Below are 144,179 nucleotides of genomic sequence, written 5' to 3'. Positions count from 1 at the left end.
TTGGCCACGTGGTTGTCAAATGAGAGATTGCTATCAACTTGGGTCCCCAGGTCCCTAATTACTTCTTCTGTACTTAATGGATTACCACCTATGTGGTAATTTCTGGGCACTTTGTTTTTGCCAAAGGGGATGACTATACACTTTTGGCATTTAGCTTGAGGCCATGGCTCTGGCACCAGTTGTCTGTTTCTATGAGGCCCTTTTGGAGGATGCTTGTGTCGGCTGGAGAGTCGATTATGGCGCCCAGTTTGCAGTCATCTGCGAACTTGGTCAGCCACAGTCCTTCCGTGTTGGCCTGTACCTCCGAGAAATATATACCAAACAAGAGAGGTCCCAGGACTGAGCCTTGTGGGACACCACTTGTAACTGGTTTGGAGTCTGACATGGCTCCAGCAATTCTAACCATGCGGGTTCTGTCCTTGAGCCAGTTTGCAACCCATCTAGTGACATAGGGGTTTATATTTAAGCTGGTGAGCTTATCTATAATGCCCGAGTGGGGTATTGTATCGAAGGCTTTTGCGAGGTCCAGATAGGCTGTGTGGACCACCTTCCCTTCGTCAATGGCCTTGGTGACTGTTTCAAAGAAGTCAACCAGGTTTAAGAGGCAGGATCTGCCCTTAACAAAGCCAAACTGGGTAGGATCCAGTGTCTGTAGGTCCCCAATATCTTTATTTATGAGGTCCATGATGATCCTTTCCATAGCTTTGCAGACCAAGCTAGTCAGGCTTATGGGGCGATAGTTTCCAGGGTCCGTTGAGGCACCACCTTTGTGGAGAGGGACCACTGTTGCTGTACGCCACTCTTTGGGTACATATCCTGTAGTAAGGCTGAGATTGAACAGTAGTTTTATGTTTGGGTTTAGCTCTTCTTGGAGTTCATGTAGGGCAGCCTGGGACACTGTCTGGCCCCATTGATGCTGTGTTTTTTGCTTTGGAGAGGGGGGCTCCGACCTGAGCATCTGAGATGTCAGGGGGGCAGCACGCTGGTGGGATAGATATTTGCCCTTTTGGTGGGGAGGGGGGGGGAGAAGTTTGCGCTGAACCTGTCAGCTAGGATGTTGGCAATGTCTGTGGGATCAGTGTATTTTTTGTCATTTTGGACTAATTCTGAGCATATCTGGGAAATCCCACCCAGGTTCCTAACATAACTAAAGAAAGCCTTGTGATTATCCTTAGTGTCCTGTGCAATTTTTCTCTTGAAGCTGGCCTTTGACAATTTTATGAGTGCCCTTAGTTTTTTGCTAATACTGATCAGAGATGCCTTCCCTTTTTGGGATTTTGCTCTATCATGTAGTAGCTTCCTCCTTCTATTGTATAGTTTGTTTATGGCTGGGGTCCACCAGACAGGTCGTCTGCCTTTGGAGGATTGGGTCTTGGTTTTATTTAGGATTGCATGATCCATGCAGTCCTGAAGGTGTTCATAGAATGCATTTATAAAGGATTCTGCGGTCTGGGCCGTATTTTCCACAGGCCCGGGGGCTTTGAAGGATTCCACCTCGGTTTTGAGGAGTGTGAAATTTGCTTTAGAGAAGTTTTTCACTGTGGTTTTCTGGGCAGGGGGTGGGGTCGGGATGTGAATATCCAGTGAGATCAGTTTATGGTCTGATCTTACCAGTGAGGGATACACTTCTGGTCTGGAGCATAGAGTCCCCATGTTGGTGATGATCAGGTCCATTATGTTTTCCCCTCTTGTGGGAGTGGTAACAAGTTGTTCCATAGCATTTGAGTTTATGAATTCTAGGAACCTTTGGGCAAGGGTGTTGGAGCTAGAGTAATGCTCCCAATCTATGTTTGGGTAGTTGAAGTCACCCAATATAATGGTGTTTGGAGAGACCTTCATATTTTCCAGTGTTCTCAGGAAGGCCGAGTGGGGTTCCTGGGTTTGGGAGGGTGGTCTGTAGCAGGCTATAAACTGGAAGGCAGTTTTACCCACTGTTAGTTGCACATGGATAGTCTCTGATGCTTCGTGCTTTGCCACCAACCTGGAGGTGTGGGTATCTTTGATGAATATCGATACTCCCCTCCTTTTGTGGTTCGGTCCAAGTTTTGGGGCCGAAAAGCATGGTATGAGGTATAACCTGGTAGTGCTGGAGTGCTCTCGGGAGCCCTGAACCAGGTTTCTGTTACTGCACAGATATCGATGTTCTCCATGCTAAGGAGAGTTTCGAGTGCGTGCATCTTGAGGTTTAGACTTCTAGCATTGAGTAGCATTACTCTTAGTTTCTTATCCCTTGTGATACCTATGGAGGTGGGTTTGTCTTTTGAGCCTTGCCTAAAAAAGGCACTATGGGGATAGCAAGAGCCTTTGCCAATATCCGAAAGCCCAGGGGTGACAGGTGCAAGCCGTCCCTAGCAAAGCATCGTGGCTTGTCGTGCATATCATCCCAAGCTGATAGGCATTGGATCCCCTTTGAATGACACCAATACTTAAGCCAATTGTTGAAATTGATCATCTTGTCTTCATACTGTGGCATCATTCTTGGTGAGGGTAAGATGCTACTCAAGGTCAGGGTCATACCAGCCTGGGCTACATGCTCAGAGAGCTCCTCTATGTCTCTTTTCATGTAGTCCAGGGAGGTACATCTCAGGTCATTCACACCAGCATGGACAATGACTGAGTTATATTTGTACTTGCCTTGGAGTGACCTGAGTGCTTGTGTTATGTGGCGGATCCTAGCACCAGACAGGCTGCTCACCGTGACCTTCTCCTTGTTCAGCCTGGTGAGCGGGACGTCAGTGTGCCTGACGATAGAGTCACCTATTACAAGTGTATCAGGTGTGTTGTTTAGCCTTAAGGGCTGTGACTGTTCGGCACACTGGCTTTGTGAGATATGTGTTGCACGTGTTTTTTTTGGGGTAGCGGTTGCTTGGGTGTCTGCTTTGGAGGTCTCTGCTGCTTAGGCAGATCTTTATTTAGAGCCTCCGAGTATGTTTTTGTGTGATTATGTGTTTGGTTTGCTGTCAAGGTAGGTCTATGTGAGACTGGAATTGTAGTGAGTGTGGTTTCCTTCTCCTCCTGACTGGTTTTGCCAGTACTGAGTTGAGAGAGCTTAGCCTCCAGTTTGGCTATATGGTTGCATCTCTCACATGTGTTGGAATTTGTTGGGAGGAGGAGAGGGTTGTCTGTGTACATGAGGCAGTTGTAACATTGCCTCAAGATTCCCATATTCACCAGCTGGACCAGAGAGGAGATTGACAACTGACCTTTGGACATGCTAGAATAATATTGGGAATTCCTTTATAATTGAAAACAAGGGCCAATGGGGAGTGAGGTTGTAGTGCTTTTAATTTTTAGTGCTGACTTATAATTGCTTTAGTGAGCAAGTGCCAGGTAACAAGTGCAATGTGTTACAGGTAACTTAAATGCAAAAACGACAAACAGTAACTTTCTTTCAAGCGAAGCAAGGAAATAAGTACAGTAAGCAATGCAGATATCACTAGGGATCCACAGAAGCTGAGAAGCCGCGTTTTAGGTGGAATTAGCGTTCCAGGGAAATAACAAGCATACAAACAAAGCTAGATTCAGCAGGCCTGGATCTAGTCTTTGCTACAGCAAACAAGGTGTACCAATTTCAGTAAGATACAGTTCAAATATTCAGGCACTATAAACCTTTAACCAGAAATTCCCAGCTCAGAAGGGCAGAGTCCAGCCTCTCCTCCCACAAGAGTGCAGACCACTAACCTTCTTAATGTAAAATAACTGGCCTGAAGCCCAAGTGCTTAAACCAGAGCTAATACACTTTAAGAATAACAGACACTGAGCTCTCAATCAGCAGTTCCCAACTTAGAAGGATGAAAGCTACCTGTCCTGCCACCACAGTGCATGCCACAAACCTTCCTAATGTAGAACAACTGGTCTGAAGCCCAAGTGCTTAATCCAAAAGACTTAGAATGATAGCTACACTTTAACCAAGTTACTACCAAGCAGTAATAAATACAACTGAATACTTTAAATAATGCCTGGATTAGTGCTCAAGTTATACAAACAAAGCTAGATTCAGCAGGCCTGGATCTAGTCTATGCTACAGCAAACAAGGTGTACCAATTTCAGTAAGAAGCAGTTCAGATATACATGCACTATAAGCCTTTAACCAGAAATTCCCAGCTCAGAAGGGCAGAGTCCAGCCTCTCCTCCCACAAGAGTACAGACCACGAACCCTCTTAATGTAAAATAACTGGCCTGAAAGCCCAAGTGCTTAAACCAGAATTAATACACTTTTAGAATAACAGACACTGAGCCCTCAATCAGCAGTTCCCAACTTAGAAGGATGTAAGCTACCTGTTCTGCCACTACAGTGCAGACCACAAACCCTCTCAATGTAAAACTGGTCTGAAGCCCAAATGTTTAAACTAAAAGGCTTAGAATGAGTTACACCAAGCAGTAATAAATACAATTGAGAACGTTTAAGATGACGCAAAAGCAAAATAAAGTAGGAAGAAACACAAGTACAGTAAAAGCAGAAGAAATTTTTTTTTTTTTTTTTTTTTTTTTTTTTAGAAAAGTAGCAAAAGCAGTAGTAAATACAATTCTCATGCAGTGCAAGCTGGCACACTTGAATATGTAGCAATATTCATCCACACACAGTTTGAAAAAATGTAATTAAATTAAAAAGGACTAAAAGCAAGTGCAGAAAGGGTTTATTAGGTAGAATGCGGTAAAGAGATGTCCTAGGGGAGTGTCTTAGATCAAATCTACAGTGGGGCGGGCACTGCAAAAGCCACCAAATTTAAACTACAACCAAGAATAGGGAGGGGGTTGGGGGACAGTTTCAACACAGATGTAAGGAATGTGCAAATTATAAAAAATATATATACTGTTTTCTATAGATTTGCAGAGCAGTAAGACACAGATATCAAGCAGACAATTTAGCTCTATAATACAGAATAACACAGAAAATATACTTAGCTCTATAAACTTGAATATAGTTCTGTAAGGCTGTCTCTCAAACTAAGGTTCCAGTTTGAATACAGGTTGTTAATTAAAAGGAGACACAGCACTAGCTAAATTATATCAGCTGAAAGACAAGGCAGGAAATGAGGGGGTGGGGGACAGTTTCAACACAGATGTAAGGAATGTGCAAATTATAAAAAATATATATATACTGTTTTCTATAGATTTGCAGAGCAGTAAGACACAGATATCAAGCAGACAATTTAGCTCTATAATACAGAATAACACAGAAAATTGCTCTGCAAATCTATAGAAAACAGTATATATATTTTTTTATAATTTGCACATTCCTTACATCTGTGTTGAAACTGTCCCCCACCCCCCTTATAATTATGCGTTTTCCCCATGGCACACAGATTTGATGCTGAACGTAAGCAATCTTGTTTATCACGGGGCTATTCTTTTATATTAATTCATTCCTTTAGAACTCTGAGAAGCCATTTTTATAAGCCCTTTTTCTAATAACAGTTTGCAACCTGTAAATTGCAAAGCCACCACCAAATGACAAAAAGGAATATGATTTCCATTATTCCATATCAACATTTCTCACTGTCATCACAGGGACATTGTCTTGCAGTCGTTGTGAATTCGTCCACACCAAAGGCAACACACAACACCCGACCCTGATCTTCCTTTTTTTCCTGACATCACCACCATCAGTGCTGCTAAATTCTGATGATAATATGTCACTGGCTTCCTCTGATGTCATCTTCTCTCTTCGCAACATTTCCTTACATGGTTTCCCATCTTCGTATATCCATACCCACATACCAATCACAGCGTAGAAGAACCTATCTAACAATATATAAAACAATCCGAACTCACATAAACAATGAGCCAATCAAAAATAATCATAGAAAAGATCAATTAACCAAAGTAAAAACCCACAAGCAACAACATGTTCTCAGTCTGTGGTACTTTGTACTGCTTAGCATAAATGTATTGCAGTATCACAGATAGACAAAAAGTAACATTCTTAAACTAACACTCCACTGATGTACTGACTGAGTTTGATTGGTGACTCAGGAGCCTGCTGGCTCCTCTGTATGAATGCTCCTCCCAAACCATAACATAGGTCAGACACCCAAACAGACTACGAAATTACAAAAATACCAAAAATGTTAGATAAATAGAATATCTGGGATCTGGAGGCAGGGTGCCTTTATGTATTTTGATGTCTCAGTAGAATTAATATACTCCTGGAGACCCACAGCATCATTTAGAGACTGAGGAGCTGCCAAAGGAATTACCTGATCTGGAAGTGACAAACCACAATAGGTTTAAAGAACCAGGGGTAATGAAAAGAACTAACAAATCCAGGGGTTTCTATAAACATTGTCAGAGGTCCTCAAAGGATTAAATGGACCAGGTGTCCAGAATTAGGGATGAAAAATGGTAAGAAAGGCAGCAAGTATACAGGTTTACTTGAATAAGAATGTCCTTAGTAAGGTTAACAGATTCAGGGGACCTATGGGGGCCTAGGTAGTTTGTGAATCTGGTGTTTCTAATAAGTGTAAGATGACAGAAGGCTCACAACCAGATCAATGAATTTAAAGAACTCCCCAGTAGTTTACCAGAATTAGTGATGTAGCAAAATTTAAAAAAAAAGTTATAAGGACTCAGTTAGTGTAGCAGAGATGAAAGCCCTCAGCAAAATGAATTTATCACAGGCCACAGTAAGATTGCAGCTATCTGCACCCCATCAGAATTAACAAACTCGGGGGACAATGACAAGATGTAAAAAACTGAGAAGGGCCCTAGAAGAATTAACAGAGCTATGGAGAGTCACAGGAAGACTAACAGACTTTTAATAACTTCCCAGTAAAAATAGAATCAGGAGGCCCCAAATGGATTACTGGAGTCAGTCAGTCTTTGGCAGGAAGAAAGAAGTCAGAGAGAAGACACCTCATCATAATTAACAGATTCAAAGGGCCCCCAATAGCATCAATGGAGACATTTGACTACCAGTAGTCAGACAACCCCAAACATACTTATAGAATCAAAGGTATTACTTGTAGATTTATCAAAACTATAAAGTCATCTCTTTCTACTTGGCTGTTATAGCACACACATGAGTCTATACACGCACACACAGAATGCATTTACGATAGCTCTAACCTTGTGAATACTTCAGTTTATGACATACGTTGTTAGCCCTCTGATTTACTAACTCCAGAGCATGCTGTACAGCAAAACTATCTGCAAAGATGCCTTTATCAGGTTATCATTTCCCCACCTCTATTTTGATAAATGGCTACCGGTAACCACAAGGGTCACTTGTCTCTTTATTTAACTAATTTCTAAATCATTTGCATTGCATTACATCCATATAAGAGGCACTGTTCTGAGTATACATATGATGAATTTATAACTTAAAAAAGTATGCTTAAAAGCCAAAATGAAGAGAGCGGAGCCTGGACCTCCAAAGAAGAGAGCAGAAGCATAAATAATAGAAAAGTGAATTTATTTTCAACAGTTTCAAATTAAACAACATATTTTTCTTTTGCTACCATACTGTAGCCTTCAGTGAGACAGGCAGTTTGAAATGTAATGCCTGCTAAATTTCAAGAAAATATTATTTAAATTGTGTAACAGTGTATTTTACATGACAAAGGTATAATTTAAAGGGTATTTTGAAAGCTCACCAGTCACTTCTTAGACCAAGCGCGGCACACAGCTCTGTATAGCATCCATTTTAAGTCTTATATAAACGACATTGTGCTGCTGACGTTCTTTAAGCTGGTGTACTTCAAGAAATAAGTCATGGAATCCCACACTGGCACAATGTTTGGTCCAAGGTGGTCACAATTGGCTGCCAGAGGACACATTTTGGGAAGTTCTCATTTTTACTGATAATTTGCTTGTTATATTATCTCTGGGATACAATTTTTAATGTTTCTTTGTATTTTAGAACTGTATCCATTTATATGCTCTTATGTGTATGTAATACACATGTATAGGCAATATGCATGATCAATAGTTCACCTATGGGGTCTATATTACAATGTCAAACTCACAGGAGTCCGAATGTTGTAATATCGAACCCATATGTTCGAAATATGAAAATAGCGAAGCCACGGAATACCGATTATTTTCCCAGGGAAAAAAATAGGTGGGCCGTTTTCACGGCTTTGCTATTTCCTCCACTGTGGTGCGATTTCAGAGTTGGAATATTTAAGTAGGTGGGGTGGGGGGCACAGCCCCCATGTTGGGGGGGGGTGGGGGGCAAAGCCCCCATATTAGTTTAAGTTTAAAGTGTACATTTTTTTGTACCGGAAGAGCGATTTTTTTCCATCGGAAAAAAAAATCACTGTTCTGTTTTCGTACTTTTTGGGTTTCGAACTTAATGGTTCGATATTATATCATTCAAACTCCTGTGAGTTTGACAATGTGATATAGACCCCACCTATGGCATATATTTCAGATATAGAGAATAAATGCATGGAGCAGGTTTCATTGTGAAGGATCTATGCTATCTAAATTCAGACTTGGACTACCATTTCTCAGTGTTTTCACTGTTGAAATAGAACTTTTGACTGTTTTTGATCCATGAGGCACTTTTCACCAGAAGCCTGGATTCTAGTCTTAGCTTGTATAATTTTGCACATTGCAGAAATTAAGTCAACGTGAAGCTGGAATTTAGAAAAATGAAGAACTGCATTCTCCTTTTTTAGGATTATGGACTCAGGTGATGATGGAGACATATTGTAGCTGAATATCTATTTTTGCCTTCTGAATTTGGGTTCTGAACTCTAACTTGAATGTTACATTTGATTAAACATTACTTAGACACACAGGAAATGATAATGTAATAGCTATTTGATCTAAATAAACCTTTTAATGGCAATAAGGTTGGGAGGGTGGCCTAATTGTTAAGGTGTTTGCCTTATAAACACAAGGTACAGGGTTTGAATCTCACAGGAGATAATTTGATAGGCTTAAAATGGCTTGCAAGGGTAGATAGCCTAGTACTAACCTATAAACTATGAACTAATAAGACCAGCACTGAATATGCTTTATGTATATTATTTAATATGCTACACACATTGTGTAATTTTATGATGAATGTATTTTTGATATTCCATAAAATTGTTTAGCAATAATAATACTAAATTGTGTATTTTATATTTTGATTTTTTAATGTATCTACTGTATTTCCCAATGACACTTCAGGCTAGGATTAAGCACACCTTAATAGTTTCATAGTTTAGTACTAAGCTAACTGCTCTTGCGAGCCATTTTAAGCCTAGCCAATTATCCCTTGTGTTTGTAAGGCAAACACCTTAGCCATTAAGCCATCCTCCCAACCCCATGGTTGGTTGATTGATAGATCTTGTGTTATATATTAGATTCTGAAAGTGATTTTGTGTTTTAAAAATTATATGCTACCATTAAAGTCATACTACCCTATAACAAATAGAAACTGAAATTATATAACTAAACATTATAATGCATATGTTCTGGTGGAATGAGTAATTACCATCATTTTAGAATAAGTGCACATGCAACAAAATTAAAATAGGGTACTTCCTGAGGAAGGACTGATACCAAAGAAGCCCTTTAGGTATCTACCTATTAGATGTGCACTGGTTAAGTACTGAGGCCAAGGTTTCCAAAAGTCTTCATACACCATTCTAGCAATGCTATATTTTGCTGTAAGTTTTTAAGTCACATTCTTTCTGTGCCATCTTGTTCCAGTCTGTAATGCAGGGCATGACTTGTTATGGGTGAAAAATAAAACTGCAGACTTGTTCTGCTGCTTAACTTTACAGCACACCCATAACAAGCCCTTGCTCTGTATTATGATGTAATTATATTCATTTAATGTCTGTTTTCTTTTTTATATTTATTTCCCTGTTAGTCAGGACTGTTCATATAGTGTGGAAAAATGAAAGCTTGACTATCCTCCTTACTTTTTCCTCAGGTACCCAATATTGTAAATAATGTCTTTTCCCAGTTAGGGATCACCACAGTGGAACTCTGGTCTGCTAATGACTGGCAGTGGATTTTTACAGTGCCAAGTTGCCAGTCCAATGCCCAACCTTCAAAGAAGGCACACCCATTCATGCACACACCTACCTGCATGTCTTTAAACGTCACTCGACCACAGGGAGGACATGCAGACTCCACAGAGAAGGCGCTCCAGCCGAGAATCGAACAGGAGAACCTCTTGCTGTGAGGCAACAATGCTAACCACTGCACCACCGTGGCCTAGGTACCCAATATTGTATACCTGTATATTGTAAATAGTTCTAGCAACTACTGTAAATAATGTATTTTTATTTTCTTCCAACCTGACCCTTATTCAAATTCTATGACAGACTGTATTTTTCATTTTATGCATTAATTTATACTCACAGGGCTGAGTCTGAAGATGACCCATGTTGATAATTTCAATACCCATTAAAAACAAATAACAAGTAAAAAGTGGGACAGTTGTAAACCGCAGACTGTTCTACATTAGACTGTAAAATATTAAGAAAGTCCAGTGAGGGGAAAAGTTTAACAACAGACATACTGCATCACATCAGTAAACTTTACCAAACTTGGTCATATAAAATGGCCTGTGGAACAGTGTTGTTAAACTGCAGTCTGGTGGGAACACGTATTTACTCAGTTTACTGCTAAGACCATCCTTGTGGAATGTTTCCAGCATTTAGTGTGATATACTAAAAGATCTTACATTCACTATTCCAAGGGTACCCTAGATTTGACAAGGGCATTTGCAAAAGTTTCATATTCTTTATGCACCAGATGAGGGGTAAGCTTTCTCAAAGCAGTGTACCTGTGAAGTTCTTCATAATGATCACTGCTGCAGTAGACTAAGCTATATGAGTTATATCCTGCATTGGATATAACAGCCAGACAGCTTCCAAATCTTCAGTGCACATTCCACATGCCCAGACCATTAAGTCATCTCAAGCTGAGCTGAGCTTTCCTGGTGCAAAAGAGAGCACTACTCCGTGAACCTACAGGGCTCGATGGTCACTTTATGCTGCTCCATTGTTGGGAAGATAAGTTTCCTTTGGGGAAAAACCTTCCACATATTATTTTTAGTGTTTACATTTACTTTCTTGTTGAAGAAAAGTACGTTTTAAGCTAGAATATAAGTTTTTATTGACTGTCATGTGAATTTCCTGTACTTTTAAATGGGAGAGCACTTTTGCATTTGACAGTTTAAAAACTGATTTACTCATTCTAAAACTATTTTTCTTTCTATAGAAACATGTTTAAATTACTTTATTGGGTTGGAAAAGTGTATTAGAGTACTTTATATTGTATTTTTGTTGGGAAAAGTGACTTTATACTACTTTTAAAATTTTACCAGCGTGTGCTGCTCAGTTCCCCTGAGGAACAAAAAAGCACCATTTTCGGCTTGAACATGGAGCAAACTACTGGTCCCACAATCTGTCCTTCTTCCAGCCACAAAAAGCAAAAGTTATCTAAACAGCCTTTGTCACCAATGCAGGCTGACAGTTTGCCTCAATCACAGGTGTGTGACTATGCTGTGGCAAAAGCTGGTTCCTCAAACCACTCATCTTTTTCCCTGAGCCCTTCTGCTATTGCCATACAGCCACTATGGGCTGGGGGTTAACCAAGCCACTATGGACTGGGGATTAATCACATCTTCTGTGGCGGTTTGGGTCCCCTCAGTGGGAAAGGGAGAAACTCACCTTTTTGGTGTTTTGAGAAGGGGCAGGGAAGCTGACCCTGCTTAGCTAGAATGTTGTGTCCATCTCTGCAGAAGCTGTTGCTGCCATTAATAACCATTTTTGTCCTAACTTTTCTGTCAAAAGGTAACAGAAGACTAAGCATGTATATTCTCCTGCTCCAGTTTCGCTGGACAGGCGTAGTTTATTAAGTCTGGCTCAGGGTCTTGTATAGGCTATTGGCTCTTCTTATCAGGTGGATTCCTGAAGAGATTCAAGAAGTTGAATCTGGAAAGGAATGTGATAGGACATATATATGTTTTCTCCTCAGAATTCTGATTCAGACTCAGAGTAGAGCTTGTTATCTGAATCTCCTTGTCAAGGATTCTCTTTCTCTGAGACAGTTTTCAGAATGTGCCAGTGTTTTCAGTGGGAAAACAGTGAGGTTTCTCAGCTCCACAGAAAATACTATGAAATATACAACTCCAACTCCCAGAACCTTCTCCAATCCCCCAGTTCTGCTAGCACTGGAGGATGTGTTTGTCACAGCCTGTGGTTTCCCTAATGCCAACCTGCTTCACTTAAGAAACTAGATAAGATGTACAAAGTTCCTCAGTCTTTCAAATTTCTTTACACTCATCCTAAACCTGAACCAGCAGCTATACGTTTAGTTAATCCAACTGCTGTCAAGCATTTTGTTAATTCTAATCCTTCTCCTTCTGACAAGGATGGGAAAACAACTGATAACTTTGAAATAAATTGTATGCTTCTGCAAGTTTAATTTTTAGAAATTTGAATTGTCAATTTCATATGTTAAAGTTTATTCTGACTAATTGTGAGCATATGAGGAAAGTTTTTTTGTGCAGTTCCATCCTGTGAGGTTTAGTGTTGTTTAGCTTCTTCTATTTCTCAGGTCACTACTCATTGTTTAAAGTGTATATATTACTGTGTAGGTTAAGCAGTTTTGCCTGACTATGTTCTCAAAACTTCCCAAAAGATGTAAACAATGAGATTTTAAATTTAGCTTTGGATAGAGATTTAGTTGTTGGATCCTCTGCTGCAAAGGTTATCAAAAAAAGTGATGAGACAGGTAAGCTGATATATGGAATCTATCAGATTTTTCAGCCCTCCTTGTCTAAATTTTCCAAGAGATTTCTGCTTCCTTGCCCAATTTTGACAAGAAATAAAAAACAGTATCAGAAAAATGCTGGTAAGCAAATATATAAAAAAAACAAAACAACAGCAGGGAGATTCCAAACATAAAGCAGGAACCCCCGGAATAAAGGACTGCCAAATAATTCAAAATGACTATGTAATGGACCCCCACCTCCACATGGCAGTTCCTTATCCCTTCCAGAAAGTTTGAATCTCCATTTCTGTCTTTGACAACAGATTGTTTCTGACAAATGGGTTATGAGACTGATTGATCAGGGTTACAGATGGCAGTTGGAAGAAATCCCTCCTTCTAGGCAATTATTCCACATCCTCCAGACCAAACCATTCTGTTCCCTCTTGTCCTACAGCACATGCTTTCTTGGAGGGATGCAATAAAAACAGCTTCCCCTTTCCAGTAGGGATGAAGTTTTTGTTCAAGAATGTTTCTGGTTCCAAATAAAGAAAATGCTTGCAGACCAGTTTTGGACCATCTTTATCAAATCATTTTGTGATAGTGCCCAAGTTTAAAATGCTTTCACTTCACAACTTGTTACCCTTTTCTCCTCATTTGAGTTTTTGGTAACGTTAGATTTAAAAGATATTTATCATCACATGTTTATGTATCTGGATCACATTATCAGTTCCTTGCCTTACCATTTGGACTATCCGCTGACCCAAGAATGTTCACAAAGTATCCAGCTCCAGTTATAGCCCATTGTAGCCATTATTTTCCATAATTAGATGACTTGCTTAACTTTGCAGTGTCTTTTTCAAAATGCTAGGAATCTCTTACTTAGGCAAGAGATTGCCTATACTAGCTGGGATTCCAAGAGAACATTTATAAGTCAATTTTGACTTCATCACACAGGATTGCATTCCTGGAGTGTTAGCAAGACACCTCAGTACAAAAGAAAAAATAGACCTATATTTAGATATAGTCTAGGTGTTTTCCACTCAGACTTTGGTCACTGTGAGGGAATACCTCAAGATTCAGGGTCTCATGGCATCTATGATTCACATGATACCTGTGAAAAGGCTGCAAGTGAGAAAGACACAATGGTATCTGAAGTCTCTTTGGTCCCAGCACCAACACCTATTATCTTTTCAGGTGCCAGTCCTAGGATTTGTGATAAGAGAAATCACTTGGTGGAGACATCAGAGATCCCTGAATCCAGGTCTCCCCTCCTACTCCAAAGCAGTCACCACGGATGCCTCAGACTTTGATTAGAGAGCACTATCAAGGATATAAATGGGCAAGTTACCTGGAACAACAAAGAAAGCAGGAACCCTCCACAGAAAAATAAAAGTGATGCTTGACCTTATCAAAGCACTCAACTCACTCAATTGCCTTTTGTCCCCAGGACCACATCAACGTGTTACAAACAATATCACAGTGATGTGTTACATAGACATGCAAGAGCAATCCAGTTCTTGCCCCTATGCAGACTATCCATGTTAGCATGGGGTATAGCTTTACAGTACAATCTCAGTATGCTGGCTTCCTACACTATGTCAGAGTAAAATTGTGTGGCACACAAGCTGAGCAGGGCAAAGGCAGACCTCATGAATGGAAACTAGATTGGGGAGTTTCCAATGTTTGTCCATCTGTGAGAGTTCCTCAAGTAGACCTTTTTCCCTCCTCGCTAAGAAATCAGATGGCAAAATTGTGCTTCAGAACTCCATGCTGGTCTGGCAGACAGATCCCTTTTCTTTTCTTTTCCCTGGACAGGAATGTTCCCATATGCTTTTTTACCCCTTCTACTGATATCCAGGATACCATTACGATTCAGAAGGAATCCCTCAAGATAATTACAGTGACTCCCGTCTGGTCCATACAACAGTGGCTCTCCCTTCTTTTGGAATTGGCCAGAGGCAATTACCACAATCTTTGCATTACGTACCACATAACAATTGGCATACAGATTTCAGATATAAAAAGTATACCACTGTTTATGCAACCACTCATATCATATGCATTAATGAAAACAACCCACCAGGTTTTGACTTTCCCTCTTTTAAGGGAAAATATATGTACAAAAACATTTTCAAACACAGTTGTGCATTGAGAGCTGCTTATTTGATGATATTGGTAGTCATAGGTTATATCTGGAAGACATACTCTGAAAATGTTAAGGACTGCTTAATTTACCAGCATTTGTGAATTTCACAGTATCAAAATCAAATTCATCTTAGGTGGACATATTTACATCAGACACATTAAAATGTGGATAATTATTTTATCACTTTCCCTACCATTGGTTGAGTGTAAAGCTGGCAGAAAACACTTCCATAAGTTACAACTCACTGATTGTTTTTTTCCATAGACAGCCACTGCTTGTGTAGTTTCTGTTAGTGTTCCAAGAATGATTTCATTTAGGGGGTTTATATGTGTGTGTGTGTGTGTGTGCGTGTGTGTGTGTCTGCCAAAAGCTTTCCCTGCAATGATACTAATGACCATCAAAGGAGTACCTACATCCTGTGCCAGTACCTCCTTAACTAGAGTCGGGGTTTTAAATATACTACACTAGTTTGAATCTGAAGGATAAAACCATGTTTTTAATGATGGATTAGATTGCTAATAAAGGGAGCCAACCTGATGCCAGTAGTGAAATAAAAATGTTATAATTTTGATTTAAGACTAAAGTATAACGGTAACACTAAGAAATGTTGATTCCTTCCCTCCCTTTAAAAGTAGTGTTGGACCCTCTCCTTCCTTTAAAACTACTGTTATCATAACTTTATACTAGGACAAGGGGGTCCATTTTGAGTTCCATTCTCTTTAACATGGACAGGAGCTGCCCCCTCTTGCCTGATAAAGCTCAATAGGCAAGTCATCCTGCCCCAGCAGTTTGGATTTTGGATGTGACCACAATAACCTCTGTGATTCTTCTTCTCCTGCCACTGCAAACAATCTCTGCACTATTCCTGGATCTATAGTCAGGAAGGGAAGCTGATCCAATAACTTTTTTATTTTTGGAAGCCCACCAGGAAGACCATCTGACATAGAGTACAGAGATTTATAATAATCTCATAACTCCCAATGTAGCACCTGGGTTTCTAAGTCTGATGCCTCTTGCCTTTTGACCTCAAAGACCTGTAATATCCTTTCTCCATTCTTAACTGAAAAGCTGTTTTTTTAGATTCTGGGTACATTTTCATGTCCCTCTGTCTAATAGATTGGATCTTAAGAACTAATTCTCAATTTCTTTTTTTCCAGGTTTAGTTTCAGGCAGTACAGAGTCATATCTCTGAGCTTGCTTACTCTGTTGAGCTATTCATCCCATGACTGCTAATCAACTAGTCTAAACCTTCTAATTCAAGAGGCATCATTTTGGGGCTTCATTTAAAATGGTTTCCAGAATCATCACACCTGCTCTAAGCCTTGAGGGACTACTCCCACCCATTACTCTATTCAATCATGAAACCACTCAGTGACGTAGCACGATTTGCAGAAAGAGCTATTAAATCTCTAGTGTTTTAATGATGCCCTGTCACTGAGCTGCAAAATCAATATTACTGGTACATGGTCATGTTCGCCATAATTAAAACCTAATCAACCCTTTGAGCATCTTCTATATACTTGAGAGAAACATGTAAACCTTATACTTATTACAGGAACATAACTGATTACATCCCTCATTCTAACAATATCACAAAAGGATTTAAAGAACTTTCCCATTAAGGGGGATTCTAAATGCTTATGAGCCCCAAGTCTCTTAAGCAAGGCACTAGTCCTTCCTGAAATTCTGTTATTTCTAAAAGATTATGTTTCAGTGTAATCCAAGGGGGAATATGGTAGGTTATAGATTGCTGCTAGTTATTGCCATCCCAATGCAACGGTCCCTTAACTGATGCAAAGCAACAATCTTCATCAGGCTATGTAGCTGAAAAATTAAACCCCAAACTGTGAAAGACCAAAATGGCTACCAGCTTCCTCCCCTGCCCATCATAGCAAGAACAAGCTGCTAGACTGAAGCCCAACCTAGTAAAAATTTGGTCTTTTACCTCTATCAGATGTATTTCCTGAAGAGTAAGGAAATGTAGCCCAAAAAACATGTCTTAATAGGTGTAAGCAAACCATTAATATTCTATTAAGGTTACCTTATGTCAATTTTTCAGTCTGTTTCAGTAAGAACTGCAGTCTCCTTTGGTATACTTGCACATGACAGTACTTTTCTGAGCCAAATTTCTGTTTAATGTAATGTCATTTTGCTATTGTAGTACTGTATTTTATCTTTATTTTGTAATACTGGCATATTTAAGTTCACTGAAATGTATTTTTATGTACTCAGTTTCCGTCATTCAGATTGCTTGAGTTTTTAATCATTACTTTTATTTTTATTCTTATTGAGTGTGATTTTTAATTGACATATTTTTGTGTTTTGATTTTAATTACTACCATGTTGTTTGGAAGTGTACATCTTGGATTCTTCTGTATTTGATTAGTTGACTTTTTTGTAGTGAATGACTGGCTTTTTATTTTGTATTTGTCATTTTGCATTTTGTTTTGCTATTGGATTGTTTTTGGGGTATTGTGTGGTTGTATTAATTTTGGTAGATTGTTTTATAGATGTTTGTGTTGTATTTTCCATTACAATACACAGTAGATCTGGTTTGGCTTTGTTTAGTTTTGTCAGGATGATATTTTTTGCATAATGTAATCAACCTATAGAGTTCTTAAAAATATTTCCACTTTGCACTAGATATGTTTTTGTGTTTGAGTCCAAGATGATAATGTATGTTTTGTGTGTGTATGTATATATATATATATATATATATATATATATATATATATATATATATATATATATATATTTTTTTATATATATATATATATATATATATATATATATATATATATATATATAGATAGAGCGAGAGAGAAAGGAAGAGATAGATAGATCAATAGATAGATAGATAGATAGATAGATAGATAGAGAAAGAGATATAGATAGATGTGCCTACATTTATATTTATATATAAACATATGTTATGAACAAAGACACATGGTCTATCATTTTACCTAATCAAAAGTGGTCTACTCAAGTTATCTAATCACAGCTGATCTAATGATATCCTCCAGTTTATTTTATCAGTTGTAACTCTAATAATAAGAAAAGGTTATGATTTTTGATCGATAATATTAGTTTACTTATAGATTTATAAGTAATGTTGCAGTTTGCCTTATTAAAGTGGGTTGGATTGTGCAAACTAGTGGCGTACTTCTATTGTTTTTTCACTTTCTTCCACTGTAGTGCAACTGTGGAGTCATTATATATAATTTAGGGGTGGGATGAGGTGCAGTGGCGTTTGTCTCCCTGCAAAAACATTTTCATTCTGTTTTATTTTTGTTGTTGTTTGAGTTATGCTCGGTTAGATGAAGTATATTTAGATCAGTTTTCTTTATATATTCTAATTTTAGATGAAATGATGTAGATTGATACACACACGCACACGCGCACGCACACAACTATAGATGTTGCACTGATGTAATCATTTGATTCTGCTTTGCTCATGTCAGTTTGCAGCAATAGATTGTAAATTATTTTGTCATATGCTGCAAAGGGTTCAAGTAAGTGCAGTCTGATATATTTTATCAGTGTAAGTGAATGGATGTGCTCCTTTCACTTACACAAATTGTTTGTGTGTAATGTGTGCTTTTACAGAGATGGCTGGCAACCAGTAGGGGAGTGGCATTTCTGCTTTATTTCTCTGTTTTGCGATCTTACTGTGCAGGGTGATATGTTTTAGCATTATAAATGAATGCATGTATTCCTTTCAATTAATTATCTGTGTGTGATGTGTGTTGCCATATCTGTAGTCTGCTGGATAAGGAAAGTTGTGGTCTCATCTTCAAAAATGATGGAACCATTCCCTTTCTTTAAACAATGTATGAACAAGCTGTACAATACTGTATTTACAGTGAGAATCTTGCCAGGCTTGTCAGCTGTGCAAGAAACTTTTCTTAATGTATGATTACACTTCCCTCTCTTACCTAATTTGCTTATCAAAAAAAGTCCTTTAAGTGCTTTTTTGTGTTTTGACTTTGATGTCCTTTTGTGCTTTTTTTTTTTTTTTATTTTGTGCAGAAAATGCTTAACTCATTACACCTGAGTGTTGCCTCCAGGTGCATCTGCAGTTAACGCCTACTGACACCTCTATGCATCAAATATTGCTTGTTCATATTTGCATCAATAAATCCAAACCCATGCTATGTACAAGGTTTTAAAAGATTTCATCTTAATGCTCACAGAATGGCAAGCTCAACTGCATTAATATTTTACCTCTGTCTAATGCAAGTGAATAGATATTAACTGTTGTTTTTTATGATATTAATTTATATAGATATAATTTTCACATTTTCTAAATTTCTCAGCAGTCAAGTAACACAGATAGAACTCCTTAGCTTCATATGAAAGTTCTCAGCTAGATTAATAAAATGCTGCTGACAGTAACTGTGCAACTTGAATGGGTGCTGAGATATTGTAAGTTGTTTACAAAATTTTACAAATGTAATAGTTACTATGTTTACAGTGACTTATACATTTTAGTTCAAGATCTAGAACCTAAAGAATACTACCACTTTAAAAATGGTTTGCGCTGAAGAGTTTGCCATTTATACTTTTTTCATAACCCCTATAGTTCCAGGGATATGAACATTTGTTTGAAATGTAAGGACATAATCTGATTTTCTGACAAAAGGTGTAGACTACACCCATTGGAAATTACAGTGCACACTTCCAGAGCTCCATTGGAGATTATGAGTTAATTAATGACTCAGTGCAACAGCCGTACCTGCTTTTAACATTCTCTTTAAATGGTGGTGGTAGTGGGGGAGCGTGAGGAGATCACTATGGTTGGGAATCAACCAGTGCAACATATAAGCTGATACTCACTGTCAACCCTTAAGTGGGGTGAATGTCCCTATTGAAAGCTAGTACAAATGGAGGGAGTTCCCTACTCTGTGGAAAATGAGTTTTAGAAGTTGTACATAGTTATGATATAATTGTTGCTTGTGGTTTTGTAAGATGTTAGTTTCTATTTTTGTTTTCCAAAAACTTTATTTTATATATCTTATTTTAACCAACAACATGTTCGTATATACATGGTATTAATATAGAATTATAACAAACATATATAAAACTATATACACATTTACATCTGTGCCATTCAACAAACATATCATACACTTGGAAACATAAATAGTTCATACATTACACCAATATGATATTTAGCCAATACATTTTATACCTAATTGTCAAACTGCCCACATTCTATTTTTTTTTTAATTGAGGCAGTTGGAGGCTGTTTTTTTTTTAGTGATGTTTATTATATTTCATCTGTTAGATCTGTAGTCATGCCCAACCTGCATGAGCAAGGGTTTGGTACAATCTGACATACCATTTGTTGGATACCCCTTCAATTACTTATAAGAACACAATACAGAACTAAGTTCTAATGAGATATTTAGTATGAGTCATCATTTGATAATAGCCTGCAATGTTTAATAGGTTTAATAACACAGACAAACCTAAATATTTGTGTATATAAATAAAGGTCTAACACACCTATAATTTTTCTTCAAGAAACCCATTTATATTAGCAGGGAAGTAAAAAAATATTAAAATGTGCATTAAATTGTGCATTTCATGTTACCTTTCAGGGAAATGCAGAGGTACTATAACACCGATAAGCAGATCTACACCTCTTGAGTTGTGGGCTCAGATTATGGAAACAGAGCAGATACACAGCAGTAAAGGAGATTTTAGCTGGACTAGTGTTTACTTTGGTAAGTCTATATATCTCTCCCAGTGCTGTTTTTCAAGAAATATTGAAACCAATGAAGGAATGGATTGCTTTTTCTGGAAAGAGTTGTAGTATGAGGGAACTCGAATATGACTTTTGACCACAGTTCACTCAGTCAACCATAGCATATATGTTCAGTGGGTAAATTAGACTACAGGTATTTGGATACATGGGGCATAACAGAGGCTTATGGCTGGTTGGAGTTACCTTCTTACAGATGCTTTTCACACAGATTTAATTCATACTGTATGATAAATAAACTAATAATCACAAAGGAACATGTTTAGCTCATTACAGGAATGGATCATACTCCTATATCTTTCTCAAATCACACTGGTATGCTACAGGCTGAATCTTTATTTTTTGTAGGGAGCAATTCATTACGAGTATTACAGGACTGTTATCACAAGTGCTAAGCCCTTAACGATAATATAGCAACAGATGCATTCCAACAATGGGATCAGTTTAATACCTCCCTTGCTGTTTTACTTAGCGGTTATGTTACTCACTTGATGAATAATATATCTCAGCCCTTTTCTGAGATTCAGAGAAACTTGTTGTTGAAACAGAATACATTTGTAAGAGGGGGAGTTGGAAGTTAGCAGGCTTTTGGTTAGTTGCAAGAAAGGCTCTGACAATTATTAGATTACAAACCAGATCAGGCCTAAGCTACGTTAAAGTTTTCTTTTTCTCTGCTGCAGCTGACCATCAGTGGGCCCCAGCACCTTTCCTTATTTGCCCAGTCCACCAACCCCTACTGATGTCTCCCAGATTTAATCCAATAAGGACTGGGGCTAGCAATGAGATCAAGGCATGTCATACTTACTGCTACTAGGAGTCTTTTTACCTAATTTTCTTCCCCAGCTCATGAGTGCTCCAGTAACATCCCTTGGGTGAGATGTGTAAAAGGTGGAATATACTGAACTGCCCCTCACTTCCACAAAGGACCAGCGACAGCAAACCCTCCCCCCAAAGCACTTCACAGCTGTTTCCCCGACTTCCAACAGGGAACTCTAACTATGTCATGTGCCCTGTGCACATGCCTATCCCTCCTTCCCTCTAAGGAAGGGTACACCCTTCCACCCCTGCCACTGTCTTGGACACCCAAACTGGTAATCCAACTTGGGATGCCTGTGGCATAGTCAGGTATTTTTCCTTCTGTGCCAAGACTGCACTTTAAGAGCCTTAAAATTGAAAACATTTGACACATCTCAGATTGCACAAAAGTATTTAAGGCAGCAAACTGATGCTTAAACAATAAATAGATTAATTGTTTGTGGAATGAATCACGCCGTCATAACTCCAGCTCAAATTCTACAAGGGTTTGTAAAATATTATGGATGTTTTCCATGGATGAAGCAAGAGACTTACACTTTCTTGACTTGGTGAAAACTTACTTTCTCAAATACCATTAGCCCATTTGTCTTTAGAAGAAGTAGAAGGGCTGCTTTGACTGATTTATGCACTTGAGTCAGAAAAGCATTGCTCAGACTGTTTAAAAATAAACCCCTTGGCAATGATGGTCTTTCTCTGCAGCTACATCTGATGGGAGGAATAGAAAATTTTGTCAAAATAGTTAAACATCTTCTTGCACACAGAGACCCGCTCCCACCATAATATGGAGGGAGGCAAACATTTCTGTAATACTAAAACTGAGGCTAGATCCAGTCAGGCTGACTATATAAAGGCTGATTTGAGCACTGAATTGTGACTATACATTGTCTATGTCCATCTTTTCTCACGTTTCTCACTGAATTGCTACTTTTTTGCCTGCTTTAATACACTTGTAACAGTCCAGATTTGTTCCCAGATGCACAACTTTTAATTATCTATTAAAGATGACCTTACTATAGAATATGCACAGAAAACTAGCTCCCCCTTTTTGGAAACAGAAAATGCATTTGATAGAGTGGAATGGGAGCTCCTATTTGCAGTAATGTACTGCATGGGGTTCCTGTATTATCATGTTGGATTACTTATTATACTAAACTCTGTTTCAGCATCAAGAATAAAAACGAGTGCTAAGCTCTCTGCTCAGTTTGAGTTGACCAGTGAAATTCATCAGGGTTGCCCTTTACCACCTGTCTTGTTTACAATATGCCTAGGGCCTCTGGCCTTAAAGTTGTGATCTGCTCTAATATTAGGATACAACATGTTCCACAAGAAATACAGATTATCCTGATATGCAGAGAAAATTCTATATTTAACTAATCCAGAAATTACTTACTAACTGTTGAACAGTTTCTTCAACAGTTTGATAGTTTTTTTCTGGTTATAAAATGAATATGAGTAAGATGAAAACAGTGAAAATTCATTATTTTTCCTCCTCTCCCCTTACTTACAAACCAGCTACCCTTTATGTAACAGGAGTTACAGATGATATAACTGGTAATTCAACTCACACACTCACCAGCTGATTCATAAGACTTAACTAGTACATATATAATACAGAAGATCAAAGACTTACTTAGGAAATGGAAATTACTATGCTTGGATATAACCAAACAGGTACAGCCAGTGGGCTGTTTTATTTTTCTATTAGTTCTTTATGTGGAACAAGCTTTCCTAATTATATAAATTCTAGTTTGTGGTCTATTATCAGAAATCTAATACTGAATTTCATTTGTGGGGAGCGGGCTTTCCTCTCAATCTTTCAGTGCAAGAAATCTGGACAAAGCCAAAAACAATGGGGCGGGGGGGGGACAAAGGCCCCAAAACAGGGACAGATTTTACATGTTGATCATATAAACACTGATAGTTGCTAGAACAGAAGGTTTTGCGTTATGTATTTTTATAAAGTTATGAAGTCTGAAACTAAAATGTCTGTCATTATTTAGTATTATTTAGTGACTTCTGTCCTCAACAATTTGCCAGAAAATCACAAGTTTTATGAGGAACTGACCAAAAATATGAGGCAAAAATCTGGACATTCTGTGAAAATCTAGACAAATGGGAGGTATTGGGGTGAGCCATAGGAATCAGGCTAAAATTCTCTCTTTAGCCCCCAAAAAAGTCATCTTGGGGGAGTCTGGATCAAGAACTATATTCTAAAACAACCAGAGTGAAAACTTCTATGAAATTAATATTAGATGGCTACACTCCACAATGGAAGGAGATAATGCTGCATAAGATAGGAGTGCTTGAACGTGTGTATCAATAGGAGAGGAGATCTTATGTTAAACAATAAATTTTCATCAGAAATATTAAGCTCATTTGAATGAGCTCTGTGTGAAACTAAAACAGTGCTACTGAAATATGAATTGTGATCTACGATATCTTCATTTAATCTCAGATATCTGACTCATCATCTTCAAAAACAGTTAAAGAAATGCCCCAGTTGTAAATATTGGGGAAGAGATGGTTAAACATGATGAGGTACTATCTTTGACAGAAGTCAAATGCTTTTGGAGCACAAGAATTGACCAAGATACTTTACCTTATGTTAAGAAAAGATCTCAAAAGGAAGTTATGTAGTGCTCCTCCACATAACCTTTCCTTATTGATAATGTTTACACTGATGAATAAACAGAAGCCGCGGTGGTACAGCGGTAGCGTTGTTGCCTCACAGCAAGAGGTTTTCCTGTTCGATTCTTGGCTGGAGTGCCTTCTGTGTGGAGTCTGCATATCCTCCCCGCATTCGAGTGGCCTCCGAAAGACATGCATGAATGGGAGTGCCTTCGCTGAAGGTTGGGCATCAGGCTGGCAACTCGGCACCATAAAAATCTACTGCCAATCATTAGCGGACCGGCATTCCACTGTGGTGACCCCTAACTGGAAAAAGCAGAAAATACAAACAACAACACTGATGAATAAAAACGTTCTGAGAAGATGAGCAGATTGCACACAATTCGTTTGAGAACAACTGCATCAGCTATTGCAAATTATAGTGTACTTTGGGAGCAGGAACCGAAAGTCACCATGTCAGACCAGGAATGGGGAAAGTTGAATATATCCCCTAGATATGCCAGTAAATTCTGAAAGCATGGATTTTTTTTATATTGTAGCCCAACTTTCAATAATTTATAGTAATTCAGCCCTATTATGTTGGAGGTGCAAATGGGGAGAGACTGGAGACTGGTATCATTTATTTTGGGATTACTTGAAACTAGCTGTGTTCAGGCAAATCTTACAATTTACAAATGATCAGTTGATAAATTACCCCTTTTCCCTTCGCCAATAAATATTTTTTATTCTATGTAATTGTAACTAAATTCACTCTGCAAGACATATCAGCAATTAACTATATAATGTTGTCTGTAGCAAAGTGTATGACAAAGAAATTGAAGCAAAAAACCCTCCACAAATTAAGGATTCATGTACTCTTTTGTTGGTCCTTACAAAACTGGGAATATCACCTACGTATGGCTCAATTAGTGAATTTATTAGGGGAAAATAGGAATTAACAGAAACCTGGTCCATGACACTATGGCTTGACCACTGGAAAATGGAGACATACCACTCATTTAGGAGAGTTTTTTTATTACATATTTGCATAATACATATGCCACGATAAAGGATTTTGTATGGCTGGAAATTGACTGAAATCTTAATATATATATATATATATATAATATATATATATATATATATATATATATATATATATATATATATATATACAGTCTCAGAGTTATCTTTTATTTTGTTATTTACTTATTGTCACCATAGTGTAGCCTGGACCAAATAGATCTTACGTACGGCTAAAACAGGTGTTGAGGCACTAGATAAAAAGGTCTATAATGTAGCACCTACTATCAAGTATTTTTATTGTCAGCTTAAAAGTCAATATGAGGTAGCTTGGAAAACATTGTATCTGAGACCAGTATGAAAACTAGATGGGGTTTATCGTCTCAGTTTTAAGAAAATTTTCGTGGGTAAGGTAACCCTCTCTAGACCAAATGACTACCTGTGTAAAGTGGTGCAAAATACTGTTATCTTGGAAAAAGGAGCTGTTACCCATTTTTTGGGCAACTTTTTGAGGTATACATGGTATGGAAATAATACAAAGGATGTGATGGGAACTAAATTTAAGGTATTGGGAGTAATTAGCTGAGGGGACTGTGATGATGAGTTTGGAGACAGAAAGGGAGAAATATGGTTTAAATCAAAGACTTGTTTCAATATAAAAAGTTAAGACAGAAGTGGGAGTTCCTTGAATTTTCTAAAACATAAAGAGAGGTGAAGCCTTATGTTATAGAATCCATATACTGGAAGCAAGAGGGCCAGATCCATTATATAAGCACATTATAAATATATATATATATATATATATATATATATATATATATATATATATATATATATATATATATATATATATATATATATATATATATATATGGATTCACTTTAGAAGCTCGAAATACTGAAATATCGAATTTCAGTATTTCGAGCCAATAAAGTGGAAACCTGAAAAGAATGAAAACTCAGAAGCGCAAAATTCAAAATCTTGCATACCGGAGATTTTGAATTAGTGCTTCTGGTGTTTCACTGTGGTTATGGATTCAGGTAAGTGTTTATGTGTTAAGGGTTTTGGGTAGGGGCTGTGGTGTGTGTTGGTGTGTTTTGTTACTGTGATGTGTGTGTGCAAGGAGAATGTAGTTTGTGTGGTGGTGTTTTGTGTGTTTTTGTATGTAGTGCAACCTCGGAGTTAGAATATTTAAGTAGGGGGGTGTGGGAGGTGGAGAGTGGCTTGCCCCCCTGCTTTTATGTAGGACAGAGCTTGTGTTTGTGTGTGGGGAGGAAGGTGTGTGTTTGTGTACACCAGAAGCGGTAATTCAAAATCTCTGGTATGCGAGATTTTGAATTTCGCGCTACTGAGTTTCCGTTCTTTTCAGGTTTCCACTTTATAGCCTTGAAATACTGAATTTTGATATCTCAGTATTTCGAGGATATAAAGTGAATATATATATATATATATATATATATATATATATAAGTAGTATCAATCCATTTTCAGGTGGTAGACAAGTTGAAGAGGTCATCAGAAAAAGAACTATAACATCATTACAGATGAAACTTGGTACCTCATAATGTTTATGACCATTTTATGAAAATGATTTATTTTTATTTATTTGTCCTTTGTTGGCTATGTTAGTCCCAGTACATTAGTAGCTTCTTTTCAAGGGATACCCAAGGTGGTACTGGAAAAATTTACTAGGGAAAAGTTGTCCTGAGCACCAAGGAACTTCCCTTACTCTTTTTGATAAGTGCTTTTGGATTGTTTCCATACACTTGAGCTACCAGCAACTAAAGCAGATGGTAACTTGGTTTAATGTCTTTTAGATTAAGGACTTTAGAGTTTTGGTTGGCAATGTCAGTCAACTACATTGAATTTTTCCTCTGGTAGACCCTGAATGCTGGAGTAGTAAGGCTAACTCCTTGGCTGATTAGTCACGTATTTTTGTAGAATGCAATGTTGTGAGAAAATTTAAAGCAGAGGTACCGAAGTTAGTAGACCAGATTTGTGAAGTCAAAGTAAAACTTGATAACACCTTACTATTACTCTCAGCAACTGAAGAGATGAACCTATTATATCTGGTAGCCATTTGCTTACTTTTAATAAACTTGGTGTATAAGAAAAGAATAACAGAAAAAATGGAAACTAACACCAACTATAAGGGATTTGATTATAATAATGAATAATCCGTGTAGGTTGGAGAAGTTAACAGCAGAACTACGAATGAAGAAAAAGTTAGTGTTGCAATGGGCCTCTTGGGATACATGGAGATCTAGTTATCATTGCGATGGTGAAGTAAAATGAAATATCATTAGTTAAAAGATAGCATTTGTTTATTTGGAATATACATGGCAGGCAAATATGAATAGGTAATTATTGTTGCTAATTTATTGTCAGTTATTTATAAAGGTTGGTGCTGCAAACTAAAGGGTGAAAAGAAATGGTTCTACTCCCATTTTTTACACTCTCCCCTTTTAGTAAGCTGTACAACTGTTAGCTTTTATAATTTTTAATATTTTGATGATTATGTCATTGTTCTAGTTAAGTGCAAAAAGTATGGTTTATTATCTATGGAAAACATTATTATTATTATGTTAACTACAGTTACCAGATGGTGCTGATTGTTGTCTTGTTTATTTGCTTAAATAAAGATTGTTGCTGGGGGAAAAAGATTATTTATAGTCTGGGAAGTGAAGAATTCCCTGGCAAACAGTGATCAGTAACCAAAAAAACAAGTCTAAAATTACAAATCAGTTTAAATAAAACCAAATGCTAAAGAAACACTCATAAGGAACAATTGTTACAGAATAAAACCACCAAAGTAATTAAAAATAATAATTTTATTAAACACTTTCATCCTATTCATGACTCAGACATCAGAATAAAATCTACAACACTTAGTAAATCCCTTATAAAGTAATCAAGTAGCACATAATACTCCTACAACCTAACAGGAAACACAAATCCTTAAAGAAACAAAATAAATCAATAAACAAATAAAAGCAGCAAATGTGAAATAGTGACAATTAAAAAATTAATAAATATAAAAATACAAAAATATATAAAATCAAATAGTTGTTAGTAGTTTAATGCTGAGACAAAAGTATTACAAGAGTACTAACAGCAGCAGAAACAGAGAATGAAGTGGAACTACATGAAAGAAGGTCATGAGAACATTGCACAGACTGTGAGGAAGTACATGAAATGATGGTGGAAGATTGCTACAGTTACATGTTTCATTTATAACAATAAAGGACATGGTAAGAAAAAGCAAGCTAGGAGTGCTGGGCAGGAATGGAGAAAAAAAACAAAAACAAAAAGCAAAGAGAGGGTCCATGCTGTAAAAAAGCCAAAGAAATACATAGGGCTAAGGAATGCCAGGAAAGAATAACAGAGCAGGAGAGGCTATAACAATATGAGAAAGGAGGCTAAGACAGAATTAGAGAAGTCCAAGACGCATATTTCTCAATTCTCCAGATTTTCGCAGAATGTCCAGACTTTTGCCTCATATTTTTGGTCTGCTTCTCATAAAATTATGTTTTTTTGGTAAATTATTGGCAAATCATTGAAGAATGAAGTCAGAATATAATGCCAGACATTTGAGTTTCAGACTTTATACACTTCAGAAAATTGATGTCAATGCAAAACATGTTATTCTATCAACTTTCTAAGTTTGTAAAGAACAATATTTAAAAAGTGTCCCTATTTTGGGGCCTTTGTCCCCCCCCCATTATTTATGGCTTTGTCCAGATTTCTTGCTCTAAGAGGTTGAAAGGTATGCCAAGGAGGAATTAAAGATTGTAAGAAGTCCTTATTCAGGTACTTGAAGGGAGAAGAGGAAGACTGATAAAGAGAAAAATGAAGTTAAAGATTATGGTAGGGGTACAAGAAATCTACATAGCAGGAATAACATCTGCAAAATTCCTTTGTCAGGGTATAGAAACAGAAGGAAGTGAAAGATCTTGTACTAGAGAAGGATGACTGGTATAATGAGGCAACTGAACAGATACAGTACTAGAGGAAAGGTAAAACAAAGGTCGCCATGACTGAAGAAGGGAAAGGTACAGGGGCTATATCAGCACTCAGCTGTTCTGCTTTTGGGACCTCACATTTCTTATTTTGTTGTTCATCTCAAATATACTTTTCTGAATTATTTGTATTATACTGTATTGGAGATTTTCTCCTCAGGTCTCCACTGAAGATGGACTGCTGGCTCAGTTGGACTAACCCAGTTAACAAATGTCAAATAAATAAATAAATAAACATGTAGTGTGTAGATTTAATTGCTTTTCTTTGCATGTCATGATGTATATACTCCTCACAGAAAGTAGGTCTGATTAGACTTCTCATGGAGGCTAGAAGCTTTTTCTCAAACAATGTACTGCATTCTGACAAAACTCCAGATGTAAAATAGAATCACAGTGGGAAAATATATTTGATAAGGTAAAAAATATTTGGAAAAGTTGTTGTTGTTGTTTGTCAAAGTAAAAAACATATATTTGCATTCAGTAGTTTATGTGCAGAAGTATAAATCATAGGAGAAATACTCTAACAGCAACTGTAAGGAACTGTCTCATTACAAGATGACTCGTCAGAAAACATGATGCAACTTTGGACGAGAAATTCGATTTCTTCCTTACTTGCAAACTGAATGGCTGAGGAGCCTGAAAAGGTGCAATATAATGAATTTCATTCCTACATGTCACTGAAGAATCACCATTGAAGGCATTTAATACGTGTTCTGTTCTATAAGAGGTATTGTGTCAGCATTACAGATATTCCAAAGAGAAAGTTTATAAGGTAAATGAAGGCTTGAATAATACAGTAAATGCAATTGATTATATCTTTGTAATGAGTCAGTCACTAGATCAACATGAAAAGAGACTAATACATGTACTAAATTGATTAAGGCAGCATAAGTTAAATACGAACAAATCAAAAATATGAGTAACACATCTGAAATGTATGGGCCACTGGGGGGCAAAGACCAATACAGAAAAATGCAGCACAGCTGTGCAAGTACCAATAACAACACATGAACAGAAATGATAAGGTTTCGAACAAAGATACAGTTACTATTAAGGTTTGTGCCTTGTATATCTGAGGTAAGTATGCCTTTACAAAAGCTTACAGAGCAAGATGGAGTCTAGAGATGGAGCAATGTGCAGGTAAATAGTTTAAAAAATGCTCAGCACACTAGTTACAGATGCTTCAGCATTAAAATATGATGATGTGAATATGAATAAGCCTGTTATGATGCAAATAGATGCCAGTCAGAATGGAGCAGGAGATGTGATTCTACTGGACAATAGAACCCAGACAATAGATCAGTTGCTTTTTAGTCAAGAGCGATTATGGAAGCACAAAAAAATTATGTATATGTAGAAAAATAACTGTTAACAACAGTGTGTGGATGTTTGAAATTCCATGTATATATCTATACTACAGAAGTTCAGGTGGAAACAGACCACAAACTTTTGCAAAGCAAATTCAGAAGTTCTTTGGGCAACGCGCATCAAAAATCACTGAGGATGTTGCCTAATCCAGAGAAGTATGATCTGAAACTGACATACTGATGAGGCAAAGAAATACAAGTCAGATATAGTGAGTAGAACATATTTATTAGAAGAGCATGAGTTCCTAGAAGAAGAACCACATCTTCCTTTAGTAATACTGCAGCTACCAATGGAAAGAGAAGAGAAAATAAAAGCACTCCAAAGACGAACTGATACAAAAATGAGAGATTGGTCTGAGCAAAAACCATCAGAAAGGAAAGGCATTCAGTCTTAATTTCCTTCAAGGAAGAAAGAAGTTGTTTATGCATTTTTATTTTCAATCCTAATAAATCTAATATTTTCCAATCAGCTGAGAAGACATACCCTGGGATTCAACAACGCCTACACTGTGTACACCATTCCGAGTGAACAGGCAACACAGACATAGCTCACACCTTCTTCCTCCTAATTTTAGTTTTCCTACTGATATTCTTGCAGCTTTAAATATTGACAGAGATTCATAGAGGTTACCACAATGTGTAGGCTACATGTACACAGTGCAATCTTTCTGAGTGACTACAAAGCACAAAAAATACAAAAAGAATGTTCTTAAATACATATTGTGTACACTTAGTGTAGGTTTTATTGAATCTGGCTAATGATCTAGAAATCACATTTGGGAATAGTAAAGTGCAAAGAATGAGCAATAGGGAATAGTAAAGTGCAAAGCAACAGATACAATGCACTGGCAATGAATCTTGACACAAATAAAAATCAGTGCAGAGCTGTGCCATATGCAATGCATAACATAATAACAACAATCCAGAGAGATAGATCTTGGCATATACAGCACTAGATCGTCTGCAGAGCGGAGTGGGCACTGATTTGTTTTAGTTCAAAAAAGTTGTGTATTTTATATGTGAAGATTATTATTTCAACTTTCCTGAAATGATTAAAGTGCTAGACTCAATGAGTTGAAGTAGGATCAGTTCACTACATCTATATTCTTGAGACAGGGGATACCAGATGTTATTAAATCTGACAATGGGCCACAATACAAAAGTCGGTTTATAATTTTTGTGCATTTGTGGGAATTCACATAAGTAATGTTCAGTTCATGTTGTCTGTAACTCAATGGGAAAGTGATGAAAAATTTGCAAACAATGAAGAAACTCATGAGAAAAGGCAGCAACAAAAGCTATGTGAATTGTCATCTTGCAATGCTGGAAAATAAGAATGCTCTATTATAGGGAATCAGCTATTCACCTGCAAAGTTGTTAAAGGGAATTAGGTTGAAAAGTAAATTACCCGCTTCAACTGCATTACTTATGCCTGAAAAAGCAACACAATATAAAGGAAGAAAGTCATCAGAAGTGGAAATATTACTCATGATAAAACTGCAGGAGGCGACCAGGTTTGCAGGCTGGAGACAGTAAGAATATGAAACCCACTTTAAAGGCTGCACTGTGAGGCTGAAACAGATGGACAAGCAGCTGATTCATGGTTCTAAATTATTCATGGAAAAGATGGAACAGGATGAAATACAGGCATATAAATAAGGCAAATCCTTTGAAATTCCAGGAGGATAAGCAACCATAATTGTCATATCTAATACTGTTACTAGAAATAGCTATTATAAGAAATGTGATAGTTGAATTGCATAAAGAGTATCTTCAAGGTGTGTGCATTTGTTATTGCAAGACTCATTTGTGCAAGTCCCAGAATAGCAAGACTGAATGAGTAAAAGTGTGGACTTGCATATACTAAATCTGAGATTACTGTGTCGCAGAATATTCCCCTTTTTTCACAGGTCCAGTTATCTTGGACTTAGTAGTGGTAGGGAAGTCCTTCACATAAGGGATACAGACAGAAAACAGCTTTAAAAGAGAACATCAGCATTTGACATTTATTGATCTCCTGCAATTTTATACTTTGTTCATAATTATGGCTCTTGCAATTACAAGTCACAGAAAAGAAAACCAGAAGTTCAGGAATAACAGTCCTGTTAAGTGTTCTAGATTTGGAAGACTGTTGAGGAAATCAGACAGATATATGGATAGTTCAAGAGCTAATCATAGTACTAAGGGTAGATTAAGTTATTTATTTATTTTATTTAAGTTTGATGACCAGGGAAGTCCACTGGGCCAAGAAGAGCCCATTTTCAGTGGTGGTCCTGGGAGAAAAGCTCCACAATAATTGCAAGTTACATTTCACATGTTACAAAAAGACATAGTTCATACAGCTAATTAAACATTTACAGATAAGCTCCATGACATTTGCAATTGGCTTGTCACAATGTTACAAAAATGAAAAGACATAATTCAATACAGAAATTTTAACATTTACATAAAGTGAATATTTTTGTTATAAACTCAATTGTAGGTTTACCATTTCAAAATATATAGCTACTAGTCATTAGTAGGTTAGGAAAATATTATGCATGGAGAGGGTAATATTATAATTGAGATTGGAGAGTATAGTACAATAGATATTAGAGAGAATTAGTTTTTGGTAGGGGAGGAATTGTTTTGGGTGGGATGAAGTAATAGTAGAGGTAGCTGGATGAGTCAGTGCAAGGTTGAATGGGGGGAGGGGTTTAAGTTGGAGCGTGGCAAGGGCATTCCCATTTGGAAGAAAGATGAAAGAGTAGCTGAGATTTGAAATTTGTATGGTTAGGTAGGTTGCATAGGTGTGTGGGGAGAGATTTCCACTGTTTAGCTAAGGAGTGGGACAGCAGTAGATGGCCAAGAGGTCGTGCAGGTTTGTGGACCTGAAGGAGATTTTGGTTTTTGGATCTGAGTGAGTGGTTGGAAATGTAAGGTTTTAAAGTAGCGAGAGCTGGGCAGTTGGCAGGTTTAAAGATGAGCTTGTGGGCAATGGTGAGTTGTAGGTAACTGAGATAGTTGGGTAGTTCAAGCCAGTTGAGGGTGAGTGGCAGTGGTGGGATGAGTTTTTTTGAATTGGTTGCAAATTTGGAGATCTTGTGGTAGCAGGATTCAAGTTTGGACCGAAGACCAAGATGGAGATTGGTGAAAAGAGGGGCACCACACATAAGGAAGGGGGGTAGGAAGGTGGATGCAAGAGTTTGATGGGTAGAGGGGCTTAGGAAGTGGTTGTGCCTGTAGAGGAGACCTAACTTTTGGTGAGTTTTCTTGATTGCGGAGCAGATGTGGGTATCATAATAATGATGTCAAGAAGCTTGGTGTTGGGAACGATTTCAAGGAGGGTGTTGTTTTGGCTCTGTATGGTGAATATGGATTTGTCAATGGAGTTTTTGGTAGGGGAAAAAACATTAGTTTGGTTTTATTTGCATTTAGTGCCAGATGGTTAGACTGCATCCAGGTTTCTGTTTTGGAGAGGGCTAGTTGGTTTTTTGCTAGGAGCTTGGAGGGGGAGAAGGCTGAACAGATGATTGTTGAGTCATCTGCATATTGGATAATAGATGAGTCTGGGATGGATTGGTGAAAGTTGTTAATGAAAAGGTTGAAGAGAAGAGGGCTAAGAACAGAACCTTGTTGGACACCTGTGGGTGTGGGAAGGAAGGGGAGGTTGAAGTTTTCCACTGGACAGCTTGTTGGCAGTTGGGGAAGTAGCTGGAAAACCAGGCAATGGTGGTTGGAGAGAGATGTAGGGTAGATAGTTGGGATATAAGTAAGGTGTGTGAGATAGTGTCAAAGGCCTTTGACAGATCTAGGAATAGTGTGGATACGAACGTGCCTGAGTCACGTTAGAGGTTTATGGTTTCAAGAAAGAAAAGAAGGGCAGTCATGGTGCTGTGGCCAGGGCGGAAGCCATGTTGGGTAGGGGAGAGGAGATTGTTTAGTGTTAGGTGTGCCATGAGTTGTGCTTGTATTGTTTTCTCTAGTATTTTAGAAAAGAGGAAAGGATGGCAATAGGCCTGAAGTTGGTGGCATCAGTATTTTTGCCACCTTTGTGGAGGGGAATGATGTAAGCATGGCACCAGATAGAAAGGATGTATGATTCTTGTATGGATCTATTTATAAGAATAGAGATGGAATAGGCAATGCTGTCTGCAGATTGTTTGAGGAAGGTGGGTGGAAAGTTGTTGGGTGCACTGCGACAGGGTTTGAATTTGAGAAGTCTTTTTTATAGTGCTTGTTGCAGAAAACAGTGACATGCTGACATTAGTGTGGTGTTAAGGTTAATTTAATCAATGCATTCTACCTCCCTGAATGTATAGGCAATAGATACTTTATAACTAGAGAAGAAGGGAAATGTATATGAAATGTGTAGCTTTCAACACTAATGTCTAGCTAAAGAGAATTTTGCATGTTATATGGTATACATTCTTTCTAAAAAGTCATTCTGTTTAAATTCTTCATGAAGGCTAGAAGCTCACTCCCAGTTTCTGTGAGATATACTGTGCATTCTAACAAACATCTAGATGTTATAAAATCTTAAACTAGAATGTGGCAGCTCCTGTATTGCTTCACTGCTTATGCTCTTTACATGTAGAATGATCTCCATGAGTTAGTGTTCCTTAACAAAGCCATTGCTTCATTCAGAATGATTTGGAACAGATTGAAAAGATGAAGAAAATAATGTTGAAGTAAAAGCATGCAGCTACATGTGCTACAGATGAAAAAAGTCATAGTATTATATTAGACATGCAATCTGTTGTGCTGTATGTGTTCATTTGTACAACACTGTTCACTCTATGGCCAGACAGTGTGATAGCATTATGAATCAGCCTGTTGCCAGGAGACTGTCCTCTTCACAGGAGAAACACCCCTGATGGTTGACTTGGATGCATGGTGATTGAAACATTTATAATCTTGTAAGTTTGTGTTTGACCACTTTATAGAATGCAGGATCAGGATTTTTTTCATAGAAAAAGTCTTAATTGTATGACAACAAAGCATAATGGAAAAGCATCTTTACACTGTGTGTGTCTTGATAGTTGTACTTAAACAAGGAAAAAGTCTGGATGTATACATAGGCGGAGACTGGCATTAACTTCCACAAAAGAGTAGTGTTTTTTTCCCCCAAGAGAGACACTTTTCTTTATATACAGTTTCAAATCAGAAAGTGGTTAAACCCAATCTGTCTTAACCTTTGATAACTGGACATAGGTACTGAGATCCTAAATATATCTCTTTTGCCAACGTAACGAATCATAGATAGCTAAATTAGGTTGTATCATTCACATGAAAGCATTTTATTAAATAATCACATTATCAAATTGTCATATAATGGAAAATATAATGTCAAAAAGTACACAAACAGATTAACAATGAAAAAGTTAATATATGCTTATTTTAAAGAACATTCTAATTATATATGTTTTATGGGGGTTTACCTCCCAACCACCACAATCCCCAAAACTAAATATATTAATTTTGCAGTCACAATATTTCAAAGTAAAGTAAATCACTATTTTTGTGCAAAACCAAATATTCACTTTTTTGTAAGGTAGTGCAAGCTCAGAGTAGATTTTGGTATCAGGTTGTGGGGCGGAGCCCCCATATGGGGGTACACAGGAGCATGTATCATCCTTTCTAAAACATATATAGTTATTTTCTTAGCAATCTGTGTTACATTTTCCAACATTACAGCAACTGTTTTTCATAAAACACTTTATTTTTGATTTTTTAATAGTTCAGTAATGTGATATTTCAATAATATGCTTTTAACAAAATGACATGCTACAATATGGTGCTTCATGATTAATTTTCTTTGTCACTTGGATAAGAGAGCTCGACATTCTTTTTTTTTTAACTCTGGCATTCTCAGCTCAAATGGGTTGGGCTACCCTTGCATGGAGTACTAAAGCAGCCAATCTCAGTCTCTGGCCTGCATTGATTTCTTGCTCACAAAAGAAAAAAAATGTGAACCCAGCAAGCAGATTGGCTTTAAGGTAGGATGAATAACATAATTAAGTAGTACAAAGACTGGGACAAATCAGTGCCCTACTGTGACAATGAATAACTCACACATGTGTAATTTGATTAAATAAAGGGCATCTGTCACTTCAGTTACTGTTATCAATAATTTTGTTGTGATCTTCTTGAATTCAGTCTTCCCCCATTCTCTAACTTTATGGAATTCCTACCTAGACTAGCAGCCTATGTCATAACTCTTTTGCCATCTGACCTGTCATTCCTATTGCTTATTCTCCTTTCTCCGCTTTCCTTCTGCTGTTCCTATTCACCTGTAATGTTGCTTTTTTCTTGCCCTTCTCTATGAATATGGCTTCTCCACTTCCACATGTGTCCTTATTCCTTTTGTCATAGTTAATGCTTTCTTATTCCTCCTTTTTCCTGCCATTGTGTAGCTGCTGTTCATCTTTAGACGACTCTAACTTCTTGAATCAGTCCTTTTTGTAGTTCTTCTTTAGTGTATTCAGTCTTTCATCTTCATCTGTTGTGTAAAATACTTCTAGAAAATATTTCAGAATGGTTAAGAAAAGGTGTATTACACTGCTTAGACCAGTTACTGCATGTCCAACTTACTGGCTTCAGAAGATGACATGCGTCTCTTTACATGCCAGCAATTTCCATTTCTTTAGGCTATAAGCCACTATAAACTACATAGTTCATTTTTCTTAATAAATATTATTGCTATATTATATGCATAATTACTGAGGTAATAATATTAGTGTATATGTTTTTTGAAAATTCTATAATAAACTATAAATTACAATATCATAAAATAATACTTTCAAATAAAATATTTCAACACAATTCAAGTAATATTGTACACATGATAAAATGTCTCCTTACTGCTAGGTTGGCAATCTTTAGATAAATGTAGAGTCACTGTAGTAGATAAACGTAGGGATTATTCTTCCATATTAATCTTCAGAGGAAAAGGCTTCTGTCCTTTGCTTACCTGGATCTCAGTGAACTCTAATTCTGACTCCTCCATTAACTTTTCTAGGATTCTCTGGTAGACTTTGAAATGTTCCCATTACAATTCTCAGCATCAAACTTTTGAATAACTTCCAGATTATTCTCACTCTGAAAAGGAGGCATGTTATTTCCAATACAAAGGTTTTGCTCTGTACTTTGCTCTCGATGTTGTGGGGATGGCACCTTAGTTAAATGCTTTGTGTGTGTGTAGATTTGTAGATTCTGGCATTGAACTAATTCTGCTCCTACCACCCAACACTTACAACCTGTGAGAGATGCACTTACATAGCCAAACTAGAAGCAAAGCTCTCTCCAGCCAAGATTGTGCTAGACAGTCAAGAGGAGAAGGTTAACACCTGCTCCACACCTCAAGCAACACAAAGCCCTTCAAAACCCATACCATCAACACCCACACATAGCAACACTAGATCCACATATATGGAAGCCCTTAATATTAACCAGCCCAAGCAACAAGGACCTCCAAAGCTGAAATGCAAACAAACACCAGTCACAACCAAAGTGACACATAGCTCACAACATCAGTGTGCTACTCAACAACAGCCCCTAAGGCAAGACAATGTACCCAACACTTTAGTCATAGGTGATTCTATAGTCAGGCACACTGATGTCCCACTCACCAGGCTGAACAAGGAGAAAATTACAGTCATCTGCCTGCCGGGTGCCAGGATACGCCACATAACGCACGCACTCAAGTCACTCCACAAAAAGTACAAATATGACTCTGTCATTGTCCATGTTGGAGTGAATGATTTGAGACATACCTCTCTGGACTACATGAAAAGAGACATGGAAGAGCTCTTGGATCATGTGGCACAGGCAGGTATGACCCTAGCTCTGAGTAGCATCCTGCCTTTGCCCAGAATGATACCACAGTATAAGGACAAAATGATTGACTTCAACAATTGGCTAAGCTTCTGGTGTCATTCAAAGGGGATCCAGTATCTGTCTGCCTGGGACAACATGATCGACAAACCTCAATGCTTTGCCAGAGATGATCTGCACCTGTCACCCCTGGGATTCAGGTTACTGGCTAAAGCTCTTGCCACCCCTATAGTGCCCTTTTTAGGCAAGGTTCAAAGGACCAAACCACCACCGTAACAGATACAAGCATGCAAAATATGAAGGTAATGCTACTCAATGCTAGATGTCTAAATCTCAAAATGCACTATCTCGAGGCACTCCTAAAAATGGAGAACATAGATATCTGTGCAGTAACTGAGACCTGGTTCAAGGCTGCAGAGAGCACCCCTGCAATACCAGGCTACAATTCTTACCACACTTTTCGGCCACCAAACCAAGACCGAAACACTAAAGGTGGAGGAGTGTCCATATTCACCAAGGATATTCACACCTCCAGGCTAGTTGCCCAACACAATGCATCTGAAATTCTCCAGGTGCAACTAACACTAGGTAAGACTGCAATCCAAATTGTAGCTTACTACAGATCCCCCACCATGCCCCAAGATTCTCACTACACCTTTCTAAACATACTGGAAAATATTAAGATCCAACCAAACACCCTAATACTGGCTGATTTTAACTACCCTGCCATTAACTGGGAAAACTACTCGGGTACCAACACCTTTTCCCAACGGTTCTTGGAGTTCATAAATTCCAATGCCCTGGATCAACTAATCCATTGTCCCACCAGGGGCTCCAATATCCTAGACCTGGTCATTACCAACATGAGAGATAGATGCTCCACACCAGTGGTCACCTCCTCATTGGTCAGATCTGACCATAAGCAAATCACCCTTGGCATCCACAACCCCCCCCCCCAGTATGGAAACCTCTGTAAAAAACTTCTCCAAAGCCAACGTCATAAGTCATAAGTGATAAACTTCATGACACCCATGCAGATGGCAGCTGAAAGTTCGACTGCTGAATCCTACACTAAGGCACTGTACAAGCACATCCACTCGTGCATGAATTGTGCCATCCCAATAGAACCAAGACGCTCTCCTACAAAAAAAGGAAGCCAATCTGGTGGTCTCCTGCCATAAACAAACTATACAACAGAAGGAAGAAACTGTTGTAGAAAAGAGGAAAATCCCAGGATGCAAAAAACTCCCTTACCAGCCTCAGTAAGAAGCTGAGATCCCTCATAAAATCCTCCAAAGCTAGTTACGAAATAAAATTGCCATAGATTCCAAAGACAACCACAAGGCATTCTATAGTTATGTCAAGAATCTAAATGGCAATGCTCAGATCTGCTCTGAGCTACAACAGAATGGCATTAAATATACTGATCCCAAGGATATTGCCAATATACTGGCAGATTGATTTAGTGCAAACTTCACCCCCCTCTCACCCCCTAAAGGGCCCATCTCAATACCAAAAGATTGCCAAATTCCGGTAATCACGTCCACACAGGTAGAAACCGCACTCTCCAAAGCTAAGAATACAGCATCCATGGGACCAGATGGCATCCAGGACTGTGTACTACATGAACTACAAAATGAACTGGCACCTCACCTAAGTGTCATGTTTATTCATAGCCTCACCTCAGGCTTCATGCCCATTGAGTGGCGCACAGCTACAATTATCCCACTCCACAAGGGGGATCCACCTTGGATCCTGGGAACTACCGTTCCCATCAGTCTGACAAGCCTGATCTGCAAGGGCATAGAATGCATTATCATGGAACTTGTAAACAAAGACATTGGCAACCTTTAAACACTGGACCCCATCCAGTTTGGGTTCGTGAAGGGCCGATCTTGTCTCCTGAACCTGATTGACTTCTTCGAATCAGTCTCCAGAGCTGTGGACGAGGGTAAGGTGGCCCAAACAGCCTATCTGGACCTTGCCAAGGCCTTTGACACCATCCCCCACTCTGGAATCATAGATAAACTTACTAAGCTGGGCATAAATCCCTATGCCACTCGATGGGTTGCCAAGTGGCTTACTGACAGAACCCTGACTGTAAAAGTAGCCGACTCCAAATCCAGCTCTAAACAAATACAAGTGGAGTACCTCAGGGTTCAGTCCTGGGACCGCTCTTGTTTGGCATCTACTTCTCTGAAGTACAGGCCAACACTACGGGACTCTGGCTAACAAAGTTCACAGATGACTGCAAACTGGGAGCCATTATTGAATCTCCAAATTATGTGGATAGTCTACAAAAGGGCCTTACAGAAACAGATGCTTGGTGCCAGAGCCATGGGCTCAAGCTTAATGCCAAGAAATGTATAGTTATCCCCTTTGGGAAAAAACAGCACCCATGAATTACCACATAGGTGACAGTACACTAAACACTGAAAGTGTGATGAGAGACTTAGGGACACAGGTGGACAGTGGTCTCACCTTCGATAACCACATCACCACAACAGTCAGGAAATCCTTCTATGTGGCACACCTCATCACTAAGGGCTTTTCATCCAGAAAAAGGAGGTCATTGTCCCACTGTATGCATCCCTCATTAGACCTATTATAGAGTACAACGCCCTGTTTGGTATGTACCTCACAAGACATCTGCAACAGCTAGAAAGGCCGCACAAATACCTCACTAAAAGAATCACAGGCCTAAAGCAGATGCCCTATGCTGACCATCTAAAAAAACTCCAGCTATACTCTGTGGCATATCGTCTACTCAGAGGCAATCTCTGCTTAACATACAGGGCCATGTCAAACCCTGAGCTGTTGGACATGCTCCACTTAAAGAAATCCCAATCCCTCAGAGCCACACGTTCCAGGGATCTAAACCTTGTCATCGCAATGAACAAAACATGCTGGAGGAATAGGTTCCTGACCCAGAGACTCCCCATATTCTGGAATAGACTGCCCATACATGTCAAGCAGAGCACTTCCTTGGCCTTCTTCAAAAGGAACCTTGACAATTGGATGGGTGATAGGAAATTCACCCCAGGGATCACGTCAGTCGCCCTGCTAGACAGGAGTCCAGGGAAGTAAATATTGTGGGAAGAAATATCCAGGGAATTGTTATGGCTAGGCTTGCTAGGGCCGATAGCCTACTACCAACCTATGAACCTGTATCTTGTTTCTTGACTGACTCACTACATTGACCTCTGATTAGCTTGTAACACTGTCTTTAAGAATCTGCAGTCTCACTTTAATTTTTCTTCTGCAAATTATATATTTTGTCAGCTCTTCATAATATTGCTTTGGAATTTGCTGATTTCTTCAAAGTCACAATATCTATTTGATTCTGGGCTCTAGAATATGAATATTAGCTGCAGACAACCTGCTTGTAAGCGTTCTATGCAGTTTAGGCTCCTAGGTAGCGAGACATTTCGCTGTGGTACATTTGGTTGTGGACACATGGCTGAAGTGATATTCAGCTGCAGAGAAATATGGTTGTACATTCCTTGTAATCAAATAGAAGCACACACTGACATGCCAACAACTTTAATAACCAAGTACAGGAAGGGTGGAAGAATTAATGAGTGTTGTGTTCACTGTACAGTACATGCTTGTATAACTACAACATGTAGAAGTGTGCTACAGCATGGAGGAAATCTTGCATGCTACTATAGTCACATTTATGCTCCAGCATCCATTTTAGGTAATGTTTCCTAGGCACTGTGAAGGGGGTAGTGGTCCACACACACCAATTATAAAGGCACTGCCCATTGTGCACTACATTTTACTGCCACTGACATGTCTGCTGGCCAGCCTGCTGCTGATGCCAAACCTACTGCCTGTTGTTTCATCTTGCCTTAGAGGCCATGGACATTATTTTCCCTCTGTGCATTTGGTTATTCAAGTTGTGGGGATGTCACCACATTCTTGTGTTTTCCCACAGGGAATTTGCAAACAGCCATATTTCTCTGCAGCTATCACTTCAGACATGTGTCCCCAATCAAATGTACCACAGGGAAATGTCTTGCTGTTTATGTACCTGAACCCGCTCTATGCATGAGTAGCTTTGCTGGTGAAAGACCTTTTCTTTGAAAATTCTAAAACTGATGTCAGTGTTAATGTAGTTATTTGGCAGGTTTTTTACTGTATATACATCTCCTACATTTGACCATTGATCAATGGCTGCTTGTTACATTCTTGAATTCCCCCCTTTGAGCAAAGTTTCCGAATTATTGACTAGTGAACTAAGAAGCTCTATCTGAAATTAGAGTCTCTGGAATTCCAGTATCCAGAATACATACTTTCAAACACTGCAGTTATTACAGCACTTGTGCCTTTCAGATGAACTGCTTTTAGGAACTTGGAATATTAGTCAACACAAATCAAATACTGGCCGTTCCTAAACTGAAACAGATGTCATACAACCTTGTTGTGTGGCAATTCTGATAAATCATGTGCCAGTAACTTCTTTCTGTGCCTCTCTTCAACTCATATTAAGGAACCTGCTGCAGATTTGACAATGTTGCACCACTTTGACTCTGTTCTGACATTGTTGGCCAATAGAGAAGATCATGAGCTCTCTGTTTACACTTAACAGTTTTCACCAGCATACTTTTTTATCATCACATTATCAGAGTGACAAAACCTTGAGTCAAACAGATTTTGCTTGAAAATGGAAGATACATTCTGGTCTCTAGAAGCACTCTGACAACTGATCTATTTAACCTTTCATTGTAGTTTTCCTGAGTAATTGCACATCTACTTTCTACAGAAGATTTTTACGTTCTAACAACTGTTCTGTTCATGTGACATTGGTAGTTGTAGAATAACTGACAACACTTTTAGAGCTTTTTGGAAAAGATCCCCTATGGGCACCACTAAGGCTCTGCTTACAAGATCAGCAATATGCAGTTATTTGCCACATCTATATTGTGCTGTTGTCAAGCTTTTGCAGATTCAGCAACGTCCTTTGCAGTGTAGGTGGTGCTTCATGAAGTGACTTCCTGAGTATGGTTGGCAATGGGTTATGATTTGTTTTGACTAATACGGGTTTATTACAGAAATTGTTATGGCAATCTGCACTTTCATTGAAAACAGCAAATGTCTTGTTCTCAAACTAAGCTCATCTAGTTTTTGCATCTGCTAGTTCTCTCAAACCTTATGTCACTAATCTATCTTCATTAGTACTGCAAACCATACTTAATTGCTTCCACTTGCAACACATTTGCTTTTGATACATCAAAATATTTTAGACTGATGCATTTGACATACATTTCTTTAGTAAATCAAAGCAATTTTCCCTTTCCAGTGGCCTGTGCCATAGCATATCATGTTCTAAAAGCTTCCATAATGGTATAGTAGCCTCTGACATGTTGGGTATGAACTTGGACAAATACTACTGTATTCCCAGACCTTATGGAAGACTGCTTGTCCTCTGACTTTGGTCTATGCATAGTGGCTTGCACTTTCTCAGCATCAGATTTCAGACCTCTTGATATAAAAATATGATCCATATATCAAAAAAGAGCCACTCAATTCTGACACTTGTTCATCTTTAGTTTCAAACTGCAGTGTCTCAGTTTATTAACATCTTTAACAACTTCAGATAATTCCCATTTTTAGTCTAAAATTATATCAGTAGGTCATTAATTATATTATCTATACAGTTTAGACCTTGTACAATCCTGGCCACATCTCTCTAAAGAAAGTCAGGTGCAGATAACATTCCAAAGTGTAGTCTAAGAAATATGTACCTTTTCAATACCTTATTGGATGTACACAACTTTGACCTAGCTTAATCCAGGTGGATTTGTCAGAAATCTTAGTTACTATATAGTACAGAAAATATTTTGTACTGAGCACTGTTGATAGCATTGTCTTCAGCTGCCAGCAATAGATAGTGCTCTCTCTGAATCACTTTGTTCAAATCTTGAGAAAGTATGTAAATTTTAAGCGTATCTTATTTCATATCTTCAACCATACTGTTTACCTATGCTAAAGGCTTTGTCTGTTAAACAAGAACACCAAGATTCTCTTTTTTCTTCATTTCTTATTCTAACCTAGCTGTTAGTGGAATGGGAACTTTTCTGGGATGGCAAACTACTGATGTGGCATCAGTCAGAATTTTAATACTGCAGTCCTCTGGAAAATAACCCTATCCAGTAAATAAATATGCTTACTTTGCAAAGCATCAGCAAATTGCATCTGACTCTCCAAAGTTTTCTTCTTATGTGCTTACTTATTAATAAAACTAAAATAACTGTATTGCCTTTAGCACTGACATGAATTCTTTGGAAATTACCAGAAATAAAGCCATGATTTCACTGGAAATATTCAAGCTGATGTCTGCATGAATATATGAACATTTTTGCACTTGTGTACACTAAACATATTTAATGATGTTAAATTTCTTACATGTGAAACAACTCAATATTCTTGATTAATTTAGCACATTTTTCAAAGACACAAATTGAAAAAGCACTTTATATTGATTATTTTATATAATATGCCAACAGTGCCTGTTGTACAGAATGTTCTTTGTGCCCTGACTGTGCCATGTCAGTAAAGCATAGGTTGATTTATCCTTCTTTTTTTGCAACTTCAGTGCTTTAAATGTAGACCCTGACAAAATATTACATTCAGCCCTATATCAAGCTTAACAGTGACTGATTTGCCTTAATAAGTGCTTCAGTACAGCTACTGTTCTGTTTCCCTATGTAGTGAGTTATTCTTTGACTCCACATATTCTGCCATTTTTCAGTGCCAATAATTTTGACTTTTTCTCTTTCTTAGTTTAGTAAAATTCATATTTTGCACCACAAATTTATTTTGTTTCTTACATACTTTGGCAAAATGTTTCTTGCTACCATATAGCCTTCATTTTTTTAACAGACACTCCTCCCTTCTTGTACTTGTAAGTATAGCTAGCACCAAAGGCTTTAATTTTACCTGCATGGTTCTTTCTAAACACTATCTTGGATATGTTATGGTTTTGTTTGTTGGCATTTTTTGTTATAAACTTGTGTATTGTTTTATGCCTCATTTTAACATTGTTTCTAGCCACACATTTAGTCTTACACACTTCTGTTTTCTCTGTAAATATCATTAGCAGCAGCTTCATTATTTTGCTCAGTCTGTTCACGTATAGTGATTCATAAAAAAATCAGTTCTGATCTTCTAAGCAATTTGTCCCTTATCTGATCATTTGTAACACTCCAGTCAATTCTTTCTTTAAAAAGTGAATTAAATAACTCACCTTTATTTATTTATTTGCATTTGTTTACCACGATAGTCCACTGGATCAGAAGTGCCCATTTTCAGTGGAGGCCCGGAAAGAAAAGCTCCACATTTAAGACAGTACACATGTCATACAGAATTTATATTAATGAAGATATTTAGTACATATTATTAGCAGCTTACAAAAATTAGTGAAAGTGTACATACAGTAAACATACTCACATCTAAGACAGTATACAAGCAATACAGAGTAAATAAATGAATGAATGAAAATATTCCATACATATAGTTTTCATAGGTTCATAGGTTCATAGGTTCATACTAGGCTATCTGCCCTAGGGCATTTATAAGCCTAGCCAGAATGTGTTTGGCTTTCGCCACCCATTTTAAATTTATTTTGCTATGCCCTTTTTCGAGGTTAGTATACTGTGCCTCTGTCTAACAGTGACACAGAAGTGATACCCAGGGTAAACCTACGATCTCCCATTCACTCATCAAGATTCCTCTTGAAGAGAGTCAATGAGGGACTCTGCCTAACCTGGACTGGGATTTCATTCCAGAGTGAAGGGAGCCTCTGGGTTATGAATCTGTCCCTCCAGCATGTCCTATTTATTTCAGTGCTGAGGTTCAAGTCTCTCGAGCGCGTAGCTCGATGGGATTTGGATTTTCTGAGGTGCAGCATGTCCATTAATTCTGGGTTGGACATGGCTTTATACGTCAGGCACATATCGCCTCTGAACAGGCGGTATGCCACTGAGTAGAGCTGGAGTTTCTTTAACCGGGCAGCATATGGCATCTGTTTGAGCCCTTTGATCCTCTTGGTGAGGTACTTTTGGGGTCTTTCCAGTTGCTGCAGGTGTCTGGTAAGGTACATCCCAAAGGGGCATTGTACTCAATTATGGGCCTGATAAGGGATGAGTAAAGAGGCACGATGACCTCCCCTGATCTAGATGTGAATCCCTTCATGATTAGGTGGGCTATATAAAATGTTTTTCTAACCACTTTGGCCACGTGGTTGTCAAATGAGAGATTGCTATCAACTTGGGTCCCCAGGTCCCTAATTACTTCTTCTGTACTTAATGGATTACCACCTATGTGGTAATTTGTGGGCACTTTGTTTTTGCCAAAGGGGATGACTATACACTTTTTGGCATTTAGCTTGAGGCCATGGCTCTGGCACCAGTTGTCTGTTTCTATGAGGCCCTTTTGGAGGATGCTTGTGTCAGCTGGAGAGTCGATTATAGCACCCAGTTTGTAGTCATCTGCGAACTTGGTCAGCCACAGTCCTTCCGTGTTGGCCTGTACCTCCGAGAAATATATACCGAACAAGAGAGGTCCCAGGACTGAGCCTTGTGGGACACCACTTGTAACTGGTTTGGAGTCTGACATGGCTCCAGCAATTCTAACCATGTGGGTTCTGTCCTTGAGCCAGTTTGCAATCCATCTAGTGACATAGGGGTTTATATTTACGTTGGTGAGCTTATCTATAATGCCCGAGTGGGGTATTGTATCGAAGGCTTTTGCGAGGTCCAGGTAGGCTGTGTGGACCACCTTCCCCTCGTCAATGGCCTTGGTGACTGTTTCAAAGAAATCAACCAGGTTTAAGAGGCAGGATCTGCTCTTAACAAATCCGAACTGGGTAGGATCCAGTGTCTGTAGGTCCCCAATATCTTTATTTATGAGGTCCATGATGATCCTTTCCATAGCTTTGCAGACCAAGCTAGTCAGGCTTATGGGGCGATAGTTTCCAGGATCTGTTGAGGCACCACCTTTATGGAGAGGGACCACTGTTGCTGTACGCTACTCTTTGGGCACATATCCTGTAGTAAGGCTGAGATTGAACAGTAGTTTTATGTTTGGGTTTAGCTCTTCTTGGAGTTCATGTAGGATGCAGCCCGGGACACCGTCTGGTCCCATTGATGCTGTGTTTTTTGCTTTGGAGAGGGCGGCTCTTACCTGAGCATCTGAGATGTCAGGGGGGCAGCACTCTGCTAGGATAGATATTTGCCCTTTTGGTGGGGAGGGGGGGAGAAGTTTGTGCTGAACCTGTCAGCTAGGATGTTGGCAATGTCTGTGGGTTCAGTGTATTTTTTGTCATTTTGGACTAATTCTGAGCATATCTGGGAATTACCACCCAGGTTCCTAACATAACTAAAGAAAGCCTTGTGATTATCCTTAGTGTCCTGTGCAATTTTCTCTCGAAGCTGGCCTTAGACAATTTTATGAGTGCCCATAGTTTTTGCTAATACTGATCAGTGATGCCTTCCCTTTTTGGGATTTTGCTCTATCATTTAGTAGCTTCCTCCTTCTATTGTATAGTTTGTTTATGGCTGGGGTCCACCAGACAGGACGTCTGCCTTTGGAGGATTGGGTCTTGGTTTTATTTGGGATCGCATGATCCATGCATTCCTGAAGGTGTTCATAGAATGCGTTTATAAAGGATTCTGTGGTCTGGGCCGTATTTTCCACAGGCCAGGGGGCTTTGAAGGATTCCACCTCAGTTTTGAGGAGTGTGAAATTTGCTTTAGAGAAGTTTTTCACTGTGGGTTTTCTGGGCAGGGGGTGGGGTCGGGATGTGAATATCCAGTGAGATTAGTTTATGGTCTGATCTTACCAGTGAGGGATACACTTCTGGAATGGAGCATAGAGTACACATGTTGATGATGATCAGGTCCAGTATGTTTTCCCCTCTTGTGGGAGTGGTAACAAGTTGTTCCATAGCATTTGAGTTTATAAATTCTAGGAACCTTTGGGCTAGGGTGTTGGAGCTAGAGTAATGCTCCCAGTCTATGTTTGGGTAGTTGAAGTCGCCCAATATAATGGTGTTTGGAGAGACCTTCATATTTTCCAGTGTTCTCAGAAAGGCCGAGTGGGGTTCCTGGGTTTGGGAGGGTGGTCTGTAGCAGGCTATAAACTGGAAGGCAGTTTTACCCACTGTTAGTTGCACATGGATAGTCTCTGATGCTTTGTGCTTTGCCACCAACCTAGAGGTGTGGGTATCTTTGATGAATTGTAACAAAATCAACTGGAAACCAGCAAGAAAAAAATCCAGGCGAGGATCCAAACACAGCTCACGTATTTTATTGTACAAAAAGTCAGCAGTTGTTAAGCGCTTTCATCCAAGTAGATATGGACTTCATCAGAACAACATTACTAAACCCTCACAATCATTATATACATAAGTTTCCCGCCAAAAACCCCAATTATTCCATCAGGAATTCAATTAAAAATATATTGGTTAAAAACACTGAATAGAAATACTGTGTCATACACATCTTGTATTTAATAAAACAAACCATAAAGTTACCTTCAAGTTAAAAACTTCATGTATATTCTGGCTACCTCCATGTCAAATTTGATTTATTATCCATATAAAAATACCATAATGAAATGTGGATGATAATATAGACTTATGCTAAAAATCTGTACAAATATAGAATACAATATCTTGCATGTGCATTTATACTAATAAATAAACTAATGTGGTATCTTGTACCACACATTCTTGTAACCAGTTAATGAATATCAAAAATGAAAAATTAGTAATAATAATTAATGATACAAGTAATAAAATAGTAATAGTATATTGCACCACCTTCAAATTGTGTCCTATATCAATATGTATTTGCTCATATAATTATGAAGCTGTTGAGTTATAAAATCTCTTATGAATCCTTAATTATAAATCCTAGGTTGTACCATAGTTGACTAATCTCTTAACAAAGGTTTTGTGGGTATCACTTCATTGAGTCCTGGTGGCACTCCAGCATTTAGTCTGATCTGCCACCTCACCTCTTTATCACTCACTAATGCCTTTATATTACCCCCTCGTGGGTTTGGTCTCACTATTTCCAATATGGCAAACTTAAACCCTGTGCAACTAGTATTGTTCATAAGATGTCTTGATAGAGCATTATTTGTATCTAGTTTTTTAATACAGTATAAATGATCATATATTCTGTTTTTCAAATGTCTATCGGTTTTCCCTACATAATAATTCATGCATGTGTTACACAGGGCTAGATATATAACATGTTGACTCAAACAGTTGCCATTACTGAACCTAAATTTACTTTTAACATTATTACAAAGAGTAATAGTTACCTCCTCAAGGATAAAGCTGCAATAATTGCAGTTGCCACATTTTCTGGTACCCGTCTTCTTATAATTAGTAGAATTATTGGAATTATACTGTAACTCTATAATTCTCTTAATGTTGTTTCCTGTTTTGTACACATAACAAGGATGAGTTGGTATCTTATCTTTTATACTATTGTCACTTGTTAAAATATTCCAATTTGAGTTTATTATACCTTTTATTTCATTACTATATGCTCCATATTTCATAATACATGCTTTTTGATGTCTCTTATCTGTATTTCCCACTTTATTGCTGTTTCCATTTATCGTTTGCTTTCCTTTATTACTTTCAAGTCCTATGCCAAGTAAAGGGGGATATTTCTGGCCCCATTCTTTTGCCACATATGTTGTAATATCTGTTATCATATCAATAGGATATCCTTTTTCTTTAAAGGCTTGGCTAATAAAATTTAGTTCAGATACCAATCCTTCCTTTGTTGTAGTCATTCTCGCTGCTCTTATACACTGCCCTTTTAATATTCCCCTTTTGGTACTATATGAATGGGCACTGTCATAGTGTAGATAACCATTGCTGTATGTATCTTTCTTGTAGATTTTGGACTGAAATGATGTGCCATCATTGAATATGTAGGTATCTAAATAGTTGATCCCCTCTTTATCAGCTTTATATGTGAATCTAAGATATTCTGTGGTCTGGTTTATGAACCTCATGAACTTTGACAGTTCATCCCTACTCCCAGTCCATAGGATGAATATGTCGTCCAAATATCGGACGTAGATTTTAATACATTTCATCCAGCTGGAATTGATTAGGAACTCCTCTTCCCAGTCTAATAGTACCAGGTTGGCGTATATGGGAGCACAGGCTGCTCCCATAGCCACTCCTGATACTTGCCTAAAATATTCGCCTTCATAGTAGATGTAATTGAAGTCCAAAACTAGGTCCATGAAGGCTGCAATTAAAGATATCTCATCAATAGGGAGTCCACTATGTTTGTGAAGGCTATTCAAAAATCTTTCTGAGCCATCATTTTTAGGGATGCATGAAAACAAGTCTTGGATGTCTATAGTGACAAACATCAGTTCAGGATGCCATAATTGGTGTGTAAACAGTCCCAAAAATTCCCAGGAATCTTTGATTATGTGTTTAATAACACTATATATGTGTTTGAGTTTATAGTCTATATATTTTCCAAAACGGAATACCTTGCTGTCACTTCCCGATATTATGGGTCTAAATGGGGGGTTCAATAAGTTTTTATGAATCTTGGGAATCCCTTTAATTGTTGCCAATATGGGGAAATCCACCTTAAGATATTTATATAGTTCCTCATCTATTCTGTTGTCAAGTAAAAATTCTTCTAGATACGAATCAATTCTTCTGTATGAAATATTCACTTGATTTAGTGATGATTCCTCATAATGGGCTGTATTATTAAGTATTTCAAATATCTTAGTAATGTACTTAGCCTTATCATATAATACTATCCCTCCCCCCTTTATCTGCTGTCATTATTCTGATATTATTGTCACTAAGTTTTTCTACTGCTAAGGCAGCCTGCTTGCTGGCTGCTCTATGTTTATTTTTGTATTTATTTTTATTATATAGAGTATATATTTCTTTGTTAATGACATTCTCAAAAGAAATTAAAGTTTTAGCTAAAGGGGGGGTAAAGGTGCTCTTCTTTTTTAATTCTCCTCTAGATTTATACTCTATGTCATTTTGAAAGAATATTCCAAGATTTAGTTTCCTAAGGAACAGTTTGGTCTCAACTAATGTATCTGTTAAGTCCAATGACTTGTCTGGAATATATTTCATTCCTTTGGTCAAGACATATAGTGATTCAGGTTCAATACTATGGACCGTATAATTGTATATTTTAACATCCCCACTGGCTTGTTGTATATTGAGGGTGATTGAATCATCTGTCTGCTCTTCTATAGGTCTCTTGACTGCATTGCCCTCACTATAAACTGCATCATTCCCTAATACTAGTACTTCCTGTAACTGTTCCACCGAGATTTGCCCTTCCCCTGATGTTTCAACGTTGGCCAATTTTCTAGGTCCCCACTCTCCCACAAAAAATCTTCCTCATATATGTTTGTTTTAGGAAAATATTGTCTATCTCTAACTGTAGTTTTTTTATTGTTGTTAAATCTATCATTTCCAAGATTCCATCTATAAGCTTTCCCTTGTTTGTACTGAAGTATGTCTCTCTGTAACTTCTTGTTTTTACGTTCAAAAACTTTTTTACAGTTTTTGTCAGCATATTCATATTGTTTATTATAAAGTGCTTCCCACTGTGGAAACAACAAATCTTTTGTTATATTATTACTCATTTCTTCAGCCTCACACAGGAATCTACTCAATTTCATGTCATTATTAGTTATTATAAATTTCATAAATCTCTTTCCAAAATCATCGAACATACTACTACAGGCTTTAATATTCTCATCATTCATTTCAATGCTAATAGGGTCTTTAAAAAACCGTAAAAGCATGGGTATTACATTACTTTCAATACATTTACGAAGATACATGTTTTCTAGTTGCAAAGTTTTAATCTTATTAAGTTTATCACCAAAAGAATATATCATATGTTTAAGCGGTGCAGGTTTATCATCTCCTTCCCTGCAAAATGTTGCCGCATCATTTTTTACATTAAATTCAAAAGGCATATGTAATATTCTGTCGCTATTGAAGTTATCATTGTTTCCCCTAGGGGAAGATTGATAGACAGTACCTTTTTGCTTATAACTGATGTTAGTTTTGACTTTCTCAGTTGTAGCGTATGTCCGTACTGGCGGTAAACGTTTGGGCTTTGCCCCTGATATCAGGTATATGTCCTCATCTTTATTTCCAGTTGTTGCAGAAAAATTGAAAACACTCTCTGGTTTTCTCGATGGTTGAATTTCACCTTTCCTCGGCGTGCAGTTTGACGAAAGTGGTAGGGATAACCTCCTCTGCCCATTCGGGATATCTTCGTCGCTGCCATTGCCCATAGAGGAACGAGATGACGTATTGACGTTGTGACCATTAGTTACGTTCTTAGCATTTAAAGAGGTAGTAGGCGGTGTTAGTAAATCGATCAAACGTGAAAGTTCACCTTTTACAATAGCAAGTTCAGAGTGGATTTTATCCACCTCTTCTCTGGTAATGGAATTGCCAAACCCTGAGAGCTCATGTAAGGAATCCATAAGAGGCGACTTATTGTTGAAAAGTTCCTGGATTTCAGCAAACTGTAACAAAATCAACTGGAAACCAGCAAGAAAAAAATCCAGGTGAGGATCCAAACACAGCTCACATATTTTATTGTACAAAAAGTCAGCAGTTGTTAAGCGCTTTCATCCAAGTAGATATGGACTTCATGCTCTATCAAGACATCTTATGAATAATACTAGTTGCACAGGGTTTAAGTTTGCCATATTGGAAATAGTGAGACCAAACCCACGAGGGGGTAATATAAAGGCATTAGTGAGTGATAAAGAGGTGAGGTGGCAGATCAGACTAAATGCTGGAGTGCCACCAGGACTCAATGAAGTGATACCCACAAAACCTTTGTTAAGAGATTAGTCAACTATGGTACAACCTAGGATTTATAATTAAGGATTCATAAGAGATTTTATAACTCAACAGCTTCATAATTATATGAGCAAATACATATTGATATAGGACACAATTTGAAGGTGGTGCAATATACTATTACTATTTTATTACTTGTATCATTAATTATTATTACTAATTTTTCATTTTTGATATTCATTAACTGGTTACAAGAATGTGTGGTACAAGATACCACATTAGTTTATTTATTAGTATAAATGCACATGCAAGATATTGTATTCTATATTTGTACAGATTTTTAGCATAAGTCTATATTATCATCCACATTTCATTATGGTATTTTTATATGGATAATAAATCAAATTTGCCATGGAGATAGCCAGAATATACATGAAGTTTTTAACTTGAAGGTAACTTTATGGTTTGTTTTATTAAATACAAGATGTGTATGACACAGTATTTCTATTCAGTGTTTTTAACCAATATATTTTTAATTGAATTCCTGATGGAATAATTGGGGTTTTTGGCGGGAAACTTATGTATATAATGATTGTGAGGGTTTAGTAATGTTGTTCTGATGAAGTCCATATCTACTTGGATGAAAGCGCTTAACAACTGCTGACTTTTTGTACAATAAAATACGTGAGCTGTGTTTGGATCCTCGCCTGGATTTTTTTCTTGCTGGTTTCCAGTTGATTTTGTTACAGTTTGCTGAAATCCAGGAACTTTTCAACAATAAGTCGTATCTTTGATGAATATCGATACTCCCCCTCCTTTTGTGGTTCGGTCCAAGTTTTGGGGCCGAAAAGCATGGTATGAGGTATAACCTGGTAGTGCTGGGGTGCTCTCGGGAGCCCTGAACCAGGTTTCTGTTACTGCACAGATATTGATGTTCTCCATGCTAAGGAGAGTTTCGAGTGCATGCATCTTGAGGTTTAGACTTCTGTCATTTAGTAGCATTACTCTTAGTTTCTTGTCCCTTGTGATACCTATGGAGGTGGGTTTGTCTTTTGAGCCTTACCTAAAAAAGGCACTATGGGGGTAGCAAGAGCCTTTGCCAATATCCGAAAGCCCAGGGGTGACAGGTGCAAGCTGTCCCTAGCGAAGCATCATGGCTTGTCGAGCATATCATCCCAAGCTGACAGGCATTGGATCCCCTTTGAATTACACCAGTACTTAAGCCAATTGTTGAAATTGATCATCTTGTCTTCATATTGTGGCATCATTCTTGGTGAGGGTAAGATGCTACTCAAGGTCAGGGTCATACCGGCCTGAGCTACATGCTCAGAGAGCTCCTTTATGTCTCTTTTCATGTAGTCCAGGGAGGTACGTCCCAGGTCATTCACACCAGCATGGACAATGACTGAGTCATATTTGTACTTGCCTTGGAGTGACCTGAGTGCTTGTGTTATGTGGCGGATCCTAGCGCCCGACAGGCTGCTCACCGTGACCCTCTCCTTGTTCAGCCTGGTGAGCGGGACGTCAGTGTGCCTGACGACAGAGTCACCTACTACAAGTGTATCAGGTGTGTTGTTTAGTCTTAAGGGCTGTGACTGTTCGGCACACTGGCTTTGTGAGATATGTGTTGCATGTGTTTTGTTTTGGGATAGCGGTTGCTTGGGTGTCTGCTTTGGAGGTCTCTGCTGCTTAGGCAGATCTTTATTTAGAGCCTCCGAGTATGTTTTTGTGTGATTATATGTTTGGTTTGCTGTCGTGGTTTCAGGTCTATCTTAAATCATCAAATGCTGAAAAAAAGCAAACTATGATTTATCAATCCCATGTAAGCAAAATCTTACAATCTCGAACACTTAGAACAGCAATTTTCTTCCAAGGGAAAAAGTCGCTGTTCCACAAAAAAAAAAAAAAAAAAAAATTAAAACATTACATAAAGTGGGGGGGGGGCTTTGCCCCCACCCCCCCTACTTAAATATACCAACTTCGAGATCGCACTACAGTGACGAAAATGGAAAAGTAACAGAAGCGGCCAAGCAAATACTTTCCCTGGGAAAGAATTTGCTTATATGCTGTTTCGCTAGTTTGCCTTTTCGTGCTTTCAAGTTCGATCAAGATGCATTCAAAAGAATGCGTCTTCGATCATTTAATAGGAACTCTAGTTTTCAGCTTACCTATATGTATGAAGAACACTTCATGCAGTAGGTGCAAACAGATACAGGTACTAATTAGAGTCTAGGTAATTAAACTTCATAACATGTTTAGGTGGTGATATAACAGAGAGATGTGCTAAATGTGTACTGTTACAGAAATCAGTTAAAGTCTGTTGGCTTTATAGCAAATTTAAGTAGAGGTATGATAGTGAGGTAGGCTACATGAGTACCTGAATGTCTATGCCTGGATAAATAGTAGGACTAATTCACTGGTGTAGTAGTCTGCAAGGGTTAGTAAGAGAAGGGAATTAAACAGGAAAGAGAAGCAAAGTAGGCAAATAGACAGAAGTATATGATAGGATGATACCAGAGGAGCAGAGAGGGGGATGGGAGTAGTTGTGCTAGTTGAAGTTAGGTTATATGAGATGTGGTGTTAGCACATGTGCACAGCCATGATGAGGAGAGGTGTTGTTTCAGGGATCTCTTGAAGAGAGTTACTGAGCAGGTAGATCTGGGGGGGGGGTTCCACATTTTTGTAATGGTAAAGGAGTAAAGGATCTGTCCGGCGAAAAGTTTAGGTTTTCTACATTTAGGAGCAGTTGGTTGTTGGATCAGAGAGGTCTGTTTGGATGGTATAGAGTTAAGTACAGAAGACACAGCAGGGCACTTTGAAGATTTATAAATGAGTTTGTGAGCTGTGGTTAGTTGGATAAAGGTGAGATAGTTGGGAAGTTCAAACCAAGTTAGTTTGTGTAATGATAAGCAGTGGTAGGATGAGTAGGAAGCATTAGTTACAAACTTAGCAATTTTGTTGTAACATGAGTTGAGTTTGGATTATAGAGAGGACTGAATGTTGGTGAGGAGAGGGGCACCATACAAGAGAGAGAAGAAGAGGCAAGGGACAGTCGTGCTGATGCATTGAGTAGATGTTTGTGTCTGTACAGGGAGCCAAGTTTATGATGTGTTTTTTTATATTGGACTGGATGTGCAGGTTGAATGTGAGTTTTTTTGTCTATGATGACACCTAGGAGTTTTGTGCTAGGTACAATGTCGATGGTGTTGCCATTTAGGGATTAAATGAAGTCCTCTTTTTGTAGGGGTGTGGACTTTTTGGGGATAAAGATTACCAGTTTAGTTTTATTGGGGTTCAGGGAAAGATGGTTATCAGACATCCATATTTCGGTTGAGGTGAGGGTGCTTTGGATTAGTTGGTGTAGTTCTGAGTAGTTGTTTGCAGTACAGATGATAGTGATGTCATCTGCATACTTGATGACTGAGCCTTGTGTGAGTGTGGTGTGGAAGTTATTGATAAATATGCTAAACAGAGGAGGGCCTAAAATGGAGCCTTGAGGAACACCGGTGGAGGTGTTTAGGAAAGGGGAGTAAGAATTTTGCCATTTAGTTGATTGTTGCCTGTTAGTGAGGTAGTTGGAGAACCAGTTTAGAGTGTGAGGTAAGGTACCTATGTTAGAGAATTTAGTTAGAAGGAGAGAGTGAGATATTGTATCGAAAGCTTGTCACGGGCTTTAATTCAGTCACATAAGATCTATAATTTCCAGAATTCATTGCTTCCTTGTAAAATAGTGCTGTCTGATAAATGCCAGGGTTTTCTTTGGCATACAGTATGCTTTAGCTTTCTCTCCTATAATGGCTAAAGTGTCCTTCTCCTTTAAACGTTCTTATGGCTTCCAATACATGACATGTAGGAAAATTATATATAGTGCTTTTTCAGACTTCCCTGCAGGTCCACACATAGTGAAATGCAGCTCAAATTTTTGAACTGAAAGTTTCCAATTCACTGACAAGTTATCGTGCAGCTTGAGAGATGGAGGTTATGGTGAATTCATCGTGCAAACAAATGCAGAGGTTTTTATTAATGTGAAAAAATATAGAAATTGGTGGTTTAATGAGTCTGTGAAAAAATGACAAGAAATGCACAATTATTTGAAATACTGAAAGCAGGTTTTGACAGCTATAAATATTATGACATTTTTTGTCTGATACTGCATGTGGTTGTGATTCAGTAGACCACAACACAGAAAAAAGTGCTGTACATTTTGAAAGTTCCACTTTTCAAACCACCAGTCTGGTATTCCAGCGAGTAACTTTCAGTTCTGATAACATATAAATACTTTTGAAAAGTAAATTTGAATGGCCAAATAAAAGGCAGTAGACTGGCATTGTGTTCACTGCTGAGAATCTTTACTCCCACTCCCACCTACTAACTGGGCACATGACATGCATCTCTTTAAAAATGAATTCTCTTCTTAAAGCTATAAGACAATATGCTATAGTATTTTCTTTTTTTTTTTTGCCTTTCCTGTTTGCATTTGCCTATAGCCATTTTTCTGTCGTAGGATCATATGAGGTTACTAGGCTAATGGCCCTGGGGCCCTTATAAGCCTAGTCAAGAGTTTATCCCTAAAAAGAAACCTCAGTCAGCACCTGTCACCTCCTGTCAATGAGGAACACAGGTGGAATGTCTGGGACGAATTTGTGGTTTCCCATCCACTCATCAAGGTTGCACTTGAAGAGGGTCAGCGAGGCACTCTGTTTGATATGTATGGGAAGTCTATTCCAGAGAAAGGGCAGCCTCTGGTAGACATATTGCGAGCGGGTAATGCACAAGGAGTTAGACTTATGGATACTGAGCATCTCTAGTAGGGCAGTTTCCAAGTTTGCCTTGTAGGCGAGACACAGATCACCTCTGAGCAATCTGTACAATACCAAGTAGAGTGATAGTGATTTGAGCAAGTTTACATAGCACAGGTGTTGGAGACCATGGATTCTCTTTGAGAGGCATTTCTGTAGCCTTTCCAGTTGGTGCAGATATTTGGAGGGGTACATATCAAATTGGGGGGTTTATATACAATTATTGGTCTAATGAGGGAGGTGTATACCACCTTTTTTCTAGATGCAATCCCTTTATTTATGAGATAAACCAAGTAAAAGGCTTTTCTGACCACTGCCGCTACATGATGGTCGCATGTGAGATTGTTATCAACCTGAGTACCCAGGTCTCTCACCACAGGTTGTGTGCTTAGGGGGTTGCCATTGATGTGGTAATCAGTAGGGGCCATGTTTTTGCCGAATTGTATGATGATACTTTTTTTTGCATTTAGTTTGAGGATGTGACTTTGACACCAGTTATTAATTGCTGTGAGACCCTCTTGCAGTATGTTAACATGATTTGGGGAGTCACTGACACCACCCAACTTACAGTCTTCCACAAACTTGGTCAGCCACAGGCCTTTTGTCTTTGCCTGGACCTCCGAGAAGTAGATGCCAAACAGTAGGGGTCCCAGGACAGATCCCTGGGGAACTCCACTAATGACAGTTCTGCTATCAGAGATGGAGGCACCTATTTTGACCTTGAGGGTCCTGTTGGTGAGCCAGTTGGCCACCCACCTAATAAGACAGGGATTTACACCAAGTTGTGCTAGCTTTCAGTGCTGTCTGAGTGGGGGATTGTGTCAAAGGCCTTGGCTAAGTCAAGGTAAGCTGTATGTACTGACTTTCCTTCATCCAGGGCCTTGGTGACAGTCTCAAAGAAGTCACAACATATTCCTTTAATTCTGTATTTATTGTAACCCTGGATTCTTAAGAAAGTTTGGTTTGCATGATTATGGATTCCTTTAAATAGTATAATGTATGTTTCAATATGCCTATATAAAGCAAATATTCACTGAGTATAAATAACTCATCTAGCCACGAATAAGCCTATAGAGTCCTTGTTTCCACAGTATGTTATTCCATATCATTATTTTTAACTTCACAATGTGAATTTTCTTAAACTGCTTAATGTTCTAGCCACTGTTTTACAGACTTTTTGTATATAGTCTGAGTATAACTTCCTATGCTGTACATCTTTCCATACTGTACGTCTACTCACCTTCAGTAACTTAAATAATGAATTAGTAAGATGTGTAGAGGTGCTGTAGAAGGATATGTTAGCTGTTTCAAAACTGGTCCAGTATACTGCTTTTTCACAAAGAAAAGAAACATAAATGTTCATGGAGGAGAAGTATTTGATCTGCATAGTCCAAGAAGTGTTGCAGCTAATCCCTTGTAATTACCTTTCAGCCTTTTTCCAGTTATACCAGACATCTCCCTTATAGCGCTACATCCTAATGCCTGGAGAAAGTATTTGTGTTTTCTGCCGTGCTGCTCCCTGAGAAATATTTTTGATGTCAGTCAAAGGCACTCATCCTCTCTCCTCAGTTCTGTACAACCAACTTACTTTTGGTGTTGTGGACTTATTAGATTACAAGACAGGTAACCAACAATGTTCCTTCATAGTGGTATGGCTTGTTTGTGAGATCTCATGTGCAACTTGATGTCGGTTTAAGGAATGTTTGGTTGGGAGAAGACAGCGATGACTGAGAGTGCATTATACAGAGCAGTGCAAAACTTTTAGGGTAGATGTGAGCTCAGTAAAACTATCGGCAGCCAATAAGAAACGAGAATATTTTTAAATGTATTGCTCATCATGTGATGAAGAGATTAGGCACTTTATGTTAGATTTGTTTCCAAGTAAAATCTAAGAGAGGATTACAGCAAAGAGGAAACCATCAAAAAGAAGCTAATAACAGTAATGATATTAATCTGTACAATAAATTTCATAGCAGAAGAAACATTTTACAGCAAGGGAATGACAATCATATACACATGCATTACCAGTGTGGCTGCAGGTAAGTCAGGGCTACAGAAGGCTAGTGTAAACATTTTGGAGGCCATAACAAATTTCAGCCTGGGAACACAAGCAGGCAGTGTGTGGCCACAATTTACTGATGCCTCCAACCCCAGCCCATCTACAATAACCCTCTCTAAGATATCCTCGTAATCTAACACCACCACCCTCTTCCACGTCTCACAAACAGTATCTTCCATTGCTGTCCTACCTCCAGGGACCACTTTCTTTCCCAGTCATAGTACATGCATTCCTCTTTACTTTATTTGGCTTCTCCTAGGTATGTTGTTCTGTTAAACAGTAACCACTGAGAGTAACTTGTATCTGGAGTGTTGTTACAATATCCAGCTACCAAGGTAACTGTTCCATAAAGGTCTATTCACACCTTCATCACTCTCATCCATACCTGATATTATTAATGTCTATCTGAACAAGTCCATGCTCAATTACATGCTTTGCTCTCCAGTAATGAGTGCCCAGCCCATTCCAGTCCATAGTCATTCCCGTAATCATACAGGCACAAAGCAAGCCAAAGTTTGTAAAGTGGAACACAAACTTCAATTGCCAATATACATGTATATTCAGTGCAGGGACGTCGGGAGGCGTACGCACTGTACTGATTTCAGTACAAGTTCTTTAGAAGAGGGGGTAGCTTTTTTAATTACTGAAAAATTCTGATTGGCCCCCTTTATTCCCAATTATTTCCCGGCCTTTTTAAAAAAAAATTTCCACGGCAATTTCCACTGATGTCATCACGTACGCGATGACGTCAGCATCATGAACAGCCTGTCAGAATTCGGCTTGAGGGGTGCGACTGCTGAATCACTGGCTTGTGTTTATGTTTGGGTAGCAGCAACATGTGTCTCGGACGTCAGGTGCAGCAGCTATCCTAAAGGTAAGTGCAGAGCAGCAGAGACTATGAGTGCCATCTAGTTTTATGTATAGTGTTGTCAGGTTTTATTTTCTGTTGACATTGATATTTGGTTGCTTTCACTTGCCTTTAAAGCATATTTATTGTTGCCACTTGCCAGCTGTATTTACTCTTATTGTGCTTCCAGTTGTTTAGCAATGCTAACGTAATGCCTGATTGCGGCAGTTATCTATTGTTCGAGCATTAAATTTGTATGCATTTCGGTATTTTTAGATGTCAGAAATTGATTGGTCAATTATGCCTTAAATCCTGTGATAGAACTGTTTTAGTGCTTTACTTTTGGAGGGATTTGCTCTGTCTATGGGTATTCAGGCTTAATGGCCCCTATGCAGATGTCGTGTGACTTTATTGAAGGGCTGCATTCATGGTTTAGTACATACAGTCTACAAATATGATGGTTTCTGGACTGGTGGTTAAGTTTTCATGTTACAAAGGTAGGTTTATTATGCCCGGATATGATTTTGAGTGTTTAACATTTTGCAGTATTCTAGAGCTATGATTACCAACCAATTTTGATCAGATTTATGTATTTTAATCTGTGATTGGGTGCAGTTTTTACAATTATAAATGTAGCCACGAAAGTTATAGTTTGTGAATATATTTTTTGTTGTTATATGGCTTGCAGTAATTAGTTGCTTAGATCAACTTTCAGCTTAGGAGCTTATGTGCAAGCTGTTTGATATTTTGGTTCTACTTCTACGCATCGTAGGCTACGTTTTTAATTATGGCATTTTATTCTTTATTGTGAGTTTTTATCCAATACATAATTGTTGTAGTAGATTTTAACCAATCAGCTATCTTTGATTATGATCTGTTGCTTTGATATTACTATTGTAAACAGACAGCCTTGAGTGAGTTCACTTAGCGTGAGTTTTTGATCTTTTTACATATGTTACTGCAATGGTTTCATCTTTTAAGGGCTCTATAAGTTCTCAACATATGGATCGATTTTACTTTTCTAAAGTATAAGGACATTTAGACTTTTAATGGCTAGGTTCACCTAAACTGGATAAGAGATTTAATGGTGATTTTAATGGACAGACTGCAGGAGGGCACCAGGCTCACTTACTACTGTGTGTGTGACTGTAAATATTTGAATTGAAGTGTGTCTGAGTATTTGATTTGCAGGGTCTGCTTGTACTGTGTGCGACTATTTCATTTGCTGGTCCATTCTGCTTTTTAGTTTCATTTACCGCGCACCGCACATTTGAATTATCAGTTCCGTTCAGTGGTTCACTACTTGACTCAGGCCAGGGAGGGTGCGTGCAACTATTTGATTTACAGGTCTGTTCTGATTTACTACTTAAACTCTGCATTTTATTCAATTACTGCATTCTGCTTTATTACTTAAACTCTGCATGTGAATTATTCAGTTCATTGAGTACAGCAGGGTACCAGGTCCACTTATGACTGTGTGTAAGTATTTAATTTGCAGGTTCTGAAGTGTCTGAGTATTTGATTTGCAGCCGGTTCTGCTTTAAATTTGCACTGTGTTTGCGACTATTTGATTTGCAGGTCCATTCTGCTTTACAATTTCATTACCACATTTAAATTATCAGGTCTGTTCACTACTTGACCGGGGGGGGGGGGGGTGCGACTATTTCATTTGCAGGTCCATTCTGCTTTACTACTTAAACAGCCCAAATGTAATCTTTATCCACCACTGGCCAGATGCCGAGATATATTTTCTTTGACTGTGGGTTTCAATGCTGTTTCAATGAATGTGAGTTTCAAGGGCAGAGAAGTTTAAATGCTAAGTCTAGTTTCATTGTGAGACTGCATTGCTTTGTTTAGCAGATATTTATTGGTGTTTGTGCTGTAAAATGCAAAATAAAACTTTTCTGGCAAATCATTTAGGAATTAAGTCACTAAATAATGACAGACATTAAGTTTCATATGTCATAACCTTCAGAAAAATGCATACTAAAGCAAGATCTGTTATTCTATCAACTGTCTTAAGTTTATACAAAATCAATTTTTAGTACTGTTTGTATGTTCCCCCAATATATTTGGCCTTGTCCAGATTTCCTACATTAAGAGGTTGAGAGGTATGTGCAAATAAATCGCTTTATAGAATTAGGAATATCCAAACCTTTCAGCTGTCCCCAGTTTTGCCTCAAAATGTTGTTCTCCCCCTAATAATACCTCAGCAAAATAACAATTTTGGAAGAAAACGTGGAGGGTTTACAATTATAAATAACTGTAATGATCAGAGTTATAGATTACTTTTATTTCAGAAATGCATGTAGATTCTCTAATTTTGTCAGCTGCTCAAGTTAACAGTGCTAATATTAAAAAGGTGTCCCTTCTTTGATAGGTTCCCAGCTGTATTGTGTGGCAATTTTCTATTTTTGCATCACATTTTTGGTCAGTTTTTCATAAAATTGTGGTTTTCTGGCAAATTAGTGGCAAATCATTAAAGATTGAAGTTAGAAAATAATGGCAGACATTTGAGTTTCAGATTTCATACCTTTCAGAAAATTCATACTAATGCAAGACCTGCTACTATTCTATTATCTTTCTAAGTTTATAAGAGCAATATTTACAAAATGTCCCTATTTTTGGGCCTTTGCCTCAGTTTTATTTATGGGTTTGTTGTTCTAAGAGGTTGAAAGGTATTGTGTGTGTGTGTGTGTGTGTGTGTGTGTGTGTGTGTGTGTGTGTGTGTGTGTAAGAGGTAGGTAGCATACCTCTCAACTGTCCAAATTTTGCAGAATGTCCAGATTTTTGCCCCATATTTTTTGTCTGTTCCTCATAAATTTTGTGATTTTCTAGAAAATCATTGAAGGCTGAAGTTACTAAATAATGACAGACATTTGAGTTTCAGACTTCCTTTAGAAAAAGTCATACTAGCACAAATCCTGTTATTCTAGAAACTTTCTAGGTTCACGAGAGCATTATTTAATATCTGTCCCTGTTTATTTTACGCTTTGTCCATATTTCTTGCACTAAGAGGTAGGTAGGGTTGTGTGTGTGAGTGAAACACCCTAGTTAGGGGTTGCAGGTGATTAGTAATTTACTCAACCTCAAAACCTGTACCTTAGTTACAGAAAACAAAAGCATGAATTCTCTACCCCAACTACCATGCTGCATTTTTCAAAGAACTGACTTTCAAGTTCATTTTCAACTAACCTAGTTTGAGTGAATCTATATTATATTACTGAATAGGCATTACAGCAAATGCCTCTTCATCGATACTAAAAGAGCGAACCGTGAATTACGAGAATGGTCGTAGCTTGGCTGGGGGTGGGGGGTAGCAGTTTGAGAGCTGTGAGTACAAATTTGAAAATCCTAGCTACACCCATGATTCAGTGAGAGCAAGAAAATGACCATATATACCTTGCTGCTGTTATCTGTAAACTATGTTAACAGTGTACAAACAGATATTTAATACATAGAAATAAAAATTAACTAATAAAGGCTTAACAGACTAGCATGCAATGTATAAGCCCTCACAAACAAATGTTGCCTACTTAGAAGTCAAAATGCAATTTAACATAGTAGCATCAACAGTGTAAACATACCCCTGGATTTACTCATCTTCCGTGCAGGACTAGCAGAGTCCTGCACGGAAGTGGTCGCTTAGGAGCAAGACAACAGCGTGCCATGCATAGTAATGAAGGTATGCTGCCCGAGCTCTCAGGCTTACAGAGAGCATGTACGAGTGCAGGGGGCATGTCTGAGAGCAGGGCTCTCAGAATAAACACACCCCTACAATGTTGAACAGCAGAAAGTGGAAATAAATGAGCGAGACCGCTCATAGGTTTCCACATATCCCCACCAACAGTCCCGCATGTGTACAACAGCAACAGGACATAAAAATCAAAAGAAGAAACCCCTGTATTATTGTCTAAAACTCCAAGTACAGCTAACAGTAGGTGCGCAGATGTGCCCATTGCTTAGCTACGGTGAAAGCAGCCTTAAAGGCTGAAGAGGATAACAAGGACGATATATGCAAATGAAGCATCTCAGCAATAGTGTAGTGGGCAGAGGTTCGCCTAATGAGCAGGCAGTCCCAGTTCGAGTCCCAGTGCAGCAGTCTATTTTACACGGCAAAGCATGGTATAAGCAATATTTGTAATGCAAAACCCACTAAATAACATACATTTTTATGAACTGGAGTACTGCAGGAAATGCACATGTGAAGAGTCAGTATCATAATGAATAAGGCAGCAGTAAGCAGGTATAAGCACAGATAAGCAGTAGTAAGCATATATAAGCACTAGTAAGTGTGTGCAAGTGCACTTGCGCAGGGGTAAGCACTGCAGACACAGATTAAGCAAAGGAGAAGCTAACTGGGCGTAAGAAACTGTGACCGGAAGTTAGCAGTGCTTACTACCACGCAAACCCGCTTACAACTGCTTTAAAGTGCCTTAATCACACCGTATCCAATGGCCGGTGTTCTGCCCAGCAACAAAACAAACAGCTTCCTCAAGGCTGGAACCCAGGACCATGCACACAATACATAAAATGATTTACCAATAAGCCATGCCAGATATGTATAAATCGTATGTTGTCAGAAACATAACCCCAGCCCAGTCATGCAACAGTGCAGAGAATGCATACCTACAGCTAGATGGACGTGTGTGTGCAAATATATTACTATCTAAACGGATACAGCATATCTATAGATGTAGTCACATATTTACATATATATATATATATATATATAGATAGATATATATATGTATATATATATAAATATCCAGAAATATATAAAGATATATACAAATGTATATGATGCCGCGGTGGTAGCATTGTTACCTCACAGCAAGAGGTTCTCCCGTTCAATTTTCGGCTTGGCTTGGGAGTGCCTTCTGTGTGGAGTCTACATGTCCTCCCCATGGTTGGGCAGCATTCGAAAGACATGCGTGCGTAAATGGGTGTTCCTTCGTTGAAGGCTGGGCATCGAGCTGGCACCTCGGCGTTTCGTAAAAATCTACTGCCAATCATTAGTGGACCGGAGTTCCACTGTGGTGACCCCTTACCGGGAAAAGCCAAAAGACAAACAACAACAACATATACAAATATATGAACAGATATACATGCAAATGCCAACATCTACACATATATATGTCAACATCTATATGTCCACATATACACAGCAAGTTACATATATGTATGCAGATATATGTCTTCATAGGTATAAACGGACATAGTTAGAAATATGTAAGCAAATATATATACCCATAGAGGTATATATGGCCAGACATCTGTAGATAGCAATGGTAGATTAACAGAAACATATATGTCCACATGCACCGTTAATGGGCTTGAGAGGCCCCAAACAATATACGTCTCATACGAATTGGCATACCCCCCACCCAGCCAAATACATCTGCCCTGCAATACACTACCAAGCTCACTGTATTGTACGTGTTTCATTTAAATAGGGATTTAAATTAGCCCTCTGTTATGTTTCACATGTTGACATCACATTCCCCTCTCACCCCACCCACTAGGTGGGCCGAGAAGTACAGGCCCATCCAACCCAGGCCATCCTCGACCCATACATTCATTATCCACAGTTCCGCTTCCCTCCACCCACTGCACACACGCAGCCACCTTCCCTACCCTGGTTACCAGCCCGTAGCTACCACACCACCACACATTACCCTCCCTCGACCCCCCCCTTGGGACCCATCCCATATGTTGTCCCAACCCAAGTATCCTAGGTCTGGCACACACCATAGTCCATGCACATAGCCCTGGGTACCTTTGTAACTCTGGGTGTAGATGAAAGTTGAATACCCAATGTTTGGGTTGTCCTGCATGGGACGAATGTTTCCTTGGTACTAACAATAGATTTCACGTGTGACTCTGTGTACACTAACGGATTTAGTTGTTGGTATCGCAAAGCATACGTGGCACACAAGGTTGGCTAGTATGCACACGAAACACAGTATCCAGCAATAACAGTCTACATTACAGGATATGTAGCTAAATATGTAGAGGTATGTGTGTGTGTGTATATATATATACCCATAACTAAATAGATATATATCTCTCCCTCTCTGTAGAACAAATGTATACATACATAGACAGACATATATATAAATACCCACATACAGATATATACATATGCAGACACCCATACATCCAAATGTTGTTAGCTATATATACAGCAATATATATATATATATATATATATATATATGTATATATATATATATATATATATATATACATATATATATATATATATATATATATATATATATATATATATATATATATGTATATGTGTGTGTGTATATACACAGATATATAGCTATGATATGATGCAGCACTTAAGAATGATATATGTTCACAGGCCTTTCCAATGGGGGTGAGGGACACAATCAACAAACATGTAATACGTAGCATTACCCCTCCCCCATCCAGACAGGGGGAAACATACAAACAAACACACAAACAATGTAAACAATCCACTGCTCCCCAAACCACAGGCAGGATACAACTAGAGGGAGGAACACTGTAGATGCGCTAAGGCTAATCTTGGAACAGAGACAGGAGCGTCCCTTGCGGGACACCTCAAAAATTGTCTTGTGATCAGAGGCCGTCCATGCAATGACTTTTCAAGGTGGTGCATGTATGTAACCGGACTAAAAGGGTGGGAAAACCTGCTGACTCATATGTCGAGACAATGTACGAGATGGGTCCTGAGAAGTGGAGAGTGGGCAGTGTGTAGTGGTGTGTTTAGACCCGAGCTGCACCCAGAGTAAGGATTAGTGCTGTAGAGGAGGTGCGGGGGGGACTATGAGTATGAAATCATGGGCCGAGGCGTGCAGGTGTTGGCTAGAGCGGTTCTATTCTGACTGCCCTGGGGATGTAAGCAATAGTGTACATTGGGCATTGTTGCCGCCTAACGAGCTGCCACTGCAGCACAGTCTATTTTACATGGCAAAATACGGTATAACCAGATGTGTTGTTGAAAATCCCACTAAATAACACCAAAGAACACATGGTCGCAACACCTCACTGTAGGCATGTAAGCCAAACTAATTGGCGTCACAAGGTATTATTGTTGCCCTCACCCCCACCCAGGGGTGTGAGTGTCCAAACTTACCTCCAAATGCTGCGTATATACACAGCTGTTGCTGTAGAAGAAATGGCCAGCTGTGGACCTTCCCATCAGCCTTCCTGCACAGTCCTGGATATTTCCCCTACTATCTGTCCCTCTGTGTGCCCCAGGGTCTATATTATAAGATCGACGTTTGAAAACATCGAGCAACATATGATCGACACCATATGGTCGATGACTTAAAACATCGACCTTATAAAACAGACAACAAAAAAAAAGAAAAAAGTACCCTAATGGGTTTTAGCAGGGGGGCAAGCCACCCTGCACCCCCCCCCGCTACTTAAATATACCAACTCCGAGACCACACTTCATTGCAGTAAACAGAAATCTCCCCTTACAGAGATTTCCATTTACATGCTCGAGATTCTGAGTGTTCGATATTCTCGTGTCGACAATGTCAGATTCAACATTGTTGGCTGTCAAGAATATAATATAGACCCGTGCCCCATTAACACCACTTACCTATCAACCCCTGTTTCATTAGTATTAATGTTCACAGTCACAAGTAGGTGACACTCTCTTCCCCAACTATATTGGCAGAATCTGGAACCCCCTACCCACATGTATTACCTCAGCTGTCCTACACGACACATATAAATAACACATGAAAGAACACCTCAAGCACACTTGGATCAGCACATGGTCACCACCTGGTGAATCCCCCCCAACTTACACTCTATACCTTACACCAACTAGTGAAACCGACACCTCCTGTCCTGCCTCGCATACAAATCCCAACATCCTGCAAACCTTCCCTATTGCTCCGCTACCAATCATTCCAATGACCTACATACAGTTACAATGTCCCTCCCTCTACCTACCTACCTACCCCTTCACTATTCTCTTCTACTCTAACACACAGGTATGGCATAACTAAACCTAACCCGAATACCTGAGTGTAACCTATCCAGGTATGGCATAACTAAACCTAACCCGAATACCTGAGTGTAACCTATCCAGGTATGGAATAACTAAACCTACCCCAAATACCTGAGTGTAACCTATCCAGGTATGGAATAACTAAACCTAACCTGAATACCTGAGTGTAACTTATCCAGGTATGGCATAACTAAACCTAACCCGAATACCTGAGTGTAACCTATCCAGGTATGGCATAACTAAATCTAACCCGAATACCTGAGTGTAACCTGTCCAGAACTGTTAAACTGGAATCTAACTTCACCTTAAACTGACCTTTGTCAACAGTCACACCTGACATGTAAACCTGACCTAAGCATGTATAATACCAACATGTTAATGTAAACTAAGCATGAAGAATGTGGTACGTAGCTACGTTAAGTCTGTTACTCTCTATGAATTTGTACACCTTAGTATTACTTGTAATGTGTAGCTGGGGTTTACTGTGGAGCTCCACTCCCCGTGCCACCGCTGACAATGGAGAAGCATCCAGTCGGATTGCCCCTGTCAACAAATGTGAACTAAATACATGAAGCAGTGCGGAGGTATGCAGTAGCAAGCAGGGTTAAGCCTATTTGGGCAGCAGTAAGCAATGCCCACACCGGTTAAGCAATGTGGAGGCCAACTCAGTGTAAGACGCCATAACCAGAGGTCAGCAATGCTGAGCCTTGGCAAACCAGTGCATACCCACCTACACTTCCTCTACAGTGCCTTAGGCACTCTGCAGCCAACAGCTCTCATCGTGCCCGTTAACAAAATAATCTGCACTCCCAGGTTCCAACCCCCTGACCCTGCACACTATAGTCTAAGTGAGTTAACACTAAGGCATGGCAGATATACATTCAGCTGTTATCACAAACATATCATCCAGCACAGTCATTCAACAGTATAGGAAATGTATGCAAGTATGTAGATTAATACCAGCAAACATGTGTACATTGCTCAATCACAGTATTCCGAGCAGTCTATGTGTATCAATGAACAGTGCCTGTCCAAACATACTGTGAGAACAGTTTGTTTGTGTCTTTCGGCTTTCCCTGGTTAGGGGTCGCCACAGTGGAATTCCGGTCCGCTAATAATTGGCAGTTGATTTTTACATACCAGCTTGCCAGGCCTGACGCACAACCTTCCACGAAGGTACGCCCATTCACGCATGTCTCCACACAGAAGACGCTCTAGCTGAGAATCGAACTGGACAGCGTCTTACTGTGAGGCGACAACGCTACCGCAGCACCACCACCGCGGGTTAGTCTTGCATAATACTGAAGAGAAGAATGAAAAACGGTGCACGCCATGTGGGCGTGCTTCATGCACAGAATGTCACACCTGAGACGTTGGTTCCACAGAACTGGGAGATGAGGCTAGCCCAGTGTGTGAGCAAACCACTGCTTCTCAAACCCCTGGCAGGATGCTACCAGTGGGAGAAACAGTGTAGACCAGCAATGTCGACCCATGACACAACAACAGGTCCGTCCCTGGTGGGACGAACCAAACTTTGTGAGTCACATAGCTGTTTCCACCAGTATCAGAGGAGGATCAAGGGAAGGCTCATAAGTACGTGGACTAAACAGATAAAGAGCCTGCAGAAGCTTGGGCCGAGACAGTATAATGGAGGAGTACCGACACGTGCAGAGAGGGAAATGTGTGGAAGTGTGGTATGGCTAGGCTAGCAACTGGAGAATGGATGGATGCTGTGTACATGGAGCTCGGGGGCCAGGGAAGAAAACATGGGTATTACATTATGGTAGAAATATGCAAATGAAGCAGAACAGCAATAGGGTAGTGGGTAGAGCATCCGACCATTGAGCAGTCATTCCCGGTTTGAGTCCCACTGTAGCACAGTCTATTTTACATGGCATAGCATGTTATAACCAATATTTTTGTTGCAAAACCCACTAAATAGCTAATATATAGGAAGTGCAGTACCGCAAGAAATGCATTGACATATCAGTGTCAGACAGAATAAGGCACTAGTAAGCAGGTATAAGCACAAATAGGCAATAATAGGCATATGTATGCACTAGTAAGTGGACATAAGGCCTTACAACTGCTGTAGAGTGCCTTAATCACTCTGTATCCAATGGGCCTTTGTCAGCCAGGCAACAAAATAAACAGCCATGCAGGTCACGAACCCAGTACCCTATACACCATAGTCCCAGTAGTTATCCACCAAGCAATAACAGACGTACAGATGAATAGGGTAGTAGTAAACATGTCCTCATCATAGTATAACCAAACTGAACCTGTGAAAGATATCAGTATAGTGCCATAACTGACTACAGAACATAGATATGTGAACTGGAGTACAGCAGTAAGTCCAGATGTGAGGTGTTAATGTAATAAGGTGTAGAAGTTCCCAGGACCCCATACAGTGTACATACACATGTGTCAAGGATACATGACACATACATAACAAGTGGCAAAGGGGAAATTAATGCCAAAAGGCAAATATCATGCAAATCTAATAATACTCACCACTAAGCAAAACACAGCACTGGCTCCCCGACTACTGGCAGGATACTACCAGTGGGAGAAACAGTGTCAACCTGCTAAGTCTACTCTTAAACAAATGCACATCCATCCCTGGTGGGACGACCCCAAATGTCTGCCAAAAATAGTCCTCGGGGTAACATTCCATGCCTCAAAGGTAAGCAAAGACGCTAACGTATGTTTGCGGACTAAATGTGTGGGAAGCCTGAAGATCCATGGGTTGAGACAACATACGTGAAGGGTCCCGAGAAGTGGAGAGTGGGCAGTGTGTAGTAGTGCTTTTAGACTATTCTGGAACCTGTAGGAAGGATGACTGATGTGGAGGGGGAATGGGGGGGAGGGAATGATGGGTACGACATTATGGACCAAGGCATGCCGGGGTTGGATGAACCCGTTCTAATGGGACCAGCCTGTGGATGTCAGCAAGAAAGGAGGGGGGAACACAGGGAAGTACTGGGATATACCATTTCCTTTGGCAAACCACATTATGGGTAATATGTATGTTGCATAATTCACAGAATAACATATATACGTGAACTGGAGTACTGCAGCCATGACATAACATATATATATATATATATATATATATATATATATATATATATATATATATATATATATATATATATACAGGAGTACTGCAGGAAATACACATGTGAGGTGTCAGTGTCATAATGCATACAGCAGTAGTTAGGTAAAGCAGCAATAAGCTGTTGTAAGCATATGTCAGCACTAGTAAGTGTGTTTACGTTTACAGGCTCAGCAAAATTGACACAAACTATTTGTAGGCATATGTAACTGGAGGTCTGTGTTTGAGTGACGGTGAGCACTGCGTACACAAAGTAAGCAATGTCGAGGCTAACCTGGTGTAACTGGCTGTTACCTGCAGTTGGCGATGCTTACCGTCGCGCAAACACTCTCACAACTGCTTACAAGTGCCTTAATCACCCTGCATCCCACCGCCATTGTTCAACCCTGCTACATAATTGACAGCCACTGCACGGCCCGAACCCAGGATCCTGCATACCACAATCATAGTATGTCGGATATACATACATCCCATGTATTCCCAGATATATCATGCAGCACAGTCAATCTGCATAAGGGGAATTGTACTAATATCACAAGACTCAACCTCTTATTGCAAACATTGTGAACACAGTGTAACAAAAGTGGGGTACATATTTGGACAATTGTTAAATATTGTTCATATACATGTAAAACGTTGCTAGTTAAACAGTGATCTGTTGTAATACACATAATACACATAATCTGAACAACATGATGTCTGCAATTGTAATGTATCTGCATTCCACACTGACCACATGCCTGACATCATCCACGTCAATTGGCCAGACGAATGTGGGACAGGCCAATATTGTGAGCCAATCATGCATGGACATATGGACAGTTATTGCTCTGTAAATGTAGAGTGATACACAGGTACATATAAATGTATGACTCACACATACATCATATCACATCAATGGTATATAGGTGGATGGATAAATATGTCCACATATATATATATATATATATATATATATATATATATATATATATGTGAATTGCAGCACCAGATAGGAATAACAACCGGAACCCCCACCACAAAATAACTGTCCCTATGCACAGTTGATGGTGGTGGGGGCTCAAATGAGGGTTACCTGGTGATGACTGCTATGTTCCCCCCCACCACAGCCATAACAGATATGCTGTGTAATGCAATATCCAGCATATGCAGTTCTTGACCCCAGAATCCTCTGTAACACAGCTACAATGGTCTAACAGTAAGCCACTACAACTGTATAAAGTCAGGGCAATATCTGAAACATATCATCCAGTCCAGTCATGCAACTGTACAGAGAATGTATACCATCATCTAGATGTATCTGTGTGTAAATATATTAATATCTACTGCTACAACATATCTGTATATGTGTGTATATATATATATATATATATATATATATATATATATATATATATATAGCTTTCTAACACTATATACATATATATTATTATATATGAACATATATACATGCCAATGGCTACATCGACACATATATGTGTCTACACCTATATGTCTACATATACACAGCACGTTACATACGTGTATGCAGATATACAGCTATGTAGGTATATATGGACATAGTTGCATATATGTCAGCAGATATATATCTACATCGGTACATGTGACCATACATCTGTAGAGAGCAATGGCAGATTAACAAACACACATATGTCCACATGCACCGTTACTGGGGTTGAGAGGCCCCACACACTATACGTCTTGTACAACTAGGCTTCCCCCCATGGCCAAACCCATCCGCCCCGCAATACACAACCAAGTGATGTAGATCCCATAACCAGGACCTGACATGACATGGGCATAGGAAATTAAAAGTACAACATCCCACAAGTATGATGTCAGGCTGGTATTGTTGACATATCATGCAGAACAGTCTGCCTCCCAGAGGTAATGTAAACTGTGGCAGCCATCAACATCCCCAGGATACAGATACACAGACACAAATATGCAGATACATATATACATATGTACACACACATATATATATATATATATAAATATATGGATCACCTTAATTTCATCGACAGTTGATTTCACTGACACTCAACTCAACAGGCCCAATTTACTGAAACTTTATTTCACTGACACTCATTTAGTTGAAAATGATATAGGGCCTATTCCCCACTGTAGAGTGACCCTGGAGTTAGAATATAAAGTAAGGGGGGGTGTGGGGGGCACAGCCCCCCACAATGGGGGGTGCGGGGGGGTGAAGCATTCTTACAAGTGCAATGAATAACTATTACCAAAAAACCATTATAGAACCTCAGTATGTGGGGGAGCTTTGCCCCCCATATCCCCCATTGGGGGGCTGTTCCCCCCACCCTCCTTACTATATATTCTAACTCCAGGGTCGCTCTACAGTGGGGAATAGGCCATATATCATTTTTGACTAAATGAGTGTCAGTGAAATGAAGTGTCAGCGAAATGAAGTTTCAGTGAATTGGGCCTGCTGACTTGGTTGTCAGTGAAATGAACTATCGACGAAATGAAGGTGACCCATATATATATATATATATATATATATATCTATATATATATATATATATATATATATATGTATATGTGTGTGTATATATATATATATATATATATATATATATATATATATATATATATATATAGATATAGATATATAGTATGTATGTATATGCATATATATGGATATACATGTGACTACACATACGCATGCAGATATATGTACAGTAGGATACATATGTAGTCGGTGCACACAATATGGAACAGCCACTATGCCTACAGTTAACCCCTGAACAGCTGGACACTGAATGGGCCACCCATACAAATGACAATCATTGCCTGCAACATATACCCACAGAGAGGTCATTTGGGAAAACTCCACACACAGGTTTGCAGAAATGGGATACCTTTCATTGTGTACTCTTACAGTTCTACATCCCATGTCATATAGCTGTTCAGACACTGACATCCATATAAACAATGGAATACAACCATGAAACTGTTATACTAATACAGTAGTTTGGAAGGGTTCACAACCATCGCTGTCCAGGCCAAGCCCTTACATTTGTACAGTAGTGAGGACTGACTGGGCCACAGGATACCAAATGATCAACAGTATTTAATGCAGGTGTATAGTTCAACAGCCTCTATCTACATTTTGTACAATAGCAGTGGGTGGTAAAGACGTCATGTGACCACATGGGTTGTAACTGTGACATAACAAGGCACAACTGACACCATCACATGCACACTGACAAACAGAACAGTCTGTCTGGCAGTAGGTTGCAGTAACCGAATATATGTAAGTGATGTAAATATAGGTGAAGTATACGACACTTTACATCCAGATACTTTATGGCAGCTCACCCTTGATACCCCCACATATTTAACAGCCTAGGTCATTTATGGTGCTCCCCCCCAACTCAATAATACAGGGCCATATACCACTGTTACATACACTGGCCTCTGGAGTGCATAAGAGCACACTTGTATTGTGTAGGTGACACCCACACATATATGGCCCCAGCCCCACCATATGTATGGGGGATACAACATATGTGGACTGATGGCATCAATGGCAGTGTGATATACTCACAGCCCACTACGGAACAACCCCCCACAGCATGTCATATGTGCGAAGCTTGATATGTAGGTCATATACTGATAGCACTCAACACACACACTGCCAGTGGAATATCAGACACAGGACATGTGTGGTGGACAAACAACACATATTAGGCACACCTCTGGCCACCAAGAGGATAGGCCCACAGTTGAGGGCTATGCAGACAGACTGCATTCCAATGTAAAGTAGTATGTACACACCCTGTAACACCAGTACTATACAAAGCATAACACGGCACTACTCACACTCTGTCTGTAGTTCCTGAACCTCCTACAAATATGTAGCTGCCCTGAGTGTGCTGGTTCTCCTGTAGAAAGTATTGCTACCTGCTGTCTGTAACACTGATGCCCACACACATGTGGGACTGTACAAACATCCGCAGAATGTCCAGGTTATGTAATCAAATATAACCCCTACTGTACATAATATGTGGGGCAGTCTGACATCTCACTGGCTTGTTAGCAAATATGATGACACTAATTATGGTGTACAGCACATACGCACCACGTCATGCACGACATATGTAAACAGGTTGGCAGAGTTGTGGCTGGCAGCACATACACAGGGCCAATAATGACATGTTGCTGTGATAACCTCATACAATTACTGTTGTAACAGGGTTTGTGGCAACATATGTCCTGTGAGGGATAAGACACCAGTAACTGTCACGGCTTTCACCATCTACAGACTGCAATCCTCACACTACCGTCTGCAGTCCACAGATAGATGCTCCATTGGTAACACATGAAACCAAAGGCACAACACACTGCCCTGTCTGCAGATGACCCTGCAGATGGGGATTCCTCATAAACATGACATGGCGGTATGGAGACATGTAGGAAAGACATATCCATGCACACACTGTTAAACCAACAGTATGCCACATGCAGTATAGCAGCACTTACAGTCTGTAGGCAGGTCAGGCGCATCTCCCTCCTGTGTGTTGCCCTGTTTCCACAGGGGTAAATTCCCAATCCATTGCAGATGCTGGTTGCCAACCAACAGATCTAGTTCATGCTCACAGTGAATGACAAGGGCCAACACCAACATGATGTTCCTAGATATTGGAGTGTGTTTCCATGCAATTGGCTGTGAAAATGTTACAACTGTTCCACATGCAATCAGCTAGGGAAGGGCTGCGATTCATACAGAGGCCATCAGCTGATCATGAGTATCACTTAAAATACACATGCTGCAGCTTAAGCAAAGCTGGTGTAGGTCTCCACATCCACCAGAGAGGACGTGGGAGAGGCAGACAGATGAGTAGACATGTCAGGGAGGGGTGGGAGAGTAAAACTGCAGCTTGTTTGTGTCACACACCTACCAGTACAGGGTATCAAACCCCTGACAGCTATGGTACTGCTTTTACAGTTCAATGCAGTTATTGTTTGCACCACATGGGTTACCTGTTGTGGAGCCTTCAGAACATATCTGTGATGGTGCGTGACATCTGCTACAGGGATACGGTAGCTATATGGTAGGTAACATACACGTGCCTGTCAGCATGAACAGGTGCCAGCATCAACACAGCCACACTCTTACAGGGACACGCACACATTGATACACTTGGCAGGGCCTGGGGTACAACTCATCAGTACCGGGATTACCACAACACATCACTGTGCAGGTACCACATGCACCACACTGGTCATATGGAGGTTGTATGGGCAAAGGGTATGAGGAGGTGTCTGACATCAGACAGCATGCTTCTGTATGCCCATGGGGGTTGTAGTGAGTGTGGCTGTGAACATATGCACCATACAACACACAGATAAACACACAGGGTGCCAGTACTGACATGCATGGGTGCATGTCTGCACAGGTGTGTGGTGTTCGACTGTAGCAGCAGGCTATACAAGGGTAGATAATGGGTATACCTTGGCATCAGGCCACATGACAATGGTCTGCATTGTGTCTCAGGGCTGTAGTTTCCGCACTTGCCCATACAGGTGGGTATTGTATCCCTCATCCAGTCACCTGGGTGACTATTGTGTGTGACCAATGCTGTGCATCGCTTGCCATGTATGTGTTCCTTACTCCATGACATGGACAGTGTCTGGGATGTGCACTCCTCCCACATGCATGCACAGTGACATGTGGAACTGTACCTGGGGTGTCAGGCCCATGTTGTGAACACAGATTACCATCATATGTGCCAGCCCTGCTCACCTGTGGCGGGGACTGGTAATGGGCACCAGGTTTACTCTGCACCTACATTGATAGCATACTGAGATCATTCTCTGGTGTCATTGGCATCTGTCGATACAGGGCATGTTGTCAGGCATGGTAGGTTCATTGTGGGACATGTGATGGCACCACAGGTGGTGCAGGTGTCCATTGGGGAACATGGGGGACATGCACTGTCAGCATGTACGTGCTTATTGGACAGATGGACAGGGGACATGGCCCCTGTAGCCCACTGCTATCACTCCATAGTTACTATCAGTGGCCAATATGCAGTGTAGTACCCACATATTGGCTGTTGCCTAGGCATGTGTGTGCGTATGAGTTGTGGGTTGAGAGTGTGCTCTGGGTAATACTGGGGTTGCTAAATGTGATTGCCTGGCCTTGATGTCACATGTATGGGTATGGCTTTGCACCCCCAGCCTTTCAGCTATTTCACATTTGTTATCTCTGTATGGTGGATATTGTGCTATATAGTAGGGCCGCCATATAAGACATATGCAAAACCCACACCACATTGGCTACAGGTGTCAGATGCTCACAACCACCTCTACACAGGATATGAGATACGAACACACACACACCTGTTATCTCTGGGAGTAGAACCCCTACCTAACCAGTTTATTACACTTCAGCACTATGCAGTTATAGCAAGTGCCACACACATTACTGAATTACTCCTTCTCCACGGGTGTATTTCACAATGAATCGCATCAGCAGGATTGCCAAAGTAGGCCATTTGAAAGGTACTGCGGGTGACTACCCTAAAATGCATTGCTCCCTACACAGACAGTGAGACACACACAAAACATTTACAACCGACATGTGTGAGTATAGAATCCCTGACAGAGGTCTATACCACACTACAGCATGGAGCTGTTATAGGACGCATCACGGGGATTACTAGAGAACTCCTTCCCCAAAGCTGTATTTGACAATGAATGACATCAGTTGGATTGCCAAAGTGGGCCATGTGAAATCTACTGCGTGTGACTAGCCTATCATGCATTGCTCCATATACAGACATGGACACACACAAAACATCCAGAACTGCCATGGGTGGGGATGGAACCCTGCCACAGTTCTAAATCACAATCCAGCAGTACACAGTTACAGGACGTGCTATGGAAATTACTGGGCTACAACCTTCCCAAAGGTGTATTTCTAGGTGGGTGACATCAGCAGCCTTGCCAAAGTTGAGTATAGGAATTGTAAGGAGTGTGGCTACCCTAAAAAGCGTTGCTCTCTACATAGTCAGACAGACATGCACACTAACACACACACACAGTTGCCACATCTGGGGTTAGAACATCTACCTAGCTACTTTATCACAATACAGCACTATGCAGTTATGGGACGCGCTGTGGTGATTACTTGGCTACAACCTTCCCAGAGGTGTATTTCTAGGAGGGTGACATCAGCAGCCTTGCCAAAGTCGAGTATAGGAATTGTAAGGAGTGTGGCTACCCTAAAAAGCATTGCTCTCCACACAGACAGAGACAGACAGACACACACGCTAACACACACACACACACACACACACACACACACACACACACACACACACACACACACACACAGTTGCCACATCTGGGGTTAGAACACCTACCTAGCTACTTTATCACACTACAGCAGTACACAGTTACGGGACGCGCTACGGAGATTACTGGGCTACAACCTTCCCAGAGGTGTATTTCTAGGTGGGTGATATCAGCAGCCTTGCCAAAGTCGAGTATACGAATTGTAAGGAGTGTTGCTACCTTAAAAAGCATTGCTCTCTACACAGGCAGAGACAGACAGACACGCACACTAACACACACACACACACACACACACACACACACACACACACTGTTGCCATGTCTGGGGTTAAAACACCTACCTACCTTCTTTATCACACTACAGCAGTATGCAGTTATGGGACACGCTACGGAGATTACTGGGCTACAACCTTCCCAGAGGTGTATTTCTAGGTGGATGATATCAGCAGCCTTGCCAAAGTCGAGCATGGGAATCGTAAGGAGTGTTTGTTTGTCTTTTCGGCTTTTCCTGGTTAGGGGTCGCCACAGCAGAACTCCGGTCCGCTAATGATTAGCAGTAGATTTTTATGGTGCTGAGTTGCCAGCCCAACCCCCAACCTTCAGTGAAGGCACACTCATTCACGCATGTCTTTCGGAGGCCGCTCGACCGCGGGGAGGACATGCAGACTCCACACAGAAGGAACTCCAGCTGAGAATCAAACAGGAGAACTTCTTGCTGTGAGGCAACAATGCTACCGCTGTACCACCATGGCTTTGTAAGGAGTGTGGCCACCCTAAAAAGCATTGCTCTCTACACAGAGATGCACACTGACACACACACAGTTGCTACATCTGGGGTTAGAATAGTTATCTAGCTACTTTATCACACTACAGCAGTAAACAGTTACGGGATGCGCTACGGAGATTACTGGGCTACAACCTTCCCAGAGGTGTATTTCTAGGTGGGTGACATCAGCAGCTTTGCCAAAGTTGAGTATAGGAATTGTAAGGAGTGTGGCTACCCTAAAAAGCATTGCTCTCTACATAGACAGAGACAGACAGACAGACACACACACACACACACACACACACACACACACACACACACACAAACACACACACACACACTTGCCACGTCTGGGGTTAGAACGCCTACCTAGCTAGCTTATCATACTACAGCAGTATGCTGTTACAGGACGCGCTATGGGGATTACTGGGATACACTTTTCCCAAGGGTGTATTTCAAAGTGGATGACTTCAGCAGGTTTGTCATAGTAGGGCTATGGGGAGGGCAGTGTGTGTGCATGGGCCATAACCCATTCATCTAGGGGTTGGCACACCACATGCGGGCACACGCAGGGTTATATTCCACAGGTATGTGTATACAGCTGCTAGATGACTACTTCCTTGTACAGTCATGTTGCATAGCTAGCACGTGCACCACATAGTCCGTAATGCTGACCGATACCGGTGGCTAATGTCTACAGTGAGTGACATCTGTGCATCATGTGGTTGTAGTCATTTAGTTGTGTGCTGGGTGGGACAAGCCTCATAATGGTTGGTTCCTTGTCACAGTTACTCTCTTCCACACATCTATGTACGTGTACGTTTGGCGTATTATAGTGTATTGTCCTTGGATATATGTCTGTATTCCTATCCACTGTGTGTGCAAAGCATGAGTGGTGCATACTGAAGAGTGTCTGCACTAACATCTGCAACTGCCAGATATGTCTGGTCCACTGTTGTTTGCAGACATGGGCTTCATTTGATTACGTATATGAGCATGCCCAGTATGACCTTTCAGTATGTTGTTGACTGACATTGCCTTCATTTCTTTAAGTGTGTGAGCATGCCCAGTATGCCCTTCTGTATAGAATGTGTGGATCAATTCCAGGTAGTTTGTACTCCAGTGGAGACCTTTGTGTTCTACACCTACAGGTAGCAAAGTGTTTCTGCATCCATCGATCAGTTGGCAATATGGGAACAAACTGTGCAGGGGATAGTGTGTACTGTAGGTTATTGTGTCTGCGCTGCGTCAGCTGCATGGTATTGCTGTTAGCAGAGATATTCAGACATGTGTACCATTTATACACAGTGATGTTATCGGTCTTCATGTACTGCTAGGTGGACATTCTTGCTCACAGTGCTGTCTTGGGGGACAAGAGTGACTGCAGCTGTGTCTGGTATTGTGGGCAGACACCTACGTACTCATGGTAAGTTATGCCATTCTGGAGGGGGAGCTGCAGATACTTGCTGCTGGGTCTGTGTATCCGGTTCAGTACCTTGATAGAGTGCTGGCAAGGGATTCCATATTTGTACACCCATTAACATGACAGTATGGGCTTATCTTGCTGTGGTAATGTCTCACAGCAGTACAGATTCCCACAGGTTGCCCAGAGGCAGAGGCCATGGGTCAGGACATTAACCATATTGTGGTGTATGGGCAGGTGTGTAGCCACCCATTTATGTGTTTGCAGCCAGGGATAGTGTGGGCACACAGCTTGGTGTCAGACCCTGCACATTCCATGCTGCCCATGCTTCCACCCCCCCCCCTCTGTTATTCTAACCTCTTCTGTACATTATGCATATATTCCCTGATACTTTCCCTAAGGGTATCACCCTATCACAGGTGTGTGTTAGTGTTGGTCCACAGTTCATGCAGTGGGACATGGTGGATATGTTACTATGGTTTATCCACATGGCCTTGCATATGGCTTATGTGGAGTGTATGTTGTTATTTGGGTGTCCATGACTTAACATGCATTGGCAGTACGTGTGAGACATAGACCTTTGGCAGAGGCCTGTGGGGCATTAGGTGTTGCTTTGGGCCACATGTGGCAGGCCGTTGCATTCTGTCAGGCCTACAGTCACAGACCACCATACAGTATATTCTCCTGGGGTGACAGGGTAGGTGTGATAGGTGTTCATGCAAATACCTTCTATCAGTCTTGATCAGGTGGTGTGGATGCTGGCAGGGTGCTACGTACAGCTAGGGACACACCTGCATGGGACATCTGCACTGCATGCTGCATTCTTCCACTATTGCCATATAAAGGTGGGGTCATACTGTACCCATTCCCCACAGCAGGGATATGGCCAGAGAGGTACCTGTGGGTGGTGTTTGCGTGAGCTGGGTGCATGTGTGCTATGGACACTACTTGCATCTGACACACAGATATGCATGGGGCATCCCAGGTATGCTGGCATGTGCAGGTACATCAGCTGTTTCCCAATACATCAGCCCTACCTCCTTTGTGATCTGCAGGTGTTCGGGCAGACATCACCAGTATCCCCTAATACAGGACCGGTTGCTGTGATGCATACCTGTATGTACAATTCCAAGGGTGTCTCCATTTCACAGTGATACAATATATACTGCATGTCTGGGGAACTTTCCCCTGTGTACTGCTTGTATATCTAGCCCAACAGCCATGCCATGTCAGTCTTTCAGATGGTGACACATATTACCACCATACATTTACAATGGCTTACTGCTTGCAAGTGTTATACTGGTGGGAATTGTCCTTGGCACTGTCCCTGTCATCAGCAGTAGTGGGCAATGGCCACCAGGTCTTACCTCGACATGCATACATACTGACCACACTCACACAATATGAAACGCACACCATCCTAACACACAGAGACCTGCATATTGTGCAAATGCTACAACCTATCCTGCTACTTTGGCCACCTCTGGGCATCTCTGCTCCACTCGTATTATACCTACTCATGCATGTTACTACATTTCTACACAGGATTGGGGGAAGGGGCACACCTGTCTGTTTCTACATGTCTACATATGAGTAGGGTTGGCACACCTGACCGTTACTACATTTCTACATAGGATTCTGGGTGGACACACCTGACTGTTTCTACATGTCTACACAGGATTGGGGGGGCACATGTGACTGTTACTACATTTCTACGCTGGATTGGGGGTAGGGGAACACCTGACTGTTTCTAGATGGGAGTGGAGGCACACCTGACTGTTATTACATTGCTATGTAGGATGGGGGGCACAAGTGACACTTGCACCCATTTGCTATGACTGTACTGTTATGTCATGTACTCCATTTCATTCTGTATTGCTAACTATCATGCTGACTAGAGGCACACCAGTGTACTACAGATCATGGCTTTGGTTGCCCTACATATTATTGTCTGATGTCCTACCCTTCAGAACAGACAACCCACTGCCTGCCCTGCTGTGGTCTGTCTGTGTAGACCTGGGGGTGGGGTTAACCATAGCCATCATTCTGGGGCCATGGCACAGGCCCTGTTTGGGTTTGTGTCCACCTGTCCTGCTGGCTGCAACTGTTGTTGGGTATGTGCGGTCTACTTCACGATGTTGAAAGCTGACAACATCAAAGCTGATATTGTCTGCAGCACAACATTGAAAGTGCAGAACATTGTGCAGGTAAACGGAAATCTCCATAGGGGGAGATTTCCATTTACCTCAATGTAGTGTGGTCTTGGAGTTGGAATATTTAAATGGGGGGTGTGTGGGGGGCGCAGCTACAGTAGTATTTTTTATTTTTGTTTGTTTTTTTTAACATTACTCAATGTTTTATTACGTCGATCACTAGAGGCCAACTTTTAGTGATTCGATGTAGTAAAATTTTGATAACGTGATATAGACACGGTATGTGAACCGTCCTGACTGGCATGTGTGGCTCATATGGAAACACATTTCGCTGAGCACATTTCCTGCAGTGATTTTTGTCACCTTGTATAGTACTGGCTACTATGATGACTCCAATATATGTTACACATGTCAGGGTGCCACTATGGGTGTCTACTGTCTGCTGCCATAACATTCAGCCACCCAATTCCCTTGCATGCTCACATCCATACCATAGCTACAGGTGACAACATATTCTACTCCATTTGGCAATTGGTAGGTTGATTGACTTACCTTGTGGGTGTGCCAGACTTGTGGATGGTGCTGAAGGGCTGCCTATGTCAGATGCACATAGTACACTCCCTATACATGGTTGAGCACAGGTGGTGTCATGTTTGGCATCCCTTTTACTGTATGTGCAAGTTGGACAGAGGTGTCATTCCCTGGGACCCTACTGTGTCAGTGCATGTGCTATGCGTTGCCTTTTTGCCAAGGCCAAGGCATACTGGGCACGCCTCCTTCTGCCTACTGGGGCAGGCTCAGGTTCTTCCTCTTCCAGGTCACTCTGTGCCTGTGCAGGCCTTGGCATTGGTGGGGGACTGCGTGGCCCTGCCCCATGCTGATCCTGCTGCAGCTGTTTCTGCAGGATCATATTGTGTAGTATAGCACATACCATGACAATTTGGGTACATGTAGCTGGTGAATACTGCAAGGCTCCACCGGATGTGTCCAGACACCAGAACCATGACCTGAGCATCCCAAACACATGCTCTACTTTATGTCTGGCCTGTGCGTGTACTTCATTATGGCGTTCTTGTTCAGGTGTGTGTGCATTTCTGATGGGTGTCATCAGCCATGGCTCCAGTGTGTACCCAGCATCCCCCACTAGGTGACCGTAGGGGATGTCCCCATTGGCAAATCTCTGATACAGCTGCATCAGATGCCATATGTGGGAATCGTCATAGCTTCCAGGGCAGCCAGCACATACATTCATTATAATGCCCTGGGCATCACATACGACCTGGCAGTTGATGAAGGGGATGCCCCTGCGGTTGATGTAGGCCCTACCCTGCTCACCAGGTGGTGCTTTGATGCATATGTGCATGCAGTCTATAGCACCCACTACCCCAGAGTATTCTGCTATTTGGTGGAAGAGGCGCATATCGCTGGTCAACACCTCATGAGTGTTGAGGAAATATATGTGCTCACTGGCATGTGCTGACATGGCATCCAGGAACTGGTGGAATACTCTGGATGCCGATGACTGTGAGATCCCCATGTTATCCCCAGTTGTGCTTTTGGAGGTACCTGTGGCTAGTATACCTAGGTCTACACATACTTTGGTATCCACTGTGATGGGTTTCCCCTCGGTCAGTTTGGTGTGTCAGGTGTGGCCGGCACAGCTCAACTACTTGCTGTAGGAGGTCTCTGTCCACCCTATAGTGCTCCACTATCTCCCGGTCATGTAGCCCCTAGTAGGTTACCCTGGGTCTGTACACTCTTCTCCGTCTCCTCACTGTGGGTTGTTCGGCATCATGCACATCCTCACCACCCTCAGCCTCTTGTACATGTTGTTCTATGTTGCCTGCTGCAGCCCTTCTCATTTTGTAGGTTTGTTTGTTAAAATGTCCCCGCTTGCATACACCGGTGGTGTAGAGTCTGGGAAAAACCAGTGGGGAAGGTGTTTGCTTAGTTTATAGTAGTGTTCTGAGCTGGGCTGGGCTGCTGCCTGTGTAATTGGCTGTTTCTTATACATTTCACCTGCCAGATATGCTAGTTCTCCTTGATTACCTTCCTACTGCTGTTTTCCCTTCCCATTGCCCTTTTGTTTGGGCCAGGGGCCACACCGCGCAAACAGAGTACTCGGATGTGCACACTGCTGCTGTTTCCTCGTTTAGTTTCTTTTTTCTTCCTGTAAAACCTGGTGTGCGGCGCGCACATCCGCTTACACTTTGTAAAGAGTGCTAGGCAGGTTTAGACACACCCCCTAGCTTAGCTGTGCTAAGCTAGGAGCATACCCGAGCCACAGGGCTCCAATCCACTTACAGGTTGCCTGACACACCCACCCATGATGTCACCTACCTACTAGTCTTGCACTCAGCTATTCATACTCTTACACTGTTGGAACCTGCCTCACATGCTGGGGAAAACTGGGATTCACTATCCTTTCCCTCATTTGCATAGGATTGCTTGCTAATGCATAGTTATATGTGTCACACTGTGCCTCCCCTCTTAGCAACCACTATTCACTGGCCAGGTTGTCTTTTGCCTGCCATTGACTTGCATGGCAGAATACTGATTTTAGTTAGACTGCTTTTTTAGGTTTATTTTACCCCCGATCCCGTTTGCGCGCCACTGCCCTATGCTTAAACAGCCGTGATCGGTGGACATACAATAAAAGTTGTATTTTGTACATTTTGCATTGTTTGCAATGCCAATGGCCTTCTACTTGGCCATTGGCATGCTTCTTCAATGATATGCAGCCCTTATTTGGAGCTGTCCTGTCTCCGCTTTGGATTTTGCAGAACCATACTTGGTTACTAACCGAGTACATTTCTGTATATTATGCTAGTCCTGCTTGGCCTTATTCCAGCTTCCTGGATGGCAGATTTTCCTCATTTGCATGGTTTTCTCCTGCAAATGGGGTAATTTGCATACAGGGGCTGGGAACGTGCAACAGTGCTCGTGCACGTCAAACGAGCACGTACGTGGATCGCTTGGCTGCCATAGTGCCAACATTTCCTCTTACACTAATCATGCACGCCATACAAGCTTTTGAGAATCCGGGGGATAATCTACCTTGCAATTACTATTCAACAGAACTATCATAAACCACTACATCTGAAACCTTAGCTATTCTTTGTTTTTGTCTAGCACAGTTCATTAGTAAAAAAATCACTTTGCTGATTTTCCTAACTAGAAGAGATGGTCAAAAGTTGTTTCACACTACTGAGTTTCCAGGCAAAAAGAGCACCATTTAGTAGTCCTCCTGAAAATTTCCACTCATAAAATGGTCAAAAACGTGGAGTTGATTTAAAAACATTTATTGCGCAAAACAAACAATTTATGGCAAGTAACAAATTTAGCAATAGCTTTCGTCCATCACATGAACTGGTTCTGGCCATTCAGTTTTGTTCAGGCACTGAGGTGCTTTCTGTTTGGTTATAAGTTCCAAACAAAATGCATGACTTGATAACAGGATCATATTTACTGTTTGAGAGATGGTTGAAGTAACAACAAATCCATTGGGGATCACAGCAGAATTAATGAAACCAGTACAACCACAACAAGATTAAAAGAATAATAAACTACCACAAAATTAATAGCTTCAGATAGCTTACTAACTTTAACAAAACTGGGCAGTCCTCAGTAGGATCAAATAGAGTGAGAGGATTTCAGTAAGACTGATAGATTTCGGGAGTGTATCAATGTTAAGGTCAATAGGGCCACAGCAAGATCAACAAAATTAAATATATAGGAAAAACTGAAAAAAATCCCAACCAAATTAAAAAAAAAAAGATTCCTGTAGAACTGGTTCAGTGTCCCATTGCGGGAATTAAGCAGTAAAAGGGTCCTAACTACACAAATATCATCAATGGTCCCCAACAAGATTATCAGAGTCAGTAGACTATCCCGTAGAATTAATGATACAAAGGGATTCACAATAGATTTAAAGAAATTAGGTCACCATCATGATTGAGATGTGCACATCACATCAGTTTTAGTTGTAAGAATTATTTTAGAAGTAATTTGAGTCAGAGGTCCCAATATAAGTTAAATGTGTTGTGGACTCAGCATGCTTCTTGAGATAAAGTTCTCTTCGTAGCAGTCACCCATATAAACATATTGCTCTGAATACTCAGTCTAAATTTATTTGTCAGTACAACCAGAGGTTTGCTTGACTTCCAAAATGGCAGTAGTAGTGGCAGTTACTTGGAATTTTTTATCCCATTAGTCTGTGTTACCACCTGACTTATTAACTACACAAATGCGGCACATGATTTTTATTTTAGCAAATGTGTTAAAACTCTCAAAATAAGATATTTTGTTAGAATTGGGAGCACCTTTTAAGGAGGATTCCCCCCCCCCCCAATGTGCCCCTATTGATAGCAGGAACTGGCTAGGTGCTAAGCCAAAATGAAACTGCTACTAATGCAGGGCAACACCTGCCTGTAGAAATAGTACAGCATAAAGTTCATATTAAAATGATTTGAGTTGTAGGACATTTATGATTATTAAACTGTGGAAGAGTAATTTAAAATGGGCATTTGTGCTTTGTAGAGAATAAAAATCTATATTTGTGTATATTTTTCACGGCAAATTTATCAGTAACATAGTCTGAGATAGAGTTGGAGGGGCAGAAAATACTGCTGAGGAACTGAAGTTTGTTATGTTGTTATAAACATTAACAGAGAAATAAATAAAGGAAACTCTGCAGAACACAAATACAGGAATGAATGAATGACTATAAAATGAGCAGTATTAATAGGAGACTGTGATTGAGGTGGGCTTATATATATATATATATATATATATATATATATATATATATATATCTATACACACACACACATATATATATATATATATATATATATATATATATATGCATATACAAAAACACAGTCTTCCGGTGCTCAGACCAAACCAAAATACACCAGCCAAAGTCCAGCACACTAATGGTGAATAACAAATAAATTCACCATACCCTCAAATCAATAAATAATCCAGTATGGGCAAATAATGAGCAGAACATCAGGTAAACCAAATAATGTTTGCTTCTTTATCATAAACCATTCAGGAAGTGGTAATCAAACCAAGCAGACTGGTTTTGCCCCTAGTGTCATCAGTGCAGTGGAAAAAACATAACCTCTTCATTCTTAAATACTACTAATTTAAAGCAACAACCATACAAACATTTTTCTTTAACTTATAACAAATAGTAACAGATTATCCAACGCCACATTATTACAAATGGAGAAATGCAGACAAAAAATATTTATAAAAAAAAAATCCTAAACAAAGTAAATATATTGACAGCACCACTTATCAATATTTTATTATTGACTAATAATGCTAACAAATATGTTAATATATTAATAACTACTAAAAATATTTGACGCTTTCAGAGTATGCTGAATCTATTTATTCACCATTACTGTGCAGGACTTTGTTTGGAATATATATATATATATATATATATATATATATATATATATATATGTGTGTGTATACATACACACACACACACACACACACACACACACACCATACAGGAATACTTGAATAAAAAGTGAGAAGTATAAATATGAGCCTGTAATTTGGGGAGGGGGAGGTAGTACAGATGTAGTAAACTGATAAAGAATGTGAAAGAGTTAAATAGCAAAAATATAATAAGTTGCTAACAGTTAAAATGTTGTACAAGTAATAGACATTGGAATGCAGAGGTAGCAAGTATGATAAAGCATTTATATAGTAACTGATGTCTTGCTTTTATTCCCATTATTATAATTTTTCAGCAGTTTGAAATAACCCAGTAGAATAGCTATAAAGCCAATAATAGAGGTGGTTCAACTGGAGCAATCATTTTGTGACATCAATAGAGCAATTAGTGAATATTTTACACTGAGAATTCAACAGCTTGTGCTATTATTGCATATATATCTATTAAATTATAGCATAATAAATATATTTACTGTTATTATATGCACATAAACTATAACCTGTCTGTTTTACTATATGCACTGGATTGTGACTTTATGGTTCCCAGCTTTAGTAGTGAGACATCTTGTCTGTTCAGTTAAGAGTGGTATAATTAAAATGTAATGTAACCTACATAGATTACTTCTGATGCAGAGATATTTTCTTCTAAATTTAAATTTTCACCAAGATTTATGCTGAAAACAGACACACTGGATGCATATAATGAGTAATATTTCATGGAAGCAGATTTTGTTATGACAAACCAGGGATGAACATATGTGCACCATTTCCATAAATACAGGCATTAAAATTCCCAAGAGACTTGCATGTAAGAACTGTTGAAAATGACTAATTATATTTTGTCATTTTCTGATGCTTATCTGTGTTTGCTTACTGCTTCAGAATCAGGTCCTAATTCCACAGAAATCATTGATTTTAAGTTAAAGACAAATGTAAGTTTATCTACAGCACCACATGGTAACAAACTCTGTGATCACTTTACTAATTAGGCAGTTTTATCTTGGCACAGTCCAGATGCCCATATTTACAACTATTTTCAGAGAAAGACATGCTTGTGTAGAGGACACTACTTTACCTGTACTATTGACACTTTACAGCTGAAGATTAACTCTGCAAATAACACACATTCTAACCGCACCATTACAAAAAAATAAAGTTTTGCTGGGCAATAACTGCTTGATTTCACTTATTCAAATGCTTGGATCTCTTGTTCACCAATCATAGTTACTCAGGCAGTCCCACAGCTTCCTAAAGAAAGAGTGAGATCAGTTTTAGACTATTTGTCAGTGACCACTCACTAAGGTACAACATCTTTGTAGTGAGAATAATAAAGTTTGGTGAATGTAGGATTGGGGTCCATGGGGCTTGATCTTCTCCAAAAATATTGTTTAATAATGTTGCATTTGCTCATATTGCTAACAAGCTAGGATACCAGGAAAATACAATTATGAGTACACAAGCTGATGAAATACGGGCTATTTTTGTTGAGGTTTTATTTTCTGAGCTCCATTGATTTAGAGAAAATGTAGTAGAAACACAGAAAGGATTATTCTCTCTATCACTGTTGTTAAGTTCCCTTTTTGTTGTAGGAACCAGTTTATGGTATGGTTTCTTTGACAACTTTGTTGTTATTTTTTCAGTGCGTGTAGCACTGTATCTTAGTATTTAGTTAAAGTTGTTTCGGATAAGGAAGTAGTTTATTGTGTAGGGCATTTTTTTCTTACTGAAGCTTAGTAGCTACATTCTCTTTGGATGGGGGTTGCAGAACTATGTAGAAGGGAAAGTGGTTGGTTTTATCCAGTACCAATTGGTCTCCTTTCTCTATGGTTGTGTGACATTGGAGTTGGGATATATAGGATTTTTTTTATTTTTACTATTTCTATTAGTGGTCTTTCAGGTGGATTTGTTTTAAGTTTGATTGGGATTGTTGGGTTAGAAAATCTATGCACTGTGTCTGAGTAAGATATACCACCACAACCAACACTCCTGCATAATTGGAAGTAGCCACTAGCATTATGGCAATACATTCATACTAACCTTATGGCTTCTTTTATGGACTACAAGCACCAAAACTGTGTGTTCATACTGGCCGTATAGGTTCCTTTATGGACTATTTGGTACTAATTGTTGTGGATGCAGACATAATGGGACCGATTCCAAAAGAGTTGCTCTCAGTGTAAGTGACCATCTACACTGAGGGCAGATAATTTGGATTCTGGCCCCCAGTATGAACCTGTTTATAGACAGGTATTACACAAATGTAAGTCACTTGCATTGAGATCAACCCTTTTGGAATCTAGCCCAATGTGTCCTAAAGACAGTGATATGTATGGCATTTACAGCATCTGAACAGGCATTATCAGTATTAATAAAAATTTTTGCAAGAAAATGCTTGCCTGAACAAGTCCATGATCGTGGTTAATAATTCATTTTTTAACATCTTTATTAACATCACACAATACATAGTGTATGTAGTCAACTGTAAAAGAGAAATTAATTTGTGATCTGCTCAAGTCAACAAATAAAATAAATGTGTTGTGGGGATGAGTTTAGCATAATAGTTAAGGTCTTCACCTCATAGACACAAAGTAAAGGGCTTGATAGTTAAGGTCTTCACCTTATAGACACAAGGTATAGGGTTTGAGTCTGACCTCAGGTTATGGGCTAGGCTTAAAATGGCCCTTCACAGGGCCCCAATCACAGTTTCTGATGGGATGGCTGTATGTTGTACAGTAAGAAGCACTTATAGAATCCCTCATCTGCTATTAAGCTCTACAGTTTGACAAAAATAATAGTAATAAGGAAATGTCTGGATTAAGACATGCAATGCAGAGCATAATTCTTTTGGAATAGGAAATGCCTATGAACAGTGAATGACACGATAATCATTCGCATCATGTCATTTCTGAACACATGCCAGAGCAGATATCTGAGAGATGCATAACAATCATGGATGCTACAGAACTACGCACATCAGATATGTCATGAAAAACACCTTGAAAGACTTGCAGTACTTTCTTTTCATAAAGGATATGGATGCCCTATGTTGTAGAACAAGGCCTGAAAAATGTGGCCATATGACTGTGGCATAGCAATTGCCTGTGTGTAAGCCACTGCTTTCTGACAGACAGATATCACCAGAATCAACCCCCTGCCTATTATACTAGGCTCTCTTCAGACCTCTGTATTGACTCCACGTGCCACAGAAGAAAGCAATATAAGCTGTCAGAAATAACTGAAAGCATTGTGTGCATTAAGGAAGGAGTTATGAATACAAGTTGAACAACTGGATTGGTCAGAAGGCTTGAAAGGAGCCACACATGTTACTGTCCACAAAACAGTGAACAGTACAATATCAATGCTTCTTTGACGAGGAAGCCATTTCCATTGTATAGTGCACACACTGTCCCAGAAATGAACCACAGTCTATCTGTGTAGGCATGCTATACAAGTCAGTGCTGAATGCATGTGCCACAGGAAGTCAGTGCATTCATATAATGTCACTTTTCTGGAATTGAACAGCAAGCTGTGTGACTCTATTAATGATACGTGGAAGAACCACAAGCACTACAGTGAAGTCATACAACTATGACGCTCCACCTATGCTATCTTATTACATCAGATGTATGTGTTGTAAAAGTCTCTTTGAGATAAAAGGGAAGGTAGCACCTCTCCCACTGTAAATGGACACATTATAACTGTGGTGGATGCCTTTCATACATACTGCTGTCATGGCTTAGTGGTTTAGTACCTTGACTCTAGTGCATGGTATCCTGGGTTCGAATTTGACCACTGACTTTTACATTTGGGGTGGGAGGTTGGCATAATGGTTAAGGTGTTTACCTTACAGACACAAGGTGCAGGGTTTGATTCTTACAAGAGGCAATTGGCTAGGCTTAAAATGGCCCACAAGGGCAGTTAGCCTAGTACTATCTATGAACCTATGAACCTATTATAGTACAAAGCCCAAAACACTCACACCAATTCGCTGAAAGCTCAAATGACTGAAAACTCATTTCACTGAATGCAAGTACTGTTGGGCAAATAAAATGTATATGCCCTTTTCCCCACTGTAGTGTGATCCTGGAGTTAGTATATACAGTTATTAGGGAGGGGGCACATTCCCCCCCCCCACCTACTTTTGGCCTTATATTGTTGGCTTTCACTGAAATAAGATTCATAAATATAAAAGCTAAGTAGTGTGTACTGTGCCGCCTACACCCCCGCTAAGTATATATACTAACTCCAGGATCACACTACAGTGGGAAAAAGGGCATACACATTTTATTTGCCCAACAGTACTTATATTCAGTGAAATGAGTTTTCAGTGATTTGAGCTTTCAGCGATTTTTTGAGGGTGAATTGAAATTCAGTGAAATGAGTTTTCAGTGACTCAAAGTAGACCCACATATGCATACATACATACATATATATATATATATATATATATATATATATATATATGTGTGTGTGTGGGTGGGTGTGTGTGAGTGTGTGCATGTGTGTATATATATATATATATATATATATATATATATATATATATATATATATAGCATTATTATGTTGATATCAGCAGCCTCTGGAACAAGAAAAGGTTGCTTTAAGAGGTGGGCTTCAGTACTTCTTTTTCTCCACTGCTTTTTGTTTCATCTAAAAATTCTGAGGCTGTGATGAGATCTACAGGTTCTGGTGGCATTATTCAGATATCATGTGTCAGAAGCAGCCAAGAGTGTTAGTCTGAATCCTTTTGTTTGTATTCCATCTAACAAAACAGCTGGTCTGCAAGTTAACTTTCTATAATTAACATACTGGAAGGTGTCAGACAAGTAAGTCTGCATAACAACCTTCATCTAATTCTAAGGGCATAGACACCATGGTTCATTTTATGTTTAAACCACCTTTGTGTCATTTTTATAATGGGAACGGTGACTACATGTGATGACATGATGCAGTTAGTATTTTTAAAAATTTAGAGAACAACTTTTTTTAAAAATTATAGAGGCATCAAAGGTATGGCCTCTTTTTTGAGAGACTTTATCAGCAGATCATGTTCCCAGGGCTTTATCTATTACTAAATTACCGATTACCAAGGCAAAGGAGAGTTTTTGCCAAAGTCACAGACAATCAAAAAGATGGTTTTCCTTTATATGCAGGTTCTCTTACAGACCAACAAGAACATTGTGGCCATGCTGAATTCCTCCATAGTCAAATCTTTTTTTGAACTGAAATCACTTCTTATGAAGATTGCTTTTAGACTGAATACAGAAAATGAAGTTTTGAGGAATGGTAAAAAACAGGAAGATTTTCATGGAAATATGATTATAATAGTAGTAATAACAGTGACATGTATTTTCAAATGCTCATCTAACAGTAACAAACTGATTGGTTCCAACTGTTTTGAGAGAGAGAGAGAGACAGAGATATACACTTTTCTGAGAAAGGTAGACATCTAAAATACATCATTGTTTATACCCCCAGTCTTTTCAAATAAGTAGAAGTTGCAGATGAATTCTTATAATACGAGCCTTCGAGAGAAGTATGTTTCATTCTTGGCAGGGAGCCAGCAAGAGGATTGGACTCTTCATCACAGATCACATCCATACCAAGATTCTATCATCAGCCATGGCATTTTGTTTTGAAGAGGAATTACATCTCAAAAGAGAGCCATTGAGACTGGAACAAGTCTCAGAATGAAGCGAAGAAGTCACAGCAGAGACATGTAGATATAAATAAGGTGACTGATAATGAACCATATGCATTTAAAATGTTTAGTTTATTTTGTAACGTTTTTACAGAGTTTGATAGCGTATACTTAAAGATTTAGGATTTATCCCAAAGAGACACTCTTAAATGTTTGATGCTATTTCATCTTTAAAAGTATTCATTCATATGGTTAATATATCTGCTTTATTAAGCAACTAATGGACTAAAACTACTAATTTATGAAAACCTATCATACATGTGATACAGGATTTAGGAAACTGTTGCTGCAACCATGTAAGAAGAGATTTTTTTTAAATTTGAATAATGAAGAAAGAAAATCATTGATTTTTTAAGTCACAATAAAGATTTAAGAATTATTAAAGCAGACAAGGGAAGACGGTTAGTTATTATGAATAATAACCTGCATGAAAGCTGAAGTTTCAGATACTGAATGATAAGTCTACATCTTCAATGGCTGGCCATGCCATAATTTTAGAGGCTTACAGACAAATACACATGTTTACTGAACATTTAAGTTATGTAACTGTGATTACTAAAGAATTGCCTTAATTATTTAAAGAAAAGTCTAGAGTTCCAATACTGCTTGAAATCCCTAATGTACACAAATCAGTTACCATCCTCCTTTTTGGCCAATAGTGGTGGTAGAATGTTCAAAAACCACAAAGCTATTTTTCTGTTTTGAGGAAATTCCTTATTTTATCTTAGATTCTACTGCTCTTATTTTAAAACTGACATCCATCCTCATATTAAGTTATGACATTTTTGTTACAGCAGTGGTGGTGCTGCGGTAGCGTTGTCGCCTCACAGTAAGACGTTGTTCTGTTCTATTCTCAGCTAAAGTGTCTTCTGTGTGGAGACATGCGTGAATGGGCGTACCTTCGTTGAAGGTTGTACGTCAGGGCTAGCAACTCATTACGTAAAAATCTACTGCCAATCATTAGCGGACCGGAGTTCCGCTGTGGCGACCCCTAACCGGGAAAAGCCGAAAGATACAACAAAAGATGAGGTAAATCTTTATTGTTTTTTAATATATTTTTATTGTCTTACAGCTAATTTTACCTATATTACACATCCAGACTGGATAAACATGATATCTGAAAGAAGACATATTGCTGTAGGACTCACTTCTCAACTCTGAAGAACAAACATCATAGAAATGATAACTTGGATTCAGTAAGGCAGCAAGCTAGAGCCTGTTTACTTTACATGGAGTTAACATATCAGTCCTTGTTTTTGATCACTTTTTTGTCTTATTCAATAAAAATCTACCAGTAAGGAAATCTAACTAAGCCTTACAATTTTTTTTTAGACTGACCAGCCTGTAAGATAGCAATGCTAGTCTAGCTGATCACTCACTCATTCATAAGTTTCAAAAATTTTATTTAGAACAAACAGATTTAGTGGATGAAACCTCTCTTCAAAGACTTTTCTATATGTATAAATCTGTTATAGGGATCCATTCTTAACCTTCATATCCTCATAGCTTTCCCTAGAGATATGTGGCACTGAGTCTGGAATAGCACTGTCCTAACCATATATCCTTAGTTTATACCCTAACACTCTTTAGTAAGCTACATTTGATAACATTAGTAATATGAACAGAAACTCTCTTTGGTTCAGTTATTTCTATCAGTCCAAACCTCAGCTCATTCTAGTCACTTGCATACTACAAACAGAATTCATGAACCCCCTGACTGGCCTGAAATCACATACTTCACTGTTTGAGGGTACTGTCCTGTTCTAGTAATTGCTTTTTTTTTTCCTGAGCCATTGTCTGCTTCATTTTGGTTGAATTCTTTACATAGTAGTATATATACCACCTCAGGTTTCCCCTGAAAAGAGGCTACTAGCTTAGTGGGATAAACTCAGTCAACAAAGGATAAATAAATTATAATAAATTGTACTCCCATACCCTTTTACCAACTGCATGACTTCCTTTACAGTTACCTAATCCCTCCCAGTGTCTTGACAACCAACAGACTCCAACTTCCTGCATATCACTTCACAAATAAAAACGACTATGCACCCATCAATAGAAAAAACATACTCCTCTTCAGCTCCCCCTCCTCTACTTTTTTGCATCATTAACAGAGAACTGACAAAGTTTAAAATTCTAATTATCTGTATAATAATACCCTCATCAGAACCTCTAAAGCCAGCTATGAAGGCAGAATTGTGGCAGACACTGAAAACAACCACAGAGCCTTCGATAGTTATATCAAGAATCTCCACGGCAATACTCAGGTTTGCTCTGAGTTACTGCACAATGGTACCTCCTATACTGAGCCAGCAGATATTGCCAACATACTGGCCAACAGATTCAGTGCCAACTTTACCCCTCCCCAAAGGACCAATCACAATACCGGAGGAATGCCAGGCACCCAGCATTACTGCAGCACAGGTTAAATCTGCATTGTCCAAAGGCAAGAATACAGCCTCCATGGGACCCGATAATATCCCTGGATGTGTTCTACATGAACTACAAAGTGAGCTGGAACCACATCTGTGTGCCTTGTTCAATCATAGCCTCACCTCAGGCTTAGTCCCTATCAAATGGTGCACTGCTACAGTCATCCCTCTCCATAAAGGGGGAGCGACTACAGACCCTAGAAATTATCGCCCCATTAGCCTGATGAGTCTAATATGTAAAGCTATGGAGAGCATCATCATGGACCTAATTAACAAGGATATAGGGAATCTCTAAATTCTAGATCCCATGCAATTTGGTTTTGTGAAAGGTAGATTATGACTACTCAACCTGGTTGACGTCTTTGAGTCAGTCACCAGAGCTGTGGATGAGGGCAAGGCAGTTCATACAGCCTACCTTGATCTGGCCAAGGCCTTTGATACCACTCCCCACTCAGGAATTATTGATAAACTCACCAAACTAGGCATCAACCCCTATATCACTAGGTGGGTTGCAAATTGGCTCACAGAACCCACAGTGTGAAAGTAGCGGACTCCAAGTCAGACTGCTGACCAGTCATGAATGGAGTCCCACAGGGATCTGTCCTGGGTCCTCTCCTGCTTGGCATCGACTTCGTAGAAGTCCAGGCCAACACAGAGGGACTCTGTCTGACCAAGTTTGCAGATGACTGCAAGCTGGGAGCCATTATTAACTCCCCAAGTGATCTAGACATCCTACAGTAAGGCCTCACTGAGACCAATGACTGGTGTTGAAACCACGGCCTTAAGCTTAATGCCAAAAAGTGCGCCATCATAACCTTTGGGGAAAAACTCCGTTCCCACTAATTACTACATGGATGGGAGCCCACTGAACACTGAAGGCATTATAAGAGATCTAGGGACACAGGTTGATAGCAACCTCTCCTTCGACCACCACATTGCCACTGTGGTCAGAAAGTCCTTCTACGTGGCACATCTCATTACCAAGGGTTTTGCATCCAGGAAGAAGGAGGTCATCATCTCCCTCTACTCTTCCCTCATTAGGCCAGTCATCGAGTATAATGCCCCATTTGGCATGTACCACACTAGACACATGCAACAGCTGGAAAGGCCACAAAAGTACCTCACGAAGAGGATCCTAGGCCTTAAACATGTCCTACATGGGCAGACTAAAAAAACTCCAGCTATTCCCTGTCTCATATTGTCTACTAAGAGGACTGACAGCTCTGTTAGAAATGCTACATCTAAAGAAATCCAAATCCCTCAGCACCACACGCTCCAGAGACCTCAACCTCATTACCACAGTCAACAGAACATGCTGGAGGGACAGGTTCATAACCCAGAGACTGCTCATGCATGTCAATCAGGGCACCTCACTGGCCCTCTTCAAGAAAAATCTTGATGAGTGGATGGGAAGTAGAAATTTCACCCCACGGATCACTGCAGTGGCTCTACTTGATAGAGACACTGGGAACTAATGTTGGGCGGCATGATGCCAAGGCACTTCTATGGGCTAAGCTTGTAACGGCTCCACGGCCATTAGCCTAGTACACACCTATGAACCTATCTTTATTCTCAATAACAACCAGTCATTGGAGAGCTCTCTGCTCTTCATTCATGTCCTTCATCTCATACATACACACATTCACTACCCTCACTGATTCTGTGCAAAAAAAAAAACTTCATAACATGCAAATAAGTACAAACCAGTCAAGCTTTCATTACTGATCCCCAGTCTACTATAATCAGCACACAAGATGAAAAAGTAAAACATAACACATGTAAACAAAGTTGTAGTTTCCAAAATTCTTAACAAAATCATCTCCCATACTTATTGTTTCTAAAAGGTACACAGAACTTAATCCTGGTACACTCTTCTCACCTTCTAAGGCTTTCCCCAAAACAACATTTTGTCATACATCACCACCAGCCATTCAATTATTCAAGATTTCCCTATTTAATGCAGGCAGCATGAAAAGAACCAGAATAAACGGACACAATCTCTGATATTCATTAACTAGGTATCATGAAACGCTGGATAAAAGATGACATTTTTAACCAAGCACTACTGCATCCTGGTTACAGATATGTATGTAACACCTGCCTGGGAGTAAAATTGGAAGTGGAACTTTATTACATCATAACATCTCATTACAAATAGATATAGTAGTTCAAGCAATGTCTTTCAATGATCATGAAACAAACTAGCTTACTGCATATATCCATTAAGCCTTCACACTCCTCTACTTACTTATTTATTACCTACCTGTCTTCCTCACTCTACAACATCTGAAACATTTTAAAAAGTTCATGCTCCAGTTCTGGGGCAAGGCTAGCCACCCTATAGTGTGAACCATGGCTCTAGATGATTGTCACTGTTGAAGTGACACCCTGACTCCATGAGGAAAAAAGGGAAAAGGAGTTCTGGATGAATGGATGCATGAGTTATAAAATTGCATTATCTTTAAAATTGCATTATCTTTCTAGAAGACTTTAATATCAGTTCCCCTCATTCCTACATACATGAACTTGATTTATTTACTAACCAAAATTAATTCCCCAATAAGGTTAAACTTCAAAAATAAGTAACCACATTTCAGTCATTATGGCTACATCTTATCCATATATCTCTGTTAAGTATAATTCCATTTTTCCATCCATGATTTGACATTGTAAGCTGCTTCTTGAACTAAATGTTGTAGCATATTCTTGCATCTGTAAATGTGTGTGTGTGTGTGTGTGTGTGTGTATATTTTATACATACATATATATATATATATATATATATATATATATATATATATATATATATATATATATATGCGTGTGTGTGTGTACATATATATATATATGTATATATATATATATATATATATATATATATATATATATATATGTTTTTAGCATATTGTATCTGTAAATGTTTTGTTCATTTCTTAGATGATTGTATTCACCCATGCATTGCCTGCAAATAGTCCATTGAAATCAATGCACTATCCCAGTAAACAAATATAAATAAATGAATAAAAATAAATAAACCACTCCCTACTTGACCTTTTTATTAGAAGATCCTTAAACCATAAATCTGTAAATGACATCCTCCCTTAGTGGCCACTAATCTACAACATTCTTCTATTTTAGTCCAAATAAGAATCATTTATCAAAACTCATCACCTTCCAGCCACATATTTCTGACCAAGATGTGGCTGCAGTATAAGCACAGCCTCTACTGACTGTTACCCTATCCTTACCACCAATAACTCTGTAGAGGTCAGTGAAACATCTCCAGTTCATAAAAAACAAGCTTACAACTGGATTATCAAATGATCGAAAGGACATTGTTTCCTAGGAATTGAGAAATTCGTGGAAGTCCCAATAATAGAGACAATTTATCAATCTGGGACACCTAACAAAAGGTCTACTACAACACATATGTCTTTCCACATCTATTCATAACAAACTTCCCTCAAAGCCATCCCATGCACCTATGTAAACTAGTCAAACGAATAACCAGATGGATATCAAACATAGAACAAGTAGAGGAAAGCAACCTTGAATATTCTTAAGGATAACTTTCATGAAACGACTTTTTCAGAATGAATTTTACCCTTCCTTACCAACCAACAGAAACTTTTCTATTCACCCCTCTTTTTATGTTTCAGTAATAAAAAAAAAAAAAAAAAAAAAAGGAAAAGCTGTTAGACAAAACATCCAGTGACTCATACATAGCTTGGATGGCCTAAACCTAGGTTTATTAAACTGTCACAGTAATCTGGCCTATCCCTAGTGCTGCATCTATAATCTATGCGCTGTAAAAACTTCATGAATTTACATGGAAGCAAGTTATAATTAATCCTTCAGTTCCTGAACTCTCCTCCACCAGTGATTTCAGGCTCATTTCCACTCTTCCGACTCTCATAAATGTTTCTGAAAAACTATTTTTCATTCGATTGCCAACGAACATTCAAAAGTATAACATGCTACCCCCTCTCCCCACTAAGCAGAGATTTTCGATAGGTAGAGAGAGAGAGAGAGCTCTTTGTACTTAAACTCATTAATGCCTTTTGTCAGTCCTGACTGCTGGCAGATGGGATAGCAACTACCTACAGCTAAGAGGAAAATCATTTTGACTGAAGAATGAGGCCTGTACATTACTTGCTCAGCTGAAGTTATTCTCTCACATCTAATGTGCTTGATTGTGATAATGAATACTGTATATTCTTTACCATAATTAAGTTACAGCACAACAAAAGCTGTGTGTGTGTTTGTGTGTGTGTTGCTTGAATGGAACAATAGAGACTATACAAGTAACATTGCAGGAATGATTAAGACTGCAACATGGTTCCCACTGTCAATATTGAGTTAGCTGGTGATATAGTTTGGAATACTGACGACACTCTTAGTCTTCATTAACCTTTATTTGGCTGATCATAATTACTTCAAGCCCTCACTGCTACAGCAATAAGCCCTAACAAAGCCTGTTCTGTAAAGTTAGGTACAAATCAGTCACACAGTACTCCTCTTCTCTTAAATAGTGTGCATCCAGTAAATATTCTACCACCACTTCTCTTCTCCATCTTCATTAACAGACTTCCCACCAAACGTCCTCAGCTGTCATTCATCTTGTATACAAATGATATGGTTATATATAGATCTAGTCTAGCTCATACAACAATTAAAAATGCATGGAAAAAGTCCTGCCCCTACTTCCCAGCTGGCTACAGAAAATTAACCTTCTTCTAAACACAAAAAGAAAAAAAAATCTGTGATTTTCTGAACTCACCAAAAACTCCCACCAGACCCCTTTACTGGCATATGTTATGTAATAACCATGACAAATCAGAGACTACAAATTACATAGTGTACTAACATTTAGATGCCCTCCTTATCATTGCTGCAGTATCAAAGAAGATTTAAACCCAACATATAGCAACTGTGTTTTCAGGCTTATGATCACAAAAACAAAACAAAACACAGTTGCCTTACTCTAGCCTAAGTATGGCAACCTGCAAAACAGACATCTGAAGCACTACTAGGGCTCCCTTGTTTTTAAACTAGCATGACAGCCTAACACCCTGATGCCCACAGTGTCAGCATAGATCAATGCCTACCTCAGGACCCTCACTCCAAACATCATAGTACTGCATATTGTAGCTTTTCCTTCCCTGCTCCAAAACTTTGGGAATATCTTCAGTCCACCTTAAAAAAAGAATATAGTCAGACACTGAATGCAGATGAGAATTTAGACAGATTTCCTTTAAAATATACAAATGCTTTGCTTATATTATACCAATTACCTGGCAACTCTTTTTGCAAACCCTGCCCACAAACTGTCATTTCTTTAAACTATATTAAATTAACATCTCTAACCTCATCTTTTTCTTTTCAATTTCCTCCCTACAAACCCTTCCTCAGCTTACTTTGAGAAACTACAATGTCTACACTACAATAAAGAATTATATCAGATGATTGTATAATACAAATGTCAGCTATATTAGCACATAATGTAATTTCTGGTGTACTGTATGTCTTGTATATTTTTTGTATAATTTCTTGTATACGTTTTGTATAATTTCTTGTGTAAGTTTTTTGTATAATCTCTGTATGTGGAGCTTTTCTGCCCTAGCCTCTGCAGAAATGGGTCTTATGCCAGTCGGACTTTCCCGGTAAACAAATGTAAAATAAATAAGCAGTCCCTCATTTGAACTATGCTATCCCTTCCCTCAAATTCATCCCCCAATCCCCATTTCATTTTGCTTCAGAACTGTTACTGCAATTATTGTATGTAGTTTCCCCAAAAGAGTTTTCAAACACTTGACTATACTACACTAAAATACTTTAAAATCAACACACCAAACAGCTTAACTGTAGTATCTCTTCCCTTCCCTCAAATCCATCCTATCTACAATGCCCTTGCTTTTTGTTACTTTATTCAAAATGGATATTATTGTAAATACAGCATGTTATTATGCCAAAGTCACCTTTTCAGTCACTTTAGTATACTACACTGTTACATTTTGCTCATCATGTTGGTAAAGCACCACATCCCCAAACTATAAAAACTGTATTAACTGACTGTGATTGTACTGAGTGATCATAGTGTTTTGTGAAACTTCTTTGAAAATGTTGTTGTTCTTCTTATGGATCATATAACCTCCCTTTTCAAAAGTGCAAATGATGAATAATTGTGCTCTTCACTGTATAGACTAAATTATCTTGTTCCTTGTTGTTGTTGTGTCTTTCGGCTTATCCCGGTTAGGGGTCGCCACAGCGGAACTCCGGTCCGCTAATGTTTGGTAGTGGATTTTTACGTGCCGAGTTACCAGCCCTGACGCACAACCTTCAACGAAGGCATGCCCATTCACGCATGCCTCCACATAGAAGACACTCTAGCTGAGAATCGAACGGGACAACGTCTTGCTGTGAGGTGACAACGCTACCGCAGCACCATGTGTTCAAATGTTTTGTACTCAATGGGCTGCTTGAAAATGGTCACGTTTAATTACTGCTCTATACTGTAAAGGCAAATGTAAATAAATAAATACATTTGTTAACTGGGTGAACTCACTAGGCACAAGCCTAGCCCATGAGCACTTTCTGGTTAACTGACTTGCCCAAAGTCACACAGTAGGCAAATGAAGGCTAAATGGATGAGGTCCAGGACTACATGGTGAAGCTTATTAGGAACTTGTAGCACTCCTCTGTGCTAAACACCATAGAAGAAATGTTGTTGTGTCTTTCGGCTTTTCCCGGTTATGAGTCGCCACAGCGGAACTCCGGTCCGCTAATGATTGGCAGTTGATTTTTACGTACCGAGTTGCCAGCTCTACCGCACAACCTTCAATGAAGGTACACCCATTCACGCATGTCTCCACGCAGAAGATGCTCTAGCTGAGAATCGAACTGGACAGTGTCTTACAGTGAGGCGACAACGCTACCGCAGCACCATCACCGCAGCTAAACACCATAGAAGAAATAAATAATTAAATCCAGACTTCAAAATATTCAAATGAATTAGTAAAAGGTAATGGTCTTCTTATTAAACTAAAGGGATGCAAAATGGCTATTAAACTGTGGACTTAAAAAGACACAGTCATCTCTCCAGGGCCAGCCTTAGCTGATATGGTGCCCTAGATGAAGTAGTGCTCCAAGCCCCACCCACACCATACTCATGAAACACCCCTACGAGCCATGTCCACAAGTAGGTCACTCTCCAAAAAGCCACTCCAGTCATTCACTCCCCAAGAAAGCCAGTCCAGTCCTTTTCTTTAATTATTTAAATGCATAGAAGAAAGGATACCTTGTAATGTAGTTTAAACTGCAAGTGAAGGTGGAAATTTCCTTTAATAAACTTGCTTTAATCTGTGTCTCCTTCACACATACTTTACTATAAAAGTCATGTCTTCAGAAAATAGAAGCCCATGTACCTTGGTTCAAAGGGTTGCTTAGGTTAATCTAAACAGTTTAATTTACTCTGGGGTAGGTGAGCAAGCTCAGTGAAAGTAGAATAGCAACCTCTCTCCTCCCTGTGTACAGAAGCTTAAAATAGAATAGCACAAACACAGATAGCCATTTGCAAAACAATACAATCTTGCAATGAAAACAGGCTTAGCATGAACGGTAAAATTCTCTGCCACTGAAACCGCATGAAAACCCATATTTATAGAAAATTCATCTGGCCAGTGGAGGATTAAGTTTACATTTGGGCTGTTTTCAAAACAGACTCCTTGCACACATTTTTACGGCCATGCATACATGTATTTGTTCTTTGATTCAACTTCCTGACTGCATTAAATTATATTCCCTATGTAATACAGCACCACTTGTGTTTTAAATTTGTAGTTTTAAGCATTCTTTTAATAAGCAAAGAAACAAAATGTATAAACCAATAATGACAAAACTACCCATTTCAGAAAATTTCAACCATAAAAGGCCACTCAGACTTCTGTCATTACACTCCACCAATATCACTCAATACAAACTATCTCTGCAGAAGAGAAATCATCTGAACAATTTCACATTAAAGAAATCTGTAACTAATGAAGAGATTGCCAATGGCAAACAACTTTACCCCCCAGATTCTCTATGTCTTGCATGGCATGCAAGATCAGTGCAGGAGCTCTAGCAGACAATATGTCTGCCGTGCGATCCAGGAACAGCCTGCAGGGGCATGCATAAGCGCTCCTGCACTAATCCTGCATGGACTATGCCCCTGTATGTAAATAACCCCATTTGCAGGAGAAATCCATGCAAATGAGGTGAATTTGCGATCCAGGAAGCTTGCAACTGGCCGTGCAGGACTAGTGGAATCTGCAGAAATGTACTCGGTTAGTAACCGAGTACATTTCTGCAAAATCCAAAACGGAGCTGTGACAGCTCCAAATAAAGGCTGCATATCAGTTAGGAGGCATGCCAATGGTCAAGTATAAGGCCATTGGCATTGCAAACAGCCAAAAAAAAAAAAATCAACTTTTATTTTTTTTTTAGCCGATCTCGGCTGTTTAAGCGTAGGGTAGCAGTGTGCAAATGGGATCGGGGGGAAAATAGCAAAATAAACCTAAATTAAGCATTTTAACTAAAATCACTATTCTGCCATGCAAGTCAATGGCAGGCAGAAGACAAAATGGCCAGTGAGTAGTGGTTGCTAAGGGGAGAGTATCAGTGTGAGACATGTAACTATGCATTAGCAGGCAATCTTATGCAAATGAGTGGAATGATAGTGAATCCCAGTTTTCCCCAGCATGCTAGTCAGGTCCCAACAGTGTAAGAGTAGGAATAGCTTGGTGCAAGCCTAGGAGTTAGCTGACATCATGTGGGGGGTGTCAGGCATACTGTAAGTGGATTGGAGCCCTGTGGTCAGGGTTTGCTCCTAGCTTAACACAGCTAAGCGGGGTGTGTCTGAATCTGCCTAGCACTCTTTACATCGCCTAAGTGGGTGTGCATGCCACGCACTGGGTTTTAAAGGAAGAAAAAAAAAGTTAAACCAGGAAATAGCAGCACTGCACATTTGAGCATTCTGTTTGTACAGCGCACCCCTGGGCTTAAACAGGAAGGCAATAGAAAGGGAAAACAGCAGCAGGAAGGTAATCAAGGAGAACTAGCATAGCTGGCAGGTGAAATGTATCAGAATCAGCCAATTACACAGGCAGCAGACCAGGCCAGCTCAGAACTCTACTATAAACTATGCAAACACCTTCCCCTCTGGTTTTTCCCACACTCTACACCACTGGTGTAAACAAGCAGAGAACCTTTAACACTCACAACAGCAAAATGATAGGGGCTGCAATAGCTATCATGCAACAACTTGTGGAAGAGGCTGAGGGTGGTGAGGATGTGAATGCTGTTGACCAACCCACAGTGAGGAGATGGAGAAGAGTGTACAAACCCAGGGTAACCTACCAGGGGCTACATGAACTGGAGATAGTGAAGTGCTATTGGGTGGAGAGGGACCTCCTACAGCAAATTGTTGAGCTGTGACGGCCACACCTGACACACAAAACTAACAGAGGGGAACCCATCCCAGTGGATACCAAGGTATGTGTATGCCTAAGAATACTAGCTACAGGTACCTTCCAAAGGCCAACTGGGGATATGATGGGGATCTCACAGGCATCAGCATGCAGGGTACTCCACCAGTTCCTGGATGCCATGTCAGCGAGCATGTATATTTCCCCAACACCCGTGAGGCGTTGGTCAGCAATATGCAACTGTTCCAACAAATGGCAGAATCCCCTAAGGTAGTGGGTGCTATAAACTGCAAGCACATATGCATCAAAGCACCACCCAGTAAGTGGGGTAGTTTCTACATCAACTGCAAGGGCTTCCCCTCTTTCAACTGCCAGGTCGTGTGTGATGCCCAGGGCAAAATAATGAATGTGTGTGTTGGCTGCCCTGGAAGCTATCACGATTCCCACATCTGCCATGTGACGCAGTTGTACCAGAGATTTGCCAATGGGGACATCCCTCAAGGTCACCTAGTGGAGGATGCTGGATACACACTGGAGCCATGGTGGATGACACCCATCAGAAATGCACACACACCCGAACAAGAACCCCGTAATGAGGCACATGCACAGACCAGAATTATAGTAGAGCATGTGTTTGGGATGCTCATGTCACGGTTCCAGTGCCTGGATGCATCCAGTGGAGCCTTGCAGTACTCACCAGCTAAATGTTCTCGTATGTGCCATGCTACACAATATGATCCTGCGGAAACAGCTGCAGCAGGAACAGCACTGGACAGGGCCACACAGCCCCCCACCATTGCCAAGGCCTGCACAGGCACAGAGTGACTCAGAGGAGGAACAACCTGAGGCTGCCCCAGTAGGCAGAAGGAGATGTGCCCAGTATGCCCTGGCCTTGGCAATGAGGCAACACATAGCACATACACTGACACAGGAGGGACCCAGGGAATAACACCTCTCTCTGACTCTCACATACAGTAAAAGGGATGCCAAACATTTCACTACCTGTGCTCAACCATGTGGAGGGAGTGTACTATGTGCATCTGACATAGGCAGCCCTGCAGCACCACCCTCAATACTGGGACACCCACAAGGTAAGTGACTCACACATGCCCGTCAGGGCGGTTCACATACCCAACAACAGTCACAGCCAGCAGGACAGGTGTAAACAAACACAAACAAAGGCTGTGCTATGGCCTCTGAATGAGGCCTATGGGTACCCCCCCCCAGGCCTACACAGACAGACTACAGCAGGTCAGGCAGTGGGACGTCAGTTCTGAAGGGTAGGAAGTCAGAAACTAATATGTAGGTAAATAAAAATTAAGATCTGTAGTACACGGGTATGCCTCTAGTCAGCATGATAGGTAAGACTACAGAATGAAATGGAGTACCTGACATACCAGTACGGTCATAGCAAATGTGTCCATATGTCAGGTGTGCCCCCCCACATCCTATGTAGACATGTAGTAATAGTCAGGTGTGCCCCCCCAATCCTGTGTAGAAATGTAGACATAGTCAGGTGTGCCCCCCCATCCTATGAAGAAATGTAGCAACAGTCAGCTGTGCCCCCCAATCCTGTGAAGAAATGTAGAAATAGTCAGGTGTGCCCCCATCCAGTGTAGAATGTAGTAACAGTCAATGCCAAATGATCGACGGATACCCTGCAGAAACAGTGTGCTACCTGTAGGTGTACAACCCATAGGTCAGCACTGCAATACAGACTACCTGGACTTGATCCACACATTCAGTACAGACGGGCATGCTCACACACATGGAGAAATGAAGGCAATGTCAGTCAACAACATACTGAAAGGTCATACTGGGCATGCTCACACACTTAAACACATGAAAGCCATGTCTGCAAACACCAGTGGACCAGACATATCTGGCAGTTGCAGATGTTAGTGTAGACACTCCTCAGTATGCACCACACATGCTTTGCACACACAGTGGACAGGAATACAGACATATATCTAAGGACAACACATAAGCCAAAGGTAGACATGCATAGACGTGTGGAGGAGGGTCACTGTGACAAGGAGCCATCCAGGCCTGTCCCACCCAGCACACAGCCAAAGGTCAACAACCACATGAGGTTCAGATGTCACTCACTGTAGATATTAGCCACCGGTATCTGTCAGCATTACAGACTATGTGGTGCACGTGCTAGCTGTGCAACATGACTGTACAAGGAAGTAGTCATATAGCAGCTGTATACACGTACCTGTAGAATATGACCCTGTGTGTGCCCGCATGTGGTGTGACAGCCTCTAGATGAATGGGTTATAGCCCATGCACTCACACTGCCCTCCCCATAGCCCTACTATGACAAGCCTGCTGAAGTCATCCACGGAGAAATACATTTTTTTGGGAGAGCTGCAGCCCAGTAATCTCCATAGTGTGTCCCATAACTGGGTACTGCTGTAGTGTGATAAACTAGTTAGGTAGGAGTTCCAATCCCAGACATGGCAACTGTGTGTGTGTGTGTGTGTGTGTGTGTGTGTGTGTGTGTGTGTGTGTGTGTGTGTGTGTGTCTGTAGAGAGCAATGCTTTTTAGGGTAGTTACACTCCCTACAATTTAAATGCCCTACTTTGGCAATTCTGCTGATGTCATTCACTGTGAAATACACCCTTGGGGAAGGAAAACTCCAGTAATCTCCATGGTGTGTCCTATAACAGCATTATGCTGTAGTGTGATATAGAACTCTGGTAGGTGTTCTATCCCCCACACATGGCACTGGTGGATGTTTTGTGTGTGTTTCTATGTTTGCGTAGGGAGCAATGCAGTGGTGCATCCTATAACTGCATAGTGCTATAGTGTAATATACTAGTTAGGTAGGAGTTCTAATCCCAGACATGACAGGTACGTGTGTGTGTGTGTGTGTCTGTGTTTGTCATTCGTATCCTGTGTGGTGGTGGTTGTGAGTGTGTAACAACTGGACTCAATGTGGAGCTGGTTTTGCAAACTTCTTATATGGTGGGCCAAGTATACATCACAATGTCCACCATACAGGGATAACAGATGTGAAATAGCCAAGAGGCTGGGGTATAAATCCATACCCCTAAATCTGACATCAATGCCAGCTGACTAATGTTAGTAAGCCTTGTATTACCCAGGGTACACCCATGTCTCATACACACATACACTTGCCTAGGCAACAGCCGCTATGTTGGTAGTACCCTGCATATTGCCCCCGATAGTAACCATGGTGTGATTACAGTGGGCTACAGAGGGCATGGCACCCTGTCCATCAGTCCAATAGGAATGTACATGCTGACAGTGGACCTCCCCCATGTTCCCCACTGGACACCTACAACACCTGTGGTGCCATCAAATGTGACCCACAAATGACATAACATGCCTAAAACACAAGCCCTGTATGGACAGATGCCACTGATACCAGGGAATACTGGTATCATGCTATCAATGCAGGTGCAGAGCCAACCCACTGTCCATGAACAGTTACTGCCACCTGAAGCCAGGACTGGCACATCTGATGATAATGATCAGTGATCACAACATAGGCCAGACACCCCAGGTACAGTTTCAAATGTCACTGTACATGCATGTGGAAGGTGTGCACATACCAGACACTGTCCATATCATGGACTAAGCAATACATACATGGCAAGCAATGCACAGCATTGGCCACATGTAATAGTAACCCAGGTGACTGGATGGTGAATGCAATACCCACCTGTGTGGGCAACTCCAGACACTACAGCCCTGAGCCACAATGCAGACCATTGTCATGTGGCCTGATGCCAAGGTATACCCATCATCTAGCCTTGTATAGTCACCTGGCACCGTCAACCACAACACACCCATGAAGCAGTGCACACATGCATGTCAGTACTGGCACCCATGTCTGTGTGGGTGTTGTATGATGCGTATGACCACATTCACACTCACTACAACCCCCATTGGCATACTGAAGCATGCTGTCTGATGTCAGACACTTCTACATACCCTTTGCACATATAACCTCCGTATGACCCCTGTGGTGCATGTGATACCTGCACAGTACTGTGTTGCGGCAATCCCACTAGTGATGAGCTGTATTCCTGGCCCTTAGTGTGGCAATGTGTGTGCATCCCTGTGAGAGTGTGGCTGTGTTGATGCTGACACCTGTTCATGCAGGCAGCATGGGTACTACACCTACCACATAGCTACCATATCGCTGGTGCAAAATCTTGATGATTGGATGGGAAATAGGAAATTCACCCCGGGGATCACGTCTGTGGCTCTGCTCAACAGTGGCACAGGAAAATAATTTTATTGGGTGGCAAAAGCCAGAGTACCTTTTTGGCTGGGCTTGTATAGGCCCTAGGGCTGATAGCCTAGTACCTACCTATGAACCTATGTCACTCACCATCACATATACATTCTGAGGGCTCCTCAACATGTAACCTATGTGGCATATACAGGCATTCCTACACATTCAATTTATGGTGCACGGTGTGGGTAACAGAGTGCTTACTACAACAGTACGATTACATGATTGCAAATCTGCATTACCATACGATACCAGAATGTACACATGCAGTCCAGCAGTTAGACCTGATTTTTCAGGCTATTACAATTTTTTTGACATACAAACAATATGAGACTCTTCCTGCCATATTCTCTAGTGTATGCAGTACTTGCCTTGAACAATACAGGTTTTATACAGGCAATTAATTTACTACTACTTTTAGTTTTATTTCCTGTGACAGTATATGCATATTACTGACATGTCTCGCATCGCAACCTCACCAGGTGACTGATGTGGGCCTCCTGATTCATGGCCCACTCCATTGCAGCTGTGGGGGACATAAGAGGAATATTTAGCCATACATATCCATGATGTACCTGAGATGGCAATTATTATACACATACTGGGGTGACACACACGACTGGAACATCCCTTGCCACTCTAGCCTTTTGGAGCCACTCTTCCAAGAGGTCCCCCTTATGTCACTTCAGGTTGGCATAGTGGTGCCTGACCTGCTCTCCAGTTCAGGGTATGCCAGTGGCACTGGTGAGGTCATGGGCAAGATGGTCCCAGGCCTCTGCCTTATATTGGGAGCGCTGGTACTGGCCCTGCAGCAGTCTCTGATCATGGTCTTTGACAAAGAGTCCTGCCATGACCTTGGACTCCTGGATGCACCAGCGCTGCACCCGAAAGCACACACCTTATCCCCTTACTGCCATAGTGCCTGCAATGGTAAGCTACAACCAGTTATGAGATTTATTCCCGCCTCTTGGGTTTAAGTAGGGGCCAATTTCCCGCACTTTTCCGTGATTGGCCGGTTTTGAAAAGGCTAAGCTATGGGCAAACCTGCTTATCTACAGTTGGCATTGTTTAAAGGGGTATACCACTGGGCACAATGATTTAGCTGCCCTACACAATGCTTACACCTCCTAAGCTGCCCTGTGCAATGCTTAGCGTTGCTTTCATTAGACTTTGCATTATAATTCCTTTTTGGCATTGAGTTATTATTCATTACACCTTATATGTCTGCCTGGTATCCATGATTAATGTGTACATACACTCTATCGGGTCCTTGTGTTTTATTGGGGACTTCAACACTCTATTATAATTACACCTCACTTCTGGGCTAACTGCTGTACTCCAGTTCACATATTTATGTTATGTAGGGATTATGGAACATATGCCTGTATACTGATTCCTTTCACAGGTTCAGTTTTGTTTTACTATGGTGAGGACCTGTTTGCTGATACCTCACTCTTCTGTACTTCTGTGATGGCTTGGTGGTTAATTACTGTGACTATGGTGTATAGGGTCCTGGGTTCGAGACCTGCATGGCTGTTTATTTTGTTGATGGGCAGAACAAGGGCCATTGGATACAGAGTTATTAAGGCACTTTTGAGCAATTGTATGCGTGTTTGCACGGCAGTAAGCACTGCTAACCTGCCGTTACATCTACTTACAGAGAATTAGCTTCACAATTGCTTAATCAGTGTAGGCATTGCTTACCATCGCGCAAATGGGCTTAAGCCCGCTTACTAGTGCTTAAATATGCTTACTACAGCTTACTTGTGCTTAAACCTGCTTACTAGTGCCTTATTCATTATGACACTGACATCACACATGTGCATTTACTGCAGTACTCCAGTTCATGAAAATATGTTATTTAGTGGGGTATGCAACATAAATATTACTCATAACATACTTTGACATGGGAAATGGAATGTGCTGCAGTGGGACTCAAACTGGGAATGCCTACTCATAAGGTGAATGCTCTGCCCACTACACTATTGCTATGCTGCTTCATTTGCATATATCTTCCTTGTTATCCTCTTCAGCCATTTAAGCTGCATTAACCATAGCTAAGCGATGGGCACACCCGCGCACCTACGCTTAGCTTTAATTGTATTTTTAAATAAAAATAAAGGGTTTCTTCATTTTATTTATATATACTGTTGCTGTTGTACACAAGGGGGACTGTTAGTGGGGATATCCGGTCACCTATGAGCTCTCTCGCTCATTTCATACCCCTTTCTGCTGTTCTTCATTGTGGGGGGGTGTACCTCATTACTGTGCATGGTGTGCTGCCGTCCTGCTCCTAAACAGCTACCTCCGTGCAGGACTAAGCTAGTCCTGCACAGAGGATTAGTAAATCCGGGGGTACATCTCAATGTTTCATCTACAAATTCAGTGCCTTTTGCCCTTGAAGAATTAATTGCCTATATTACATAAAAAATTGGTAAACTGGTAATATTGCAATAGGAAATTACTAAAACTGACAAGTGCATAGTTGCTAGGCATCTCATACAAAGGACGACATACTTAGGAGTGTAGAACCCTTATCTGCACTTATAATGCACCAAATAATCAGCCATCAAGTGGGCACTGCAATATCAATACTCCATCTACATGGTGTGGGAGCAGAATCCATAGCCTTCTGCATCAAAGACAATTATGCTACTAACACTGCTTTCAAATTCTACAACACAGTGTATCATTTGATAAACAAAACAGTTAATGTTACACTGAAAACTGACTTAGCATGAGAAGCAGTAAACTTTCTTCATTTGAAGCTCACAATTTCATGAAAATGAACTAAAACTCACAATCCCTTGAAAATGCACTGAATGTCTTAATACCCAACTCAAACTCATTTCTGTCAGCAGTCAGGTAGTTGGTGTAGAGCAGTGGTTCCCAAACTTTTATGGACCTAGACACACTTCTGAAAACAGTAATTTTTCACAACCCACTACTCACGTCAGCATGCGTGCATGTGAAGCACTCATGGTCCTCTTTAAAGGAGGAGACGCTGCCACCAATGAGTATTTTTTCAGGATTTAAAGTGGCCATGTAAACTATTCTCATACTTTAGCATAGCCAGATTATAGTCAAATGGGGCCCCTGGCAGTGAAATAGATTGCGGCCCCCATGAGTAACCGCTCTTGTAGCGGTCTCCTCCCTAGCCATACCATTGTTCCATTACTTGGCTATTTCTCCCCAGTTACCATGAACACTGTTCAAACCTATCAGTATGGTTTCTTATTTACTTCTGCAATGGTTACAGATACTGAAATAAAATGCAGAAACACCGATAGCCATGTGCTAAACAATACAGTATCACAACAAAAAGACTTAGCATGAGCAGTAAACTTCTCTGCCACTGAAACTCACATTCATTGGAACAGCATAAAAACCTACATTCAAATAAAATGCACATGACCAGTGGAGAGGGCTATTTTCAAACCATAGGTCCCTTGGACACATTTTTATGGCCATGCGTACATGTATGTGTTCTTTGATTCACCATCCTTGATTGTATTAAATTATATTCCTTGTATAACACAGCACCACTTGTTAGTGTGTTTTACATTTATAGTTTTGAACATTTTTCCAGCAAGCAATGGAACAAAATATATAACCCAATAATGACAAACTACCCACTTCAGAACATTTTAACCATACACACACACACACACACACACATATATATTGCACATTACACTCTGCTTGATTATACAATGCATTGTGCTTGTTCACTGGAATGTATATATATATATATATATATATATATATATATATATACATACATACATATATATATATATATACATACATACATATATATATACATACATATATATATATATATATATATATATATATATATACAGTTTTTTCTATGCAATTAGTCTGAACTATTATGCTACTGCTTACATTTCTATATTTTTGTTTGTGAAATGGTTTGTATTTCACCCAGGCTGAAACTGCTCAGTACTGATCAGTGCACTACCCCAGTAAACAAATATAAATAAATATCCCAGCAAACAAATATAAATAAATACATTTCAATAAAGAACCACTGTTAGCACTTAAAAATGTTGCTCCATAATTCTGTGCTGTTCTGTTCACTTATAACTTGTATTTTCTTGTATGAAACAAAGTTGTGGCTGAAAAAAGGCTATCACAGTTCAATCTACTTAACTAATTCAACTCCAAAAAGTAACATCTAGAAAGACAATGTGACTTAAGCATTACTCATTTCTTACCAGTGTCTGATTCTACAGTATTCCTTTGTGGCTTTCAAAGATACTGCATTATTTCTTTCTGGTATTAGTCATTATATGTTACATTATAGACATACTCTTTGGTTAAAATAAGTCAATAAATAGGGAACAGCACAATTTACAACTTCAAAAAAGTAATCAGATTAGTAATACTTGCCACAAATAACTGTCCAATCTTTTTTTTATAAAGTGTGAACTGTCAGAGATAGCCAAATTCACACCATTGGTAGAAACAAGTCTCACTTGCAGACCCACAAACAAACACCACAGATGGCCCATCAGATGATCAACTACAGCAAGTTCACCCAAACTATATGTGTGTGTGGTTCCCTATCAGAAGTCTGAAACACTATAAGCCTGAAAATCAAAATCCTGAAACCAAAAGCCTGAAAATTCAGAATCCTGAAAACTCAAAATCCTGAAACTCAAAATCCTGAAAACACAAATAATGCTAATATGCCAATACAAAGACACTAATATCTACCAACTGACCTTGACCCTAACCCTAACCCTAAGGTCCGTCACTATCGCACACTCACCTGACCCGCGCCCTAACCCTAACTCACTTAAACCGCCCCTAACCCTAATTTCTGTCACTATTGCATACATGCCTAACCTGCGCCCTAACCCTAACTCACTTAAACCGCCCCTAACCCTAACATAAAACCAACAGCACACTTACCTGAACCCAACGCATGACCTAACACCACAGGGCTAACAATAGCAAAGCCACAATGACATCAGTATGTCTATTTTGTGTTTTCAGGATTTTGAGTTTCAGGATTTTGGGCTTTCAGGATTTTGAGTTTTCAGGATTTTGAGTTTTCAGGATTCTGAATTTTCAGGCTTTTGGTTTCAGGATTTTGATTTTCAGGCTTATAGTGTTTCAGGCTTCTGATAGGGAACCGTGTGTGTACATAAAGATCTGGAGATTAATAAAAGACCAAATATTTGTAGTAAATGATTCCACATTCTTGATATTCCTTAGTTACAAACCCATCTCCAACAGTAATATTTCACGACTATTTACAGAACCATACTATGCAATCTAGAAAATAGAATGACTGGAAGTCAATTTAAATGACAAGATTTAAAACTCTTTCAAAGCCTCCAATCTTACTATACTGTCTAGCTACCAAAATGCCTTGACTGTTCATGCTACTCAAAGATTCCTCCTTTGCCAAACTATATTATGCCTGGTGAAGACAAGCATTGATTTTATTAGCAAGGTATGTATTCTTGCTATTATTCTCAACTCTAGGCTTACATTTTGGGTCCAGCTGTCTGCTGCAGTGAAGTCACTGTTCCATCTGAGAAACATTTTCAAGATTAAGCACCTCATACCTCATGCAGATCTCTCAACTGTTGATTACTCCTTCATCTCCTCCCCACGGGATTACTGCAATGCCCTTTATCTAGGACCAACTAATTGAACCGAACCACTTAAAAATGGTGCAGAACTTTGCCTCGAGGCTACTTACTTGTACACCATGTTACCAACATATTACACCTGTTCTGTGCAGCATCCATTGGATTCCTATCTGCTACGGGATAGTTTTAAAGATAGTTTTAAAGATCCTTGTGTAATCTTACTCTTCCATTCACAACCTGGTTCACTGCTAACAGAAGAGCTCACTACGCTGTACTACTCTGTACAGATGATGCATTCCACCTTTGTGGGGTTACTGTCATTTTTACAAGTCAACACTGAAACATCAGGTCTTATTTTTTTATTATTAAGCCCCTTACTTCTGGAGCTTTCTACCTTTGTGACTTTGAGAAGGCCCATTTGAGTGGTTTCAAGCAATCATTTGATATCTTTGAAAATGTAACTTTTTTGCTAAACCCATTTAATATCTCAGAATAATACTATGAGGGATGTAAGAGAAATTCTCTAAAGCTTGCAACATTACAGCCATTACAATGAAAACAACTTTCCCCAGTGCAAACGTATCTTACAGAAAATTACTATAAATGTTTTTCTTGTATTTTCTGAAATCCTTATACCCCCATCTCAACATCCCAACCTGGAGACATGGCTCCTTGTATTCTCTTAGTATTACAACTATAAGAACACCTTAAATCAGAAATAACTCTGGGAAGAGAAAAAGAAACATCTGCCTTTGAATGCAAACAAAGGACTCTTAAGCCGAGAGAGAAAGACTGACTGATACTGCCTTACTTCTGCTCTGTGCAGGTAGGTTGTATTTCTGGACATAACTCAAATTGAATGCTATTTGTTTGTGTATTTAAGTAACTCATTTTTGGACTTCTAAGTTAGAAGTATATATAAATTCTATATTTCTCTTCAACTATTGGATGAAACAGATCCAGATAAGCTGTTAGTCATAATTCACCTTCATACCATTCGTCTGTTTAAAGCATATTTATTCTGTATTTTCCTCGTGCAAGTTTAAAGATTCTTGTGCATTTGATTTAACCATGGGCAATGCTTAATTTTATTTATTACAAGTAAAGAGTTTCTTTCTTTATTCAGGTTCAAATGCTTGTGGAGGGTCATTTATTTTTGCATTAACTTAAGGGTATGTTCACCAGAATGTACAATAACAACTGATGATACTTACCTTTCAATGAGATACTGCTAAAGCTAATGGTGCCATACAAGCATTCAAATGTTGGCTAACATTATGGGTGTTTTTTATGTATTAGCATGTTTCTAGCTAGTGGCAGTATTGCCATAAAGACAAGGAAGGAGATGTTGGTACTGGAGAGATATCATTAACCTGTCCTGGAAAATGTGTGTGTGTGCATGAAAAATAATCACTACCCTGGAAGGTATTTGTCTCCATCTGAGATGGGTAAAATAATGAGGAAGAGGTGATTATAACTCTGACCTTTATCCGTACAATATAAAGTTAATTCTGGTGACTTGTGCTGGCTATTATCTTAAGAAACTCTACATAATTGCCATACTCTATTAAGGCCAATCATTTGTTATGTATTACCTGGTGCCAGTAGTACAGCTCATGACAGCATAGTCACTGTCTGTCCAACATTCCTGATATTTTCTCCAGCTACAAGTGCTGTTTTAGCTGCAAACATCAGTTTTGAAAGAAAATGGCTTCATTATTTGATATTTTGCAAATTTGTGCTCAGTTGATTGCTGTAATACTGCAATATCATATGTATTTGTTTTGAGAGAGATTTAACCTTACAGATGCAACAAAAAGTACAGCAACATATGAGACAAAAGTGTAATCTCCCCTCAGATATTTTTGAGGATTTATAGAATTTGTAGTGCCTGTTGGGAATCCTCCAAGAATTGGGCTACAAAGTACTGTAAATTAGTAATAAGCACTGCATGCAAAGTGGTTGTGTCCTCTTTCTACCCTTACTGAGTGTATTGGGCAGCATGTACTGTGATGCAGCTAGGTATGAAGGTTTACATGTTGCATAAGTAATCTCTCCTACCTGTCTGCCCCCTGTAATCGCATCCCAAGTACCAAACATCTACATGAAGAACAGTCTCCCACTTGCTCCAAATGTTACCGTTTCCAGGCACTACTTGCATTTAGCAAGAAAACCCTCCCACTTCCCAAATTATGTTGTCTTGTCCACAGCATTATTTCTAAACTGTAATCACATCATCACCCTTACCCAGTGTTGTCATGTCCACGTTACCATTAATAAACAGCTCATCCCATATTTTCGTATTACTGGCATCACTTCCAATCAGTGATCTCCCACCTTCCCCAATGTTGCCCTGTATTCCAGATGTCTGCCACTTTGCATAGTGGCAAAGCCTCCTTTTGTGCTTTTTATGTAATGTATAATGTGACATGTATGACTGATGAAGAAATATAGGTGCATTTGCAACAACTGTAATAATTCCTGAATTATAAAAGGTTGTTTACCATGTAAATGTAAAGTAATTCCAAAAATATTTAAACTGTTTAGTAGAAAGAATTAAGGAAGGAATTTTTGCCAAGTCACACTTCCCATTCCACATCCCTTCTCAGTCTTGTCCTGCCTATATAAGCACCACACCCAGAGCCAGGTTGCTTGTCAGATGCACATAGTGCACCCATGTTTTTTTTAAAACTGACTTTGCATCTCTCTCTGATAAACAGCTTTGCACTGTGGTAGTCTTGTCTAATGGAGGGAATTTAGCACTGCAGTTTGCGAGACAGTGAATCTTTGAGTTGCAAACTTCTGTTTTGTTATGACTAGTCAAAGCATCAAGTTCCTCGTGCAGTACATAAATAATTCATATACCCTAGATAAGATCATCTAGAGTATTTGAAAGAAAAATACTAACAATTTAAAAGTGAATTAAACAAAGAAAAGAAGGTTTTGCCTCTCTAACTGCTAACTCAGCTGCAAAGGCAAGATTCTATTTCCATTTTACTGAACAAATAAAACTGTGGATATGATAATTTTGCTAGCATTATAATATCAGTTAAATGACCCTGGCTGTGTAGCCAACCTAAGTCAAATCTATGTTGTGTAGCTCTAGGTTGAGATTTGGAAGCAAAGTATACACACCTGATTTATTTTATTAACAAAGTTTGCTACCTGCTCTGTGCTGATAACTTTGCTCTTCTCCAGTAGATGTTTGGTATATTTTATGCAGTCAGTCTTTTTCATCTTAGCTAGGATGAACCTACAGTATACACCTCTTTGAAATGTGGTGATTACAGAATATATGACAATGCGCTAGTGTCAGACAAAAGGTACTTTAGAGGCACATTTCTAAACTTTGTCAGCAGCTCATTTTCAGCAAGGGTGCACACAGTCAGACATACTCCTACTGAACTGAGTACACTTTCTCTGATTATCTCTACGAAACACCATGGCTCAGACAGTGTAGAACAACTAAAGCTGTCCAGCTAAAGTAATGTCAATAACAACAATCTATACACAACATGCTAAAAAAATAGTCTAAAAAAACATTTTACAGCTGTTGAGGGCAGCACCTGGTAAGGATACACATAGTATAAATCCACAGGACCAGCATTTGGAGAGATGTCTATGTTTTAAATGTTGTATAGGTGGTAGAAGCAGCAACAGGAGGCACATATACAAAATTAAATTCGTATCATCCCTACCTTTAAAATATACCGTTCACTAGTTTTACATGGCATGCTTGCGTACAGTAGTGACATCACTGGATGTGATCACAAACAGTGGACACATTACATGTACTGATAAGGTCAATGTGATTGCTGGGATGGTTTTGCTTTGGAAGGCGATCTGTTGTTAGTGTATTACTCACAAAGTAAAGGTTTAAGCCTATGTGAATGATTTTCTGGGCTGCCATGAATGGAGATTTGACATAATGAAATAGAATGTCTAACTGGAATGCAGAAGGTTTAAACAATTTATTATCAGAAGACAGCAAACAGTGCATTCTTACTTTATTGTGACTATAATTAGTGTACCACCAAAACATAGTGAGAATAGAATAAAAGACATAAAGCGCATTGTGTAAAATCCAGTTAGAAAGCATTTTCTAGCAGACTTTCTCTATTACATGTGTCCAATTCCTTTATGATACTCTTCCTTGAATGATACTGGAAGGGAATTTATGTTGCCATAAAGTGAATATATTGTACAAAAAGTTTTCGCTGAGTGAGGTGTTTTGGAAAAAAGTGAGTGGTACTGTCCTTAATGGAAAGAAACATATGAAGTTATGGATAATGAAGCCTCATCTCCCCTTTGTGTTTTTTTTTTTGGCCTCAGTACCCATAAGTAAAATCACTGGTGCATATGTTTATAGGTAGGTATCTGTGTGTGCACCAAGTTGTTATTGACTCAAGTATGCTAATGTTTGAGAGGCTCCCAGTAGCTGCAGTAATCATACAGGTCATTAGAAGAGTAGAGTTTCCTGGCATGATCAGTCTGTGTTGTTTTAACTTGCAATAGTGACCCATGCCTGTTGCCATGTGGAGATACCCACAACAACAAATATGACAGCTCTACTGTAATGAAACTAGGTTATCCATGCAAAGCTTTCTTTCATTTTTTCAAGTCTGTTTACTAATTTAGTGTGCACATGGAATAATGAAAGCAGCTGTCTTTTTATATGGTCTTTTAGCAATAGGAATTAATAAGTGAATTTTAATATGCCTTAAGTAGTTGACAGTCATTTAAAAAGAGTCATTAAAAAGAACTGAGATTTTTGTGTACACTTGATGTGTTCTTTTGAAAATGCAAGTACTTTTCTGTAACTTGGAACTGAACTGTCAAAGAAACAATTATGTCACTGTAAATGTATGACAACATCAGATGTAAAAGAAGCAAAAGGAACTGATATATGGAGCAGATGTGACCTTTTGCATGAGGGGATACAGATGCACTAAGTGCATCACTATGACAGCAGAACACCATCTAATGGTAACACAGGTAACTTCAGGGCAATTCTGACAGGATATTAAAGCAAAGTTAACATTCTTTCATAAAGATGATCAACGGAACTTTCAGGGCAATGCGTATAATACAACTGTTTTTCACATATCCACAATAAGACAATAGTTGGGACCAGGAGAAAAATCTACAGCCAGATGTATATATATACATAAAAACATACGTACACAAATTTCAGGCAAAGGCAATAATGCCCTTCTAGTCTGCCAAAAGACCAAAAAAAGAAGTTATGTACTCACCATAACGTTCCATCTGAGTAGTTGTACTTCATTTGTCTCCAACCTGTGGGAATACGGATCCGTATCGGATCCATGCCGACAAAGATTACTAGCATCAGCTCCGAGCTCCAGACTCCTCCCCTTACCCATAATACACCCCTACTGCCTTCCATCCCCAGATCAAGTTTGCTGAAACAATACTTATAACCCGACCTGATAACATACTTGTGACCTATATTGCAGCTGAACATGTGCCAAAGGTCCGGGGGAAGGAGGGAGGGATGCTTGAAGACAAATGAAGTACATAACTTCTTTACCTGAAGTAGTTTACTTCATTTGGTCTTCAACCTGTGGGACAGAGTCCCCAGCTACTAAACTCCTGGGAGGCCCTCATAGAAGGATATTCCAGAGCACCGCAGAGCTAAAAGGATGCTCTCCTTCTAGATGTCAAATCCAATTTGTAAAGGGAAATAAACGTATGAGATGAGGACCAAGTAGCTGCAGAGCAAATGTCATCCAAAGATACCCTAGACCAGAAAGCTGCAGCCATGGATCTAGTGGAATGAGCTTTAACCTGACCTGGAGGAGACATGCCTTTGTCCTTATAGACCTGCAGGATGCATGAAGAAATCCACCTAGCTATAGTGACCTTGGAAATAGGTTTGCCCTAAAAAGGTCGATAGAATGAAACAAACAATTGATCAGACTTACGAAAATTTTTTGTCCTGTGTAAGTAGAATAGTAATTGTCTGTGAACATCCAACATGTGTAATTTGTATTCCATCCTGTTGGTAAAATTGGGAAAGAACACAAGCAAATTTGTAGTCTGATTGATAGTGACTGGTGATGTTACCTTAGGAAGAAAAGATGGGTTGGTTCAAAGGGAAACTCTATCTTTATGAAAAATCATGTATGGGAATTTTATGGACAAGGCCTGCATTTCCAAAACCCTTCTAGCAGAGGTAATAGCGGCCAGAAAGGCTGTTTTCCACGATAGAAAATTTAGATCTGCAATAGCGGCAGGCTCGAAAGGCGGGACGACCAGAGCTTGGAGAACCATAGTAAGGTCCCACGGGGGGACAGGATCTTTGACCAGGGGGCATAGCAAAAAAGTGCCTATAATAAAGGCTTTACACAGTCGAGAATATGCCAAGAATTCAGAATTCTTGCCCACATGAAAATGAGAATGGAAAATATCAGCTAGAAAATCAAGAATGGTGGAAATAGAAGCCGTGAAAGGGTCTAAACTCCTCTGAGAGGCTCAGAAAGAAAAACGTTTCCACTTGTTGCAGTAAACCTTTCTGGTTGAAGACTTATGAGCAGCCACCAAAATAGACTTAACTGAGGAGGAAAGTCCGGGAGTCCTAGCAATTATGGGAACTGGAGCAGCCAAACCGTGAGCTTCAGGCTGTCCAGACTCGGATGAGGCACCCCCGATGGGTTTGAGATTAGATCCTGAATGGGATCTAGGATCCAAGGTGGAGCCAAAAGGTGAGACCAAAGAAACGGGAACCAAACCTGGCGAGGCCAGAATGGGGCAATGAGGATCACCTTGTTCCCCAGTCAACAAGCTTTCTGCAGAAACCTCGGGATGAGAGGAACTGATGGGTAAGAATACAGAAGACCAGGAGGCCAAGCATGAACTAGAGCATCTCTGGGGGACTCCCCTGGTGGGGGGTTTAGAGCGGAAAAACCTGCTGCACTTTGCATTGGAAGGAGATGCGAAGAGATCGAAACAAGGTTGACCCCACTTGCTGAAGATCTGTTCCACTACTGATAGATTCAGAGACCACTCGTAAGGCATCAGAATGGTCCGACTTAGCCTGTCCGCTAGAATGTTGGACCATCCCGGAATGTGCATTGCGATGAGAAAGTGACTGGTGGAGATTGCCCATTCCCACACTCTCATGGCCTCGCGACAAAGGGGTTAAGATCTGGTCCCTCCCTGTTTGTTGATATACCAGACTACTGACATGTTTGTCTAATTGAATAGCAATCGTCCCCAGAGGAAGAAATGCATGAAGGGACTGCAACGCTAGAAGAACAGGCCTCATCTCTAGGACATTGATGTGCAAGCTGGTCTCTGTGGAAGACAACAGGCCTTGGACTGTCCTGCCCAAACAATGTCCCCCCACCCGAGTTTGGAGGCATCTGTGGTCACTGTGGATTGGGCCAGGACTGGAACAAAGGGTCATCCCTCCAAAATATTCAGAAAGCTCATCCACCATATGAGGGATGACCGACACACTTGACTTACGTGGATAGGATAGGTTAGTGGTAAATCCAACAGGGACCACTGAATCGCTAGAGTTCACTGAAGAATCTGCATGTGTAATCGAGCACATGGAAGAAGAGTTATGGTCGCCGCCATCAAGCCTAGGGCCATCAACACTGATTCCGCTGTCGGAAGGTGAGAACAGTAAATTAGGGAGACATGCATCCTGAGGTTTTGAACTCTCTCTGATGTCAGGAACACTTTACCCTCGAGTGTGTCTACCTGGCACCAATGTAGTCTATCACTTGTACATGCTCTAGTAGAGATTTGGATGTGTTGATTGTGATACCCAAACTCAGGGCCAGAGTCAGAAAGTAGTCCCTGGTTTGGGAAAGTAGATGCCTGGTGGGAGCAGTAAGGAGCCAATCGTCCAGGTACGGATAGACCTGAATCCCCTGAAGCCTCAGGTAAGCCGCTACAACCGCCATCACTTTGGTAAACACCCTGGGGGCTGTGGTGAGACCAAAGGGTATGGCTTAAAATTGATAACGATTGGCCCCTAGCCAGAAGTGGAGGAACCTCCTGGAGCTTCTGTGCATTTTTATATGATAGTAAACATCCTGGAGATCTAACGAGCACATCCAGTCACTCTCTTGCAGGTACGGCATGATGGACTGTAGTGTGATCATCCGGAACATTTCTTTTCAACTGACAGGTTCACGGTAGAGTGGTCCAGAATTGGCCTTAAGTCCCCCATTTTCTTTGACTCCAAAAAGAACCTGGAGTAGAAGCCCGATCCGGACTGATCTGGGGAGATGGTTTTGATGGCTCGTTTTCCTAGCAGCTTGGAAATTTCCTGTGCTGCTGCTGCCTCCTTTTGCATTAGTGAAACATCCAGGAGGTGTTTGGGAGATATGGGGGAACTCACGAAGGGGATAGAATATCCTCTGAATATGATTTGAAGCAGCCAGCAGTCCATTGTTATGGACTCCCATGCCTCTGGGTGCAAGGACAATTGTCCCCCGACTGCCTCCAGAGTAGAGTAGCCGGGCAACCCCTCAGGGTTGCTACCCAGGTCTGTCCGAGAATGGTTCGCGAGACCCAAAGTTCTGCGGACCCCCTCGGCCTCTGGGCTGGCATCCATTCTGTCCCCCGCTGCCTCTAGGGGAAGAAGAGCCCTGAGTGTCCCGGGAATACTGAGACTTCCGGAACCACTTCTTTTGCCCTCTCTGATTCCAAAAAAAAGGACCTTTGAGGGTTAGAGAAGTGGATTCCGATGGCAGACAGTGTCTTCCCGCCCTTCTCACTCTGGACTAGTGTCTCCTTGATGATCTTACCGAAAAGAGTTGAGCCGTCATAAGGGGCATTGTCAAAGGACGCCTTGAAGGGTTCGGTAAATTGGCACAACCTGAGCCAGGCATTACGCCTCATGGACAGGCCGGACCTAGCCACCCTAGCCGCTCCTTCCATCTTTTGGTAGAGGAGTCACATGGATGTATTTGATACTGCTCTCAGAGTGGCCATTTTCACGGAGAATGAATCCTTGTCTTCCTGCGACATGGACTTGGGTGGAGACTCCTCCAGCTCCTTCACTAGGTGGCTTTGGAGTTTAGTGACATGGGCCAAGTAGTTCAGCTCCCTTATTGAAAAGGTAGGTGAAGCATACACCCGCTTCCCTAGGCAGTCCTTCATCTGTGACTCTCGGTCAGGAGGGTGGACCGAGGAACTTTCCTGAGATACTTCCCTCTTTGTGGCTGCTGCTACCACCATGTTGTCCACTGGGGAACCCTTGTTCCAGGAAGGCCTGTCAATTGGGGAACTTAAAACCTTATCGGGGTGCTTGGGGATCGGATCCACTGTGCCTGGTTCCTTCCACACTCGTGAAGTGATCAAATCCACTAAAGGATCTGCGGGAGGGGACACCCAAGATGTAGACAGGCCCATGTCGAAAGCCTCCAGAAACACAGATTCATCAGAGAAGGGCTTGGGGGCAGACCAACCTCCCTGCTGGTGCAGGATCTCCATGATGTCTCCAAAGGAGACATCATCGGGAGGTGATCTTGTGGAGCCCTCCCCATCATCTAAATCTGTGTCCACGGTGAGGGACTCGGGTGAGTCCAAGTGCCTCCTCTTGCACGTATGTTTGTGAGGCACATCTCCCATGGGGCTCGAGTGCTTGCAAGCCATCTGTTCCTCTGTGGGAACCGTCTGGGGCTCTTCAGGCACAGGCTGTCCCTCTGGTAAGACAAAGGGGACCGTAGACAGAGCCGAGGGGGTCTGGGCGGAGTCCTAGAGGGCTGTCAGGGGTCTCGATCTGGTAGAGAGGACCCATTCTACCACATCGAACGCCGAAGGAGAGCGGACCTCCTGGGAAGCTAATAAGGAGGCCAGTCTCCCCGGATACGACACGAGAATCGGAGCTGGACCCGAAGTGGATGGAATTCCGAGGGAGGGAACCTGGTCCGACAACATTGTAGCCGATGAAAAAGGTTCCACTCCCTCGGATCCGACACCAAGGCTCCAGCTCTGAGAGTGGCTCGGATCCAAACTGGTCGGATCTGAGATGCTCCAGGTAGCTGTCGGCGTCGAGGACTCAAGGACCATCAGCACTGACCCCCTGTCCATGGCCAACCTCGAAGCCGAGAACTCTGAAGCTAAAGGTCATATCAGGGAAGAAGAAATGGGCTAAAAAAAGGAAGTGAGCTCACCCCCTCCTGAGGGGGGGGGGGCTGTCAAGACCCCCATCTGGATCTGTGCACGGATTAAGCACCTCATTATGTTATCCCAATCCATGTCCGATAAAGAACGGGTCGACCATGACAAGGCCACAGACTCCAAACTGGCTGGTAGGGGAACCAAGGCCCAGGAGACTGAACGTGCCTCCTCCGGCTCTGGGGAGAACCTCGGAGACCTGAGCCGAGGGGAGTCACGCATCCATGCAGACTTGCTCAGGATGAGAGGTCTGGGGACCTCTTCCTCTTTTCCTTCATCTTCGACTCTCTCTCCTGCTTTCTACTTCTCCTCTGCTCTGCTACCACAGGCTTAGATGCAAGAGTTTAAGTCCCAGCCTGGGAGGGAGGGGAGGCCAGAGGAAGAGAAGCGGGAGAGGCAGTCACAGCAACTGCTGTGACTGAAGCCAAAGACGAGGAAGGAGGTTCAGTGGCAGGCAGAAGACCTTTGAGGGCCAACTTGGCCTTTCTAGCCTTCAAAGCTTGGGGATTGAACCCCGCACAAATGGAGCAATCCACATTAAGGTGGGCCACACCTAAGCACAACACACATAGAGTGCGGCCATCCGCTAGGGAGAGCTTATGGCCACACTCTGTGCAGCGCTTAAAGATAAGCTTTTCAGCCATACTATAATGAAAGAAGCCTTAAAAAAGAAACAGACAGACAAAACTTTCTTTCTTTAGGCTAATAACACACACACCCACTCACCACACTGGACTGACTAAGGGGGGGGGGGGCACCACAGACAAACTACTCTAAACGAACTCAACTACAAACCTACACTTAATGCCAACATGATGGAAGGGGAGAAAGGGTACCTATACTAACCTGAAACGGCTAAAAGTAACAGAAATTTTAGACAAACTTACAGTCAGAATCACCCTGCTAGCTGGAGCTCTAGGGACACAATGTTTTACAAATCACAGCAAATGAAATCTGGGGGTGGAAGGCATTGGAGGTGTATTATGGGTAAGGGGAGGAGTCTGGAGCTCAGAGCTGATGCTAGTAATCTTTGCCGGTTCGGATCCGATACGGATCCATATTCCCACAGGTTGAAGACCAAATGAAGTAAACTACTTCAGATCAATCATTGCCATAAAAAGTGTCCAAGTTGTTTTTAAAAATATCTAAACTAGTACTTGCTTTATTCCTGGCATCACCTACTCTCTCTGATAACGAATTAGTACCTCTCTCATTTCTGTATAATATCCTACACAGGTTGTCTGATGAATTTCTGCTACTCTTTGATAACCCCAAACATTCCCAGAGGCAGCTGTCTCTAAATGCCCTATATATCTGAATAAGGTCTCCTCTTAAATATCTACATGACACACTGCACATGTTCAGACATTCTACTCCTTCATAATAACTTAGATTTCACATCCATGGATGTTCTTGGTATACTTCTGCTGCAGTTTTCTTATAAGGTTTCTATTTTATTATTCCATACTCTAGTTCGGTTCAGATGTAACTTACAAACAATGGTTTCATCATTTCTGATTTCCTAGACTTTAAAATAGTTTATACAGCAAATAATTTTAGAAAAAGAGTTATGTACTTACCATAACTTTGAATCTGTGCTATCCAGTGTCATTATTCATCACAGATGGGTCTTGGATCCAACCTTGGATCTGAGCCGGCAACTGAAAGGACAGCTCCCAAGTTCAAGCTCCTCCCCTTCCCAAGATCCCTTCCTACCCACAACCCTCAGATCGAGTTTGCTGGACAGAAAGAAAAGGGGCAATGAAAACTGCCTATAAAGAAAAAAAATCCTAAGGGATACATCCCTCCGTAACTCCCAAATCTCCTGAAGGAGGGGGAAGGAGAGTGGGAACATGATGAATAATGACACTGGACAGCACAGATTCCAAGTTATGGTAAGTACATAACTCTTTTATCTGATGCTATCCATGTCATTACTGAGCACAAATAGGCCAGAGTCCCCAGCTACTATAAACACTAGGTGGTCTCAGGGAAGGATATGCCCGAGCACAGAGGAGCCAAAGGAAGCCCTGCTCCTAGACACCAAGTCTAACTTGTAATGTTAAACAAAGGTGTGAAGATTAGACCAAGTAGCAGCAGTGCAAATCTCATCAGGACAGAGTTTTGCCAAGAAGGCAGAAGATATGGCTACCAACCTAGGAGTGAGCTTTGACTGGTCCAGAAAGCTCTAGGTGTCTGCTTTCATAAATGTAAGAAATGCAGCTGGCAATCCAATATGAAATAGATACCTTAGAAACTGCTTGATCTTTCCTGGCCTGAGAAAAGGCAACAAAGAGCTCATTAGACTTCCAAAACGTTTCAGTTCTCTTGAGGTAAAAACATAACTGTCTATGGACATCCAGACAATGCAACTTATATTTCCCTTTATTAGAACAATTGGGGAAGAACAAAGGAAGTTGAATAGATTGGTTGAGATTAGCCTCTGAGGCTACCCAATGGACGAATGAAGGATTGGTCCTGAGAATCACCCTATGCTTGTGGAACACCATGAAAGGGTTCTTAATGCAAACAGCATGCAACTCGGAGACCCTCCTAGCTGAAGCAACAGCTGCCAAGAAGGCTGTCTTCCAGGACAGGAATTTAAGATCACAGGTCGCCGTAGGCTCAAAGGGCTTCTGCATCAGAGATTGCAACACCAGAGTAAGATCCCATGGAGGGGATGGATCCTTAATAGGAAGTCTGAGTAGAAAAATCCCTTTGAGGAAGGCTGTGCATAGCCTGTAAGAGAAGGTGGGGCTTTTGTTCAAATGGAAGTTAGAGATAGCCGTCAATTGAAGTTTAACTGTAGAGAAACTAACCCCTTGGTGAAAGAGAGAAGCCAAGAACAACAAATTGTCGGGGACAGGGGCTGAAAAGGGATCTAGATTCAGTTGATTAGCCCAAATAGAAAATCTCTTCCATTTGCTGGAATACGCCTTCTTGGCAGAAGGTTTTTGAGAAGTCAAGATAATGCTCTTAACCGAAGAAGGGAACCTGGACTGGGAAAAGATCACTGGAATTGGAGGAACCAAGTGGTCAGATGAAGAGACTGGACACTGGAACAAGGAAGCCCCCAAGGATGGGAAATCAGACCAGGAATGGGATCGAACATCCAGGGCAGATATTTCAGATGAGACCAAACCGCTCCTAATGAGGCCAAAAGGGGGCAATGAAGATGAGAGCAGTCTTCAGGCAGCTGGCTTTCTGTAAGACTTTGGGGATGAGGGGAGTTGGGAGATAAGCATACAGAAGTCCAGATGGCCAGTCATGAACCACAGCATTGCACGAACCAAAAAGAAAAGATAAAACTGAAGACCACAGACGAAGAATCCACTTAAAACACCAGTTTATTGCACCTCTAGCGCTTCGGCAACCACCTTCAAGGAGTGTAAAACATCACATAACTTGCACAGTTTACATACCCTAATACATCTAACAATTAAACAAGCAGCCTAAACCAATTAATCAATAAACATTAAAAAAATACTTAATATTACTTTCTCATCAGATAAGAATCCTCGAGTTACATTCCACATTCAGACCCTGAGGAAATAAAGTGTCATATTTCAAAATGAAAATACTTTCTTTATATAACAACTTCTTTTTATACAAATCATCAGAAAATACACCCTTCAAGATAGTGGCTTGTAATCCATTTGGATTAGAATTGTGAACCAGAAAAAAATGTTTAGCAACAGGGCTATCTTCTTTATTATTTATAATATTCATGACATGCTCCTGCAGTCTAGTTTTAAACTTCCTTTTACTTTCTCCTATATATACAAGATTACATGGACATTTCAACGCATAAATAATACCTTCAGTATTACAGCTATATATATTTTTATCCTCAAATACATGGCTATTGATATACTTAAAAGTTGGAACAATATAATGACATACATTGCAATGACCACAAGAAGAAGTTCCTAGTCTCTGCATGGTCCTATATTGCAATGTCTCAGTGGGATATTTAAATTTATTATGTACCAAAATATCTTTTAAATTCCTACCTCTACGAAATGAGATGCCTAAAGACCTAGACAATAAATTTTTTAGGTCCATTGATCTAAACAAAAAATTCCAGTAGTGTTTAACAATATCTATTAAAACATCACTGAAAACACTATATGTAGAGACAAAATAAACTAGTCTTTTCTCTTGATTTCTGACATCTAACTTATACCCCTTACTTCCATACTTATAAGTACCAACTTTATGTTGTTCATCAATAACCTTATCTATAGCTGTTTGAATACTAGCTTCACTATAGCCCCTCAATCTAAACATCTCACTAGTCACACAAATTTCTTTAAAGAAGTCCATGTCAGTATTACATAGCCGTCTAAGTCTCATACATTCCCCATAGGGCAAGGAGACCAAAGTATGAACTGGATGACAGCTAGTCCCCATCAAATACTGATTACTATCAGCAAATGTTCTATGCAAAGACGTACGTAAAGTATTGCTGTCCTCCAAAATCAGATGTGTCTAAAAAAGTTATATCTTTGCCCACCTATATGCCGTCAAAGGAAAATCCAAATTTATTATGTTGCATAACTTCTATAAACTGACCAACATAAGATATCCCACCTTTACAAATAAAAACAAGATCATCTATAAAACGAAAATAACAAACTACATAATTTAAAAAAAAAAATCTATATGATATAACCATTCTAACTCACACAAACCCATCATCAGGTTGGCATACATAGGGGCAAAAGATGCCCCCATGGCAGTGCCCTTGATTTGTCTGTATAGTTGTTCATTAAACATAAAAAAATTATTATTCAAACAAAATTCCAATATTTCAATAATATAATACATTACTGGACTATCACCCAAAAAATATTTTACTGCTTCTAATACAAGCTAACACTGTATGTTAGTATACAAGCTAACAACATCAACACTTATAAAAAAAACATATCTGCACTCCATTGTATTTTAGATAATTTTTCCAAAATATCAAAACTATCCCTAATATAAATAGGTAAATTTATTACATAAGGGAATAAATGTTCATGCAAAAATTTCCCAATATTAGATAAAAAATATTTTTGAGCAGATACACTAGGCCTACCAGGTGGGTCAACCCCACTTTTATGAATTTTTGGAAGACAGTAAAATAAAGTCAACTCACTGTCATCAGTATTAAACTTTTTATCTTTATTATTTTGTGAAAAATATTTAACCTCACTCCCTTAGATATAAGGGTGTCAAAATCATGCATAGCCTTAATATATTCATTTATATTGCTCTTAACATATGTATTGGTATCATCCAGATGTGTCATACACATTTTATAATATTGAGCAACATTCATCACCACTATCTTACCACCTTTATCAGATGGTTTAATAAGAAGATGTTCATTATTCGCTGATGCCTGTAGTTCCTTATACTGCATAAAATCACAAAAAGCATTTTCTACAGCAAAATTCAACATTTGAGAAAAACACTTTATATGTTCATGTTGGTATGGAGGAATAAAATCACTTTTGCTCATTATTTTATTAGTTTTTAACAAACTATAGGCATTATCGTCACTTGCATAGTCAAAGCATTCCTCAGGGTCAGATACACAAGAATAAAAACTGTTCTCTAAACTATCAGATTCTAACCAACTACCATCACTTTCTTTATACTGGTTATTGGCAAAAAAAAAAAATTAAATGTATCTTCCTACACAGTCTAAAAATATCACACTTTAATTCATGTAACCGAGGCAGCACTGTGGGTATATATGTAAGACCATAATTCAAAACATTCATCTGATCTACAGATAAAGACACACCAGAAATGTTATGAACAATAGAAATTTTCTTACACTCAGATGCAGAAGCTACATGGATTGTTTCACCCACATCTTTGTGAACAAAAGAACACAGAACTGTCAAGAATATCTTGCACAACATTATTTAAAGTCACACTAATACCATTTGCTTCTCTTGTTATCATTGAAACTGTGTCCTTCTCGATAAAGTTCCCAGACTGAAATCTTCCTCTCTTCTGCTCACTTTGCTCTCTCTGCCCTTCCTGAAACTGCTGGTTCCCTCTCTGAAAATCTGAGGTTAATCTAGATGGATTCTGAGCTGCTGGTAACACTGGAATATGCTCTCCTTCACCTCCACCATTAGAGGAAACGCTTGAAACATCTGAAGCAAAAGACGCACTCCTAGAAGGAGCTGGTGATTTCTTAAAGGGACCAGAGCCTTTATTACGATGAAAATGTGTTGGTTTTTGCCATAAAAATGCACGATTACTTTGATAGTCTTTTAGATCTCTTTTCAGTTTTGTGCATTTCCGATCAATTAGTTCTTCCAGTTTATAGCCTGCTACAGACCACCCTCTCAAACACAGGAACCCCACTCGGCCTTCCTGAGAATACTGGAAAATATGAAGGTCTCTCCAAACACCATTATATTGGGCGACTTCAACTACCCAAACATAGACTGGGAGCATTACTCTAGCTCCAACACCCTAGCCCAAAGGTTCCTAGAATTTATAAACTCAAATGCTATGGAACAACTTGTTACCACTCCCACAAGAGGGGAAAACATACTGGACCTGATCATCACCAACATGGGGACACTATGCTCCAGACCAGAAGTGTATCCCTCACTGGTAAGATCAGACCATAAACTAATCTCACTGGATATTCACAGCCCGACCCCACCCCCTGCCCAGAAAACCACAGTGAAAAACTTCTCTAAAGCAAATTTCACACGCCTCAAAACCAAGGCGGAATCCTTCAAAGCCACCGGGCCTGTGGAAAATACGGCCCAGACCGCAGAATCCTTTATAAACGCATTCTATGAACACCTTCAGGAATGCATGGATCATGCAATCCCAAATAAAACCAAGACCCAATCCTCCAAAGGCAGACGTCCTGTCTGGTGGACCCCAGCCATAAACAAACTATCCAATAGAAGGAGGAAGCTACTACATGATAGAGCAAAATCCCAAAAAGGGAAGGTATCTCTGATCAGTATTAGCAAAAAACTACGGGCACTCATAAAATCGTCTAAGGCAAGCTTCGAGAGAAAAATTGCACAGGACACTAAGGATAATCACAAGGCTTTCTTTAGTTATGTTAGGAACCTGGGTGGGAATTCCCAGATATGCTCAGAATTAGTCCAAAATGACAAAAAATACACCAAGCCCACAGACATTGCCAACATCCTAGCTGACAGGTTCAGTGCAAACTTCTCCCCCCCCCTCCCCACCAAAAGGGCAAATATCTATCCCAACAGAGTGCTGCCCCCCTGACATCTCAGATGCTCAGGTAAGAGCCACCCTCTCCAAAGCAAAAAACACAGCATCAATGGGACCAGGTGGTGTCCTGGGCTGCGTCCTACATGAACTCCATGAAGAGCTAAACCCAAACATAAAACTACTGTTCAATCTTAGCCTTACTACAGGATATGTACCCAAACAGTGGCGTACAGCAACATTGGTCCCTCTCCACAAAGGTGGTGCCTCAACGGATCCTGGAAACTATCGCCCCATAAGCCTGACTAGCTTGGTCTGCAAAGCTATGGAAAGGATCATCATGGACCTCATAAATAAAGATATTGGGGACCTACAGACACTGGATCCTACCCAGTTTGGCTTTGTTAAGGGCAGATCCTGCCTCTTAAACCTGGTCGATTTCTTTGAAACAGTCACCAAGGCCATTGACGAGGGGAAGGTGGTCCACACAGCCTACCTGGACCTTGCAAAAGCCTTCGATACAATACCCCACTGGCATTATAGATAAGCTCACCAGCTTAAATATAAACCCCTATGTTACTAGATGGGTTGCAAACTGGCTCAAGGACAGAACCCACATGGTTAGAATTGCTGGTGCCATGTCAGACTCCAAACCAGTTACAAGTGGCGTCCCACAAGGCTCAGTCCTGGGACCTCTCTTGTTCGGTATATATTTCTCGGCGGTACAGGCCAACACGGAAGGACTGTGGCTGACCAAGTTCGCAGATGACTGCAAACTGGGCGCCATAATCAACTCTCCAGCCGACACAAGCATCCTCCAAAAGGGCCTCATAGAAACAGACAACTGGTGCCAGAGCCATGGCCTCAAGCTAAATGCCAAAAGTGTATAGTCATCCGCTTTGGCAAAAACAAAGTGCCCACAAATTACCACATAGGTGGTAATCCATTAAGTACAGAAGAAGTCATTAGGGACCTGGGGACCCAAGTTGATAGCAATCTCTCATTTGACAACCACGTGGCCAAAGTGGTTAGAAAACATTTTATATAGCCCACCTAATCATGAAGGGATTCACATCTAGATCAGGGAGGTCATCGTGCCTCTTTACTCATCCCTCATCAGGCCCATAATTGAGTACAATACCCCTTTTGGGATGTACCTTACCAGACACCTGCAGCAACTGGAAAGACCCCAAAAGTACCTCACCAAGAGGATCAAAGGGCTCAAACAGATGCCATATGCTGCCCGGTTAAAGAAACTCCAGCTCTACTCAGTGGCATACCGCCTGCTCAGAGGCGATCTGTGCCTGACGTATAAAGCCATGTCCAACCCGGAATTAATGGACATGCTGCACCTCAGAAAATCCAAATCCCATCGAGCCACGCGCTCGAGAGATTTGAACCTCAGCACTGAAATAAATAGGACATGCTGGAGGGACAGATTCATAACACAGAGGCTCCCTTCACTCAGGAATAAAATCCCAGTCCAGGTTAGGCAGAGTCCCACATTGACTCTCTTCAAGAGGAATCTTGATGAGTGGATAGGAGATCGTAGGTTTACCCCGGCTATCACTTCTGTGTCACTGTTAGACAGAGGCACAGTATACTAACCTCAAAAAAAGGCATAGCAAAATTAATTTAAAATGGGTGGCGAAAGCCAAACACACTCTGGCTAGGCTTATAAATGCCCTAGGGCAGATAGCCTAGTATGAACCTATGAACCTATAATATTTACATCTGCTAAAAACTTGTCAAACTGCATAGATGTAAGTCTTTTAGATAAGTCATTATAGGCAGCTCTAATATCTTCCTTAAGCTTGTTTTGTTTCACATGATCTCTTTCTAATAGAATGGAAATCCATTCTAAAGTACAACGATGAGCTGCCAATAACCATTTCTTAGAAAATTGCACATCCCTTTCATCAGACATATCAAAAGGAGTAGAGGGACTTTTAAAGGCTCTTAGTCCCCTAGGTGTGATATCTAAGTCAACATATCTTTGCAAGCTTAACAGATTAAAGTATACAGCAGTTTCTTTATGCAGTAACTGTTCCAACGTACTCATTAAAGCACTCGATTCACCAGAAGGACTGGAAGAAGGGCCAAATTGTCCCACAGAGGCAAATGGATCATTCACTCTAGAATTTCTTGCTTGTTCAAGCCTTTCAAAAAAATTTGAAGTAGAGGAAACACCCACTGAAGCAGAAGTGTTGGCAACATTGGAACCAGCCATACCTGCAGCATTCTGATGCATTACAAAACTGTCCATAGTTTTTTGACTCCCTTCCAGTGTGTCATCCCTTAAGAGCCTAGGGATCCCAAACGAAGATTCATTCGCCATAAAAACAGACCAAACACTGCATGATCCAAAAAGAAAAGATAAAACTGAAGACCACAGGCGAAGAATCCACTTAAAACACCAGTTTATTGCACCTCTAGCGCTTCGGCAACCGCCTTCAAGGAGTATAAAACATCACATAACTTGCAGAGTTTATATACCCTAATACATATAACAATTAAACAAGCAGCCTAAACCAATTAATCAATAAACATTAAAAAATACTTAATACTACTTTCTCATCAGATAAGAAGCCTCCAGTTACATTCCACATTCAGACCCTGAGAAAATAAAGTGTCATATTTTAAAATGAAAATACTTTCTTTATAGAACAACTTCTTTTTATACAAATCATCAGAAAATACACCCTTTATGATATGTTCTAAGATAGTGGCTTGCAACCCATTTGGATTAGAATTGTGAACCAGCATAAAATGTTTAGCAATATTTATAATATTCCTGACATGCTCCTGCAGTCTAGTTTTAAACTTCCTTTTACTTTCTCCTATATATATATATATATATATATATATATATATATATATATATATATATATATACAAGACTACACCGACATTTCAACGCATAAATAATACCTTCAGTATTACAGCTATATATATTTTTAACCTCAAATACATGGCTATTTATATAACAACTTCTTTTTATACAAATCAGAAAATATACCCTATATGAACCACAGCATCCCTGGGTGACTCGCCAGTTGGGTGGATCAGGGCAAAGTAGTTGGTGCATTTTGGGGGATCAGGGCAAAGTAGTTGCTGCATTTGTGATTATCCAGAGAGGCAAAAAGATTGCAGTAAGGGAGACTCCAGTGGTCGAATATCTGAAGTGCCACTGATGGTTTCAGGGACCACTTGTGAGGATAAGGGTTGATCTGCTGAGCTTGTCGGCTAACATGTTGAAACTACCAGGAATGTGCATTGCAAGAAGAAAGCACCTGGAAGACATCACCCATTCCCATACTCTCATGGGTATCTCTGTACATGGGATAAGACCATGCTCCCTCCTGTTTGTTGAGCTATCAGTCATAGTCCCATGAGCGAGACAGTCCTGGAAGGCTTGCAACATTAGAAGAACTGCTCTTATCTCCAGGACATTTATGTGCAATTTGGTCTCTAAGGGGGACGATGTGCCTTGAACCATCCTTTCCCGAAAATGCCCCCCAAACCCAACAGGGAGGCATCTGTGGTCACCATGGCCTTGGGTTGGGGAAGACAGAAGGGTCTGCCTAGAACGAGATCCTGAGCTTGAAACCACCAAGCAAGATGACATCTGCACACCTGAGAGATCCTGATGGTTATTGACATGGGGTGAAACTGAGCTGACCATTGTACTGCTAAGGTTCACTGCAGAACTCTCATATGATACCTAGCAAGAGGCACTAACTGAATCACGGCTGCCATCGAACCTAGCACTTACAAGATCAAGTGGGCAGTGAGATGATCCAGATCCAGCAATTGATGGACCTGGTCCCAAATGGTCTGGACCCTGCATGGGGGAATTGCTGCAGTCGCCAACACCATGTCCAGAAGGACCCCGATAAATTCCAGGTTCTGACATGGGGAAAGATGGGATTTGGGCAGGTCGACTGTAATGCCTAGAACCATCGGTGGCCAGTGTGAGTTGGTGCCTTGTGGGGGCACTGAGGAGCCAATTGTCCAGATATGGAAAGACTTGGAAACCTTGTAGCTGGAGATGAACTGCCACCACTGCCATGCATTTGGTAAACACCTGGGGGGCTGTGCTGAGTCCAAAGGGCAGGGCTCTAAAGTGATAGTGGTTGGCTCTTAGCTGAATGCGCAGGTATCCCCTGGAGCATCTGTCAATTTGGATATGATAGTACGCAACCTTGAGATCCACTGAGCACATCCAGTCGGCCTTGCACAGAAGAGGCAGAATGGACTGAACAGTAACCAACCAGAACTTGGACTTCTCGACTGACAAGTTCAGTTTACTTTGGTCCAAAATGGGACACAGGTCCCCAGTTTTCTTGGGCACCAAAAAGAAGTGAGAGTAATTTTCAGAGCCTTGTTGTCCTGTTGGGACCTCTTGGATGGCTCTTTTTTTGAAAAAGTTCTTGGACCTTGAGAAGAGCCAACTTCCTCTGGCAGGGTAGAACGTCCAGGAGAAATTTTTTAACTGGGGGGCTGAGAAAAAGGGGATGAAGTAACCCCTGGTAATGGTGTTTAACACCCACTGATCTGAGGTGATAATTGTCCAGGCTAGTGGGTGGAGGGCAAGTTGACCCTTGACTGCATCCAGGGCAAGACAGCTGGGCAGTGCTTCAGGAGTGCTGGGGGGGCTTCTCTGAGAAGGGTTCCTGGGAACCCTGGTTCTGCAGACCCCCTCTGCCTCTGGGGCAATGTCTGCTGTCAAATCCCCTTTCCTGGCTGGAGGAAGAGAATTCCTGAGGAAGATCCTGGAAGGAAGACTGAGACCTGCGAAATCAAAGTTTCTTACTACCCCGATGATTTCTGGAAAAGTATCATTGGGGTGAAGAGAACTTGATCTCCACCACAGACAGAGCCTTTCCTTCCTGATCGCTGCGAGTCAAAGTTTCCTTGACAGAAGGGTCAAACAAGGTTGACCCGTTGAAAGGGGCATTAGTGAAGGATGCCTTAAAGGGTTCTGCATACCTGCAAAGTAAAAGCCAGGCATGCCATCTGATGGCAATGCCCATGCATGCCACTAGAGAGGTGGCCTTCCACAGCACTGCAGATCAACCTCATCGAGGTGTTAGCCAGGGAAGTCAGAGTGGACAATTTCAGAGAGTCCAATTTGAGACTCTCTGGAGGCAGCAACTCAGAAAGGGAAGTGGAGAGCTCCATTACCAAATCCCTTTGCAGCCGGGTACAATGTGCCATGTAGTTGGTTGCTCTCAGTCTGAATGTAGCCAAGGCAAACACGAGCTTTCCAAAATGGTCACTTGCCCGAGACTCCATGTTCAGAGGATGGAACTTGGACTATATTGTACATGTACTGCAAAGGCCTCACAAGTATTGTGTTAACAAACAAGACAATAAAGTTTATTTTACAGAAACACAAATAATAAATATTTGGCCAACTTTCTTTACTCCAAACTCTGAATGATTCTATATATTGCAGATACTGTTTAACTTAAACTTTCATATGACCCCTTCCTGTCCCAACAAAAATAACAAATAGTATTACTCTCTAATGCCACTCTAAATTCCATGTTTTAATAATCCTTTCTAAAATGCTGCTTATTCTACTCACTACTTTCTCTGATAAAAAAAAATAGTTTCCCATGTTCATCTTGTGTGTTCCACCTTCTAATATTAAATTATTTCCAAATGCATCTACTGTTCTATTAAAAAAAAACTCTTTCATCTTATTTCCACCTTTCAAGTGGATACCACCTCTCCCTAAGTGAGTATATTTTAAGGTAGGTCTTCAAATAGTTTTAAATGTGATCATCTTTGCTGTCCTCTTCTAAATTGTGTGTAGCCTGTTTATGGTTAAGTAAGACTGGATATCCAAAAGCTACATATAATGTAGTACTGCATGCAGGAAAGTACACAAAAGGCTAGACTCATTCAGCCGGGTTACTTCCAGACAAAGAAGGGTGAACAGTTTTAACCTCCCCACTCCAAAAGATGACTCTGGGCTGTTACAAAGCTGTTATACAGCTCTTAGCTCAAAAAAACAATAGGAATCTACAAATAACAAAATAGCTGGGATACAAACTTAGTCAGGGGAATGCAAGAAAGTACAGTAACAGACTGAATGCTCAGCATATGCTCTCAGTAAGGATGAGATGTAGGTATCATAGTAAAAACTAGGTAAGTACAATAGCACAGATAAGATGCACCTAATCCATGCTGTACATCTTAAGGAATACCTCATACGACATTTGGCACTTACTTTGCTTGAACTGGGAAGTCTAAAAATATAAAGATATTAAGATTATTTAACAAGGTGTTAATAAAAAATAATACATCCTTCAAGTTATAGCACATTCCAAAATCTATCATAAAAGGAGGACCTCTGCAAACATGATGACAGACTATGCTCAAGCATAAATAGATTAATTCTGGACACAATACGAGACCGGTGATGGTTTCACCCTTATTCCTCGGTTACTATTTACCACAGTGACAAAAGGCAACAAGTCAAATTAAAGACATAGAAACATTATTTTATGTCAGAGGCAGTTTTATTTTTAAATGTAATCTGACTTACATTGATAGAGCAGCTTTACTGAAAGAGATTTAGATTCACTAAAATTACCTTCAACTCTGAAAACTTGGAATCTGTCACCTTCAGATTTAAAAGTAACTTATTTCTCCACAAAACATATGAAAATATAATTTAAAGCACACTTTTTTCACAGACATGGTACAATACATTCACTATACACAGTATAACAAAATAGCCCCATCCTTACCTGTCTTATAATACTGTCACAATGTGTAGAAGTAAATAGAAACTGGAATATTGGTTCTATATTTATAAAGAATTCACATGCGGTGATGATGCTGTATGACTATTTAGCTGTTGGTTTAACCTATCCCTATATGCTGTTTTCATTCTCTGGAACTAAACAAAACTCTTAAACCATTTCTTTCTATCTCCTGCCAAAGTAAAGAATTCTGTACAGTAGCCCATTAGGGCCTTTCAGGGACTGACCTGATGAACTTTCTTTTGTGCCTGAACCCAATTCCAAACCACTTAGGCAAATTAATTTCAGCACTTTGGGGTACACTTCCCACATCTTTAAGTCAGGTCCTCAGACATGGCAAAGAGATTTTTAATTTTCTTTTTCTTTTCAGGAAACAACCTCTCAAATCCCAATTACTTTCAGGGTTCAAGAGTTATAAAGTTTAAAAAAAAGTAATAGCTTATTAATTCAGTTGTGTGTCTCCCATTATAACAGACAGGTTTAAAGCACTGCTCCAAAAATATAAAATGCATATTGTAACCACTCGACCTGACTCGATCCATGTCTGTGTTATAAAGAAAAAGAACACATTACTTGACACAGGTTCATAGATGAAAACTGAACCACAATCTAGATTATAAAATTTCAAAATTGGGACAAATGCACAAATAAAATGGCATAGCACTGTTTAAAAACAGACTAAAAGACTAAGAATGAGCAGACTGCAGGGAATACAGTAAGTGGGGATTTAATGTGGTGCATTCAGCTGGAGTTAAGCACCTAAGATGTTTGCAATAACTTGCATCAGAAAGAAAAAAAATAGAATTGGAACAGTCCCTCAGTATGGTGCCAAGTGGCGTCTTTACAGTGTAGGGATACTGAGGTAAGGCCCACAGAAGAGTCACATGCAGCCTGTGATACTAATGTGGTGCTGTTACCCTCTTTCATACATGTGTACCAAAAACTATCTGTAAGGCTCACATGGCTAGTTTCAGCTGTATGATCTATAAAGCTAAACAGACACTTAAAATTGGAATGCGGTGAACTACAGTACAAGACAATCAAAAATACATAAAAATTTCACAAAATACAATGAACATGAAGAGGCGCATACAAAATTCCCTTAACAAGAATACTTTGCCTCCTAAAACCATGCTTCTTTTTCGTCTTTGCAACCACAGGCACATGCTAGTACAGCAGTTGCTAATTGGCATCACATAAAAACATTTTAACTCTGTTGGCAATAGATAACTACAAAGTGCTTAAAAACTCCATCTGAAGATGAAGGTATATTTAGGTTTCACATGAAAGGAAGTGGAAAAAGAAATAAAAGTTTGCCACGTAATATTGAAATTAATATTCTTAGAGGAGGCCTTTGAAAAAGGAACAACTATCCAGATTCAGAACTTGGTCCTTAAATATCTAATAGACATGAACAATGGCAATCTTTTATTTAAAAAAAAAAAAAAAATAAAAGAAAGAAAACAATGCTTGTTAACATCAAACAGACACTGATCTGATCATCAGTTAAAAATCCACATCCTTTCACGGAAAACAAAACAAAACAAAACAAAACAAAAAACTGCAGTGTAATACAAACATCAGCAATCAAACACCCTTCATTCTTACAAACATTCAGAAAGCTTTAGTAACTTTGTCATTTTGGCAGGAATGGAACCCGGCCTGCCAAGTATTCTTTCGTACCAGCCAAATTCCAGGGAAGCTGGAATATCAGCCTGAGACCCTCCCCAACTGTCAACCCATGTTAACTTCCTTCTCCTTTTATTTATTTATTATTTGAAGTTACGGGTGCCTTACTCTTTGAGAGAAGGAAACAGATGGAATTTCAGGCACTGAATCTGGTCCATCCTATGGTTTCCAAAAATTAAGATTCTCAAGACAATTGAAACATTATTTCTTACTTCAGTTTTCTCCCAACTAACTGGGATCTCTCAACACCCTAATTACGACCAGAGCTGTTTAAGGCATATGTTTTATTTCTGAGTGTTTTTAGTGCATGGGAGGGCCCTCAGTTGCAAATGAACTTCTTTAAATGTCTACAAGACATTGTATTTCAAAGGACACCAGCCTTACTTTCTAAAATTTCCCCCAACAAACTCTGTAATACTTCTACGAGGGATCTGCAGTTTGTAAATACATTATTTTAACCTGCTTTATATTTTAGACTGTTTCTGATTATTCTGTAGCTTTTATAGCACCTTACATCAAAGTAATGAAAATGGGTAAAATGATGATTAGATGTGCAAATTTACAAAACTCTTAACTCTACCAAGCTACATCATTCCAAGATACAGGAAAAAAACTTAAAGCATGCATTGAAAGTTCTCTATGTTTTTTTGTTTGAAGGGTTGCTGAATGCTTCCCTGAAGAAAGGTGGCTGTTTATGAATCAGCAACTGCTGGTGAGGAGTTTCTTGGCACGGGTGTGTGACCGGCATCTTACTGCTGCATCTTCCTGATAATTTCCGCAGATACTGGGGGATGGAAATTGATTGTATGATGCCGCAGACCCTGAGCTGTCTTGTAACTCTTTCCACAACGACACTTGAAAGGTTTGCGAACTCGAATTTGTGTTCGGTGACCATTCTTGGCATGGTACTTGATACCATTTACATTCTGTAGGACAAAAAAAAAAAAAAAGAAACACCTGCATTATAAATATCTGCATTAGGATTTTATCACACACATTCATTGACTCAGCTCTTAAGAATTAATGCACATCTTATCAATCATAAACTGAGACCTCATGTTGGAAGCCACTAATATCAAATGCTACACTTCAAACCAAAGGACCAAATGGCAACATGCAAATAAAATATAAAACAACAAACAACTTTAAATATCACACAGTAATGCAACTACCCTGGACAATCTGCTGAAATCAGTTTGCAATATCTATATTGTACTGCAATGCAGTGAGACTCTGAGGTAAGGGAGCTACGGCTCCTCCTAAAATTCTACTCTGCTTGATATCTAAGGTAGAAAGCAAAATCGCGTATCACATAGCAGCTGTTCTGAGGACAACACATCTGGACTAATAAAATGAGGCAAGTATTTCAGATGGTGAAATGCAGCCATTGGACTTTCATTACTTACTGTTAGTATATACAAGAATTCAACTCAAGGAATATGAGCAAAGTGTGGAGGGTACATCCCAGCAAAAGTTGTCACACAACCTGTATAATTCATCTAAACCACATGTTAAAACAACTGCCAGGGAATAGGCTATTTTTGGAATGGTTACATTGCAGTGAGTTACTACCAAGGCACTACTGCATCAACACCCCCCCCCCAAAAAAAAAAAACTATATTCCACTGTGTCACTGTTATAGTGCCAGTGTAAAGAACTGGAAACATGAATTATGTACTGTGCCACTGTTGCAGTAAATGTGTACAGAAATGGAAGCAGGAATTATAGACTGTACCATGGTCA

The 144,179-nt window shown here is 40.1% G+C and overlaps 1 protein-coding gene across 5 annotated transcripts in view; it reads right to left on the bottom strand.

Annotated features, from left to right (window-relative positions):
* Nucleotides 1-140,479: 140,479 nt before the first annotated feature.
* The window catches only part of JAZF1 (JAZF zinc finger 1), a 1,846,146-nt gene continuing 1,842,446 nt past the window's right edge, over nt 140,480-144,179 (bottom strand). For all 5 annotated transcript variants that reach the window (XM_044066805.1, XM_044066806.1, XM_044066808.1 and 2 more), the window contains one exon: nt 140,480-143,362. In XM_044066805.1, coding sequence (XP_043922740.1) covers nt 143,186-143,362 — 177 coding nt within the window. In that variant the 3' untranslated portion in view covers nt 140,480-143,185. The remainder of the gene's footprint in view (nt 143,363-144,179) is intronic.

Source organism: Protopterus annectens, chromosome 3.part1, assembly GCF_019279795.1.
Source record: "Protopterus annectens isolate FY-2018-M chromosome 3.part1, PAN1.0, whole genome shotgun sequence".
Taxonomy (NCBI): Eukaryota; Metazoa; Chordata; order Ceratodontiformes; family Protopteridae; genus Protopterus; species Protopterus annectens.
The sequence above is the reverse complement of the archived record's forward strand: the minus strand, read 5'-3'. Positions and strand labels throughout refer to the sequence as shown.